This window comes from Notamacropus eugenii, chromosome 2 (assembly GCF_028372415.1).
Source record: "Notamacropus eugenii isolate mMacEug1 chromosome 2, mMacEug1.pri_v2, whole genome shotgun sequence".
NCBI classification, from domain to species: domain Eukaryota; kingdom Metazoa; phylum Chordata; class Mammalia; order Diprotodontia; family Macropodidae; genus Notamacropus; species Notamacropus eugenii.
This window is the reverse complement of record NC_092873.1, coordinates 58,785,419-58,928,023: the sequence shown is the minus strand read 5'-3', so window position 1 is coordinate 58,928,023 and position 142,605 is coordinate 58,785,419. Positions and strand designations below refer to the sequence as shown.

Here is a 142,605-nt window from a genome sequence, read left to right as displayed (position 1 = left end):
GTCTGGCACTTAACCAATTGATTATCACAGATCTATAGCTGGAGATGATGTCTGGTCCAACCTCATCATTCCACAGAGGAAAAAACCGAGACTCTGAAGGAATAATGTTCCCAAGCCCAAGTTGGAAAAGCCTATAAATGACAGAAGCAGGATTTGAACTCAGTTCTTCTGCCTCCTGATCTAGCCCTCTATTAACTGGCCCCTGGTGGTAAAGGGACAGAGCCTAGACTAGACTCAGAGGACATGAGTTAGGATTTTGCCTCTGACAGTGGCCACCTGCATGACCTTAGGCCAAAAACCTCCACTCCCAGGGCTTCGAATTTCACTCCAGATCTGTGCCCTATTGTATGCATGTGCACGTGTGTGTACACACATGCACATGTGTGTTTATATATATGTGCATGTATATAGGTGTGTTTGCCTTTGTGTGAGCATTTCACAGAAGAAGCACCACTCAGGGTTGCTGTCAGGAGACCTGGGTTTAAATCCTACCTCTGGCATTAGGTGGTTAGAGGGGACTTGGGACCAAAAGGCTGAGAGAATCCTGCTTTATCTAGAAGCAGGGACTGAACCTTCCAGGTCTAGGCTGGACCTGGGCTTTGCTGGCCAGCCCTCCGAGGTCCGAGGACCACCGGGAGCCTCCCTCAGATTCCTGGGGCTGGGGGGTTGGTTGTTAATTTTGATCTCCACCCCCACCCCCTGCAGCCTAAATAGGCTTCTTTCTTTGCAGCCTTGGGGCTCAGCAGGAGAAATAAAAGGCTGGAAGGACTGGACTAGAAGCTTTTAGGCCCCTATAATTGAAAGGGGGATTCTCCAAGGCCATCTAGTCCAACCTCTGGATTTTACCTTTCCCTCCCAAACTGGGGCCACAAAGAGGATTTGTAATTGTGTCTTCTGATTAAATGTAGGCTCTGCTAGTGCCTTCCCCTCTAAAATTACCCCCCCCCCCTTTTTTTTGCATCCATATCGCATAAACTTAGAGGACTGATGTCGTCTCCCCAGACAGAGGCTGGATTTTTTGTTCTCCAGCACTTAAAACATGGGCAGCTCTTAATAAGCGGCATGTGACTGACTCATTACATAAGTGTTGTCTCCAGGCTCCCAGGTCTATTCACTTTGTATATGCCCTGGGCTTAGCACAGTGCCTGCCATATTGTAGGAGCTTAATAAATGTTTGTCATTTGTTGATTGGCTGATGATACCACTCCACCTTTCCTCTAAGGTCTCCTCTGCTATAAAGCTGTAATCCGAAGTAAAATGAGGAGACTGGATGCCAAAGGGGGATGGGCCCACATTGTTCATGCTTAAGCATGGACCCATCCAGTGGATTTTCTGCTTCATCCCAGTTCCCTTCTTCTCTCTTATGCATGTCCTAGGCACCTTGGGCTGGTGGTCTGGACACCTCAGAATCATGCTTTGAAATGCATAAAGTGAAATGCATCATATTACAAAGGAAACCAAAGATTAGTAAGAAATAAAGCTGGGTTTTTCCTCAAGTTCAAGGAACCTGTGTAGTTCATTCACAACCCCTGGGAAGGGATTGCACACTGGGCTTGCTTGAGCAGTTAGTTTCAAACCAAAGGGTGCTAACCCTTTCCCTACATTTGGAGCGAGGGTGGGGGTGAGGTGTTTACTTTCCTCGGATTACAGGATTTGCAGTTGGAAGGGACCTTGGAAGGCATCCAGTTATAGGTGGGGGGGAGGGAGGTGGGGTGAAGCGATTCATCTTCGATTCAGAGGAGTTAGCGATGGCTCCACCACCTGTAGAGCTGGAATCATGCTTCCAATGCAGAATTGTGCTGCGGGGTTCCAGCCTGGTCTGGGGTGCTCTCCCCTCAAGAAGGGCTTCGGGGGGCGTGCGATTCCAGAGCAGGACTTTACCCCATGTGTCAGTTAGCTCCCCAACTCTCATTTTACAGATGAGGAAACTGAGCTGGGGGCAGGGGAAAGGGACTGTCCAAGGTCACTCAGGTTGGCTAGTCAATAGTAGAACTGAATTTCTAGCCCAGGTCTTCCGACCCCTGAACCTTCCTGTTGCCCATTGCAATGATGGTAGCTAGCTCCAGTTGCGTTCTAGGGAATCTGGGACCCAGTCCTTGTGCCTCAGTTTCTCCGTGGGTTCTCTGGGGAGAAGGGAAAGAATGAATGAATGAACCTTTGGGGAAGGTATAGAGAACTGCCCCCAGCAGTGACTTCTCTGAATGCATGTTTTCCTGTTGCGGGGGTGGGTTGGCAAGGGCTCCCTATTCCCGGCTCGTTCCAAACCCTCAAGGTCGGAGCCCCAGGAATGACAGCGAAGTGGGGCGGCACGTGAGCCCTTGGTCGGGAGGGGGGCGAGGAGGTTGGGGCCAGCGCTTCAGTCCCGCTGCGGGGGCGTGTCCCGGGGCGGGTATCCCCAGGCCGCGGCTGAGGAGGGGCCAGCCTGGTGGCCGCGGAGGGGCCAGCGGCGTCCAGAGACTCCGTGTCGGGCGGCGGGCGCAGGCCGAGCTGGGCCATGGAGCTGGGGGCGGAGGCGGCGACTGAGCCCGGGGACCTGCTACAGGGCCTGCTGGAGGGCGCTGGGGGCCGGGGCAGGGTGCTGCTGGTGGCCGAGCTGTGGGAGCGGGAGCAGAGCCGCAGTCTAATGAGGGACTTCGCCCGCCACGTCTTCCCGGAGCCACGGGAGGAAGAGGAGGAAGGGGGGGAGGAAGCAGAAGAGGAGGAAAAGGAGGAGGCGCGGGAGGCTGGCAGCAAGCCCCGAGGTCCGCAGGAGGCGGAGGCTGGGGAGGCCAGTGGCAAGCCCGGAGGCCCGCAGGAGGCGGAGGCTGGAGAGGCCAGCGGCAAGACCGGGGACCCTCAGGAAGCGGAGGCGGCGCGGGTTCCAGGCCACGGACCCCCGGAGCGAGCCATCTGCTCCCCACTCGTGTTCGTGCTGTGCCGAGAAGCTTCCCTGCGGGCCCCGGAGCCGCGCCTGCGCCTGCGGGAGATCCTGCGGGACGTGCGCTCCCGGCGGCGGCAGCGGCCTCGTTGGCGTCCCGGGTGGCGACCCCCGCCTTCGGGGCACGCGGGGAACTGCGGCGGAGGAGGCGGCGCAGCGCTAGTAGGGGTGCTGGTGGAGGAGCCTGGCGGCGGCCGCGGAGAAGACCAAGGCGCGGAAGAGGGAAGCGAGGCCGAGGCCATGCACCTGCTGGAGGCGCTGCTGCGCTCGGTGTTCGGCCGGGACGTGGGCGGCCCTGTACAGGCGACCTCTTACTGCCCGGTGCGTCCGGGCAGCGCCGTAGACGTGCAGAGCGCAGCCTGCAGGGCCCTGCGAGCAGCCGCCGGCCAGTGGCCTCCAGGTCAGGCTGGTCGGGGTCAAGGAGGAGGGGCGGGTCAGGGAAGAAGTTCAGGAGCCAGCTTCTCTGGCCGCCCTCCTTCTGCAGAGGAGGAAACTGAGGCCTAGTCAAAGAGGAAAAGTGGACTCGCCCAAGGTCACACAGCTAGAAAGTGGTAGGGACACGGTTTTACTCCAACCCTCTTAGGGTGTGAGAAGGGGTCTTAGAGCTCATAGAATCCACTCTGCCTCGTTCTGCAGAAAGGGAAACCAAAGCCCAGAGAGATTCAAACCTTGGGGAGCTAACGGGGATTTGTCCATTTGCACCAGCACTTACCACGGGTCATACTTTCTCTTGCTCGGGACTGCTGGCCCAGGTCTCTGGCAGTGAGTGGGCAGCGCCGGGTCCCCATGCGTCACTCCTGCCCTAGGAGCCCCCTCCCCTTGTCTCAGTAGCATCCCCACCCCCATGCCCCAGAAGCCATGGTACCACTCTCTTCTTTCCCTCTTCCTCTCCCCCTCCGTTCCCTGTCTTCCTGGGCTGGAGCCTTGGCAGGCTTTCGCGGAGGACAGACTGCTTCCTCACCAAGTGACTGTGCATGTGGGGTACACAACCTCCTTGTCAAGGCTCTCTGCCTCTTAACTGAGAAATTTGCACTCCAGCCTAGGAGACAAACAATTTGAGTTGATGACGATCTCTGTGTGTGTAGATGTGAGCGGGGAGGGATGGTGAGGAAATGGAAGAAATTAAACGTGGGGATGGTAAAAAGAGTCCTGCGGTCCCAGACGTGTACGGTGGCATTCCATACTTCGCTATGCCACTCACTGTGTGACCTTGGCCAGGTCTCTTCCCATCTCTGGGCCTCAGTTTCCCCCTCTGTAAAACGATGGTGGGGATTGGATCAGGTAATCTGTGAGGTTCATTCCAGCTAAAGAACCTATGAGAACCTGGGTCCAAACCCCAACTTCATCCCTGTGTGTTGGGGGCAAATCACTTCATTTGTCTCCATCTCCTTTTTCTTATAGGGGGCTGGAGTAGCGATCTCTATCCAAGGTGCTGCCCAGCTCCCTGATTCAGAAACCTGGTGAGGGCTGGGGTGGTCCTGTAGACCAAAGAACTTGACAAAGTGTCCGTGGGTTAGGGCTCCTCTGGGAGGCAGCCCTAGGATCCAAGCTTTGCGTGCTGGATTGGAGTGAATTGAAGAGGAGGCAGGGAGGGCTTGGACATTAACCATAGCCTCCACAGGTGCCTAAGTAACCCAGATGACCCTGATTTCCTAAGGGAGGGAGCTGAAACTGAGAGATTTTCAGGAAATGAGAGCCCTAGGTCTTCAGTCAGATGACCTGAGTTCAAAGCCAGCCCTGCCATTTTCTACATGTATGACCTTGGACAGATCCCTTCCTTTCTCCCAGCCTCAGTTTCCTCCTCAGTAACATGAGAGAATTGAGCTAGATGGACTCTGAGCTCCCTTCCAGGGCTACATCTATCACCCTAGATCTTTTAGCTTATCTAGATCTTAGTTTCCTTGTCTATAAAAAGGAGATCACACTAGGTGGCCTCTGAGATCCTTCCTAGCTCTTAATCTATGAGTCAAAGTCTCCTCCACTCTCTAAGCCTCAGCTGTCTTCTCTGTAAATTGAAGGGATGGGCCTAGATGAGACAGAGGTGAGACTCCTTCTGTCTCTAAAGTTCTGGGACTCAGAGAGAGCTGGAGAGCGCAAGCATCCAGAGATGAGAGGCCCAGGAAGGTGCTGAAAAAGCGCAGTTGGGGAGGGAGTGTTGAGGTCTGCCCCCTCACCATGCTGAAATGTGCACAGGGGCATGTATTTTTCAATCTAGGATTTGGGAGGTCCAGGGAGCATGCAGGCTCTTGAGGCATCTCAGATGGAAGGAAAACAAGGTAAAATCTTTGCAGTAAGAGATCATTTGAAGAGGGTGGCTACTTTAGCCTGAAAAAGAGAATGCTGAGGGTGGACCAGAGAACCTTGAGAGTGAGGGTGCTCACCCTGGCACCAACGAAGCCTGAATTTCAGGTCTTCCTCTGATTCTCATAATGGGTGTGACTGATCCAACCACCCCTGAGATCTGAGCCTCAATTTCCTCATCTGTAAAATGAGAGGTGGAGTCTTAGGGCCTGTGCAGCTAAAAATCAATGTCTTTTAACTCCTGTTTTCAGACATTGGAAGGGCTATAATGGGGAAGAAGGATTAGTTTGTTACTTTTGGCCCCTAGTCAAAATGAGGAGAAATTGTAGACTGAGTGTCAAGGAAAACCACATACCATTTTGAGCTTTTGCAGAGTGGAGTGAGCCATGAGGGGAGTGGAGCTTGGCTCACACTGGTGGTAGCCAAGCAAGGTTACCTGGTCTCCTGGTTGCCTTCTCAGAGAGTAAGAAGGTGATCTGTGGCTTGGGACAGGCTTCATGCATTCTCTAAAGAGAGAAGGCCTGGCTCCAGAAAGCAACACTAGAAACAGTAATACTGGGAAGGGAGAGTGAGGCAGTGAGTTTTATAGCAGTGGAAAGAACCCACCAATATGATTGCTTCACTCATGGTAAAGAGGAGAGGCAGCATGGGACTGGAGAGGGCCAAATGTCCTGATTTTCCAAATATGGAAAAGAAGAGTCTGTAAATTATAGGCCAGCAAGTCTGACTTCAATTTCTGGCAAAATTGTAGAGCAGATCATTAGAAAGCATCTAGAAAAGGAAGCAGTGATTACGAGGACCAGCCAGGCTGGCAGGCGGGACTCACCTGCTTCCTCTGTTTTTGACAGGGCTGCTACCTTGGGAGACTCAGGTCTTACCTTGATTTAAGCAAAGCTTTTGATAAAGTGTCTCATTGTCTTCCTGTAGAAAAAGTGCAGTGATTGGAGCTCGATGAGAGTCCAATTAGGCAGATTCAGAACTACAGTCATTGAATAGGCAGTAACTGTTCCTAGTCACTTGGCAGGAGGTTACTAGGGAAGGTTCCTAGCAACCTGAACTTGGCCCTGTGATGTTTAACAAGGTAGCGATGACTTGGCCGGAGACCCTGCTGGTATCCTTACCACAATGAGGTGGCTTAGTGGGTAGAGCATTGAGCATGGAGTCAGGGACATTCAAGTTTCAATATGGCCTCAGATACATCCTCGCTGGGTGATTCTGGGTAAGTCACTTGACTTAGTTTCTTCATCTGTAAAATGGGGATCACAATAGCACCTACCTCCCAGGGCTGTTATGTGGATCAAATAAGTTAATAATTGTAAAGTGCTTTGGAAACCTTAATGTACACAGTAAGTACTACGTTAGTATTATCACGATCATCATCAATATTGTATGAAATTGCTTTTTGCCAATACAGATAAGCCTCTGTACATTACTCCCTCTCACCTGAACTTAGAGAATTCCTCTCTTCCTTCAAGACTCAACTGAAGTTCTGCTTTGGACAAGCTTTTCTGACCTGGGGCGGGGGGAGGCCTCCCAAGCTGCCTGTACCTTCCTCCCTAACCCAATATCCAGATGAAATGTAAATTCCTTGAGCGCAGGGATTATTTCCCTTCTGTCTCTGCATCCCCAGCATCTAGCACATAGTAGGCACTAAAGAAAAGCTTGTTAGCTAATTTCTTAGGAAACTGCTGGGGTGCTCGGAGGTAAAGAGACTGACACCAGGCAATGCAGTTAGTATCTGTCCATGGCAGGACCCAAACCCAGCTCCTCCTAACTCTAAACCCTGCTCTGTACTACTAGATGGAATCCACTCTAATCCCCCCTTTGCCTTAAGAAAGACAATCCAAAAGAGGTATTTTCTCTCCCTCTACCACTTGGGCTAATTGTGTAAATAAAGGTCATGGTCTATCACTCTGAAAGAAGCAGGAAACCCCCCTGGTCACTGTCATGGGCTTCCCTTCCATGGTTTCCACTTGAAAACAGGGAATAAGGCCTCATTATTCTAACAGAGCTTTTATTTCTATGGTACTTTATATTAATATTATAATATACTCACATATTTTATATGGGTGGGAGAGAGAGTTCGGAAACAATCAATAATCATTTATTGAGCACCTTCTGTATACCAGACACTGTGCTCAGAGCTACATAGACAGGATGTAAAAGAAATAGTGTTTGACTCTTGACTATTAAGGGAGCTTACATTCTAGCACTCAATCAACAAACATTTATGGAGCATTTACTGTATGCCAGGCACTGGGCTAGGCTCTGGGAAAACAGAGACATGAAGGAAAACAGTCTCTAACTTCAAAAAATTAGAGGTCAAATAACTTTGAACTGCCAAAACTTAAAACAAATCTAAATGTGAGGGAGGGGATAGTCCATTATACACATCTGGGAGATCATTTCACCTCTTTTTTATTGTTGCTGTCTCTTGTAGAATGTGCTGAAATTCAGTTCTGAGGACCCTTTTGAGGTACAGAGAGCTAGCTTCCTGCTGGCTGTCTCCACTTGCCTATCCCATAAGCATCTCTACCTAACTGAGCACGTGTGAAATAGAACCTATGATCTTACCCCCAACACCCACACATTGTTCTAACTCCCCTATTTCTGTCCAAGGTACCACCATTCTTCTAGTCATCCAAGTTTGTAACCTGGTGGTTGTTCCTTTGTGGCCTGTTCTTTGTGACTTCATTTGGAATTATCTTGGTAAAGATACTGGAGTTGTTTCCCATTTCCTTCTCCAGCTCACTTTACAAATGAGGAAACCAAGGCAAACAAGGTGAAGTGACTTGCCCAGGGTCACACAGCTAAGTGTCTGAGGTCATATTTGAACTCAGGAAGATGAGTCTTCCCAGCTCCAAGTCTGGCTCTCTGTGCACTATGGTACCACCTAGCTGTCCTTGCAACCTCAACTTCTCTCTCTCCATCCCTCATTCAATCCCTTGCCAAGTCTTATCATTTCTACCTCTACAACATTCCTTGACTCAGGCTCCTTCTCTCCACTCATGGGGTCACTGCCTTAGTGGAGGTTCTGATCACCTGTCGCCCTCAACAGACTTCTAATAGTCACTCTGCTTCTAGCGTTTCTCCTATCTAAGCTCTGCTCCACACAAATTCCAAAATAATCCTCCTACTCCATTTCTACAGTAACTTTAACTTTTAAAAGTCAGTTTTCAGTTCTCTTATCATGTAACTTTATAGGACAGATAGATGATTAGGCCATGGCTCCTTGTATTCATTGGTGACAGCAACCTTAGCCTCTTTTTATCGGGAAGGGGGGGGGGGGCAATTGAGCCTCTGAGTCTTTTGCAATGGTCTTAGATCATTGTATTGCTGAGAAGACCTGTCTATCAAAGTTGACCATCCCACAAGGTTACTGTACAATGATCTCCTGACTCTGCTCACGTCACTCAGCATCATGATGTTCATGGAAGTCTTTCTAGGTTTTTCTGAAATCCACCTGCTCATCATTTCTTATAGAACAATAGTATTCCTTTACATTCCTATACCCCAACTTGTTCAGCCATTCCCCAATGGATAGGCATCCCCTCAGTTTCCAATTCTTTGCTACCACAAAAAGTGCTGCTATAAATACTTTTTATACATATGGGTCCTTTTCCCTTTTTTATGATCTCTTTGGGATACAGACCTAGTAGTGGTATGACTGGATCAAAGGGTGTACACAGTTTGACTGCCCTTTGGTCATAGTTCCAAATTTCTCCCCAGACTTGTGGAATCAGTTCAGAATTCCACCAATGATGCATTAGTATTCTAACTTTCCTACATCTCCAACATTTATCATTTTCCTGTTTTCTCATATTAGCCAATCTTTTAGGTGTGATGTGGTATCCCAGAGTTGTTTTAATTTGCATTTCTTTAATCAGGAGTGATTTAGAATATTTTTCCATATGACTATAGATAGCTTTTATTTCTTCTTCTGAAAACTGTCATTCATATCCTTTGACCATTTATCAACTGAGGAATGACTTGTGTTCTTTTAAATTTGACTCCATTCTCTATATATTTTAGAAATGAGACCTTTATCATAGACACTGGCTGTAAAAATTGTTTCCCAGCTTTCTGCTTCTCTCCTAATCTTGGTTGCATTGATTTTGTTTGTGTAGGAACTTTTCAATTTGGTGTAATCAAAATTATCCATTTTGCATTTCATAATGTTCTCTATCTCTTGTTCATTCATAAATTCTTCCCTTCTCCATAGACCTGAGTGGTAAACTATTCCTTGCTCTCCTAATTTGCTAATTATACTCCTAATAGTATCACCCTTTATGTCTACATCATGCACCCATTTTAACGTTATTTTGGTATATAGTGGAAGATATTGATGTATGCCTACTTTCTGCCATACTATTTTCCAGTTTCGCCCAGCAGTTTTTGTCAAATAGTGAGTTCTTATCCTAGAAGCTGCAGTCTTGGGCTTATCAAATAGTAGATTACTATCGTCATTGTTTACTGTGTCTTGTGTACCTGACCTATTCCACTCATCCACTACTCTATTTCTTAGCCAATGCCAAGTACTTTTGATGACTGCTGCTTGATAATACAGTTTTAGATCTGATCTTTGAAAGTTATTATGGACTCTGAGAGGGAGGCCACCTTCCCTTGCATTTTTTTAATTAATTCCCTTGATATTCTGGACCTTTTGTTCTTCCGGATGAATTTTGATATTATTTTTTCTAACTCTATAAAATAATTTTTGGTAGTTTGATTGGTATAACACTGAATAAGCAAGTTAATTTAGGTAGATGGTCATTTTTATCATATTAGCTCAACCTACCCATGAGCATCGGATGTTTTTCCAATTATTTAGATCTTACTTTATTTGTGTGAAAAGTGTTTTGGAATTGTATTCATATAGTTCTTGGGTTTGTCTTGGCAGGTAGATTCCCAGATATTTTATAGTGTCTACAGTAACTTTAAATGGGATTTCTCTTTCTACCTCTTACTGCTGGCCTTTGTTAACAATATATAGAAATGTTGATGAGTTATGTGGGTTTATTTTACATCCTGCAACTTTGCTAAAGTTATTTTTTATTTCAAGTAGTTTTTTACTTGGTTTGGTAGGATTCTCTAAGTATGCCATCATATCATCTGATAGTTTTGTTTCTGTCTCTTTCTTCCAGGCTGCTTTTCCAAATTTGTTTCATGTCCCTCCCCTTAATGCACTCTGCAGTTCAGTCAAACTGATCTGCTTGAAGATGGACAAGGGTCCATCTTCCACCTGTCTCTGTCCCCATCCCTGAAATGCCCTCCCCCTCCCTCTGCCTCTCAGAGTCCATAATAACTTTCAAAGCTCAGTTTGAATGTTATCACCTACTTGAGGTCTTTCTTGATCCCTCCAACTACTACTGTCTATCCCCCCCACAACTTATTTCTTACATAGTTCAGTATATACTTAATAGCCAGCCAGACGCTCCAGTGGATAGAGTGCTGGAACTGGAGTCAAGGAGACCTGAGTTCAAATCTGGCCTCAGACACTTAAATAATATAGCCTTGATTGAGTCACTTTAGCCTCTGTCTGCCTTAGTTTCTTCATCTGTAAAATGGGGACAATAATGACACCTACCTCCCAGGATTGCTGAGAAGAACAAATGAGATTAATGTCATCAGTGTTGCCTGTTACTAGCTAGCATCTTTTCTGATCACCTTTAAGGACCCCTGAGGGCAGGGGCTGTTTGATTTATGTATTGCTAGCGTATCTTGGTATCACCAGTGCCTAGGGCAATGGCCAGCATATGGCCGGAGCTTAATACATGTTGTTCAGTTGGTGGAGTTGACTTGAAACTAGATATTTGCAGATAGACACTTGTGTTTTTGCGTCCAGGTTTGCTAGTTCTTCTCTTTCTTCCTGTACAGTCAGCTTCTGAGCAGGCCATTGTCTCTCTTGGCTACAGTTCTGAGACACTTGACCTTGACTGCTTTTCATCTGCCCTGTGCTGAGGAATGAAATAACCAACCTTGTTAAAAATGACCTTTCAATGAAGACAAAATAGACTTTAAGCTGTCTGTGCATTTTTTTGATCCAGCAGTCCTAATACCAAGGTGTAGACCTTTTAAGGAAATCAAAAGACAGACCAATAGAATAGCCCACTATATACTGGGGTAGGTGCCCACAGATTGGGTTATGGCTGAAAAGAAAAGGCTGTGTTATCCATGAACATTATTGTGCAGTAAGAAGTGAGGGGGAAGGAGCCTGAGATAGGGGATAGAGGACAGAGTCAAGAAAATCCATCTGTAGTCTGACTGTGTGTGGGATGTAAACTCTGAGAGCCCTTGGGTAGCTTTGGAAGATGACTGCATTTGATGCTGTGGATTGCCTTCTCCACCTCCGTACCTTCTGCTCATCCTTAACTCCTTGTCCACCCCACAGAGCCAATCTAGGGTCAGATCTTGTTTCTACCTCCATGATAACTCTCAGACATTTCCTCTTCCCTCCATTCCTGCAACTCAGACATCACCACCTCTCACCTGGATCACTTCAGTAGCAATTGTGAGGCCTAGCCTACTTACATTCGGCCTCTTCTGGCTGGTCTCCCTGCCTCTGGTCTTTCCCCAACCAGTCCATCCTCCTGCCCCAAACTGATCTCCTAAAACACATATCTAACCACATCCCTCCCCTTCTCTATAAATCTTAATGGCTCCCTATTACCTCCAGAGTCAAATATCAAGGCCTTTAGAAGTTCAGGTTCTTCCCAACCTGGCCCCTTCTACCTTTCCAGTTTTCTTAGATTTTCTTTCTCTTCCCACCTTCTGTGATTCAGCTGCACTGGTCAATTTCTGGGGCTCACCCTCAACTGTCCCATCGGATGTGTCCACACCTTTGATTGCACTGTCTGTTTCAGAAATGCTCCCCTGCCTTCCTTCTCTCAAAGGTTACTTTCTGTGTGTTCTGTAGATATTTGTCCTGAGCAGTTAGGTACAAATCATCTCCCCCACTAGAATGTGAGCTCCTCGAGGCAGGGTTGGTGGTCTTTTGCATCCTCAGTGTTGACTGACACACACATACACACACACATATAATAGAACATGAGCATTTGGAGAGGGAATTTCCTTACAATGAGTTCCTGGTCCAATGAACTCATAGGCCCAGTTTAAAAAAAAAGAAAAGAAAAAATTTGAAGAATTCAGAAAAAATAGGAACATACATATGAACTGATGCTGAGAAAAAATAGAACCAAGAAAACAGTTCATCCAATAATTGTAACAGTGTAATAAAAATAATTCTGAAGGAAACAAAATTTTGAGTATAGAAAAAACCAGTGGAAGCCTTGGAAAGGAAAGAATGAAATATTCTTTCTTACCCTTGGTAGAAAGGTGGGGGATGATTAGGGCAGAACCATCTCTCAGGTATACTTTCCTTTGATTCCATCTGCAGATGAGGAAGGAAATTGGAAATGGTTGTAATATAAATACAGAATGTAAAGACACCAATAAAATGCATCATAACTACATTGTAAACCTTTTTTGTGAAGTGAAAATGCTCCTAGGGAGGTAACACAGTTAATAGTTGCCCATTATGTGCCAAGTGCTTCCCAAATTTTCTTATTTGGACCAGATGGGCTCCCTGAAGAGCAGGGGCTTGAGTTTGAGGGTTGGGAGTATGGAGGCTGTTGGCATAGTGGGGAGCCCAAAGGAGAGCCCTGTGCCCCTTTATGTTCCCCGCTCCACACACACATAGAAGGGACCTAGGGATGAATTGAATTGACTGGCCCTGGAGGTGGAATTCGTGTTCAGATTCTGAATCTGCTGCTTCTTACAGGTGAGACCTTGGACAAGTCCCTTCTAGCTCTCAATCTGACCATCTAGGCCTTTTGTTTATTCCCTCCCTTTTGACCAGGTTCCAGATAGCTGAGGTTGTTAGAAAAGTGACCTCCAGAAAAGTGAGGTGGTTCAGGGAAATTAACAGAGATAGAGGTCAATTTCTCTTTTGTTTAATGATGGTCATCTCAAAAATACCATAATTCTCTATGCACTTAAACTTAAACTGAGACACTTAAACTGGGACCTGGGAATTTTTTTATGTTGTTTTAAACATTTTGATAACTATATTCAATGTATTGGTTTCCTTTGTGATCCTATATATTTTATGCAATTGAAAACTATTCTGAGAAGGGGTTCACACCATAGTAAAGGTTTTTTGCTTTTACTTTACCTTTTTACTTTACAAGGTTTCTCCTTGGTTAGGAACTGAATATCAGGGGAAAGAGACTAATTTTGCATGGGCACTGGCCTTGGTGCCAGGAAGACGGGTTCCAACCTTGCCATATACATTACTAGCATGAGACTGTGGACAAGTCATTTAACCGCTCTGTACCTGTTTCCCCATCTGTGAAATGAGGAAGTTGGACTTAGTGGCTTCTAAGGTCTTATCTAGCTCTGAATCTGGTATTCTATGGTCTTGGTCTCTTCTTTAGTTTTAGACATTTACAATGTGCTAAAGTATCACTTTCTTAAGTTTATCTTCCCAGGACTTCCATATATTAAGCATTCTTCTCCTTCCTTTCTTTCCCCCTCCCCCTCTCTCTCTCCGTCTCTCCCTGTCTCTCTGTCTCTCTTTGTCTCTCTCTGTCTCTGTATCTGTCTGTCTGTCTGTCAGTCTCTCTCTCTCTCTCTCTCTCTCTCTCTCTCTCTCTCTCTCTCTCTCTCTCTCTCTCTCTCTGTTTCTTCCTTCCTTTCTCTGAAGGGATGTAGGAGGCCCTCAGCACCATAGAAGGTTTATCTTTGGGAACTCCAAATCTCCCCAAGTGGGGCCCATGGCTGAATCCTGTGCCTCCCTGAGTGTCTGACCCCATCTTTCTCGGTGTGTTCTGTCTTCCAACAGAGAGGATGAGGGAGAGGCTGGGATTCCAAAGGCTGCTAAGATGCTTTCCTTGGTCATCGTGGAACAGGAGGAAGGACCGAGCCAACAGCACCACCAACAGTCCAGCTGAGGGTAAATATGTCCTGTTCCATGAGGGGGGCAGTCTCCAGTTCTGGTGGGGACACTAGCTTCCCTTCTCTCCTGGGTCTTCCCCAGGGAAGCTGCTCATCTGACTCAAGGGCCCTGGACTTGAGGCCTATCTCCCTGTCCCTAACTCCTTTCTGTCTCCCGACTCCCTACCCTCTCCCACCAATGGTCCCTCCACTCTGACCTCTCCAGAGGCCTCATTTCCCTTTTCTGGACATTCCTCTGTCTTTTTTAGAATGTGAATGGATGAATAAACAAGAAACATTCATCAGGTTTCTACATACCAGGTTCTGTGCCAAGCACTAGTTGGTGGGCGAGGGTGGGAGGGCAGCATGGGCAAGGGAGGAGATTCAAACACAAAAACCAGACCTGTTGTTCCCTTAAGGAGTGCACATTTTAATAGGTGGAGAGAACACCTACAGGGAAGTGGTGGCCATGGAAGGGAGACCTGGTCTGAGGAGTCCTTAGAGGAGGCAATAGGTGCCCACTGTATGCCAGGTACTGTGCTAAGTGCTTGACAGATGTTATCTCATTGGGACAGTTGATTGACATGCTCGTTATTTGCCCCAGATTAAGTTCATTCATTCTTCCAGAACTGTCCTTTTAGCAACTTTCTCTGGAAACTGGGTCCCAGGAGTATCCCAAGGAGCATAATTTACATGCTGGTTTTAACATCTCCCTATTTGCTTGTCCTCTGTCCCTCATCTCTCCTCTGTCTCTTGGAGTCTTCTTCAAAACTATCCCTGGAAAGTCAGAACCAAGAGCAAGTACAAGAAGCCAAAGGGCTAAGTTGGGCCTGATGTCAGGAAAAAACTTCCTGATGATCAGAGCTGTCCAAAGAGGCCTGGGTTGTCTGGCCAGGTGGTGAGCTCACTGTCACTCTGAGTCTTCTAGCAGAGGCTGAATGCCAAAGGTTGAGAATATCCTAGAGAGAGAGGATTCCTATTGATGTAAGTTGGACTGGAAGGTCCTTTCCTGCTCTCAATTTGTCACTTTATATCCCTGGGCCTCAGTTTCCTCATCTGTAAAATGAGGGGTTTAGAGTAGATGCTTTTGATGTCCCTTCTAACTCTGGGCTCCTGTGACTCATTCATTCATCCATCAGTGGCCATTAGAGCTTACCAGGCTCAAGGTCTGGTGGCAGGTGCCATGGCAGCATTAGGGGTGGGGATATAAAGATGAATAAGATATGGTGCAGGAAAGATCACTGGCTTTGAAATCTGAGAAATGGATTTGAATTCAGGCTCTGACACTGAATGATACTGGTCCAATTCAGTTTCTCTCCCCTCCTTTCAAATTCCTCTTCTGTAAAATGAAGCACTTGGACTAGGTGACCTCTGAGTACCTTCTGGTTCTCATAGAGTAAAAAGAGCACTGGATCTGGAGTCAGAGGACCTGTCATTTATGATCTGTGTGACCTTGGATGAGTCATTTCCCTTCCCTGCCCTCAGTTTACCTGCCTCTAAAATGAGGGACTAGATCCCTTCCAGCTTTGATATTATGTGATTTTACCACCTTTCCCTTCTCAAGTTTCTCTAGGTTTTTCAGTAGTTCAGGGCAAAAGAAGCTCACACCAACCCAGAAAAGGCTCACAGAGAAGGAGAAACTTGAATACTTTTATCTTGGGAGTCCCATGATCTTGAGCATCACAAGGGAAAGACTCTCTGTCTCTCTCTGTCTCTCTGTCTCTCTGTCTCTCTGTCTCTCTGTCTCTCTCTCTCTCTCTCTCTCTCACTCACTCACTCACTCTCTCTCACACACACACTCACACACACACACATTTCCCTCCCTCCCTCCCTGCCTCCCTCCCCTTCCTTCCTTCCTTCCTTCTTTCCTCCCTCCCTTCCTTCCTTCCTCCCTTCCTTCCTTCCTTCCTTCCTCCTTTCCTTTCTTCCTTTCTTCCTTCTTTCCTAGATGCCATTGATATAGAGTTTTAAGATGAGGATTAGAGCTGACTTTATATAGTGCTAGAAGATAATAATATCTGATACATATAATGCTCTAAGATAATAATAGATGACATTTATATAGTGTTATCATATAGCTGCATTTTAAGAGAATAATAGCTGACATTTGGATAGAAAACTAAGATAATCCCAATGATCCCTGACGTTTCTATACTTGCTGATGGATGATGGCCCTTGAAGGTCATTGTGACAGCTGATGTCACCCAGTGACATAAGTTTGCAGAATGCGCAGCTGCCTATTGTGAAGACCCAAGGCCACATCAATGGCCACACTGCCTCCCTCTCACTGGCAGGGTGTCCAGGGGGATGCTTTCTGAAGCATCGAGGGATTCCCTCCCTGCCTTAGAGTCTCATCTGATTTGGATGTCATTGCTGACTTTTCTTGTAGGTGCCCTAGGAGAAAGTGCAGGTGAATCTTGAAGGATTCCTGTGTCTATAAGATCAAAGTATCTAGCTTGAGCAGAGCTCTGAGGTTGGCACAACCAACCAAAGATAGACCTGCCAACACTCAGGGTTGCCCATCTGCTTGAAATACCATTGAAAGTTACATAGAACTATGCTTTTCAGTTCATTAGCTCTACCCCCACTCACCCACTGAAATGCCCAAACTCTTAGACACAGCTGGACTGTCACATCCTTCCTGGTTTGCTCCCTAGATCACTTGCCCATCATCCCTTGTTTGACCCCCCCCGCCTTTTCTCTGCTGTAGACGGTTTCCAGGATCCCTCAGAGGAGCTGGCACTGACAGTTCTGTCTCCCAATGGACACTGTGAGGACATCGAGGGAAGGACAGGCGCCTAGACATCCCAGGTCACCACCCAGATCCTGGAATAATGATCTGTGAGCACTAATGGGACTTAGGACCTTTGGATTATGTTCCTGCCCCTGCCTCGTCTTGAAGACTGGAGCTGGGCCCTTCCCTGTTCTTTGTTCCAGTCTGTCTCCATCCCAAGTAGAAGGTACCTGGCACCTCTGTATCTTTCACCAGTGTGGTGAGACTGGGCTGGTGATTGGAGAGAAAGTGTACCCCATTTGTCTTAGCAGCAGATGACAACATTGGGCTCTCTGGGATCTGCTCCTAGCCCAGAGCTATCTTAATCTAGGATCAAGACTGTTACTTCATTTCTCTATGCCTCAATTTACCAGTCTGTAAATTGAGGAGAAGATAAACCTACCTTGTAGTGGTGTTATATGAAGTCCTTGCCTTGGGAAGGGTGACATAGGACTTTGTAGATCTACAGTGTTATAATAATCCTCCATGTTGGTCAATGTGCATGATGGGTTTTGCGTGTGTGCACAGTCCTACACATCCCTCATTTCCACTGTCATATAGTGGAAAGAATATTAGCCTAGAATTTAGGATAACGAGACTCTGATACTAACTCACTAACTGGAAAACTAGGGACCTCCATTGCCTTATCTGTAGAATGAAGGGAATGGATCAGATGATCTTCAAAGGTCTTTTCTAGCTCTGACATTCCTAGATGGCATCCTTAAGGATAAATAAATGTACCTTGAGGATAAATAAATACAACATAGATAAATACACTGTAAAAAAAAATTCTTGAAAGCACTGGAAGTTCTAGCCAAGTCTGTATATAATTTGGTTTTTTAATGTTTCATTGATGCCCTTTGCTTTTCTACCACATCATTTTCTTTAGCCCCGTAGCTCATTTGGAACCAAGAAAAAAACATGGAAATAGAATTGATCAGCACCGGGAGCTGTCCTGATGGCAGAACCCAGCCCTGAGAGGTGGGAAGCATATTTCATTATCTTGACCTGGGACTAAGATGGCTTATTAGAATTCTCCAGGTTCTGGTGCCTGTTTGTGTCAACACGTGCTTACATTGATTGCACTCACTGTATTACCATTCTTTTTTTTTTTTTTTTACTGAACAGATATAGCACACATTTCTAAAAGTGTTCTTTAGAGAGTCTCGTTAGAGAGGTAAGAACCCTACACTACATATCATAGTTGGTTCTAAGACTCTAGTTTGCCATGAATATTTGTCACCTCGTTTCTTTGAAGTTCAGCTTCCTCCTCTGTAAAATGAGTTTGGATTCTATCCCTGAGTCCCTATCCAGCTCTAAAAGTCAGTGATTCTTTTGTTTTTACATCCCATTCATTTCAGAATTTATCCCACCTCTGTCCCCTACCCATAAGCTCTCCCCTGTGATGAAGATGTGGCTCTCTTTCCCAGAGCCAGGCAGGTGACCTCTTCCTCTCAGAGTTCCAAGGTTCCTGAGGGTTCCATCAAACCACTTGAAATCTCTTGGCTATTACAAAGGGGTATTTACTTCAAAGCTAGAACATGAACAAATGTACAAACATTTTCCCCAATGCCCCTGGGGCATCCTTTCCCTTATTAGATTGGTTCCTATGTCACACTTGGCCCCATTAAGTTTGCATCCAATGACTGACTAATCCTCCCTCCAGCTTCCTTTGGGCTCCAAGCCCAAAGTAACTTCTGAAGACAATGAATTCCTCCTTGTTTCTTGAGCATCAGTGCTGTGTTGGCTGTAAAATACAACCTGCATTCCCACTCCCACATCCTTGTGACTCAGTCTCCCAACCTTCTGAAACTGTCATTGTTGGAGCTTCTGCTATCTACATCCAGATTTGAAAAGTACACATGTAAAGGCCAAGGATGGAGGTTTGTTTCTTGGGTCACATTGCTTTGGAGAGGCCCCAAAATCTTTACCTTTATGATAGGATGTCGGTGAGCAAAGCAGCTTCTGAATAAAGCAAAGAGTGATGAAGAAGGGGTGACTGCAACAGATTGAGATCCCCCCATTCCACCTCCAGTTTGCCACTGGAACCAGTTACAGAATGTCTATACATGGTCTACTCTCTTCCAAGAAACTTCCCATTCATATCATTACAATTCTGCAGGAAGCACATTCCCTAAATGCCCTTCCATGTGGAGATGTTGTGTCAGTCAAAGATGGTCTACATGTGCCAGGCTCCCTTTACAACAAAATAGAAAAGAGAGATAAAGCAGATTCATCGAAACTAGCCCATCAAATCAAGTCTGACAGTGTGTGCAATGTTCAGCATCCATAGTTCCCCACCTTGCAAAGAAGGGAAGGAGGTCCCTCTTCTCATCTCTTCTCCATGGCCAATCATGGTCATGAGCAGCTCTGCCTAGAATGCTTCATAGAAAAGAGGCTGAAGGCTAGACCTCTCGGTGCCACAGCTCCCAGTCTTTTCGCGGAGCAGTTCTGAAGGAAGGATGAAATTCAGCTGGGAGCAGCCTGGGCTTGAGAGCCAAGATGGGGCCGTACCAAGAGCTCAGGAAGGGAATGATTCTGCAATCTTGTGAGAAGGGAGATTTCCATTCTGTGGCCCATCATCTGGAAATGTTGACCCTGGGAGCTGAGCTCCCCATCAAGCAGATTGAATGAAGAGGAAATGAGTAGTAGGGGGGGTGGTAACTAGAAATAGGAAGCATTCCAATGGGGGATCTAGAGCTACCGCCTGGGCCATTCAGTCATTGTTCTGAGCGACAAAGTCTTCCCCTTAGTGTCCAGGAATGAGAGCCAACCTTTTATGAGGAGCTAAGTGAGCCATTTATTCATTTCCCAAGGGAAATTAGGAGTTCCTGCCCTCCAGTATATAAGGAAGGGAGATGGGCTAGAATCCAATTCAGCTCAATTCTTTTCTGAGGAGACACAGTCTCATGGAAGGATGTGCAACTTCTGCCAAGGCATTTCAATGTTCTGTTTCCCATTTAGCCAATGAAATGATGCCAACTTCCGCCCCTTAAAGCTGTCTCAAGGGGAAGAGTGTGTGCCAGGACTGGCTTAGAGACCAAGCTATTTCACCAGACACAAAAATGGGTAGAGTGAAACTGTCCCTGCTATTTGCTGTTGAGTTTGTTTGTGTTAAATTTTTGTGGCTGATGTCTTTTGTTTTTATTTTGCCTTTATCTCCCATGAGAAGCAAGAGAGCATAGTGGATGGAGAGCTGGCTTTAGAACCAGGGAAACCTGGGTTCAAGACCTGCCTTTGACCTATATAGGGGCTGTGACCCTGGGCAAGTCATTTGGTGCTTCAGGCAACACTTTCAGATAAGATGCAGAGGGGAGCTGACCTACGTGCCTACCTTGTTGGGTGGAGGCAGTTTCCTTGTCTGGATGTTCTCTATTCCAGGGAACTCATATATATCTAGACACTATCCCTATCATTTCCCGTATATTCTTCCTTCCTACTGGAGAGTCATTCCTTATCATAGAGGGAAAAGACAAAAAATTCAGCAAAACTAAGCAACACATCAACCATGTCTGACATTTCACAGGGCATTATATGCCCATAGTCTTCTACCTCTGTGAATAATGGAGAAGGGCATTCTCAAGGCTCTTCTTTGGGGCCAGATTTTCAAGATCTTAGTTTTCAGTGGGGATGATAAGATTGCCCAGGTGGTGGTGGTGGGTAGATATTTCTAGGGAGTTCTTTCCTCCCTTTTCTCTCGATCTGTCTCTTGAGTAGGGGAGACTTGTCTGCAAAATGGCTGTAGTCTCTTTTTATTTGTTTGTTTAAAATTGTCTTTTTTTAATCATTCTAGATGGACTCCTTCTGTGTGGGGGAGTTAAACAAAACTAACTGATATATTGATCATGTCTGATAACATATACAATATTCCATACCCATAGTCACCCCCTTTCTCCACCTCTCCAATTCTTTCCAGTATTTTCTGTGAAAAGGAGACATTCTTAATTTATTCCTTCAGTGACTGCCCACTGGGTGCCTGCTAAAATAAACTGGACTGGGAATGGAGATCCAAATTTCCCAGACTCCTGCTGATTCAATGCTCAGCAGTGAACACTAACTAGCCTAGTCTCTAGATTCTGCCCTTCCTGAGCCTGTGCTTTCTGGAGCCTCTGTTTCCTCATCTGCAAAGTATTGGTGGAGGGTGGTGAGAACGCTTTCATTGACACCTACCTCCGGGCTGTTGGTGGGGATGAGACTTTGGGAATGAACAATAATTCAATGCCAGAGAGACAACATCCCCAGCTCATGAAGGCCAACAGTCTCGCACAAACTTTCCTGCCCTTGAGCCTTTTCTACAAATGAGAAATTCATCAACCTTGGTGCACCCACTTTTCCTTCTGAAGAGATGATTGTTAGATATAGAAGGAACTTCCTTTGTGAGTGACCATCTCTGAGCTCTTTAAAAATGGGAGGAATACCTTGATCACCTGAGTGGTCCTCCAGCTGGGATCTGGGAGGGTCTTCTAGGCAGCCCTGGTGCCATTATTATCTTGTTTGTATCATGTTTTGGATATATCAATGTTTAACTTTTTCCAACATGAAATAGCAATCTACTTATTTAATAAAAACCAGATAACACCTTGTTTTGTCTCATCAAAAATATCTGTCATTTGAGTGAGAGTGGCAGTGCCCTGGTAGTTAGAGAGCCAACTTCAGAGCTAGGAAGACCTGGTTTTAAGTATGACTCTGACACATACTGCCTGTGTGACCCTGGGCAAGTCACTTAATCTAGGACCATAGTCAAGTCAATATGCATTTATTAAGTGCCTGCTGTGTACCAGGTACTGTTCTAAGTGCTGGGAACAATGACAGAGCAAGAAGTGATCTCAGATGCCCTCTAGTCTGGCACCCCCTTTTAACAGATGAGGAAAGCCTGTGGAGGCTAAATGACTTACCCAAGGTCATTCATGACTCAGTGACCTTCTAGACAACTCTCCAAGGTAACATATCAAGAGAAGCAGTTTCCTCACTGAGCATTCCCTAGACCACTGGAATCACACTGGAGCAGAAACATTGAGGAGGTTTTGGATTTTCATTGGTTTTTGTTTTTTGTTTTTTGAGGTTGGCCAGGTCTTTTGAGTCTCTTTGCATCCCCTTTGGTTAGTGCAGTGCATGGAACACAGTAGGCACAGAATGTATTGACTGACTATGTAGCCAGTCCATTCAACAAGCTTATATGAAGCACCTACTATGTACCTAGGAAGTGTCTGCTAAGGCATACATGAGTTCCTGCCCTCAAGGAGCTTACATTCTCCTCAAGGAGAAATAACCAGTGTGTAGTTGAATAAATGCTTATCGGATAGAAAGCAGATGTATGTGTAGGAGTAGACCAGCTCTAACCAGGAGGGCTGACTGTGGGAGGGTCAGTGAGGAAGGAAAGTATTCCAGCATTTATTATGTACCTACTGTGTTCCAGGCACAATATCAGGCCCTGGAGATACAAGGACAATAAAATTAAGTAAAATGAACTCTGCACTCAAAGGAAAGTGTTTCTGGGCAAAGATCCCAGGGCGGGAGATGGAATGTCCAGTAGCCAGAGCTGGAAGGCTTAGGTGGTGATCCATGAAGAGAATTAACTGAAGCTAAGAGAGGACAGGTAAAATGGTCCAGAAGAGCCAAGTAACTACAGTGAGGGGGACTTCAATGGAGAATACAGTGGCCACTCCTTCCCTCCTTTCAGGGTGCCCACCCAGGACTAGGGATAAATTTGTTTGACAAATGCTCCTGCTGACCCACATCAGAGACTGGCTGCTCTGTGGGAACAGGGGGAGGGGCAGGGTTGGGATATTTCTCTTGCCACACTCCACTGTTTGGTGGTAAGGTCCTTATGGTCTTCTTATAAATGACTTTGGGACTGTCCAAGTTGGCCAGTAACTGTTCACACCCCTCCCCCTCCCCTTCATCCCTACCGGCCCCCCCATATAAGTTAGGCCAATTTTTCTTAAAAGGGATTGAAAACACTCTTGAGCCTTAATTGGTCCAGGGGAATAAAAGCTCCAGCTGTTGGCATCACTTTCTGGTCACTCACTCAGTACAAAATAGACATAAAAGCTTTAGCCTTTCTCTTCAGTTTGGCTAGTAGATCATGATGGCCAAATCAGAGGCAGGAAAGCTTCAAGAAGATGAACCAATTCACGGAGTCCTCAATGAATATCCCTGTTGGCTATTTAAATCTCCTTTTGGGAACTGTTGAAGGACGCCATCTTGTTCTACTATTGAACCTAAATTCCCCAGAGACTGGCCCAAGTCAAGCTTAGTCCAGAACACACAGACACAAAGTGGCAGAACCAGGACCTGAACTCAGATCCCTGGGGTTGAAATGCATATCTTTTCCCCCCTGCGCCCCAATGAATCTTTTTTTTTTTTTTTTTAGTGACTTGCCCAGGGTCACACAGCTAGTAAATGTCTGAGATCAGATTTGAACTTAGGGAGAGGAGTCTTCCTTACTTTAGGGGAAGCACTCTGTGCACTATGGTGTCCCCCAGCTGTATGTACACACACTCTTCCTCCCCATCCCCGTGACTCTCAAAGTATCACCCCAAAGATGTATTCTATCACCTTTAATGGGTTAAGAAAACTTGCAGTGACCCAGGACAGACTCTTTAACTGTCTCTTAATTTTAACTGTCCCTTTAACTGTCTCTTTAACTCCAGTGGTTACAAGGGAAGAAAGGAAGGAAGGAAGGAAGGAAGGAAGGAAGGAAGGAAGGAAGGAAGGAAGGAAGGAAGGAAGGAAGGAAGGAAGGAAGGAAGGAAGGAAAGAAGGAAGGATGAAAGAAAAAGAAAGAAAGAAAGAACCTACTTCAATCTGCCGTGGGTCCATCACTTCTGTCTCTGGGACAGAGGTGGAGAGTATTTTTCGTCATGGGTTCTTTAGAACTCTTGTGTAGCAATGCAATATTGCTGTACAATAGCTAACAACTAATATCTATACCATAGCCTCAGGATTTTCCAGATGTCTTACATATATCATCTCATCTGAAGCAGGCTGAGCATAGGCGCCCAGCTCTAGAGCTGGAAGGGACCTCAGAGGCCATTTTTCCCCACCCCCATTTTATAGATGAGAAAACTGAGCCCCAGAGAGGGGTAAATTCACATAGGTCGATTGTCAAGGTCATACAGGTAGGAAGTAACCAAAGGTTTACGTTGAATTGTGATAACCAGACTTGGACTGAAGCCCAGCCCAGCTCACTGCGGCATCTCCATGTGCCGATGCTGCCATCTTGTGACGAATGAGAACAATTGGCTGGCATCAGGGCATTCTTTTAGGTCAGAGGTGGCCTGTGATTTCAACAGGTGAAGGGAGTTCCTGGAGAGGAAACTCCCTCCACTCTGTACAGTCTTGAGAGCTGCCTTCAGGCTCTAAGAAATTAAGTGACAGCCAATAGGTAAATTTGTCATGGGGCAGAATTTGAACTTTCACGACTCCGTCATACTGACCTTACTTGAGTGAGACATAGGTGCCAACAATCCTTTCATACCCATCCTGAGTGATTCCTGCTCTATCTCCTTATAACTCACCCCACAACCTTGACACTAGGAGCCTTCTTCTTCAACTCTGGACATCACAGCATGATACAGGTAACCCATGGAGTGCTAGACGTGGGGTCAGAAAGAATTGAGTTAGAATTCAGCTTCGCATCATCCTGGATAAGTTACTCAACCTTTTGCAGCCTTAGTTTTCTCATCTGCAAAATGGGGATAATCCCGGCATTCTTGGGAGGACTAAATGAGGTAACAGGTGTTAAGTGATTAGCAAACTTTAAAATTCTCTAGGAATTGTTATCATTATCATTCTGTGATTTCGATCTCCATGGTGAATCCTTCTCACTTTCTACCTGGTCCACCTCCCTTTCCTTTCCACTGCCATCTTGGAGGCTCCTTTTCACCATGCTGAGTTGGGAATGTGATGCAGCTGCTCACACCGAACATGGACTCCTCCATAGCTGACATCATCCCCACGTTTCAGATGAGGAAACTGAGGCTGAAAGGTTCATTGACTTGCCCAAAGTCACACAGCTAGTAAGTGTTTGAGGCAGGATCATGGGACCCTAGAGCTAGAGCTGGGAGGGACCTCTGAAGACAACCCCCTCTTTTTACAGATAGGGAAACTGAGTCTGGGAGGGGTTTGTTGAGACTCTCCTTGGCTCTAACTCTTATGATGCCAATTCTGCCTCTGAAACTCACCAGCTGGGTGGTCTCTAATGGCCCACCCAGTCCTAAACCATGATGCTGCAGCTGCCTGATGGATTCCCTTTCTGGCTCTAAGTGGGGTGTTGGACAGAGGGAAGGTGATGTCCTGGTGTCTGCAGGACAGTTAACTGGTGTTCCAGCCCTAAAGCCTATGAGTCTATCAATTAAACAATTCCTAGGTCCTGTCCCTCCTCTGAGCCTCAGTTTCTCCTTCTGTAAAGTGAGGACTGATGGTTTCTAGGGCTCTTGCTGCCCCTACGTGTGATGGTGGGAGAGACCCTTCCTGGGACTCAGTTTGCTCCTCTTTTAAATGGAGGGGGGGGGGGGGGTTTGGCTTGGATGTCCTCCAGGGTCCCTGATGCTCCGGAGTGACATCCTAGGATGCCACCGCAACTATGTGTCTATTTCAGGCCCCTCGAGCCCATTACGTGACCACGTTGGTAGTGCGGGGGATCCTCCCGGCCTGCAGGGGGCGCCCGCCTCGCCCGTTCGTCAAGTCCCCAGGCATGACAAGGCACCTGCCAGGGCCGGCGGGGGTCCTCGACTTCAGGCTGTCCTCGCTAACGCCTGACCGTAGAACCCTGTGTCGCGCTCGAAGAAAAGCCCGAGCTTGGACATCGCGGCCCCACGGATGGGTCCGCGTCCCTTTGGGGTGGGTCTGCGGCGGCGGCAACCTCGGGGCGGCGCGGGAGCCCGGGGCCGGGCGGTGGGATGCGTCAGGCATCGCGGCGGGCAGCCTAGGGGACGTGGGGTCCTTGCGCCGGCGGCCTCGCTCCGTCAGTCAGGCCGGGGGCAGCGGGGCGGCTGAGGCGGGAGTGGCGGTGGCTACACAGGAGGCAACACAGGCGGCTACCCCGGCGACCCCGAGCCTTCTGATCCCAGCGATCCCGGCGACCCTGACCCCACCCCCCGGCGACGCGCGGCGGACAGAGCAGCGCCGCCACCATGATCACCTCCGCCGGTGAGTGCGGCCCGGGGCCGGCGCCCATCGCGCTGAGTCAGGCCCGGCCCGGCGCAGTGCCGGGGTCTCAGCTCCCGCCTGCGCGCCTTTGCCCAGGCCCCGGAGCCTCTGTCATCTGGGGGGGCGGGCCCCTGTCGTTTCCTTCAGGCCCTGGGTCCGCTCGGGAGGGGACTCCCGGCCAAGATAACTGCCTCTGCCGAAGCTGGTAGCGCCCCACGGCTCCTGCGGAGCTGGACTCGAACCTAGGGCATCCTGACCCTGCCGTGCGGGGTACCTGGAGGCGCGGCGTGGGGGCCGCCCTCCCCGCCTTTGCCCAGGCCGTGCCTGTCTCCGGAGGGCAGGGACCCGGTGCTCTTGTGTCTAGAGGAGATGGGCAGATTCGGACCGAGGATCTGGGAGGACGTAGAGGAGAGGTAGGGTCGCCTGGTAGACGGGGTCACGGCCAGCTCATTTTACAGATGGGGAAACTGAGGCTCGTGGCAGGCTAGCTGCGGTCCCCTGTCACCCAGGACCCGGATCCTGCCCGATCTCTTGCCTGAAAATAGGGACAAAAGCAGGAAGAAAGGGCCTGGGGAAACTGAGGCCCCCACTTCACGGGCCTCGGGGGCTCCTTCCCTACAGCCCTGAGAGCCCATTCTGATCCCCGGGGACCCCAGGGGCCAGGATAGGGGTGCTCCAGGCCCCCCCCCCCCCACGCAAACTGGAGTTGTGGTCAGTTTCACTCTCCTCGGCCTCGGGGTCCATGCCTGTCCTGGGGAGCCAGTGACCTGTCCGGGGGCTGCCGACGGCCTGGGACCCCCTGGGGACTCGCACGGTCAGTGCTTTCTCTTTACTTTGGACTCCGGCTACACTCGCAGGGACCAGAGAGGTTCTAGGAGGCACAGCGCTGCTTGACTAAAACTGTGCGCTGTCAGGCGCCCTCCTCCCGGGCTTCCCTGGCTTCCCTGCCCCCGCCCCAGGGAGACACGGAAGGGAAGGAATCCTGGCCGGGGCCCCAGGACCGCCCGGGAGGGTCCGCTCAGCCAGGAGCCCCTTGGGCAGGGCTGGGCTCCGCAGCCCCGTCCTGGCGCGTCTTCCTGGCTTGTTCATTTCACTCTGTATCACTTCCTAACGTCCAGCACTCCTTGGAGGCTGTCTTTGTTCGTCCCGTCCCCATCCGTCTGACGCAGTCCGAGGCAGCTGCTCCTCCTTCGCGTTTGGTTCTCTGCCTTTCTTTTTTGTCTCCTTGTTGAGTTTTTTCATGCATTTTTACATATATTTTTTAAAATTCCATTTTATTTTGTCTTCAGTTTCAAATTATCTCGCTCTCCCACCCACTGAGAAGCAAAAAATACAAAGCCCATTACAGATAGCAAGTCGCACAAAACACATTTCCACATTACCCGTGTCCTCCCTCTGCCCCCCCAAAAGAGAAGCACCTGCTGTCTGCGTCCCTCAGCTCCCCGGGGGTGGACGGCATCGCTGGTGGCAGTCCTTTGGAGCTGTGGCCGTTGGCATGCTCGTTACCGTGTTTTTCAGGGTTGGCTATCTTGTACCATGCCGCTGTTACTGTTTTCTGGTTTTGCCACCTCGCTGCCTCAGATCGTTCGTCTTCCCAGGTTTCCCGGAATCACCCTCCTATGCCCTAGCTTGTTGAGCGTGCCCTTGGTTTCACATCCTTTGCCATCACTGAAAGAGCTCTTTAAATGCTTCTTTGTCCATGTAGGTCCTTTCCCTCTGCCATCGATCTCCTTGGGGACTCTGAGTGGAATTGCTGGGTTAAAGGGTATGAACAGCCATGAAACCCTTTTGGGCTTTGTTTCAGCTGGCTTTCCGGATAGTTGGAGCAGTTCAAGCCCCATCAGCGGTGCGTCCGTGTGCCTGTTTCCCCACATCTCCTCCAGAATTTGTCATTTTCCTTTTCTGTCATGTTAGCCAGTCTGATGGGTGGGAGGTGGAGATCCTTTAATTTGCATTTCTCTAATGATTATTTAGAGCGTTTTTTCATTGAGTGTTGATGGGATTGATTTTTTCCTCTGAAAACCACCTGTTCATGTCTTCCGACCATTTGTTAGTTGGGGAATGGCTCTTATTCCTATACATTTAGCTCAGTTCTTAATATGTTTTAGAAATGAGACCTTTATCCTAGATAGAAACTTGCTTCAAAGAATTTTTTCTCATTTTTCTGCTTTTCTTTTAATTTTAGCAGGTTTGCTTTGTTTGTGCAAAATCTTTTCATGTAACCATCAGATATCCATTTTGCCTTCTGGGAACCTCTGGGTCTTGGCTGGATATCTCTTCCCTGATCTGTGGTTCCCACAGGTAACTTCTGCCATGATCCTCTGATTTGCTAAGATATCACTCTTTATGTCTAAATCATTCGCCTATTTTGAGCTGATCTTGTTACATGGTGTAAAATGTGAGTCTGTGCATAGTTCTGCCCGACTGTGTTCCAGCTTTCCCAACGTTTTTTTTTAAACAAATAATGAGTTCTTGTTCCTATAATTGGAATCTTTGGGTTCACTGAACACTAGGTTACTGTGCTCATTTGCTTCTGTATGTTGTGTACTTATCCATCCGATTGATTAACCAACCCAGTTTATTATCCAGTACTAAATTAATTTGATGATTATAGCTTTATAGTGACCTGGTGCTGCTAGACTCCCTTCCTTTATCCTTTTTTCTTTATTCTATTAATGTTATTGACCTTTTATTCATCCAAATAAATTTGTTACTATTTTTTTCTAGCTCTATAAAGTAATTCTTGGGCAGTTTCGTATGGCACCGAAAAATAAATTTATTTAAGTAGTATTGTCATTTCTATTATATTGGCTCAGCCTACCCACGAGAAGTTAATATTTCTCCAATTATTTAGATCTGTCTTTGTGTAAAGAGTATTTTGTAGTTACGTTTATATAATTCCTTCCTGTGTCTTGGTAGGTAGACTCCCCAGTATTTTATAGTCAGCAGTTATTTTAAATGGAGTATCTCTTCTATCTTCGTGCTGGGTTTGTTGTCATTCTTCACAAATGTTGATGACTTCTGTGGGTTTCTTTTCATGTTATGTCATACAACTTTGCCAGAGTGGTTCATTGTTTTGATTCATTTGGGTTCATTGAGTAAACCATCATATTGTCTTCAAAAGGTGATTGTTTCTTCATCGCCTGTGCTGATTCCTTTGATTTATCTGTCTTGTCTTGGTGCTCAAGCTAAAATTTCTAGTACAGCACTGAATAATAATGATGCTAATAGACATCCTGGAAAAGCTTCTGGCTTATCCCATTACAAATAATGCGATAGTTACTCCCTGTTTTAAGGAAAGCTCTGTTTATTACTGTCTTTCCTAGTGCTTTTTACAGGAACAAGTGTATTTTATCAAAACATTTTTCTCCATTTACTGAAATAATTACAAAATTTTTGTTTTTGTTATTGATGTGATCAGTTATGCTTATGGTTTTCCTAATATCGAGCCAGCCCTGGATTTGCGGTCATAATGTATGATCTTTGTGATGCATTTTTGTAATCTCCTTGCCGGTATATCATTTAACAATTTTGTGTCATTGTTCCTTAAGGAAATTGGTCTTCAGTTGTTTTTCTCTTTTTGGTTCTCTTAGTGTAAGTATCAAAACCATATTGTTATCATAGAAAAAAAAGTAATAGGGTTCCTTCTTTACCCTTTTTTAAAAAAACGGTTTATGTAGTATTGGAATTATTCTTAAACGTTTGGTGGAATTCACTTGTAAATCTATCGGGCCCTGATTTTGTTTTGTTTTGTTTTTTTTCTTAGAACTTATTCAATTTCTTTTCCTAAAGTAAGGTTATTAAGTATTTTATTTTCTAATCTGTTAATCTGGACAATTTATCTTTTTGTAAGCATTCATCCATTTCATTTGGATTGTCAATTTTATTGGCATACAATTTAGGCAAAATAGCACCTAATAATTGCTTTTATTTCCTCCTTAATGGTTGTGAATTCACCTTTTTCATTTATGATACTGATAATTTGGTTTTCTTTCTTTTTCAAAATCAAATTATTCAGTGGTTTATCTATTAATTTTTTCCAAAAAACAAGCTTCTTGTTATACTTATTAGTTCAATAGTTTTTTACTTTAAATTTTATTAATCTCTCCTTTGATTTTCAGGATTTCTATTTTGATCTTTAATTGGGGGTATGTAATTTATTACTTTTCTAGGGTTTTTTTTAGTTCCATGCCCAGTTTGTTGAGCTGTTATTTTTCTCCTTTTGGTATATCATCTCAATATCATTAATTATTGTTTCTGCGATTTGTTCTTTGACCCACTCATTCTTTAGGATTAAGTTAGTTAGTTTTCAGTTAATTTTTAATGTGTGCTTCAGTAGACCTTTATTGAATGTAATTTTTATTGCATTATTGTCAGGAAAGGATGCATTTAATTTTTCTGCATTTGTTGTGGAGTTTTTTAATGACTAATACGTGGTCAGTTTTTTGTGAAAGTGTCATGCATACTTTTGTTCTTTTCTATTTCCATTCATTATTCTCCAGAGGGCTATTACAGCTAACTTTTATTACATTTTATTCATCTCCTTATCTTATTTCTTGTTTATTTTATGGTTAGATATATCTATATTTGAGTGGGGGTAAATTGAAGTTTCTCCACTATTACAGTTTTACTGTCTATTTCCTCCTGTAATTTTTAACTTTCCTTAAAGAATTTAGTTGCTATGCCATTTAGTGCATATATGTTCAGTATTGATACTAATTCATAGTAGGTACCTTTTAGCAAAATGTAGTTTCCCTGTTTATATCTCTTAATTTTATCTGGTTTTGCTTTGTCTGAGATAATTATTGCTATCCTTGCCTTTTTTTAATTCAGCTGAAACATAATAGATTCCACTCCAATCCATTTTTTAAAACTGTATTTTCTTTTTCTTATGTATATCCTGTAAACATACTGTTAAATTCTGGTTACTAATCCAGTCTCCTCCCTGCTTTCATTTTATGGGTGAGTTCATCCATTCACATTCAGTTATGTATGTATTTTTCTCCATCTTGTTTTCTTATGCTTAACCCCTTTTTTAAAACTCTCTTCCCTCCTCAAGCATTTGTTTTGCTTCTGACCACTGCTTTCCTTAGTCTACCCATTCTTATTGCTTCCCCCCTTCTCTTAGCCTCTTTTCCTCCTATTTCCCTGTTGGATAAGATGAATTTCTATGTCCATTTGTGTGTGTGTGTGTGTGTGTGTGTGTGTGTGTGTGTGTGTAGACATGTGTGCATACTCTTCTCTCCTTGAACCTGCTAATAATAAAATAAAGAAAGCAAGTTTTATCCAGAGAGGCAGTTTATTCAGCAGGTCATGCAATCGCCAAATCAGTTGGACTCCAGGCTTTTGGTAGCACAAGAGCCCCTGAGCCCTGGTTTCTATTTGGTTAATGTATAGTTTGAAGGGAGTGATAATAAACAGGATGCAAGGATTTAGCCACCTGTCTTCTTATTGGTAGAAGGGATTAAGGGACGCTTAGGTGAGTAGAGGGGTATTCTTGTGGGTAAGTGGCAGTTGGGAAGGGGGAATAAACTTGTACAATTTCCAAAATCAGGTTATTGACATGGAGTTGAAACCTACATTTACAAAATGGTGGTTTAAAAAAAACACGGAATAGAGTTACTTGTGCTATTTTTTGATGTCAAAAAGCAATTCAACTCAGAGTGTAATCCAAGTGTTACCCACTCCCCCCTCACTTGCCCTTCACTGTATACATTGTTCCTTGGAGGTCCCATTTACATGAGATAATTTTCTCTTCTCTCCTTCTCTCCCTCATCACAAGTGCATCCCTGTTTTTCACCTTTCCAGTCTTCTTTTAAAATCATCCCAACAAAATGGAATCACACCCAGGCCTTGTGTAGACTCCCTCCAAGACCCCTGTTGACGATAAAGTTCTGAGGGGCTTGTCATCATCTTCCCATTCAAGAATGTGTAGTTTTAACCTTTTTTAATCTCTTATGATTTCTTACTCACATTTGCTCTTTTATGCTTCTCTTGAATCTTGTGTTTGAATGTCAGATTTTCTACTGAGTCCTGGTCTTTCCTTTATGAATGCTGCGAAGTTCTCTTGTTTCATTAAATGTTCATTTTTTTTTCCCTTGTAGGATTATACTCAGTTTTATTCTTGGCTGTAATCCCAGTTCCTTTGATATCTGGAATATCATATTCTATGCCTTCTGCTCTTTTATGATGGTAGCTGCTAAATCTTGTGTGGTCCTGATTGTACCTCCACAGTATTTGAATTCTTTCTTTCTAGGTGATTGTAGTATTTTTTCCTTGACCTGAGAGCTCTGGGATTTGTCTGCCATGTTTCTGCTAGTTTTCATTTTGAGACTTCTTTCAGGAGATGACCCCTTATTGGTGGATTCTTTCAGTTTCTACTTTGCCTTCTAATTCTAATTATAAGATAATCTGAGCTGTTTTCCTTTACAGTTTCTTGAAATATGATGTCTGTACTTTTCTTTTTGTTCATGAATTCCTGGTAATCCAGTGATTCTTAAATTATCTCAATCTATTCTACAGATCAGTTGTTTTTCCTATGAGATATTTCACATTTTCTTCTATTTTTTACATTCTTTTGACTTTGTTTTATTGTTTCTTTGAGTCATTTGTTTCTATTTGGCCAGTGTTATTTTAGACTCCAACACCAGAACTCAAATACAGAATAGAGAAAAGAAAAGAAACATATCATAAACTTTGTTATTAAAACTTAAATAGAAAATAAGAAAAGGAAAAAATGATGTCATGTGCACAGCAGAACATAAGAGAGGATTCAAAATATATAGCAGTGAGTTTTCATTTCAAGAAAGCCAGTATGGTAGATAACACTCATGGTGTTGGGAGCTGTCCGTCTTTCCTTTGCTTCCTTCTAAGTTTGTGCACTTTTTACTTTGTTCTTCCTCCCCCATCCCAGAAGGCTACAATTAAGTGTGAACATATTTATATATAGATATAGGTATATACATATATATATATATGGGTACATATATAGACATATACTTTCCCTAACAAATTCTACTCCTGATCTTTATTTTTATATTTGTGCATATCTCTCATTTTCTATCCCTCCTGACTCTTCTACTTCTACCCACTACCTTGCCCTCCTATTACTTAGCCTACCCCTCCCCCAAGGATCCTTCCCCTGTCCACCCATTCCTATAAATCTAAATATTCTTCTATACTGCCCTTTAACTATTCCTTCACCCTCCCCTCTAGAGATCCCTCCCTTATCCTAGTTCTAATTTTTAAGTTATTTTCTTCAGGAAGGTTTTGTCCTCTTTTACAAAACTACTGGTTCTCTTTTTATCATTTTTATCGTATAGCTTTCTTCTCCCAAGTTTTTCTCTGTTGCTCCTATTTGGTTTTTTAATAGCACTTAAAAAAAAATCTGTGCCCCTTCTGAGAATTCTTGTTGGGGTCGTAGCAGTCTGTGCTTTTCCTTGAGGCTTTGCTTGTGGATGTTTTCAAGTTCTTGTATTCTTCTGGGTTTGCGGCTTGGGTTTTGTTGCCATCATAGCAGCTCTTTATGGTCAGGGTCTTCTTTTGTTTGCTTATTTTTTCAGCCTCCTTCTTGACTTTGACCTTTAGTTACTGTTAGGCTCTGCTCTGCTCTTTGGGTGTGTGGGTAGGGGGAATGTCTGTCCTGAGCATATGTCCTTTAATTTCCTTCTGCTGTTTTAATAGCTCAGTTTTGGGGCCGGGGCTTCAAATTTTCGTTGTTTCCAGAGTGCTATCATCTGGGAACAGGTCTGTTCGCTGCCCTCTGCAAAGTCCTGACCCAGATTTGGGCCTGTTGGTTTGTGTGTGGTTGACTGCTGATAAACTCAACCACTATGAGACTGAACTGCTAGCTCCTCCATGGTCTAGGAGTCTTGCCCTGGTTATTTCACTGTTGGCTTATGTACTGTGCTAAAGGCTACAGTTGAGGTGCCACTCTGCTCCTAGGCTCAGGGCTACACGGCTCTGGTTCTGGAACTTGTTCTTTCTCTGCCCTGGGCCAGTAGATGCCAGAGTGCTGGATGGCACCTGTTTGCACTCCCCTGGGATTGCTACCTGCCTGATGTTCAGTCCCCTTGCCATCCCTGGGTGTTAGAATGCTGCCATGGTGCCACAGTCCTAGCCAGCTCCTGAGCCAGGAAAAAAAGGCACTTCCCTTGGACTTTATCATGGCTTTTTGGTTCAAAATTCAATCTGGCTTTGTCTCTGTGGAGGAGGTAAGGGAAAAGTGCTACCTTTCACTTTGCCATCTTGACTTTGAGTTTGATGTAGTTCTGTGCCAGAGAAAATGTGTGTGTGTATGCACGCACGTGGGTGCATGTTCAATCTTCCTTTGCTCTTTTCAGGTAAGAGTGGAGGTTCCGATGGCTGTTCTCCCCACTCTTTCTTCCATGTTTGTATTCTCTTCTCACATACCCCAATTATGCCAGTTCCTTTAGGCACTAGAGTTTTCACTTTTGTCCTCCCTTTTCTTTCTCATCTTCAGATCCTGAGAAAAGGACTAATCAATCTCCCATCCCCCATTTGTCTTAGCCCTTCTGGTTCTGGAGGGAGACTTGTTCTTCCCTATTCGAGTGTTAGCACTGCAACATCAGGCAGCTCACGTAAATTTACCTTTCTAGGTTTCTCTAGACTCTTCTGTTTCAGAATTCCTACTTAGCTGTTTTTTGGTTTGTTTTTTTTTCTCCCCAGAATGCCAGAAAGTGCTCTCTTCTGCCTTTACAGGGTTATATTTTACATGGAGTGCAAGCCTGATCCATTTGCCTTTCAGGATGATTGAGTTCCTGGATCTCTCATTTAGAGTTCTGTGGTCCTGACTACACACCATGTTCCTTCAGACTTGAGCTTCTTCCTGGATCCTTGCTGGATCTTCCCTTGGCTTTGCAGCTTAGAGTCCCGCCTGCAGTGCTCTTGGGACATCTGCTCCGGGGGTTTCTTCAAAGGTCATTGGTGGTCATCTCCTTCTCTGTTTCCCTCTGGTTCTGGTAGGTGCAGGCTGTTTTCATTTATGATTTCTCGAATGCACTACCCAGGCTTTTAGAAGAGTTAGAATTTTCAGGGCGTCCAGTTCTCGAGTTTTCTGGCCTTGAGCCGATTTTCAGATCTGTTGGTTTTGATATCAGATTTGACGTGTTCTTTTGTCCCCAACCTCTTACTTTTATTTTACTATTTCTTAGTTTTATGAAATCCTTGATTTCTGTTTGGTCCATTCACATGTGAAGAGACTTCATTTCTTGAGTAAGTTTTAGCCCTTTCTGTTCTAAGCCACTTGGTGTCATTCCAGACCTTTTCTCCAGAGCTTTTACTTTGTCTCCCGTCTCTTGCTTCATTCTTCTAGGTTTTCATGTAGTCAGTAGTCACTAAACATTGTTAAGTGCCTGCTGTGTGCCATGGTGCTTGTGGACAATCCAGTTTCTCATCTTTGGGGGGATCTCTAGATCAGTAATAATTTTTAATGTCAATGGTGTTTTCTTTGCTTTACTTAGCTCGTCAGTTTTAGTTTCTCATTTGGGGCTTTGTGCCAGGACTTGGCTCCATCCCTTTAATGAACTTTTAGAGTAGGATGGGTGTCCCTCCTTCCTCTCCCCCCCCCCATCTCCTTGGTTCCTATGGTAGGCTCCTCTTCCTGGGGTTATGTCCCCCCACCTCCTTAAGGTCCTGGGCCCTTTGGCATCTCAGGAGAGTCCCTCGACTTTAGCCAGTGGCTCTTACTCCTCCCTGGGCCCAGCTCCACAGGTCACTCATGTCCTCTGATTGTGTGCCAGCCTCGGGGCTTCTTGGGCTTCTGACTGACTTCCTGTGTGGCTCTGTGGTGGGTGAGGTTCCTAGAGTTTCTCCTTGGATTCTCGATCATTGTCTTGTCTGGCAGGTCTGTAGGAACTGGTCATGCTGCCTCCTGAGTGGCAGCCTTCGATGTCTGTCCCTAAACAGACCCTCATTTCTTTATCTGATTGTGTCCTTCCATCTTGCCAGCCCAGAAATTTTGGGAGTCCTCACTGGGTCTCCCTCTAGTTGCTCTTTGGAGGGGAGCATGTTGTTGCTGATGCTGCTGGAGGATGGAGCCACCCATACCTGGTTTGCTGCCTTGCTCCCTTCGCTGTGCAGGTTCCAAAGCCTTCGGGCCACTGTCAGTGAGAAACACCTGCTTCTTCTGCTTGAGTGTGCTTCAGGACTAACCCCCCAGTTCAGTTCCTGGTGAAGTCCAGCCCCAAAGCTTCTATAGCTCAGGCCAGACTTTGTGTGTCTGAGGCATGCTTTCTTCTCCTTTCTCTTGCAGGGCAGTTTTTCCCTGGTGGGGGAAAGCTCTTAGACAGGATCCATATCAGAGCTTTTTCAGACAAACATTCTCTCTTAAATGCTCAACGTGATGGCCTGGCTACCAGAGGAGTTGTATCCTGGCTCTTGGAAGTCTGAGCAAGAAACTGACTCCCCCACCCCCACCCTTTTCCCCTCTCTACTGGCCAAGACGCCCGGTGATGGCATGTCTCCAGCTCGCTGGAAACTACTGGGGACAATTCAGATTTGTTTTATTGAGTTGACTCTGTTGAAGAAAAGTATGTCTAAGCTAATGATAAATAGCAAGAGTCATGTTCTTGTTCGTTGATTCCAAATGAACACTTCCCTTTACACTAAATAACACCACCAGACTGTAGCCAGTCAGCAGGCATTTACTCAGGAAGTGCCAGACCCTCAATCCTGAGGAGGCAGAGATCAGCATGAAGCCATCCCTTCCCTCCAGAGCTCCATGAACATGAACATAACTTGGTATCTGCAGTCAGCATGCACCTCATCCAGAGAGATTTGAGAAGGGAGCATTCGAGGAGCTGGGGGAAGATAGAGCAGGGACAGTGTGCTGAAGTAACCTTGGTCCCACTGCCAGGTCACAGCTGGACTGTTCTGTCCCCTGCCCTTTATGACGGACTTGGGCAAGCTGGAGCATGTCTAGGAAAAGGTAGTGAGAATGGCGGGGACAGCTACAGGCACAGATTGATCTCCATAAAGTGGGAATAAGGACTAGACTAGAGATCTCACTGGGACAGAGAACTTCCTCCACTGACACAGATTGGCCCCATCGTTGCAATTTATAATCTTTGGGAAATGCTTAGAGCACTGAGGAGTTAAGGGACATTCCTGGGGTTTTCCAGCCAGGAGGAAACTTGAATCCAGGACATCCTGGCTTAGAGGTCAGCTCTCTATCTATTGTGATACCCTGCCTCTCAGGAGGATTTCATGACAGACTTTTTCAAGCTCTCCAGACCTGGCATGTGCTGCCCTTCCTAAAGGTCTCCAAGCAGAGACTGGAGGACCATTTGGTGCCTCTGTGAGAGTGAGGGTTCCTTCAGATACTAGATGGGCCAGAGGGCTGTAGCTTTCCTTTCCAATTCTTAAATCTGGTGATTCTGTGACTTAAAATCCAGTATTGTTGTTTCTTTGTGCCACAGTGCTATTCCATTATGACAGTGTGCAAAAATACAGTCAGCCATTCTCCAGTTGATGGACAGAGAAGTTGTTTCCACTTTCCACTTTTCCAAATAGAGCAGGGGAAGCTGGGTGGCACAGTGCACAGAGCACTGGGCCTGAAGTCAGAAAGATTCATCTTCCTTGAATTCATATCTGGTCTCAGACACTTAGTAGCTATGTGACCCTAGGCAAGTCACTTCACCCTATTGGCCTCAGTTTCCTCATTTGTAAAATGAGCAGGAGAAGGAAATGGCAAAGCACCAAACGGGGTCTTGAAGAGACACGAGTGAAACCAGTGAAAGTTTTTATGATGTTTTTCGGCTAGAGTTGCATCTCTGGGTTGATCAGTTTGGTGACTCGGCTCTGTGTTGCCTTATGACTCTCCAAAATGGTGAGTGAATCTGAAAGACTTTGTGGAAGATTCTTGTGTTTGCAGCAGTGAGTGAGGTAAATAGCCAAAGGATGACGTGGAGTGGAGAATGACCTACGTTTGACAATTCTCATTAAATAAAAGAGTAACTTGAATAGTTTAAAATGTTGATATGTAATTAATTATTAAGTTAATTAAATATTTTTAAATTATTAATATTAAATATTAAAAAGGCTAGATAGAGGAAGGCCTCTAGTGTATTCGACAAATCCTTTGGAGGATTACTAGAAAAACATGAAGAAAAACCATGTGGTTTGCTCACGAAGGCTTAGAAAGACATCCGCTGTGGGGGAGACGCCCTCTGCCAGGGTGTCCCAGCCCTGCTGCCCGGGAGTCCTGGATCATTTTCTTCAAGTGCCTCCTGTTTCTGATCCAGCATTCTTTCTGTTTTAATGAGCTTATGGCTCTTAACCACAACAATCTTTTGTTTTGCAGCTGGAATTATTTCTCTTCTGGATGAAGAAGAACCCCAGCTTAAGGTAGGCCTCCTCTTGTTCTTGCTAAGCTTGTTTAGAAGGTGGGAGAACCTGGAGTTGTGTCTGGGGCTGGCCACAGTCTTCTCTCCTTGTAGGTTCTCGCAATGACTTGGAAGCTATAGCAGAATACTGGTTAGAAGAGAGGGAGTGGCCCCTTTGGAGTCCTACAAAACCAAAGAAAAGCTGAACTTCAGATAGGACTTGAAGAGCAGCCAGTTTCTTTATGAACATTAGACCAAAAACCCCACTTATTGCTTAAATATCATGTTCCGTTATACTTATTATTTCATTTATGCACATGCCTTTCCTCCCCTTGCCATTAGGTCCTGAGCTCCTCTTTATCTTTGTAGCCCCAAGACCTGGTGGTACAAGGTGTTACACTAAGCGACTTCATAAATGATCCTGAAATTAAATTTGATGAAAATGTGGCGAGTGTTAAAAACAACCTTTGTACAGTTGGATCCACGTACGGCCAAGAGTGCTGTTAGCAGCCCTTGCCCAGTTTCTGCCCATGCAAATTCCAATTGCCCTTAGGGAGAAGTGGCCCTGAACAACCCTGCTGGCCTGATGTCCCCTTTCTAGCCATGGAGAAGCAGAAAGGGGAAAGAAAATGGGGGGTTGGTCAGGCTTACTGAATATTTAGACATGTTCTTGTTTGGTAGCATTTTGTAAAAGAAAACAAAAAGACATGTGACTCTTGCAGTAACTGAACATTGGCCTGATTCTCTTCTCCAGGAGTTTGCACTACAGAAATTGAATGCAGTGGTCAATGACTTCTGGGCAGAAATTTCGGAGTCCGTAGACAAAATGTAAGCAGTGGCTTCATTTCTGAGGTGGCCACCTTGTGACTTTCTGCTGCGAACACTAACGAGGACCTCCCTGCCTTTGTGTTCCTTTCAGAGAAGTCTTGTATGAAGATGAAGGTTTTCGTAGTCGTCACTTTGCTGCCCTCGTGGCATCCAAAGTGTTCTATCACTTGGGGGCTTTTGAGGAGTCTCTGAACTACGCTCTGGGAGCCGGCGACCTCTTCAATGTCAATGACAATTCAGAATACGTGGAGACCATCATAGGTGACTTTCCTGTTGTCTGATGTGATTTTCTTTCCAGCTCCGTTGTCTTGAGAAAGTGTGATAATTAAATACAGGGAGTTTGAGTGACCATACTGCCTACCTTTTCTGGTGGCTTTTTGAGGGAGGGAGGCATTATTATTTCCTGATGTGAGTAAATTTCATTGAATTGGAAATTCCGATCCTTTCAATGCTTAATTAGCACTTCCCTCCAACACTTAGTTTTATTATTTGTTTCTTTATCATAAGCAGCAGCAGCATCCACGCTGTAGTGATTATAATAACTAATGAATGTATGAGGTTAACTCTAGGGGTATATATCAGGAAACATTGACTCCAAGATGTGCTGATTAGAGCCATAGAAACAAACCAAAAAATCCTGGAAAATAGAAATTTCTCTTTTGGAATTTTGTTCAGAGTCCATCCTTTTAATATTTAAATGATGGTAAGATTTTAACATTGGTGGTTGATTTGATTTTCTTTTCTTTTCTTCATATATAATTTATTTTTCAGTTCTCAACATTCACTTCCACACGAATTTGAATTTAAAATTTTCTCCCCATCTCTCCCCACCCCCCACCTCAGGACAGCATGCACCCCATCTACGCCTTCCTCCAGTCTGTCCTCCCTTCTATTACCCACCCTTCTTCTGTCCCCTTCCCTTCTATTTTCCTGTAGGGCAAAATAGATTTCTATATCCCATTGCCTGTGTATCTTATTTTCCAGTTGCATGCTAAAACAATTTTTAACAATCATTATTAAAGCTTTGAGTTTCATATTCTCTTCTTTTCTCCTTCCCCACCCACCTTTATTTGTCAGGCCTAGAGGCCTAAGGGCTACCCGAGTCTTACCTTACCTATCGCAGGTCTTCGGCTGGCCAAACCGGATAAACGTATGAGAGAAGAGACTTTCCAGAGTCGAACAAGGGTTAGGCTTTATTCAGGGTCTTGGTTACATGTGCAGGGTGAATTCTTCCTTAGGAGAGAGGAATCCTCTTCCCAAGGAGGCAAAGATCTTACAGTAAGAGAATGGAAGCGGGAGGGGAAGAGGGAAGAGGGGAGAGGGAAGAGGGGCCTTCTGTCCTCTAAGGGCCCCTAGCGCTAAGAGCACCTTCAGGCTTTCCTGACCCTACTTAAGCTCTCCCCCCACATAGTTTGCACCTGAATACCGTGCCTCTTCTCAGCCCTTAGACAACAATAGGTGTGCTCAGACTATGGATTAATCTCGAGGGTGGGGATGCTCTCCCCAGCAAGTTTCCCACGGGGAAGAGGCGGAAATGCACGAGATAGCCCGGGTCTCACACCTCAATTCCCAGCTGCTCCCTGGGGGGCCTCATGAGAACTCTAAGGTTTAGAAATCATCACCTTTACCTGCCCGAGACTGTCCACATAGAACTGAGCTTACACGCCCAGCATTTACTGAGAAAAGAAACAATTCAATATAGATCATACATGTGTAACAAGGCAAAATACTACCATAATGGTTGTGTTGTAAAAGACTAACCACATTTCCCTCTGTCCTATCCTGCACTCCATTTATTCCATTCTCTCCCTTGACCTGTCCTCCCACAATAGTGTTTGCTTCTGATTATCCCTTTCCCCAATTTACTGTCCCTTCTATTATCTTCCCTCTCCTATTCCCTTCCCCCCTACCTTCCTGCAGGGTAAAATAGATTTCCATATCCAGTGGAGTGTGTGTTGTTCCCTCTTTAAACCAAATCCCACGAGAGTAAGGTTCAATTATTTCCTTTCATCTCTCCTCTCTTCCCCTCCTTTGTCAAAGCTCTTTCTTCCCTCTTTTATGTGAGATGATTTGCTATGTTCTACCTCTCCCTTTCTCTTACGCTTAGTACATTCCATTCAACAGTAAATTTTATTTTTGGGGGGTATTCTTCCTTCATATTCAGCTCACCCTGCACCCTTTGCCCATGTATATTTATGTCTATACATACATATACCCATGTACACATACAAATCTATGTGTGTGTGTGTGTGTGTATACATATATATGTACCTACATATATATATTCCCTCTAACTGCCCTAAAACTGATAAAGGTTTCATGAGTTACAAATAACATCTTTCCAAGTAGGAGTGTAAATAGTTCAACTTTAATGAATTCCTTAAGACTTCTCTTTTCCTCTTTACCTTTTCATACTTCTCTGGATTCTTGTATTTGAGAGTCAAATTTTTCTGTTCAGTTCCGGTCTTTTCAACAAGAATGCTTGGAAATCCTCTATTTCACTGAAATTCCATTTTTTTCCCCTGAAGTATCATACTCAGTTTTTCTGGGTAGGTGATTCTTGGTTTTAATTCTATCTCCTTTGATCTGGAATATCATATTCCAAGCCCTTTGATCCCTTAGTATAGCAGCGGCTAAATCCTGTGCTATCTTGATTGTATTTCCACAATACTTGAATTGTTTCTTCCTGGCTGCTTGTAATATTTTGTCCTTGACTTGAGAACTCTGGAATTTGGCCACAATATTCCTAGGAGTTTTCCTTTTGGGATCTCTTTCAGGAGATGATTGATGAATTCTTTCCATTTCTATTTTACCCTAGAATATCAGGGCAGGTTCTAGAATATCAGCGCAGTTTTTCTTGATAATTTCTTGGAAGATGGTGTCTAGACTCTTTTTTTGATCATGGTTTTCAGGTAGATCAATGATTTTTAAATTCTCTCTCCTGGCTCTTTTTTCTAGGTCAGTTGTTTTTCCAGTGAAATATTTCACTTTGTCTTCTATTTTTTCATTCTTTTGGTTTTGTTTTATAATTTCTTGGTTTCTCATAAAGTCTTTAGCTTCCATTTGCTCCATTCTAATTTTTAAAGAACTATTTTCTTCAGTGAGTTTTGAACCTCTTTTTCCATTTGGCTAATTCTGCTTTTTAAAGCATTCTTCTCATTGGCTTTTTGGACTTCTTTTGCCATTTGGGTTAGTCTATTTTTAAAGGTGTTATTTTCTTCAACATTTTTTGGGGTCTCCTTTAGCAAGCTCCTGACTTGCTTTTCATGATTTTCTTGCATCTCTCTCATTTCTCTTCCCAATTTTCCTCCACTTCTCTTACTTGATTTTCAAAATCCTTTTTAAGCTCTTCCATGGCCTGAGACCTTTGCATATTTGTTTTGGAGGCTTTGGATGCAGAAGCCTCGACTTTTATATTTTCCTCTGATGGTATGCTTTGCTGTTCCTCATCCAAAGGGATGGGAGAAAATACCTTTTCACCAAGAAAGTAACCTTTCTGTAGTCTTATATTTTTCCCCTTTTTGGGCATTTTTCCAGCCAGTAACTTGGCTTTTGAGTCCTTTGTCAAGTGGAGGGTATACTACCCTAAACTTCAGAGGTTTTGTGCAGCTGTTTGCTGAGGTATCTCTAGGGACCTGTAAGTTCTCATTTCCTCCAAGATGAGACAATCAAGCCTGTGTTCTGGTCAATGAACAACCAAAAAGCATTCTTTGCGAGTAGGATTTCCTCTCCACAGCCACTACCAGCTCCACCGCACCAGCAGTCTCCTCACACCAGGACTGCCAGTCAGGACTGAGACCCAGATCAGCCACCTGATTCTCCCAGGGTCTTTAGGCCTAGAGCTCTAAAAGTGGAAACTGCTGCTATGGTGGCTGCCACCGGCCTAGTGCTAGGGCTGGGGTTGCACTGTGCTCCCCTCTCACCCAGGTAAAAGAGCTTTCTTACTGACCTTTGAAGCTGTCTTTGGCATTTGTGGATTGAGAAATCTGGGAACTGCAGCAGCTTCCTGTGATTGGCACCCTGAAGCCTGCTCCAGTCCTGTCTGTGCAGCATGGCCCACGCTGGGCTGTGCTATGCTCCAAGCCCAGTGCAATAGACCCTTTCTGTCAGCCTTCTAGGCTGTCTTGGGCTGGAAATCTGTTTCACTCTATCATTTTGTGGCTTCTGCTGCTCTAGAATTTATTTAGAGTGATTATTTACAGGTATTTTATGGACTATGGGGGGAAGCGCTAGAGGTGATCCATCCTTCTACTCCGCCATCTTGGCTCCGCCCCCGATTTGATTTTTCTGAAACACCAAAAGTCCTTTGTAGTTTGGTCTATTGAATAATAAGGTACATAATCAAGCAGGCTAATCACATCATTTTATTGTTAAAAGGGACCTTATTAGCCAGCTAGGCTCACCTATACAGGGGAAGGGCAGAGGATACATCAATCTCTGTAGCCCCTCAGAAGGTCACTCATACAGCCTTTGTGTGAGATGTGACAGTCCTCAAGTCCTTCGCCACTCAGGACAGACCATCCTCCTTTGGGGTAACTCTCATCATTAGGAAGGTTTTCCTATTACTAAACTGAAAAGTGCATGTTTATACAACTTCCCCCCCATCTTATCCATTTACAGCTCTGCTTCTGGGGCCAAAGAGAACAAGTTGCATTTTGTCAAAAGTGATATATGATTAAAGTAATGAGATTGATACCACTACCCAGACCTGTACCCCCAAAGAGATCAGAGAAAAAGTACCCATGTGTATAAACATTTATGCCAGCTCTTCTTCTTAAGGCAGAGAACTGGAAACTAAGGGGGTCCCCATCAATTGGAGAATAGCTAAATAAATGTAATACAATATTACTGCTCAACAAGAAATGATGAGACCGTTTCAGAGAAACCTGGGAAAATGTTTGAAGTTTGAGAGAAAAATAAGGCAGATAATCTAAACTAGTTAATATGCATTTCCCCAAATGTTTTGGACAGTGACAAGATTGTCTGCCCTCCTCACCTCCCAGTCTCTTCTCAGCCCTGGCCCTCCTCACAGTTCCTGATATTCTCTGAATTGCTGAGTCTGATGGCCTTTCCCCATCCTCAGGCTCTTGGATTTCTCTGCAGAGAGACATGGCCCTGGCTTCTCCCACCTTATTGTAGCCTCCGTCGAGGCTCTCCTACAACTCTTCTCTCCATCTTGGCTGGATCATTGTCTTCTGCCCATGGACTCAGATATTGGTCTGGGACTTTCTTCTCCCTTGCCACTTTTTGGTGATTCTGTTGGTTCCCTTGTCATCTCTATACAGATGACTTGTGAAGTGACATCTCCAGGCCTTATTTTTCTCTCAAACTTCAATACATTACCTGTCAGACATTTTTTCTTTTTCTCTTTTAATTAAAAATCCTTTTCAATTAATAGGCATTTTTTTTCTCTCTCTCCTTCCTCCTTCAAACAAATGAATAAACAAAACCTTTGTAATAAATATGCATAATCAGGCATGTGCCAACCCCTAAGGCCTTGAGTGTGTCATGGCAGGGGTGAGCAGTGCCCTTCATTGTGGGGCTTCAGATGGACGTTGTCCTCTGAGTTCTTGAGTCCTTACAATGTTGTTGCAATTCTGCTCACTTCCTTTGCATCGGTTGATAAACATTTTCCCAGGTTTCTCAAACTCTCGTCATTTCTTGTCGAGCAGTAATATTCTATTACATTTATTTAGCTATTCTCCAATTGATGGGTATCCCCTTAGTTTCCAGTTCTCTACCTTAAGAAAAAGAGCTGGCATAAATGTCTATACACATGGGTACTTTTTCTCTGATCTCTTTGGGGGTACAGGTCTGGTAGTGGTATCACTGGGTCAAAAGACCGCACAGTTTTGTAACTTTTGGGGCCTAGTTCCAAACTCCCTTCCAGAATAGCTGGTCCATTTCTTGCCTCACTTTTTGTTAGACTTTTCCAAGATTGTCCCAAAGATACTTCACTCAAAATGTTCAAAAGGGAAACTCATGATGTTTTCCCCCAAGCCTTCACCTCTGCCATGTTGCCCTCTTGCTAGTGGCTGACAGCACTGCCATGTGACAGTTAGCCAGTGTAGCAGCCACAAGTCATCCTTGCCCTTTCTTTTTCTTACTTCTCTCCTCCCTTTGTCTAGTCTTATGGATCCTCCCCACACAGTATCTGTACTGTTGTCTTCTCTCCACTCATGAGCCTCTGACCTCATTCACATCTTCCAGCAGTTCTTGCCTCCTAATTGGCCTCCCTGCTCCCAGTCCCAGCTGCCAAATCATCCTTTACTCAGAAACTCCCAGAGCCTGCCCATTGTCTCAAAGAAGCAATACCTGTTTCTCATCTTGACCTTTGAAGTGCTCAACAGTGAACAGCTTCTTCTCCTCCTCATTCATGCTGCTTTGTGCCATTCCGCAGGCCAGACAGCATGAGGCTCCGTCGTCCTCTGCAGACATCTGCCAGCTGGCTCCTCTCTGGCTCCTGGCCTGTGTCCCTGCTGTCCTTTCCCTCCAGGAGAGCACCCACTTCTCCAGGGGCCATGTTTTCTGTGGTTTTGCTTCGTGTCCCCAGAGGCAAGCCCAGGGCCTGGAGCACAGCCGGCCCGTCAGTGTTCTCAGAAGAGGCCAAGGGCCTACTCTGGTGGCTGCTCTGAAAGGAACTGCACTCCTTGTATAAGTCCTGGTGTGTTTGTTTTAAAGACAAATGAGGCAGTCTGTGCAGTGTCCACAGACAACCTTCGTTCTTAGAGCCAGACGTCATCTGCTGGGCACAGATAGAGCAGCACTGTAGCACTTGACCGGGTTCTTGTCTCCCTCCCTAGCCAAATGCATTGACCATTACACCAAGCAGTGTGTGGAGAATGCCGAGTTGCCTGAGGGGGAAAGGAAGCCTGTCGACCAGAGACTAGAAGGGATCGTGAACAAGATGTTTCAGAGGTGTCTGGATGATCACAAGTACAAACAAGCCATCGGTATCGCTCTGGAGACCCGCAGGCTGGACATCTTTGAGAAGACCATATTGGAGTCGGTAGGGATGTGCCCTCATTGTGGCTAGGGGGCGAGGGACGGAGTTGGGGGAAGGGAGTCTAAGGGGGAGGGGTTTCGTGCTCAATGATGTTGCTTTTTTGCTGAAAATATTTTGTGCTCTTTGATTGCTAGGAAAGGCCAGCCCCTGGTCTGCTCCTCCTTTGGGTGTGTTAGAGTCAGTCTCATTCCATCTCAGAGCATTGCTCACCACACCTACGAGGTTGGGGTTGGGCCCATCCATTGGCTCAGAGAGCTTTCTTGGCTTCAGTAGGTCAGGGCTACAGAGCTTGTTCAGACTGCAGTTGTTGGGACAATAAGCCAAAGCGTTGGGCCCCAGGACAAAGCTCAAGTGTGGGAATTTTCCCCAAAGAAGGTTTGATGACATTTCTTACAATTTGGTTGGAAACTCCTGGCTAAGCCAGTGCTTTCTTGTGCCTGATCCTAGTTCTTGATGTAGGGGCTGAGGGGTCCCCAGGCTAGAGGTGATCCTGCAGAGCACCCAGCCCTGGATAAATGTGGAATTGAACATGTCCTTTGGGGTGTATTTGATAATGGAAATGTCTTCGGTAATGACACTCCACCCTCAAGAAAGAATGGCAAATTTGAAGTTCCAAATCCTCAACACAGCTTCTGTGTTACTATCTGAGCATTCTTATTTCTGGAAGCATTTGCTATTTGTGGCCTAGAATGAGATCCAAAGCAAATGTGTGCTGGGGTTTGGCACAATTACAGCAAGTCATTAACTTGGTGCTGAGCTGCTGTGCAGAGGACCAGCAGGCCCTGGCTTCTGGTGACCTCCTGACCTTAGATGACCCCGTTCCTGAGGTTCCTGACACGCCCCAGACTGTTCACATCATCAGCCCCCAGCCTCTGACCTGGTCTCTATGCTTCACGCCCCTGCCCCAGGGGGGTTTTCCTAACCTAAAGGTCTGAACACATCTTGCTTCACTTCTAAAATCTGCTGGGTTAAAGAATAAAAGGCAAACTCTGCAGCTTCACCCTTTAGGCCTTCCCCAGGCTAGTTTCTGATCTATTTCCCAGTTCTGGGCATTTGCCACATGCAGTATGTTTTCTGTTCTCATCTGCTTCCCAGAATCCTGAGCTTTTTGACCTGGCCTTCTCAGCCAGGCTCCCTTCTCCACTTCTGCCCATCTCTCCAGGGATGAGAGGTCTTTCCCTCATAAAATTATTTATGTGGATTTGTGGTCCCACCCCAGCCCCTGTAGAATTTAGAGTTAGGGTGTTTTGAACCCTTGTGTAACAATAGCTCCTACCTTCAACACTGAACAATGCCTAGCATGACTCCTAACACCAAGGGCCCATCATGTGTGAGTATGGAAGAATGCTATAGGATTCTTTGTGCCACCATTGACTAGAAGAGTCTCCCAAGAGTGGAAGGGGCCAGAGGAGTGACCCAGGATCCCATAGCCAAGAGCGTTAAGACCAGCATTTGAGCCTTTGACTCCCATGATGGCCATGGGGTTGGCTGTTCCCCGTGAGGGCTATGGCCTCATGGAACTCGTCCACTAAAGACCCCAGACCTTTGTCAGAACAACTAAGAGGCTTCTTGGTTCTTGGTAGCCATACTCTCTCTAGCCCACAGAAGACAGCAGAAGGAAAGGAAAAGCCCATAGGTTTTTCATCCTCTGTCCCTGCCCACCCTGAGAAGCCCTGTGAGTGGCAGCAGTGTCAAATGGCACCACCATTCAGTCATGGGGCACACGATGGAATCTCTGAATCACAAAGAAAACTATGTTCATGATGCAAGGAGTTGTAAAGTTTATTTTGGGAAGACTTACATTTTATAATGAGTTAATGAAACTTTTGGTGTTTAAAGCAGGAAAGTAGGTCAAAAAGCTCATCTACTTTACCTTGCCAGAGAATTCCTATATCTAAGATCAGATTGCTTGATCTAGTTCAAAGTAAACTTTATTCACTGGTAGCCACATGCAGATTCAAGATTCAGGATTTCAATGGTGTCTTTCAGAATGATGTCCCTGGGATGCTGGCTTACAGCCTCAAGCTCTGCATGTCTCTGATGCAGAATAAGCAGTTCCGTAATAGAGTGCTGAGGGTTCTGGTTAAAATTTACATGAATTTGGAGAAGCCCGACTTCATCAACGTTTGCCAGGTAATGATCTTCCCTATTCGCCGGTCCGGTCATATCTGCCAACAAATGGCCTTTGACCTTTAACAGTGCTTGTGATTAGACATCGCTAATTCCCGGATGATTGTTTATGGGCACACTGGCCATCAGAAAATGGAAACATCCCATCTGGTTCTGTAAGAGGGCTGTCTGCCCGCTTTGACTATAGCAATTGACTTTTTTGTGACCTTCATAAGCACTAGGCACATTTGCTTGTCTGCCATTATAGCTCATTGCACAGAGTTGCCTCCACATTCAAGAAAAGTGGGCTCTTCTCTTAGAACAGACAGTTAGGGGGTGCTCGGGTGGTCTGTCTAGGAATTTAAAGCTCAGTGGGTCCAGGTTTGCATATGAGGAGAATGGCATCTACGTTTGATGGCAGAGGGGGAGGTGGAGCATGGTAGCTGGGCCACCACAGAAAGCCTTGTTTGAGTAGAGTGACAGGTTGGTCATTTAGGTGGTGCTGGTGCCAGAGTGGGAGGTTAAAGATAACCGCAGGCTAGCAGCTGCCCCATAGGTGGAGTCAGGAAAGAAGGCTTTTTGGACACTCCCTATCTCTTTAAAGGCACAGCTTCCTTTTAACGGGTTCTTAAAAGACACTGTCTTGGAGGGCCCTTGGACACTGTCAGCTCTTGGGTTGCTTCATTGGGTATGAAGACAGAGGCAGAGTCAAGAGTTGACTCCTTCTCTGAAGCATCCAGTCCTAGAGTCCTCATGCCCTTGAGAGGCAGAGTGGCTTTGCTAAGGCTGTGAGCTAGGTTGGCTCCAAGGAACTTTCTGAGCCCCAGATCAGCTCTGTCAGCACTCCAGTGCACCAACACTGTTAGGTAGAAGAAGGACTGGATGTTTTCAGAAGCTCAAGGCCTCCCCCTGCCCCAGCTTCGGGGCCTTCAGGCAGGACCAAGGGCAAGACTTCCCCACAGAGTAGGCTTGGGGTACAGCTTTTGTTAGCCCATGCCTCCAGCTTGCTTTTATCATCTTATGTTTCTCGTTTCTTTTCTTTCTGCCATTTTAGTGCTTGATTTTCTTAGATGATCCTCAGGCTGTGAGTGATATCTTGGAGAAGCTGGTCAAAGAGGACAACCTCCTCATGGCCTATCAGATCTGCTTTGACCTGTACGAGAGCGCCAGCCAGCAGTTCCTGTCCTCTGTAATCCAGAACCTCCGAACCGTGGGCACACCCATTGCTTCTGTGCCCGGCTCAACCAACACAGGCACTGTGCCTGGAACTGAGAAGGAGAGGTGCGAATGGGTCTCTAGGCCTACTCTCTCTAATCAAGGGGTGCCAATTAGGTGCTGGAGGCCACTCTCTGCGCTGCTTTGTCTTACTGATGCGGCCATGGTGTGGTCCAGACCCTTTCTTGCCATGTCCCAGAGAAAGCATCACGGGGGCTGTGGATAGGATGGGCCAATAGGAGGCCTGAGCTGTGCTTCCAGAAGCCTGGTTCTGGCAGGCCAAACAGAACTTAGGGCTCATCCAGACTGAGTCACTGACTTGACAGATGAGTCCACTGAGGATTGGAGAGGCAGAGGGACGTAGCCAGGGTCACACAGTCAGAACTAAACCTCTCGCCAAGGTGGGGAGGCAGTCCTGGTGATGGTCAGCCACATGAAGAAAGGTTTCTGTAGCTAGTGGCTGCATTTCCCATTGTAAATCTCTGCATTTCTTTCCCAGGCTATTCTTATCTCTTCCTTTTCTTCCTGTTGCCATTGTTTAAATTTGTGAGGGCTATTACAATTTTTTGTTCAAAAGCCTTGGCTGACTCTGTGATTCTGGCTGGGCCAGCCAGCCTCTGACCTTTGGTCTCCTAATCCTTAGAGTGGGTGTAATAATAAGGGAGTTAAGTGTCTTATAAACTCTTAAAAAGTGAAGCTGAGCCTCCATTAGTTACTGTGACTTCATTGTATTCTCTTCCCTGTAGCCTTCAAGCACTTTTCTATCATAAGATTCCCAAACTTCCCACAATTTTATCATAGAGAATCCTGGAGCTCTCATCTGCTCTGCCCTAATGACTCAGTGTTGCTTCCCATCGTCCTCAGTGATCCAGGCAGTCGAGTCTGTTTCTTTAGGATTGTGTCACGGACACTCGGCAGTGTGACTTTCTGTCTTTCTTTCTTAGCTTTTTGCTTGTCTGATTCTCTGATGAATGACTTGTATTCTGTTCTTTATTTCAGTGAGAGTATGGAAACAGACGAGAAGACAGGCCACACGTTTGCTGCCAAGTCCCCAGAAGTCGTGAGTATTTTTTTCTGAGAAGATAAGCTGGATGCAAAGGTCATTATTTATAAAAATATCCACCATCCTCTGTGCCATGGGTAAATCTCTTAAGAGCTAGATAACTTGCCTATATGAAGGTTACTTTTTAAAAAATAAATATACAATACGATCCTGGACACACCAACAAGACTGAGGTCTGGGCCGTTGCAGAGAAGAGATTTGTTCATTATTCACAAGTTACATGGAGGAAATGATGACTTTCTGGGAGGGTGGTGAAACACTATGAAATGTTGCTGGGATTTGGGGGATGAGAGGGAGGGGGATTTTATTTTTTGGTGTAGGCTATTTCCTGATTAGCACCATTCAGGGTCCACTCTCCAGATTAGGTAAACCTTGGAAGCTGATGGAAGTGTCCACTTAACTTCTTGGTTTGGTCTTTGTCCTTCATTCCTAAAGAGGGTCCAAAGGACATCAGTATGTTAGAGTAGAGTCCAGTTACGCTGTGTCCAGCTGTGGCTGATCAGACCAATCTGAGCTCAGAAGGCTGTACCACAGGTTGGGCACAAATACTCCATGTGAATATTTGGGGTGGAGATGGCTCTAAATTTGCACATCTCATGTTTCTTTTGAGCTACTTAACCTTTAGAGGAGGTGGAGATGGGCAGGTAACCACGTGTAACTGCAGCAGCATGATGCTAAGTCTGAGAACTTCCAAGGTGCTTGGATCGATCTGGATAGCAGAAATGATGGTTATCCGGGATGACTAGTCCCAGCTGTGCCACAGTGAGTCAGAATCTGCAAGAGAAGAGTGATGAGCTGTTAAGGTAGCCCAAGTCAGAACACAGCTATTGGGCTGCCCAGGGAGACTAGTCTCCAGAGGCAGTCAGACAGTTTGGGAGCCGCCGAGTAGAGAGGTCCCATCTGAGGTAGGCTGAGCAGCCAGAGCTCTTTCAGCTTGGAGGCAAAGGTGCGCAGAGGGGCTTCACAGAAATGGGGCTCTTCGGTGCTTTTGGTCATCGGTTCACTCAGCTCTCCTTGGAGTGGGACACATTTTGGAGACTCAGAGATTGTTTAGAGATGGAATATCTTATTGGAAGGACAGATGTACCACCGTTTTCTCAGCCATTTCCTAGGTGTGGCACCTTCTTAGAGTCTAATTCTTGGTTTCGTTTTGTCCCTCCTTTTGATCCCTTTTGATCCCTTCTTCAGGATCAGGAAATTGGACCAGAGACTGGTCCCTCTCACTTGGCCTCTTCCAATCCCTGCTTATTCCCCTGTTAAGTTTGATATATTTCTACACAAAATTGTCTCTGTGTGTGTGTTTGTATGTTCAGGGAAGCCAGGTGGTGCAGTGGATAGAGTGCTGGGCCTAGAGTCAGGGAGACTCATCTTCCTGAGTGCAAATCCAGCCTCAGACACTTCCTAATAGTGTGACCCTGGGCAAGGTACTTCACCCTGTTTGCCTCAGTTTCCTCATCTATCAGAGGAGCTGGAGAAGGAAATGGCAAACTGCTCCAGTATCTCTGCCAAGAAAATCTCAAATGGGATTACCAAGAGTCGAACACAACAACTGAATCATCTGAACTACAGTGTGTGTGCACAGCCGCCTTTGTTTGTTTCACATAATGAGGTCCATTTGATCCTCAGGAACTCTTCCACTCCTTCTTTGTCTGTATGCTCTTCTCACACACCCCAGTTCTGAGAAACAGCCAAGTTCCCTGCCTCTTCCTCATTTCTGTGTAGAGTTGTCCTCTTTTTACCCTTTCTCTTTTCTCTCCTCTTCAGACCCTCAAAACAGAACCAGTCTGTCTCCCCACTCCTGACCCAACCCTGGGCCCTCTGTTGTTCTTATAAAATTCACTCCATGCACTTTGAAGATATTAGTTCTGAAAGGACATTGGAATCTTTTTTTCCTATTACAATGTTAGCACTGTATCATCAGGCCTCCCCTGCTAATTGCTCAAATGGTTCACCTTTCTAGGTTTTTCTGGATTCTTGTTTGTATTTAAAAATTCCTACTCAGCTTTGCTCTTTTCATCAGAAATGCTTGAAAGACTTTTATTTCCTTGGATATTCATTCCATCTCCACCCCTACCCTGATAAGATTAAATTTAGTTTTCCAGGATAATTGTGTCTTGGTTGTAAACCTATATCCTGCGTTGGAATATTGTATTTCAAATTCTCCTCTCATTTCAAGTAGAAGCTGCCTGGTCTCATGTGATCCAAACACATAAGCCCCTGAGTGTGTGTCCTGCTGGGAGTCTGGCAGCAGCCCCCTTTCGTCTTGCCTGTGATTGATTTTTTGGGTATTTCTGGGAATGGAAGGAGTCACGTAGCAGAATTGCTTATTGGATTTCTTGATCATTATTTGTTCTGGTATGAATTTCAAGTTTTTTCTGGAGTTAGGGGCACAGGAGCTGCACAGGAAGCCCTGTTGGCCAGACATGTGCTAGGAATATTTCTGTTCATATGGGTCTTTCCCCCCTGCTTCTGATGTCTTTGGGATGTCTCCCTTGTAGGTGTGTTACCAGGGGCAGAGATGTGCGTTGTTGCTGAGGAGGTGCAGGGTGAGCCATATGTCCTCTGAGGTTCAGCATGGTGGTTCTCCCCTGTGCTGGGGTCTTAGGAATGGTTTTCCATAAACGTACTGTGTAGACCTGGGCATGGAGGAAGGCACAGTCTTGATGATCATACATTTTCTTTCTGCAGAACCCAGAGCCCAAGGACCAGATATCAAAAATGATTAAAATTTTAAGTGGTGAAATGGCGATTGAATTACATCTTCAGTTTTTAATACGAAATAATAATACAGACCTCATGATTCTAAAAAATACAAAGGTAGGAAAAGTCATCTCATTGTCCTTGGAATCCATGTTCTTCTGTGTATGTCTGTCCTTGTTAAATATTGTGTATCGCTCCTGAGCTCAGAGATTACTGTGTAGCAAAGGAATGAATGAATATTAGACAAGTGGGAATGGGGGCGTCAGGGTTACCTTGTTCCTTTTTAAAAGCATTTCCTTTTTTATTACAAACTTAATCTGCAGCATGAAAATACGAAGTGCCATATCCAGAGAATGGCGTGAACATGGACCTTCTGTCGTAGAGCACTTTGCTCCTTTATCATCATCCCTAATAATGAATGTAGTAAAACTTCACTCATTTGAATAGATTGCAGTGGGAGGACAATTGGAATTCCTGAAAATTTAAAGAAACAAAATCTTACTGTTATTAAAAATCAGAATTGTCATGTTCTCCACATTGAATGTGGTTAAGTGCTTATTCTTGGAAAGTTAGAGGTGTAAGTATGATGTTGTTTCCCTATTTATCTTCTGATTTCAGAAACTGTTTTATTTTTATATCTGATTATCCATTGGCAGTTGTTTCTTAAGTTCACTTTAATTTTTGCTGTCTGCACTGTTTCACAGTAACCACATAAATAGTCAGCAGGGGAGCTCAGTATTTAAACAGTCGGTCTATAATTGGATGAACTGTTTTCATTTACAGAGTCTCTTAATTTAATTCGTTTTGGTTTTTTTTTTCATTTATCATCCTTTCTCAAAGCAGGCCACTCATTCCTAACCCAGCTTCTCAGCCACATACCCTGGGAGTGACATCCCTTTGGGTTCCTTCACAGTAATAATTGGTTGTTCATATTTGCTGGAGACTATTTTCTCTTCATTTGCAAGATGCACAAAAATACACACAAGGCTCATTTTTGGAGAGTTGATTCTTTTGCCTCTGAGGACTCCTGTGTATTTGTCCTGATTCATTCATCATGGTCAGAGTGTTTAAATATTTGGGCCCTTATAGGATGGCTCATTTCCCTTCTTTCACCTGGCACTGATTTGTGGTATCTAACATGTGGCCCTCACGTGCCTCCCTGATATCTCCTAAATACGTAATCGTTTATTTCTGGGTGACCCTTCATGGATTGCAGTCAGCCATCCTGGACAATAGGATATGCAGCTAATTAGCCTTGGCCAACTACTTTTTCACCTTCTGGGCTGTCTTCCAGGCTTAGGAGTTCTTTGCCTTCTTTGTATCATCCATCCTTGGGTGGGCCAGGGAAGCCTTGGGACCTTTTCTACAAACAATATTTTTAAACACATGAAATAAGATACAAAGAATTACTGAAGAAACCAGTAATGTTGTGTGCAGTTAGCTGAATATTTTAACAGTTTAAAAATATAATACACTTGCAAGAAGTACAGCCTCTGGCTTTAACTAAAGTTGAGGGACTTTGTTGTGAGTCAATATAGATTAACGTAGGACCAAAATTTTGTCTCCTGTTTGGGGCTTTGCGCATGTTTTTGATAATGGGGCAGCTATTTGGAAACGGAAGATTACCGCTTACCGTCACTAACTGTGCATCTTTCTCTGAGTTAGAGAGGGGTTTGCTGTCTGGACAGTCAGGGTACCTAAGACCCAGGCCCAGTTTTGTGGCACATCCATTTGAGCCTCGATTTTCCCACCTGTAAAATGGGCATGAAGATAAATGTACTGTCTCTTTACCTCATAGGGTTACGAGGAAAGTGCTTTGCATACCTTAAAAACACTTATAATTAAAGGACAATGATTTCACATTGTAATTAATGGACTGAACCCTGACATTAAAAGAACACGTTTTCTAAGCTAGCTACTCATTTGTCCAAAGAAATGTCTTTCCCCCTTATTACATGTGTCTCTTGTGTTTGTTAACTGCCCTGAGTAAAGCTCTGGCTTTGCTTTTCTAGGATGCGGTGCGAAACTCTGTCTGTCACACAGCCACAGTCATCGCCAACTCGTTCATGCACTGTGGGACAACGAGTGACCAGTTCCTTAGGTAAATATGTGTGCTGGGTTGATGTGAACATGACTGGGCTGTATTTATTTTTCTAAGTGAAAACAGAGGGAAAAAAAAAGGAGGCGAATAAAAGCTGCTTATTGTATGATGTTTGAAAACCCATTTGAATGACAGGCTTGTAAATTAGGAGACTCTTATGTCCTGGTGGGATTTGAATTTGTCTGTAGAGTAAGCATTTGGTGTTTTCTGTGTTATGAAAACATGACCCTTCAAGAAGCGTGAACTAAATTATTCCCATTCGAGGTCAGTACCTTGGCCTCCAGGGCCACGTGATGGGTGGTAAAGTAAATACATAATGGTAGACAGCAAGGAGACCTAATGACCAAGGGGAGCTCTGACAGCCTGCATTGTTGAGTGCCTATCCAGAGCACATGGTTGCAACTTGCAAAGTGGTAGATGGATCGTTGGCTTCCCATTGCAGTGGATAAAAATAGCAGGCCATGGAACAGGGCCTTGGCTTGTGATTATCTGGAAGAAACGTGCCCCTGGTCACACTGGGCTCACCCCAGGAGCCACTTTCTCCAGGCACTTTCAAGTCATTTCTCCTGGCCCTGAGCATAGCATGAATGGATCTCTCGAACTCTGTGTTTCAGCCAACGTTACTGACTTGTCTTTCTTTGCAGAGATAATTTGGAATGGCTTGCCAGAGCCACAAACTGGGCGAAGTTTACTGCTACTGCCAGTCTGGGCGTAATTCATAAGGTAACTGCAGGCGGGGGAATAGTTGCCAGCAGCTGTTCTTCAGGTTCAGTGCTTGAGAATGAGAGTGAAGCCTAATTTAGTTAGTTATCCACACAGTTTGTAACCCACTACTGGCTGGGAAAGGCCCCCCAGAGAAGACCTCTTGGTGCCACAGTTGTTGGCAGTGGCCTCTGATCCTTAGCAAATAGCTTCCCTTAATTCTTTCCACAGAGCCATCCATCAGAAAGTGTAGTCTGCCCAGGTAGAGATATTTTCATCTGGTTTGTGTTAAGTTCCCCAAACAAACATGCATTAAGTGCCTACTGTATGCGAGGCATCCAACCAGGGGCTCGGAAACAAAGACAAGAATTTGGAAATCCTCACCCTAAGAGAACTCCCATGCTATGTCCTTTCTCAACTTTGCACCATCCTTTGTCTTAGCTGGTAAATAGCCTGCCTCTTCTGCTCTTTCCATCTCCTGAGTGTGCACAAGATGCCCAGTGACACTGAAAGCTAAGCCACTCAATTTCATCTCCCAAAGGCAGTGTTAGGAGCAGCCCAGGTTTCATCGATCTCTGGTTGGCAGCCTCCACGTCTGGGAGCTTGACTGTTGTCTTGGGACAGATCCCAGACCAGGAATATTTCTCCCCTTGCCAGACTCTGTGGGATTGCAAGATTGCTTCCGAGTCCCCGAGCCACAGGGTGCATGTCCTCCAGCCAAACTCCCCAGAAGAGCAGGATTCTTCTCCTCCTTAGGGGACCTGTGTGCACATTGTGAGGAGGCATCGTGAATGCCCCTTTGGGGTGCAGCCAAAGGTTACCCAGCTTTGTGTATTAGGAGTGCATCCCTTGGGAGGCAGAGAGAGATTGTATCTAGTCGTAGGCATCCAGGAAGCTCCATTGTGGGGGTGATGGCCTTGAAGGAAAGGGAAGATTTCACTGGGCAGCAGCATGAGAGAGAACAGTGGTACTAGCTGCCATCTCTGTAGAGCTCTGAGCTTGACAAAGCCCTTTACAAATGCTTGCTCGTTTGGATATGTTAGGGGGAGGGTCGTTGATATTTTAGTTGGTGAAAGGGAGGCTTGTAAGATAACAGAACACAGAGCCTTGAATGTCAGACTAAGGCTGACATTAGGCAGTGAGCAAGGAACCATGCTTGAGAATGCAGTAGTCCATTAGGGACCTTGATCTGGGGCTCTTGCCAGGAGGAAGAATTGGAGGCCACTGCTACTGCTCTTGCTGCCTCTGACAGGATACCCTGCTCTGAGTGGGTGCTTAAAAAGACCAGGAAATTAACTGTCAGAGATGGCTGTTTGATGGCCATCTTACGACTTTTCCTCAGATTAGCCAGGAAGCAGGGGCCCTGAATTACAGTGTCTTGACTTCCTCTAAATATGAGTATTTACTGTTATTCTACCTCCCCACTTTTGAAGGGTCAAGAGAGGAAACATCCATTTGGAGAATGTTACCCGGTGTCAACAGGTGGAAATTCCTCCTCACATTCTGGGCCAGGAAAATCTTTATCTTAACGCTTAACTTCTATGTTAACTTCTATATCAGAATTGAGAACTATACAATTGATGATGATGCCTTAATAACCCTGAGGTGCTCAGCCCTGAGCTTCATCCTCTTGTCTGTATATCTCTTCTTCTTTTGAGAGGATTTTCAGCTTTTGCTTTTTTATTGTCATCACTGGATGCCAGTCCACCTCAAATCTTTTTTTTTGTTCCCAAGCACTGTATTGAAACTCTTTGGGCCTGAATGGGGGATAAGGTAACAGATAAAGCATCAGAGCAAAAAGGAAAATTCTCAGGAGATTTCCTTTCCTCAAGGAAATGGTGGCTCTTTCCTTCCCCCAAAGCTGGGTCCAGATGAGAAAATTGGCTTAATGTAAAGGTTTGAGGAAGTAGTAAAACAAAAACTATCTAACTAGTAAACAAAAACTATTTCATGTGGTGTTCTAGGCACCATCAGGACTTCATGAGTCTCCCTGAAAAAACTCCCATCTTTATTTGTAGAGAAAAGTGATGAAGAAGGAAATTTAGATTTTGATCTCCACTTTAGTGAAAAGACCTCATATTGGATCTCAGAGCATTTCATGTCCCTCTCATGCACTTTAAGTAGGCTTCATCTGTATTCTGTACATCTGAGTGAAAGGCACAGGACACAGCAGATGGCACAGCCAGCCTGGACGTGTGACCCTGGGCAAACAGACGACTCCCAGGAGACTAGAAGTTGCAGGGGAGGTGTTTACCCAGGAGTTCCCTGCACCAGTGAAGGCACAGGTCTTTCCTTCTTTCTTCCCCTCCAGAACCCCAAATCTAAGTATATATCTTAGCCCCCCTTTCAGGTTTTAATGTCTTCGAGGGAGAGGAGTGTGTCCTCTTTGTCTTTGTTTGCTTTTGACTGGAGTACAGTATGCTTACACATAGGGCATGGTGCTTAATAAGGCTTTGTTAAGTTAACGGAAGGGCCACCTTCTCTAGAAATAAATCATTCTGCCGGACAGTAATAGTAGGAACACAGTAAAATGAGATGGTTTTCTCCGTAACACTTTTGTTGTTTAATTTACAGGGTCATGAGAAGGAAGCGTTACAATTAATGGCAACCTATCTCCCCAAGGATACCTCTCCAGGCTCAGCCTATCAGGAAGGTGGAGGTCTCTACGCACTGGGTCTCATTCATGCCAATCATGGTGGAGACATCATTGATTATTTGCTTAACCAGCTCAAGAATGCCAGCAATGATGTGAGCACTTGAATGTCAAGGGAATAGCAACTGGCTTGTGAACTGGTCTTAGCATGTGGAATTTTTTAAGTGCACAGAAAAGGATAAATTCCTTACTCGTGTCATTGTAAAAAATGATCCTGGCTATCTTTGTCTCTCCTTCAAAAGTTCATTTCTCATTTCTTTAACCATCAAAACAAGGCATCAGGTAGTTTAAAAACGTGTGTGTGTGTGTGTGTGTGTGTGTGTGTGTGTGTGTATGGGTATACGTGCATGTACGTGCACATACATGCATATGTACATACACAGCAGTGGGCAGTGTAGTGCATTGGCTTGAGTGCTGACCTCAGCCAGGAGAACCTGAATTCAAGTCCAGCCTTTGCCACACACTGGCTCTGTGACCCCAGACAAGTCCCTTGATCTCACCCTAGTAGGTAGATACTGCTATTAGCACCTCTTCATATGTGAGGAAACTGCAGCAGGCAGTAGTAAAATGACTTGCCCAGGGTCAGACAGCTAAGAAGTGTCTGAAGTGGATTTGATCTCAGGGCTTCCCAGCTAAACACTCCATTTCTGGTGCCACCAAGTTACCCATATGCAGCTTTTAGCCACTTGGCCTGTGATTCCCTTTTGGTCAGAGGCTCTTCCCTCAGAACCATGTCAAGAAGGGAAGCTACCTGTACCAATTAGACCCCAATAGTCTAACTTCCTTCCAGCTGCTTGTCTGTCTGTCTGTCTTGCGGCATGGGCTATTTGTTTTTAATGGCAGTAATCTTCCCAAGGTTGGATGAGGAGGGCCCATTATGAATAGAGCCTGTTCTTTCCCTAGATTGTCCGGCATGGTGGCAGCTTGGGCCTCGGATTGGCTGCCATGGGTACTGCCCGCCAGGATGTCTACGATCTGCTGAAAACAAACCTGTACCAGGATGATGCCGTGACAGGTGACGTATTTCTCTCAAAGGTGGCAGAGCTGGGGATCTTAGGCAGGTACACAGCCCCTGGAATAGATTGGAAGGGGCCTTCAATCTTGAAACTTTTCTTCTTTGGATCACTGCATTTCATCATAATTGGTTTCCTGTGCAGTGTTGTAGGGCTCAGAGAAGGGTCCCCAGGCCTTCCCAGCCCACTGCTGCCTGGCTCTGCAGCGTGCACCCACACCCTGCTCGGAGGCCAGCAATTTCTTTTGCAGTCAAGGCCGTCATTTCATTGGCGTTAGGATCTCTGGGCAACCACCAGGTACTCACCAGTGCAAGACTGGCACCTTCTCAGCAGCGTGGCGCTGTCTGGTGCACTGCAGGTGATAATCTACACAATCACCATGTAGGAAGCAGGAATGGGGCCTGCGTTTTGCTATACAAACTCCTCCAGATTAAGAAATAACTGTCTTAATTTACTCCTCTTGTACAGAAATGTAACATCAAAGTGACCTTTAGATTGACTTTTCCCATTCTATTTGTATTGGAAGAGGAAGGGGATCCCCCTTCTCTGTCTAAAGTAGTTGAGGCCTGTGTGTTTACTGGCCAGCTGGGATGGGATGCGCCGGGACAGGACAAGATGGGATATTACTGTCAGGATGTCTCTTGGGACACTTTCTCTCATGTTTGGCCAAAAGGAGAGAATTTTGAAAATAGTTCAGTCCTCCCTACTCAGAAAACTGTAGGATTTGGAACTCCCCAAACCTTAGGGTCAGATTTAAAATGAAAAGATGAGCTTGCCAGACTTGAGCATCAACTACAGAGAGTGCTTTATTGGAGACAGATAGTTCAGTCCTTTTCTTTGTAGCAGAATGTTGGAAAACACAGTGCCAACCCCTAAAGGTGACGTTGCTGTTTCTTCCTGCTTTGTAGCGATACCTTTCATCTCCAGTCACCTGTGATGCTGTTTATTTGGCATAAAGAATACCCGCTCTTAAATGTCAGTTACTAACAGATTGCTTCTTGATGTCCAGGAGAAGCAGCTGGCCTTGCCCTGGGCTTGGTTATGTTGGGTTCTAAAAATGCCCAAGCTATTGAGGACATGGTTGGCTATGCCCAGGAAACCCAGCATGAGAAGATTTTACGGGGCCTTGCTGTTGGCATCGCTTTGGTAATGTACGGGAGGATGGAGGAAGCCGACGCCCTCATTGAGTCTCTGTGCCGGGATAAGGTGAGAGCATCGTTAAGTCAGTGTAGTCATGGCTCACAGGCTTTTCCTGCTTCACTGATTCCTCTTCCCTCCCACTCCCCAGCTTATTCTCCATTTACTGCTGCACTCATCTTCCCTCCAAATCAGTCCAAATCAAATGAGACTGGTTTTGTAAAGGTCTTAGTACACAGCATGGCATATAGTTGGTGCTTAATAACACACATTTGCTTGCATGACTCCTTTGTAAAAATCTAGGAATTGATTTGGATAGAGGGGAGAGAATCAGTGACTTCCAAATGTGTTGCCTCATGAAGGTTTTCTAGGGAGTCCACAAATTGGTCTAAGGGAGGAGGGGGGTGTACCTTTTGAAAAATAAAATTTTAATTTTACTGGTATTTTTTCCATCCTCTCTATTTCTTATTATGTTCCTTCTCCCCTTCCCAGAAATCCATCCTGTATATCAGAAAATAAAGTAGAGGCAAAAGCAGTTCAGCAAACCTAAGCAGCACACCCGTCAGCTCTGACTGTGACCCCACCCAGCTTCTGGCTGCTAGCTGGCTCTGTTCTCATCACATGACCTTTGGTGACGTTCATGTGGAGGACTGGATGAGCTCAGCTTTTAGGCGATTCACCAACAGCAGCCATTCTCTCTTGTTTTCATGTAAAAAGATTTTGCTGCTTCATTGACACCTTTCTTGCCCTTACATCACTCTCACTTTTCAGTGAGGTCTCCCTCTCCTTATGCATGTACGCTCACATGCATGCACACTCTTGTCACAAGTCAGACTCTTAACATGGAGGCAGGCCCACTCCTTTCTCACCTTCCACCACCAGCCCTTCTTCATCACTTCCTTGGAAGGGCCTAGTTGGCCATTTGTTGTCTTGATAGAATTCAGAAGCCTCTCCCTGCTGTTTTCCTTGGCATCATTGTGGTCATTGTGGGAACTGCCCTCTTGGATTTGCTTGCATCACTTGGCATTGGTTCAAACAAGTCTGCTCACATTTCTCTGAATTCTTCAAATTTGTCATTTCCTAATGGTGCCAAAATTCCCCATGTGAAGCACCATCATGTATTAGATAGTGACCTGGCCATGCAGTCAGGAAAACCTGGGTTCAAATCCGACCTCTGATATGTCCTGGGCAAGGGTGATCCTGGGGAGCTCACATAACCTTTCACTGGCCCAGACAACTCACTGATACAATTAAGTTGCAAAATAGTTGCCACTTTAGTACCAGGAACTATTAGGTATCTATGGCCTGTCTAGGTTTGCCATCTCAAAAAATGTCTATGTGGGATGTGCTCTGGCTACCCGTGTGTATCACAACACACCGCCACACCCTTTCTGACCTTGTTAACCAACATACCTTGGAGTAGTATAGCTGGGTGAAATTAGGGTTACGGTTCAGGTGTAGTTACTGTCGACACCATTCCCACTTGTTTCCTTGAGTGGTTGAACCAGTTACAGCTCAGTGTAGTCTTCCCATTGATTCTAGCCAAAGTTGTTTGCGTGGGATGGGATAGAGTAGGAGAAGGAGTTCTCCCTCTGTGAATGTGCTTTGGCCTCATTAAATAATGGGCCCCATGTCTTTAGGAACATCAAGTGAGTTTCTCTTCATCTTGGGCTCTCTTCTGGGGTTTTTTGCCAAATGCCAAAGAATGACTTTGGGGTCAGTCTCTGCATGAAAAACACAGGGTGAGAAAGGTGGACTGAGGTCAGACGTGCACAGGAGGTGGGGGATGGGAGAGGAATGTAAATGAAAATGAAACAAGCATTAATTAACCGTCTGCTGTAAGCCAGGCACCATACTAGACACATTACAGATAATGCTGGGGGGCAGTGATGATCCCCACTTTATAGTTGAGGAAACTGAGGCAGACAGAGTGACACAGCTAGTGTGGGTCTAAGGGCAGATTTCCTGACTCCAGTCGGGTGCTCTACCTGCCACGCCCATTTTCATTAGCTCCTCACTCACGTGATAAGTTCTCCTCTCAGTAAGAGGGCGGTTGTCACAGCATCAATCTGACCCCATCCCATCTCACTGCAAGGTAACTCCTGCACACCAGCGATTACCTTCTGAGCACCTGTTTTCTCTGCCTGTGTCCCAGATTGTCTTCAGGTTCAAGTCCTGTGTAAGCAGTTTATCAGTGTTGACTTATCCCCCACAGGACCCGATCCTCCGTCGGTCTGGAATGTACACAGTAGCCATGGCTTACTGTGGCTCAGGGAACAACAAGGCCATCCGGCGCCTGCTGCATGTGGCGGTAAGTACAGCACAGGGGGTGCTGGGTGTAGGCCAGAATGCCTATCAAGTGATCATCTTTGGTCTGCTTAGTTTTTGTCTGGAGACCCGTGAAAGACAGAGTATTTGTTTTTACTGAAAAAGACAGAGTATTTGTTTTTACTGAAAAGAGTTGGTCATAGCTAGTCACCAGTTTATAGGTGGATTATATTCCAAGGATTCTGTTTCTCAGTTCTTTGGCAAGTTTAGAACTCAGAGGGTATTTTGTTTTTTTCACAGAATCAGTGGCGCTTAGCTTTCTCAGCCCATTCATCAAAAGAATGTTATGTTATAGAACTTAAATAATGCTGATCCTTTGATCCTCTCTGCTGCTGGGGCATGCTTATACATGCGTGTGTACATGTGCATGTGTGTGTACATGTGTGTACGTACGTGTGTGCGCGCGTGTGCATGTGCATGTACACACAGTTTTGTGGGTGGTAGAGGCCTGTTCCTGTGTTGGGAATTGCCATATTAAAGGAAAAAAACCTCCTATCTAATTTTTCATACACCAAAAGTCTCGTTAATGACTCTTTTGGCTTTTGGTGACGTTGTTCTCATCACCTAGGCCTTGATACAGGGAGCAAACGTCATACATTTTAGTCGAACTCTCTTCCCTTTTCCTTCCCAGGTCAGTGACGTCAATGATGACGTCAGAAGGGCTGCGGTGGAATCGCTTGGGTTCATTCTGTTCAGGTAAGAGGCCACCTCAGTCTTAACACTTGGATTGTTTCAATGTGATTTGTCTTTTTCATGTTCCTAAGTCACTCTTAAGGAAACCCGAAGGGAAGGGAATAAACATTTGCATAACGTCTTCTATGTGCATGCCTTGTGCCAGGTGCTTTACCAGTATTATCTCATTGGTTATTCATAGTCACCATGGGATTGAGGTGCTAGAGAGGGAGATCTCCATGTTAGAGATGAAGAAACTGAGACAGGCAGAGGTAAAGTGACTTCTCCAGGTTCATACACCTTGTAAGTGTCTGAGACAAGGTTTGAACTCAGGTGTTTCTGACCAGAGGCTCAGTGCTGTATCCATGCCTACAGTTGCCTTAAACAGGAGCACAAAACCTGGAGAAGAAAACTTCACAGCATCTCAGGGTAATGACCCTACAAACCCTCCCTAAAGCCCAGCCCTGTGTGGTGCTTAGTGTAGCCTCTTGTTCTTTAGACACTTTTAAAAGCACTTGTAAAATGAAGGATTTCTCCTTGAGAGCTACAGGTTTTGATTTTGGTGAAGGCAGGTCATGCATAACAAATAGAGATTCACTTTCTGTTTTGTTGGCCTCTTTGCTGGATCCCTGAGGTCCCTGGGGACCTTTCTAGGCACCTAGAAAGCTGCCATTTGTGCTCAGGTTGCCTGGCCCTCTCCCGCTGGTAGGATGCCATGCTGTACCATGCCGCAGGCCAGGCTCTTCTTTCTCCTGTAGGGGGCTCAGAGCCCTTGGAGGTTTGTCTTGAGCCCAAACAGACGCAGCTGGGAGGGGATGGAGACTCCAGGTGGTGTGGCCTATGTGCTGCTTAGAGGGGCTGGATGTGTGGGTGTGGGAGGCTGAGTTGTTTTTCTCTTCTTGTCTGCCATCTCCTTTTGTGCCTTCTGCCCACTGCTCCCAGCTCTCCCCTCTGGTACAGCCAGTGTGCCCCTCTTCTTTCCTTCCCTTACTTGGAGCCTTCCCTGCTCCCCCACTTCCTTGCACAGACCCTTCTATGAGATGATTTGGGGGGCCCTTCACCATTCTAGTCGCCTTCCTCTGGAACTCCCTAACCTGTCTGTGTTTTAGACTCAGCATACCAGACATGTTCTGAGTAGGGCAGGGTACAGTGGGGCCAGGAGCTCCCTATTCCTAGACACAGCACCTTTCTTGAGGGCAGCTAGGTGGTACACTGAATAGAGCACCAGTGCAGGAATCAGGAGGACCTGAGTTCAAATCTCACCTCAGATACTTGACACTGACTAGCTGTGTGACCTTGGGCAAGTCACTTAACCCCAACTGCCTCATCCTGGGTCATCTCCATCATCCTGATGAATATCACTGGATATTCATCACTGGTCACTGGATTCAGATGGCTCTGGAGGAGAAGTGAGGCTGGTGACCTGCACAGCCCTCCCTCACTCAAAGCAAAGTCAAATGCAAGTCATGTCATCATCTCTCTGATGGCACGGTCTTCTTCGGCACCGAAGGACAAACGCACATACCTTTCTTGAGATGGCTGGCTTCTTTGCTGCCATGTTGTCCTCTGTCAGGAGAATGGAGATCTAGGCTCAGCTCTGTTACTGATGTCCCTGGGCCTCAGGCACCTTGTCTCTACAGTGTTCTTTCAACCTATGTCTGCTTCTCTGTCTTGGGACATGTTGGATCTCTCATAGTTACTGACTCAGGGAGGCTGAGGAGACCATCGTTCCTCTCTCTCTGCCCTGAGGCCCTGCCCAGTGACCTCCATGGAACAGAATCAGGGATAAAGCAGAAGGATTCTGTGTGTTTTATCTGCCTTTTGTAAGGAAATCTGGGCCCCACTGGCCAAGAATCATGGCTTTATAGCTCACACCACACTCTGAAGGAGTAGGGAGGTTGGGGCCCTTTCCTGTAGTCCCTGATGCATTAGGGCTCTTTGCAGCTCTTCCCACTGTCCAGAAAGGTTGAAATTTTGTCCTGGTGGAATGATCTCATTCTGTGAGGGCTGAGGATAATGTGGCTGTGAACAGGGATAGTCCCCCTGCCTTTCTTTCCACTGACTCTTTGACAAGCTGTTTGTTGCTAGTTTTGATTTCACATCATTTTTCAAAATTGAGTAATGGAGGGAGAGATTTCCTTTCAGGTGAAGCCTTAATATTACCACAAAATGAAATCAGAAGATCAAATTTATCTTAAGTTTTGACTGGTAAACAAATGACTGGAGCATACATGTGATCTCGCGCAGCTAACACACACGTTCCCCTTCTTTGTGCTGGAGGGAGATCTCTTGTCTTCCTTGGCCCCATTGGATCCCAAGACACCTCATAAAGAGGCACAGCTGCGTTCTATTGATGGATTGAACAGATAACAAGTAGCCTGGACTTGGACTATGGGAAGTCTAGGAAGTTTCACAGAGTCCCTGCTCTGTCTTCTTGGGAGACATCAAGCAGGTGCCCACAAATACCTGGGTGCTTCATGATTTCGTTGGCAGAGTTTGGTGAACACCATGGTGGAGTGGGCGTTCAGAAGTGAAAGGAAGCCAGCCTTGCAGGGCATAAAGAATGTGAATGGAAGAGAGTGTTCCTTAGGAGGGAACCTGCCCCATTCAAGCCCAGAGAGAGGCTTTGTATTTTAGCCAGTTTTGATGGCAGTCTTTCTAAAATGTCTTCCGATTTCCTGCTTTGTTAAATACACAGTGTGCTGAACAGCATTCATCCTTGCCTTAATGACTTTAGGTAATCCTAAAGGCACTTCAGTGATCATGTAGGAGAGTGTGCACCCCCATCCACTTGGGATACTCAGGGGCAGTCAGACTGTTTAATGCAGTCTGTGGTGCTTAGGGAGGCTTCTGCTCTGCTCTAAGGGGATAATCCGCTCATTTCTGGAAAGAAATGAATTCCCAGCAACTTTATCTTATCTTTTATAAGTTCCACGTTAGTGGGCTGAGTTGGCAGCAGGCCCCTCAGTAAAATGCCCACTCTCTCCACTCCCTTCCCACCTCTCATTTTGACACAGGCACAGTGAAAGTTACTGAAGCTCCTCTGCTGCTTTTGACTTTTGTGAAGTTGACCCCCTCCTTCTCTGTCTCTCTTTTCCTCCTTCCTTCCTCTCTCTCTCTTTCTTTCTCTCTTTCTTCCTCCTTCCCTCTTCTCTCCCTTTCCCTTTTTCTCTCTCCCCCCCCCCACACAACACACTCACAGTCAGCAGATGTCTCCCTAGAGCTGCTTTGCCAGCTCTTCTCTACTTGAAAGGCTCCCCATGCCAGACAATGCTGGCGAGATGCCCACGGCCTCATCTGCTGTCCAAAGGAATAACTTGACTGCATTTCCCATAGTTTCTGGGCCTGTCCTCCCCAGGGACTTCTCCAGGATGTTTTTCCTGTCAGATATCATTGTTCATTTTCCATCCTGTCAACCCCAGGACAGCGAGCATGCCAGTAACAGGCCTTTGGTCTATGTTTCCTTTTCGTGGGCCTCCTGCACCCCACTTTTACAGTGGCTGCCTCCCCAGGCCTCTTTCATGTTCATGCAGCCAGCCGGCCTTTGCTCAGTACCTGCCGTGTGCTCAGCGCTAGTAGATGCTAGAGACGGAGCCAGCTGTGAAATTTTTGCCATGAGTATTTGTATCTCAGAAATTGGCAAGCACTGACAATCAGGACTCCATTAAATGTTTTGTTCATCTGTTACATGCCTTAAGAAAGTGATGGAGAATACGTGAACAACAGTGCAGCTTAATTTAAAGAGGTCATGTGCACATTCCCTCTTCCCCACCCCACCCCCCAAACATTGCCAGCACACTCCTGCATGTATCTCCGTGTGCGTGTGGACATACACAGCAGAAGTATAAAATGAACAAATACAAACTAGTGTGAGTCCAGGGTAGTTTGTTAGGGAGGGCATTTGTGTTTGGGGGACAGTGAAGGCTTCACATTGAACAGATGCTCTTACCTTGCTTTGGCAGCAGCGTGGGGAGGCCTGCGTAATGCTCAGAATCATGCTTTTAAATGAATAAAAATCAAATACATGAGATTGCTGAGGAAACCAGGTGTACTTAAATACAGTTATCAGAACATTTTTTTAAAGAGCCTGTTCATGGACCACAGGTAAAGAAAGAAGCCTGGAGGTAGAGGATGGTGGCTGACCTGCTTGACCCAGGCAGAGAAGGACCCTGTGTGACTGAGGTGGGGAGAGAGGGCGGTGGAGGCATGGAGATAGACATCGCAAGGGCACTGAGACAGAGGAGGGAGGGGCCCTTTGGTGAGAGCGTAGAGTGTGTGGAGGAGAGTGATGTCCAAGGAGGCTGCCAGGAGAGGCCCGCTTGCCTGGGGCTTTAACAGCTAAACAGAGGAATTTCTACCTGAAACAATAGGAAGTCACCAGAATTAATCAAGGACCATTGACCATTAATCAGTGATCAGATTTGCTCTTAAAGGAAATTACTTTGGCAGCAAAGGGTAGGCTGATCTGAAGTAGAGGGGGTACTCAGAAGGGCATGAAGGCCTGCCTGACCTGGGGGGAGCTGGAGAAGTGGAGGGAGGGGGTTGGCTGCGAGATGTATTGTGCTGCAGAACAGCAATATGTGGCAGTGGATTGGCTGTGTGGGCTGGGGAAGTGGCTGGAAGGATGGTGGCCAGCCTTGGACAGAAATAATGACATTAAGAAAAGAGTGAGGGGAAAGATCGTGAGTTCAGTTCAGAGTGGTCATGATGAGTCCCAGATTTCTCTGGGACACTTGGCTTGAAGTGTGCAGTAGATAATTGGTAGCATTGGACTGAAACTCAGGGGAGAGACCAGAGCTGGATATGTGTGTGTCTGTATGTGTAGATGATTCCCTGTGTAACACACCTCCAGGTTAGCTTCATTTGCATAGGTATGATCAGAAAGCCCTGGGGAGCCAATGATATTACCCCACAAGAGTAGAGAGGGAGAAGAGAAGGGCATAGGACCATTGTTGAGTGAGTAAGAGCTTGCACTTGGACCCTCAGCTGATGAGAAGATGGCCCAAAGTTTCTCTCCCACTGATACAGGGCTGTGGAGCACCATGGGAGAAGCCATGCAGGTTACCAGCGGGGCTGTTCGTTGCTGCTCATCAGCCCTTCTCACCTCTGCTCCACTGCAAGCTTTGGTCCTTACCTTCTCTCTCCTCATCTTCCACCATACTTCCCAGCCTATGCTTCCAAATAAGGACAGAAATTCTCAGTTGACTGAGAATATTAGGGCCATCCCTGGGGAACTTTTCAAGGAGATTACAATCTAGTAATGAGATTGGTCTTTTGTTTTTTGTAACATTGGGGCCTGCCATGGTGCTTGGCACCTAGTAGGGGTGTAAGAGGTATTTGCTGATTGAGTAAACACCATATTTACCCATGGCTCTAAGCAGTTCAGCAAAGGTATTAAAGGTCTACTGTATCTAAGGCAGTGTGCTGGGTCCTGGTGTGCTAACACAGAAATCAATGGCCCACATTGAGGAGGTGTCAGGTGCACTACAGTGGTGGTGGTGGTGGTGGTATCAGGGAAGCCTTCAAGGAGGAGGAGGCTTGTGGGCAGCCTGTGTAACATGGCCATTTGCCCTAGGGTGCCGCTAGTGAAGGACTGAGGCGACCGCCTCATTATTCCAATTTCCAGTCCAGTGGCTTAATTCTCCTGACTTTTCCTTGTAAGATTTCTAACATGTTCTTACTGGCATACTGGTGAAGCTCTGTAATCATAGATGAAAATCTCCAGACAAAAAGATTAACTCATTTTTATGGGCCAGTAAGAGATCCGATGTCCAAGGGCAGAGGGATGTAAAAGATTTTAGAAACAAGAGTATGGGGAACGTGTTGTGGTTCCTTCTGCTTCAGCCTTGGCCTGGGACTTTGGGGGTCTCTGGTTGACAGGGCTGGATTGAGGTCTTCACCTTGGTGGAGAGTAGCAGGTTTCAGCCCTTTGGTATAACTCACCTGAGCAGGTTCTTGACGCGAAGCTTAATGGGCTCATTGGCCCCGTTTTGGTGCTCACGCCCACACATCCCGTCCCCAGCTCTGCCATTCGGTGCCTTCATGGTGTGGTAGGCAAAGGGACAGGAGTAGGTCTTATCGAGACCAGGGTTCCACACCCTCTCTGGCACTGGATGGGCCTCATGATCGCAGGCAAATCCCTTCTCAGAGATCTTCCTCTCCCTTTTTCAATAGCCCATTGACTCAGAGCTTCAGAGAGACCTTGGAAATCATCTATTCTCTTTCATTTTACAAATTGGGAAATTGAGACCAAATGAGTACAAGTCCCTAGTCTGAGAGCAAACCAATGGCAGAGCTCCAACTTTTTCCCAAGTCTCCCAATTCTAGGTCTTCTGCTTTGTCCCCCACAACAAACCATCACTCCACTGCTTCTTGCCCACCTTCCAGGGGGTCCTTTCCATTGCTCTTCCTCTTAGCTGTAGTTTGGATTTTTCCAAGGTTGAGATGTTTTGAGCTTCCCAGGCATATAGCATCTCTAGGGAAATCACGCTCCTTAACAGGTGGGCCTTTTGAGCCCATTGGAGACGCAGGACCGTTTGCCAGACATTCTGCTGGTCTCTTCCTCTCCTCTGCACTTAGAAGGAATGGGAGAACCTTCCCATTGCCTTTGAAATGAAGTCTTGGTGTCTCTTAGACCTCTCTCCTCTCTGATGGATATTAATACATCAATGTTCTTTATCCTCATGGGTAGTGCTCCTGGGCCAGGTGTCCAAGGACCCCGTGAAATGATGTTTCTCCTCTTAGCTTGGACTACATGATGATTTCTCTCCCTGGAGAGAGCCTGGAGACAGGCCTGTCAGGAGTACAGCATCCTTCTGTCCTTCTAGGTTAGTTTATCTAGCAATGATGCGGTTTGGGCCTTCCACTCCCATGTTAGCCCACCAGCAGTAACATTAATACTGTTTATGGTCTAAGAGCTGTGTGAGTTTTAGCCCCCTCTCTTCTCTCTCACCATTCTGCTGCTGTCACATTGCAAAGAGAAGGGGGCTGCCTTAGACTGAGGGTCATTTTGTATTTTTGTCTTTTTGATGGGGCACCTTAGATGTTTTTAAAACAACAACAATGTTTTTCTTTCATCTGGGGCCACCTTCTGCTTAGCTAGAACAACACAGGCCAAATCTATAGCCTTTGAGAACCTAGAGGCACCTTTCTCTTCTTGCTACAGGGATCCCTCTTTTCATTGATCTAAATACAAATAGTTTTTGAAAACTTTTAGAATTCTCTTGAATTACCATGTCATGAATAGAAGTGACTTTTGGAAGCTTTAGGAAGAATACTTAGATATTTTAGCTCCCAAAGACTTGAGAAGCCCAACTGAGCCCTTGTTTAGCTGTTTCTTAGAGAGCCTATGACAAAATCTCGAAATCCAGGCTTCTTTGAAGGGTTTTCCTTTAATTCTGAATAGAATCCTAGCACATCCACAGCTTTTCTGCTTTGATATAATAATAGAATTTCGTTGGGGTCCTTCAGTAGGAAGAATGCTAATCAAGTCACATGGGGATAACGTAAACAGAAGAAACTTCTATTGTCTGCATTTCTGGTGACTTGAGTCCTGTGGGGGAAGCAAACACGTGATTTCATATTTTCCAGGTGAAGGGCATGTGATTTTGGAAAAAAGGATAATATGTGGTAGGTAGCGAGATAATAAGGTGGTTTTTGTCTTCTGGACCAGAATTAAGGAGATTCTGGGAAAAGTACGTCTTACTCCTGGGAAGTATTGGAAAGAAAGTGGTATGACATTTATTGACCTCATCAGTAGGGCTTTAAAAACCATGAGAAAAGACATGAAGGCCCAGGTAGAACTGTAAAACCAACTTCTTCGCAGGGTAACATCATGTGGAACAGAAATAAATTGGAGGAGCAACTAATCATTTTCAAGAGAACATCATTGGGAGGAAGAGAGATCACCTCTTCCTGCAGACCAAGGTTGGGGAAGGAACTTTGCTCCTAGAATTATAATCTACAGGAGAGTGATTTTAGTAATAGAGGATTCCAGTGAGTCACCTTTCTGCTCAAAGACTCATCTCACTCACAAAACAGAGTGCTGAATCAATTTTCAGTTTATTTTAATTGTCTTCTTTCTGAAGTAAGAGGAAGTGGTGAGGGAAACATCTACTGTCCTTGTGAATGATAAGTAGGAGGGCCTGGGATGTGTGTTTGGGTTAGGGCTAGTGATGGGAACCTGGGGACAAAGTGACTGCCATTTTGAAATATGGTAAAGGAGGAGACCTTGGGCTTGGTCCAAACGGTGACGTAGACTGTCAGAAAGTGGAATGACTAGAAGTCATTGTGAATCTGCTCGTAAGGAATGCTTTGCTTTCACCCGGGGGCCACTTCTACTGGGCTAGAACAGCACAGGCCACATGTGTCCCTGCACCTCTGTTCAGAGACTTCCTGTTTTGGAAGAATCTGACGGAGCTTGCTTGAAGGATTCCAGCTCAAGTAGAATGATACTCAGCAAAGTGGAGGGAGTCCTCCAGGGAAGACTCAGGGGAGCAAGTAACTAAAGAAACCAGACGGTGAGACAGGAAGGTCACATTGTCAGCCACTGAGGACTGTGGCTCCGGGTGCAACTGTGCCTGTGATAGCAGGAGAAGAGCATAAAGAAAGCAGAAGTAGGCAACTCCCAACTTGTTTTCAGTTTTTGTATCAAGAGGAATTAACTCCTCATTGAAAATGATTTTAGTTAACTTAAATGACTTAAAGTTGGGTGGTACAGCAGATAGAGCTGTGGTCTTGGTTCAGATCCAGCCTCAGAACTTAGTAGCTCTCACTAGGCAAGTCACTTAACTCTGTTTGCCTCCGTTTCCTCATCTGTAAAGTGAATGGGAAAAGGAAATGGCACACTCCAGTATCTTTGCTCAGAAAGCCCCAAATAGGGTCATGAAGAGTTGGACACAACTGGACAGCAACAGCAATTTCCTTCTACAGATTATAAGTTTGCCTCGGTTTCCTCCTCTGTAAAATAGAGATGATAATAATAGCTGCTCTCCCAGGGTTGTTGTGAGGATCAAAGTAGATGATAATTGTGAAATGCTTAGTGTAGTGCCCAGAAAGTGCTATATAAAAGTTGATTTTTACTCACATGTTCCCTGCCCCCTCACCTGCCTTCATTATTTTTGTTATCAGTGTTGTTTGCCTTTCTAATACCTTGATATCGTTCCCTAGATGCCAGCTCAGATGATCTCCAGTTTTACTATACACAGTAAAGCAGAATAGAGGTTTAATTTGGTTTTAGATGTACAAACAGGTCTTGATATCAGTACATATTGAAAGTCAGGAGAGAAGTCGGGGTTGGATTTAAAGGTCTGGTAGTTACGTGTGTTTCATAGTTGAAACTGATAAGCTCACTAAGGGAGAGGATATACATGTATAAGGGGATGTGTGTGTGTGTGCACGTATGTGTATGCTCAGACAGACAAGCAAAGATAGAGTCTTGGGCAATGAGAATAAAAGGAGGAAAAGAGACAGGGATGTGAAAGAGATAGGAAAGTCAAAAGATCACAAAGAAGGAAAGGATTAGCCACTGTGCCATATGCTGTCAAGAGGCTGAGGAGGATGGGGACAGCAAAACGGACATTGACTTTGGCCATTTAGGTAGTTGTTGGTGATCGTAAGACAGCAAATAATGATGATGTGAGAGGTATGGAGGCCAATTGCAAGGAGGTTGGAAGTGGAGCAGATGGTGAAGTCAAGGCAGCAAATGGACAACTCCTTTTCATAGCTAGAAGGAAGAATTCAAGACGAGAAGGGAGCATGGTCAAGGGAAAATGTTATTCTGAGAGGAATGGCCTGACTCGGTTTATTGGCCAAATGAGAGGAGTCCAGAGAAGGGAGAGGGTGAAGATGCAAAAGGGAGAAGTGGTTGATGGATGGAATGAGAGAGAGGCAGGATCCGATGGAGAAATTAGCACTGAGGCATGGAGAGGACTTGAAGGATCTTAGGGACATCCAGGTGGATAGAGTCAGGAAGGCTCATTGCCCTGAGTTCAAATCCAGCCTCAGACACTTCCTAGTTGTGTGACCCTGGGCAAGTCATGTTTGCCTCAGTTTCCTCATTTGTAAAATGAACTGGAGAAGGAAATGGCAAACCACTCCGGTATCTTTGCCAAGGAAACCCCAAATGAGGTCATGAAGAGCCAGACACAACTGAAAAATAACTGAACAACAACAGGAGAGGTGGCTTTGATCTGTGAGGAGGAGGACATCTTTTGTAATTGTAAGGGAAGAGGAGAGGAGAGAAGGATTGGGAACAGATGTTGCCGTTTGGCATTAGTAAGAGAGAAGTAAAAGGATTGTGAGGTAAGGACCCAACCAGTGTTAAGGTATAGACATTTATAGTGGACAAAATCAGTCCACTTTCATGATGTCCAGCAGGGTTTGGTTGCTCTAGAGTGGAGAGTGAGTGGAAAAATTGGGTAAAGGGGCTTATCTTTGGAGCCTAGAAGGCCGGAGAGGCTGAGAGACACTTACTACCAGATTACAGGGCTTGCTAGTGAGCCAAGAGGAGCCAGAACAGTTGTGGTAAGTTAGGGGATGACTGGAAAAAGATTGGGGAACCAAAAGTCCAATGATCATAGAAAAGGGGGTTCAGTAAAGAAGCCAAACAGTAAGCAGAGTCACCCATTCATTTAGCAAAGGCTTCGTTGCTGCCTATCTGTACTGCACTCTACTTGGCAGGATGATAAGCCATGGCCCCTGCCTTCACGTTGTAAGGTCTGAGAGGGAAATTTCCAAGTCCAGTGTCCTGAGGATGGAGCAGCACCATGAGGAGGGTCATGGCTCAGTGACTGAAATGCAGGAAAGCTGCCCATGATTGAATAGGAAGATTTCTGGAATTTATCAGGTGTTTGTTTTCTCCAATCCTGTGGTCTTCACACAGGAAACAACAATCTTAGTGTTTTATGGATTTATTATTGTCAGCCATATGTGGACACCAGTGCTGACAGGCTTTAAATTTCGAGTTCCTCAAGGACAAAGAGAATGTTGGGTTTGCTTGCTTTCTGTTAAAAACCCCAGATGCCCATCGTTGAGAATGTCACTGAGAGGTGGTCTTAGCAGTCTCCTGTGATATCCTTGTCCAGTTGGAGGTCAGACCTTTACTTGAACTCCTCCAATGTCACTGACCAATTATCTCACAAGGAACCTTGTTGAATTTTGAGACAGATGTCATTGTCAGAAAGTTTGCCTATGAATTGAGTCCGAGATAAATCCCGCCCACTGTCCCTGATTGTGTCCTTGCCCTTTTCCACATGACAGACCTTGGCAGATTTGGAGCCTGCTCTAACGATGGTAAATCTTCTCTTGGTTTGAAAGCCCTAGTTGCTTCCATGAATGTTATTATGGCCTGGTTTTGAATCATCTCACTGTCTTGGTTCCCCTGTTCTGAATGTACTTCAAAGGTTTTCAGTGTCCTTCTTGTAATGTGACATATAGAATCAAACCCACTATTCCAGATGTCTAATCTGAGCTTAGTACCAGGGGGGATGCTTCCTTTGTCCTGAATGCTCTGCTTGGAGTAACCTCCCCTTCCACCATATTAGCTTTTTGGGTGGCTTCTCCTCACTGTTGGGTTTGTGAGCTTGCAGTCAGCTAAAGGCTTTCCTACAAGACTTTATACATACATACAAGAGCTAGATTCTTGCCTCCACCCCTCACTCTGCCTTTGGTACCCTGGCCCTCTCAGTCACTTAGCCTGTCTCTGGCTAGACCTCCAGTTCCTCATCTGTCAAGCAGATGGGGGTGAACTAGATACTCTCTCATGGCTCTTCCCACTCTCCATCCTAGGAGGTCGTGTAAGTGTCCTCTCATTAGTTGAGGGGGGCCTGATTGTGTGATCCACCATAGTGGTTTTCTTTTCTAGTGTTGTGTCATCTGCCAGTTTGAGAAGTCAGTCATTTATGTTGTATCACCCAAATAACTGATAAAAATGTTGATCACCTACAATTGAGGACAGAGCCCTTCCTGTGGAACTCCATAAGGGTCATTCATGCCAGAACCAATCTTCTAGCATAGCTTGGCACCCATAGATCCTTAACAAATGGTTCTGATTTTAATGGCTTTGTAAAAGAAGGCTAGCCAAACTTGTTGATTAAATAGTTAACTGAACTTTATTTGAATCTTTTGGCATCTTAATTACTGTTTAATGCTAAATGTTCTTTATTTCTGTGCAAAATAGCTATTTCATAGAATTGTCTGGCCAAATTGAGGAAAACCAGACAATGCTGATATTTCGTCTTGGTCTTTAAGAAGATGAAGTAACCCATGTTCTGCCGTTCCTTTTATCTGTAATTTTTTTCAATGGCCCCAAATAGTCTGTCTGCTTACTCTCAGTTCCACTCGTTCTGCTACACATAGCTGACTTGCCCTTCATTTTTATCCACTTCATTTTCAGTGAGAAGTAGTGTGTCCAGGAGAATGGTGGATGGGGACTGTATGGGAGAACTACAGAGTCTCATTGGGCTCTGGTACATGACAGGGTTAATCCCATTTCTCACTCCTTGTCTTACAAAGAGCTTGGAGTCCTCTGCCACGGAATTCCTAAAGGACATCTTGCTTGAGCATTTCCGAAGGGGCTTCCTTGCCTTGGTGGCCTGATAATTGCACGTGATGTAGCGACCAAAGGCATCCCGAAAGGTCTTGTTAAAGAGTGTGTAGACCAAAGGATTCACCCCTGAAGAAACGTAACCTATCCAGACAAATATCTCCAGAAGCTTTTGGAGTGTGCTCTGGCTACAGGAATCACATGAAGCTAGAGTTACATTAGTAATGAAGAAAGGACACCACATAAGCAGAAAGAGGAAAAACACAATCCCCAGGACTTTGGAAGCCCTCTGTTCATTGGTAATAGTTTGAACAGACTTCTTTCCAACGCTGGACATTCTTCGGATAAGCATTTCATCACTCACGTTAGGCACTGTTTTATTCTTGGGAGAAAAATCCAGCATAGCCACCTTTTCAGGGGATGAGGAAGGTGTTTCATCCCTTTGGAAAACCGTGGACACAGTGGACCACGTGAAACGCTGTGGGGGCTTGTTTTTGATCAAGTAGGCTTTCTTCCGAAGGGCTTGGATAGTGAGGAAGTAAGTGGCAACCATAATGGTGAGGGGCGCGAAGAAGGAGGCCAGAGAACCAAAGAGCATGAAGTCGCTAAAGCGCTCCTTTGTTAACGCACAGGTGATGTTGGTGGGGTCCCCCCCGTTAGCCTCTATGCCTTTAATTGGGATTGGGATGGCAATGCCTAGAAAAGAAGAAATCCGGACAGATTGAGCTCGGTCTTGTGGTCTGTGGAACCACTCTGGAGAGTGCAGCATTCCACACCCACAGCAGTGTGCAGGCCATGCGAACTGGAGGGGGATGTAAGAAGTAATCAGGTCTACAGTTCACAAGGGATTCCTTGGGAATTTGAGACTTAGCATTTTAATTTCCCTACCATCATCATCATCGCTAAATTTTATAGATCACTCTAAGGTTTGCAAAGCCCCTTACAGTATTATCTCCTTTTCCCTGGGAGCGTGGTGCTTCTCTTCCCATTTTGTAGTTGAAGTAACTGAGTCAGAGAGCGGTAGGAAACGTGTCCAGAGTCATACAGCTAGCACGTGTCTGAGGTAGGATTTGAAATCTGGTCTCCCTGACTCCAGGTCCACGCTGGGTGAGAGACCCTAATGATTGATCCTGTCTCAGAGTAGTGGTTTTACCTCTCTTTACAACTACAGAATAAATTCTGTAGAAATAATACCTTTGACCCACAGAAAAGGTACAAGTGACATAAAAGTACAGAGGGAGCCTCACAGCTCCCTGTTGTCTGCTCTAAGGGTTTAGCTGATGGGTCAAGCTTTGTATCTCACTCATGTAAATGAGCTTTGTCCACTTTTCTTTTGAAAGCTTAAGCAAAGAAAAGGGATGTGGTGATTTAAAATAGGCTATTTTACAATTTTAATGAGTTATAGGTTTGACCTTAATGACTTGGAGTGCTTCACAGAAGGAAAAGCGATAATGTTGTGCCTGAAAAAAGGAGTCTCTCTCCTCCTGCAGGTTTTTACTTGTCTGTGGGTGTGGGAGGGGAGCGGGAGACCCAGAAAAAAGTGCCCAGTCCCCACCCTTTCCTTTAGAATAAACAGCCACTCAAAAATGAATCTCATTTCGATTTGCTTTGAGTTGACCTGAAAGGTTCTTTCTAGCTTTATGATCAGCGAATCCCAAAGTGCCCCATCATCTGCCAGAGCCTTTTGGTGGTATACAGAAGACGGCAGTTTAGCTCTTTTATCAGGAGTCAAAAGATCAGCCACTAATTATCAGGCCCTAGTGACTTTTTTCTCTCCAGTTAGATCTGCTTTTATTTTCTTAAGCATCCCTGTTCTCTTTCATCAAATACTTCTCACTTAGAATTTGCATGTTTGTTATAATGGAATATTGATTCTCTTGCTAGGGTCCTAATGAATGATGGGGGGATTTAGTTGAGGACTGCAAACGCCTCATCGGGGTTCTCAATTTGGGTTCTCTGTCCAGTCCTCACCTGCCAATTCCCAAGATACCATTTTGCCTGGACTTAACTCTCCTCTAGGATATTGTATTATGAAGTCTCCTGGCCGTGAACACCAAAGAAGGGAACTGGGCCGTCAAAACAGTTTAGAAGAAAGCAGCTGCCTTCTCTAGCCCTCCTCTCGCCCATCTGCCTGCCATTTATAAACATCTTCTTTCACTCACTCCTCCACTGCAGATGATCAGGCAACCAAACCCTCAAATAACATGCTATAGATACTTGGATGAGCTGCCATGCACTGGAATCTTGGCTTCCAAGGCAGTCTTGTCATCTTGTCTGGTCTCTGCTCAGGGTTGGAGGGTAAGATTTGGTTGGTTCCCTCCATTTACCTGTTTAGCTCCTTAGAGGTGCTCATTTCAACAGAGTCTGACGGTTTTCAGTGAGCATAAATTTTTTGCATATTAGCTCTTAGGGTCTTGAGGAGTTAAAACAAGAATTTGAATGTGTTTTCAGAACAAGGTCTTCTATAGTTTATAAGGCCTCCATGTTGAATCACAGTAAAAAGCATGAAGGTGCAATGGGTTTTTTTCCTCCCCCTATGGTTATAAGCCTTTCTATTTGTTTGTTTGTTTTTGTGTTTGGCCAGAATGTAGATTAGTATCATATATTAGCACGTCAAAGATCTACGTTTTCAGCAGTCTGGACTCTCTTTTCACTGATGCAGGCCCCAGAGAAGTCATTTGAGAACTGACTTCTGTGGCTGAAAATGTCACGCCTACTCCTGCAGCCAGCCCGGTCATGAACCTCTCATCTGTGAGCAGTACCAGAGGCACAGACTGACCAGGGCCATTTCTGGAACGGGTCTCCACCTCCCAGTGAGGCGTTGGAATAGATCTTTGTTGGGAAGGCTAGAATCATACGTGACAAGGACAAGGGGCTCCAGGATTGTGATACGCACATGTATGTGTGTCCGTACATACGTGTATGCAAGCACAGATGATGGTGATGAAAAACTTCATGTTTCCCAGGTCCCTTCTCGAAAGGACCCCTCCCATCCCCAGCCCCTTCCTTTTTCACCTACCTATTGAAATGAGCCAGACCACTGTTATCTTGATAAGGGCTGTTGCTCGGGAGTTGTATTGACTGGCCTGGATGGGTTTTTTGATGGCTATGTAACGGTCCACAGAGATAGCACAGAGATGCATAATGGATGCGGTAGAAAAAAGTACGTCCAGAAACAGCCAGGCAGGGCAGAGGACAAGTGGAAGTGGCCACATTGGCTCTGGGAGAAAGAAAACACAGAGCCATTATTCCTCCCTCCACTCCTTTCAGTTGGCTTTACTTAATCCATTTGTTAACCATGTCATCCCTTGGACACCATGTAATAGCCAGAACTCATTTCAAGGAGAGGGTGATTATTACATAACTTCCACTGAAACCTTTGTTGTGTTCCTGACACACTCCAGCTAAGAGGGAAGATTGTGCATGGAGCACGAGCCACTGACTTGGGAGGAGACCTGAAATCGGGCGGCCTGGCCCTGTCTCTGTGTCCCTGTCACTATGATGAGGGAGAAGGATGTGTACTACACATCCATCAAGTATTCACTTAAATATTCAATTAAATATCTAGCACTCCCAGAACATTTAAAATATAATTCAATTTACCAAGATAAAATTAATACCTTTTAAGGAACATGTTACACAAAACCAGTTAAAGGTATTAATAATTGTTTATATTTCCATTAATCCAAAATAAGAAGTTCTTGTCCTCTTTTGCATTTTGCAGTGGTATTTAGTCATTGGATTGTGATGGTATTTCTGGATCTTTTTCTGAAGGACAACAAGAGTTAATATCCACCCCCTCACCCCCAATGAATTTTATCACTATTGGACATTTATATTCTCAAGTGGCAGGAGTCTTAAGAGTCTCCTTTTAAGTCAGAGGATCCTGAACTTGGCTCCCCTCCATCCACTCTTAAGGGAGAAGATTGGCTCAACTCATCACAATTTAGGTCAGAATCTAGAGCAGAGCAAATTTCAGTGAAATTCTTTCGAAAACCCTTTGCAAATACTTAACCAAGGTTGATTATTTAGTGTCTTACAGGGTTGGGACAGTGGTCAAGTAAAAGCACAGAAGGAAGAAATGGCCTGCCATGCGTGTGGTGCCCTCTTCTTTGGGTGCCCGGCTTGGGCTTGGCAGTGGTGGGGGAAGATCTTGACTTTGTGTATAGGCAGAGAAGGCACTTGCCTGTGTCTTGTAATTAGAGGATGTTGGCATGGCCCCGTGGCCATTCTGTTGGTATGTGATGTATATTGTAGCCCCTCATACTTGGCTTGGGATATGATATTGTAGACAAAAATGATGATTTACTACATAATGACCTCTTTATAAGAAGTAGTTGGTAGTATTTAGTTTGTGAAATGTTTGCCATAAAAGTAGTTTAAACGTCTACTTAAAATACAAACCATGTTTCGATCTTTTTTAAATCTTTCTTCTCTTTCATTGGAGAGGTCAGGCTCAGGAGTGTGTAGTACTCCCTGTCTTATTAGAAATAGTTCATTTTGTCAGGTTTGCTGATCTTTTCTGTTTTCACTCTTTACTGTAAGGGTTAGTGCATTGGGGAGGGGAGGGCTGGAGTCAAAAATGAATGGGATCTTAAAACAAAAGGCACTCATGGAATTAAAGTTAAATTGGTCCTTACCTAGCATGATGCTGAGGATCTCATTGAAGAAAAGTTTTTCCTGCTTGAGTTTAGAGCATTTGGTTAATGTATAGCGTTCTTCAAAATAACTTTATATTGTTTGCTCCTCTTGAAAATAGAAATTTGATTAGAAGATTTTGCTTTAAAATGTTTTGATTCTTATAAAACTCTCTGAAAGGGATGGGCTCATGCAGTTTGGAAGCTTAAAGTAAGACCTGGGTACTCATAGTTTCAAAGAGAAGTTATTGTTGCATGTATATCGTTTGTGTATCTTGACACACATGCACATGCACACAACACCCCCCTCCCTGCTGGAGCAGAAGAACATCTCTCCCCCAGGCCTCTAAAACAAGTCCAGTGACTGCTTGGTGGCTGATGGAGAGGCCTGTGCCTGCCCTCAGCCCGGTGCCCCATGTGTCATTTGCCTCTGGCATGGCTTTTTGCACAGCTACCCTAGCACTGGGAATCGTGCAGCTTTTTAACTGTCTGCCGATTGTGTGTAAAGTTGCTTTCCTTCACCTTTCTCTGATCATTGGAGAGTTTGGACATTTTCTCGAGTCATTACTTGAAGTTTCTTTTTAATCCTTCCAGACTGCGTATTCATTCTTAGGCTCTATATTCATTGAGAAGCGGATCTGAATCTTATAAAGTTGTGTCAGTTCCTTAGAGATTTTGCGTGTCCATTTTTTATCAGATTATTTACGGACTCTACAAAGATCTTTTCCTGTGTCTAATCTTTTCATCTTGAATGCTCTAAACTCTGTGTATTCAGATAAATAGATGCACAGTGAAATGTACGACCCCAAAGTACAAAGTAAAGGAGTTTTCTTACTCAGTGTCCACAGCAAAAAAAAATGGTGATAGATAGAGACACATTGGAGGCTCAGGGAAGGAGAGTCTGGGGTGTGCTACCTGGCTTACATTCTGTCAGCTTGTGCTACCTCTCAGAACCTCAATTTCCTCATCTCTAAAAGAAGAATAATCATATTTGGTCCTTCTAAGGAAAGCGTTTTGCAAACCCTGAAGCACAATATGAATGTCATTATTCATGGTCAAGTATAGATTTTGTCTCCCATACTTTTCTTTTTTAATTTATTTAATAAATAGATCAGATTATTGATACTCTCCAATACATAGAACAGTATTTGATCCTTTCCAAGAAATATATCAATCTATTGCAATAAATACAGCCATTATTAAGTCATCTTCTAATTCCTTTTTAGTGTATGTTCTTTTTAATTAAGTGATTGCTGCATCTGGAATTTCTTGCAGTCTGTGGTACATGTGGCAAAGGCCCTCCAGACAGTTAGTGCTGCCGGGGCCGCTTCGATAAACGAAGACTGCCCTTTCATTCCCTCTAACAGTCTGCTTCCAAGGAATTCTTAGATTTGTGGCTCTGACACTGGAGTAAAGGGAACGGAGGCAGGACGGGTGCCAGCCACCAAACTGACCTAAGTCCCAACGCAGAGCTCAGGCCCCAGAAGGAGTTGCCTGAGGGATGCAGGATGAAGTAGCATCCACATCACTATATACATTTCTACTTTTCAAATAGGGTATTACTTCAAATAAAATTTACCTAAATGCCTACATGGGTGGAAATGTCCAAGATGTGCACGCATGGTAAATTAGCTTAGCTCTTATGTTCCTTATATTCATTTCTCTAAGTTGATCTCCAATTTCTAGACCCAGGACAACTCAGCGCCCATTTCCCCCCATATATCCTTCAAAGGCCAGCTAAGAGCTCTGGATTTGGAGTCAGAGCACAAGATTTATTGGCAGGGACAAATTATCTCCTCAAGCGAAGCTGAAGGGTCCCTGTAAAAGAGGGGGATGTGGCAGGTAGAGGATTGCCTTTTGCCAGGCTTCTGAGATAGTGTGGTCCAGGTAGTTAGTTTTTTGCTGTTATGACTATTAGAAAGTTGCCAAGGAACACATTGCCAGCCCCCCTCACCTCTCCATCATCAGCTGAGGGCAGATGCGGCTGCGTTGGAGCCCTTTCCTGACTGAGTTCTCTCAGCTGACGTCTGCATCCACAGAATTCCAACGCTGAGAGTATTCATACATTTTGGTTGTACGTCTGCCAAAGATGTCTTATTTGGGACACCTTGCTGTATTATTTGGGATATTCTGGTATGATGAATACTGAGCTTCTAGTCAGTGGACCTAGATGTTTGTTTATCAAAGCCATTTAGGCCAGACCATCTATGACATTATGCTGTGATATTTGGCTTCCTTTTACTGTATACCATAAGATTGCAGATCAAATTCACCAAAAAGTTAAGCGCCACATTATTTAGATAGAAGGTGACAGTAATAACTGCCATTGGTAGGATGCTTTCAGCCATAAAACGTTTTCCAGGGGATGAGGATCTAGCCCTGTTTGATGTTGTGAAACAGAGATTAAGCATCCTGGGATACTTCCTCCTCCCGCTTGCCTTGGTGGCAGGACTGCGATCCAGAGCAGTCAGGCAGACAGTGATAATGGGAGGACACTCTGAAAAACTAACTACTTGTTTTCTGCTTTTTCATTTAAATGAAACAGTGACTAACAGTGACTGAAGGCAGAAGCTCAACATAGGACCTGTTTTTAGTACTTGGCTTAGTGGAAAGAGCTCTGAGCCTGAGGTGCATAGGGCAGGTCACAGTCACTTTCTGGGCCTCATAGTCTACTACTGTACAATGGGAACAAATCCCATGTGCACTGCATCCCGCCCCACTGTAGGAAGTGGGCTTTGAGCATTTGAGAGGAGCCGTGTCTGGAGGCTGGGCATTCGTCACTCCAGCTGGTGCTCTTCTCTGCAGGACAGGTCGACTTGAGGGATGACTAGTGATCCCCCTTTCGCTCTCCCTGTTTTCTTTTCCATTAGGTGTTATGTTCCCATGTAGTTCTTATAGAATTCCTGTTAGGTGCTTAAAACTACATGCCAAAAGTGTAACCTGCCTTTTAGTGGAGCAAGAGTGTTCTGTTTGTGGTAACTTTCCAGATTTGGACTCTGGGCCCTATAATTAGATAAAACATGTACTCTAGTTTTTAAAGCTTCCCGGTGTTCCTTCCAATGGCATCACGCATTCGTCACATCTGATTTCCTAGAGCTAGAGGCCGTACATTTCTCTTTCTTCTATTAAAAACAAAACAAAACACTCTTCTTCCAGTGTTTTCATTTAAAATGCACAAAATCGATTTGGGGGCTCTGTAGAATAATAACTCCTCCACCCATTACAATCAGGCATAAGTTGTAAGCAAAAAGGGATAGAGGAAAAATTCCAGGAAGTGTCTCACAAGTACATTGCACAACATGGGGTGGCAGGCTAAGAAATTTATTGTGGGAAATTTGTTGTCCTACACTCAATGGTCTTTGCCACGATTTTTCTGTAGCAGTAAATTAACTCCTATTTTTTAAGATAAATTTCTCTCTGTTCATTTAAAAGCTTACCTTTTAGCCAGCCACTGCTGCAGTTCTCTTACAGTTCTGTGAAGAATTTTTTATCACCAAATGCAGTACATTTCCAACAGCTCATTGTGGTTTTTTATTTACATGTTGGAAGGGTGGAAGTGGCTGAATTTCCCGTGCTAGATACCTCACTGTTCTTGCAGCTGAATGTCTCTACTTACTTAAGTGGATCATAAATATTAAGGTGCGTTTAATGCTGATGAGCACATGCTAACTTCCTTCCTTGAACTTTTAATGCATGAGCTTTAGGTATCAGACTTCTAAATGCAAGCCTTGAAGAGGCTTTGGCTACCTTTTGGCCATCGCTAGACTAGGGCTTTTGAGTTTGGGGAGGTATACGAACCCAGCAGTCCATTGAGGTTGTCATCTGGGTTTAAACCCATAGAAACTTTGCCTTTTTTAAACCCTTGGCTGTTTTATTCTGATAGACATAATTTTAGTCATTAGCCCATATACCGAGCAGTCACAAAATGTTTGTTTGATTTAAAGTTAGAACTGTATTTGTTCAATATCAATAAGAGAAGCGGCATCAGGAGCTGACATTTCTCTCCTTCAGTGCACGGCCATCAATAATAGACCCTTTCGGTGGCAGGGCTGAACATATGAACGTAACATGCATACTCCACACTGGGAGAAGTTGAGGGTTCCCCCTTCTGTCACACGTTGCCTTTGTGTGACTGCCTTTCCGTGCTTTCTGTCTCTTCCTGCTCTGTGTCATCAGAAATGCATCTTGCCCGTCACTGAACTATCCTGTGAGCAAGACTCCTCTGACATGGAGCCTTACTGGTGTGTAATGTTTAACTCCTCATTTGTGACGATTCCTTTGGAGTTTGTGAAGGGGGCCCAAGTGGAGGAATTCTTGCCAGGTAAATGTTTAAGCTGTGTTACCAAGCAGGGTCGTTTATTCATCTGTCTATACATCCAGCTTCTCAACAGTGATTGTTATGATGATGCCATTTTACTGTGGTTTGAATGGGGACATTTAAAATCATTTGTTCTCCTGTGCTGTGGTATTTGATCTCAGCTGTGTCATATCAGTGAAATGCTCCTGTTTCCTCCCCACAGGTCAGTTCTGTAAATCTGACCCACTGAGTCGGTTTAACTTTGCACATTGTTTAAGGCATATTGTTATGTTGTATTCTAACTTAAGATTCCTTAAATGTTTTAACCAGGGTTACAGCTGGATTACTCAAAAGATTAAGAAACTGAAAAGCGAGGGAGGAGTGGAATCCATGGGTCAAAAAAATTCCTCCTTATAACTAAAATAGTTATGAGAGATATTTTAAGATTGTTAAGTTATTAAGAAATCTTTTTAAGAGACTGATTTAAATCAACAGAAAATTAATTATTAATCTCAGCAACTCGAGTACTATTCCATTTAATTTAGTCAGGACTTCCCCACTTGGGGGTCCTGAATTTTCCCACATCAGGTATCAATGATCAGAAATCAGAGGAGCTGAAAACAGCAGATGGGCTGTTTCCTTCTGTAACTGAAGATTTTTGTGATTGTTGCCACAAACAGAATTGAGTTCATTGGCTAAGGAAATTTTCTAAAATGCATGGAAATTACAAGAATTTAAATAGAACAGTTTTTCTAAGCTACGTGTGGAGTCAAGTCCAAAGACGTATCATACATGATAGAGACTGGCCAACAAAACATCATGGACTCTATTTAGTGCAATAGGTGAGAGGGAATTTTAACCCAGTTGATCCTGTGCAGATCTTAAAGTGTTATTTACCTGGAGAACATCTTTATGCCTATTAACAGAGTGATTATTATCAGAGTGATTTTTACTCTTTCTAGCTGCATGCACAAGTAGAGATACGAGAATAATGAGAAATTGTAACTATTTTTAGTTCGCTCTTCTTTTAGGCCAAAAAGAAAATACATGAGAACAGCTAAGTGCTGCCCCTTTACGGTACCATGGTCAAAGTCCAGGACTTACTTACCAAACATGATTGTAAGGAGGGCAATCGGCATTACAAACAACCCCACCAGCAGATCGGCTACTGCCAGTGACATCAGAAAGTAGTTGGTAGCGTACTGCAGCTTTTTCTCCAAGGACACCGCGAGGATTACGAGAATATTGCCCCCAATTGTAGGTATTATCACCATGAAGATCAGGAGAGCTGCCCAGCGCAGTTTCTTCTCCCCTGGTGTCGAGTCGGTCGGCAGTCCAGACCCATTAGATGAGAGTAAGCGATCAGACATTTTAGAACCCTGCAGAAGGTAATCTGGAATTGTGTCTTGTCCCAAAAGCCTGTAAGAAGTAGCCATTCGCTGTTTTTCTGTGGTCCAGTCTGCTTCTGGAGAATGGTCAACATGGTCAGTAGCTGAGCTAGTCATCTGCTTTTTTAAGACATTGGGCCCATGCCAAACACTCAAAGCCAAGGTAGACCCCCTTCTTTAAAAAAAAAAATTCTGTTTTCACTAACTTTGGGGCATCTCTGCCTGGTGAGGTCCTTTTGTCAGACTGCTGCTCTGAGGAGTTTTAGGAGAGGAGCCCGCAACCTGGATGTGGAGGCAGTCGGCTAGCTTCTCCAGTCTTTACCAGCAACAGAGTGGTCGAGGAAGCTGAATGCCAAAGGGTTCCCCCTTGATACAAAATATGTAGATTACATCATTTTAATTTACAAAGAACAGAACAGATACTTGTGCTGCGCAGCCCCAGCCCCTCCTTTCTCCAGAGCTCTGGTCTGCATTGAAGATTTCCCGAGCAGACAAGTTTTGAGCTGGAAGAGTTCATGTAGCCCAGCCCCCTCATTTAACTGATGAGGCCCAAGGGGGGGCATGACTTACTTTAACCGCACACAGCTAGTTAGTCACATAGCAGGGTCTAGATTATGAATAGTCATCATCTAGCTACTTGCTTAGTCAATTCAGGTCAGGGATCTGTGGATAGCCTTCAGGGGGTTCATGAACTTAGATGGGAAAAAATGTTCTCTTTATATATTTCACTAACATATACAAATTACACTAACCCTGGATTTCCTTTGTAATCCCTATTTTATTTTATGCCCTTTAAAAAATCCCAAACAGAATGTCCATGATACAAAAAAGAAAAGGTTAAGAAACCCTAATTTAAATTAAAGAGATTGATTAAGCTATTAATTTCTAATTTTTCAGATTAATAAAATGTTAGCAACTAGCCCAGGAAAACTCTAGATATTTCATGATATTGGAATGCCTTCATACCTCTGCTGAGCTGTGTATAAATTTGAGTTGAAGCTTGAGAAATGAGTATAGGGGAATGGGAAAGTCAGAAATGTCCCAAAGAATTTCTTTGTTGACTTGGAGCAGAGCTTTTGTGCACAGGCCACTCAAATAGTATTAATAGAGATGGCTCTAAAAGACAGATCCTAGAAAGGTGTACACACACATGGAGATTAGGGTATGTTCCTTAAATCTGTACATTTTCTGTAGAGTAGTGACATGAAAGGAAAAGCCTTCATTTTCTTTCTGAATTTTGTAGATTGTCTTTAATTTGAGAGGACAAAAAGAAAGGCAGGTAGCTGGAATTATAAATTAGGTTTTTATAGTATTGGGATGTTTTAAATCATTTTAGCACCATATGTAAAATATTCACTTGTCTGAACCATGAAGTTTTATCCCTCTCAAAAAAAAGTAGCCATCTAAACTCCCCCCACCCAAAAGAAAACAAGGTGGATTTTTTTTTTTAAAGCACAGAACTCTGCAAATTTTCAGTGTCATTCAGTGTAGAATTTTCATATTTTTTAAACCCGTACGGAAAAAGAGGAAAGGGACATCAGGATTGCTAACAAATTAGAATTTCAGTGCTAGTTGCCGTTGTCGTTCTCCCACAGCAGCTCACTTACTTATCTCCTGCACGCTTGCTGCCTTCTAGCACATGTCATCCCAGGGTAGTCGGGGTTCAGCGGTCACGCTCACCGAGACAGCCGAATTCCTTCCCTGACGGAGCCGTTCTGAAGGGGTTCGGTGCAGTGCTTGAGAGCTAGAAGACAAATGAACGTTGTGTGTGCTTGTAACAGTGCCAGGAAGGTCATTTCCTTTTGAATTTGGTCATTGTGGGAGAGTTGGGGGCATCCTTTATAATTGTTCATAATTCTCAGTTAAGGGTGCTGACCCAGGTCGGGGGTTGTTTCCATACATGTTCAGATCGATGGTTCTACATGGTCCTCAAACTTCAGCTCCCTGGAGATGCCAGAAGGTTTCCAGTGGGTTATTGATAAGACTAAATTTCTGAATTGAGGGGGAATTAGTAGCTCATTCTCCCCCATGTCCTTGGGGGCCTGGAGGGCCCGAGTTCCTGCCGGCAGCCCATCCACATGATATATATACCTCTCCTATGAAGCCTCCTGGCTCATGCCCCTCCAAGTTACGGCCTTATATGGAGCACCACCGGGGCTAACTTAGACACATACATATGGGCTTTTGTGGGAGCTCTTTTGTCTCTGGTGTTGGTTTTATCAGCTTGTTCAAAGGATTTACATGGAGGAAGAGGAAATACTCTGGGGCCTGAATTCTAGAGCTTTGGTGTTAGAGTGCAGCAGCATGTGCTAGCTAACATTTCAGAAACCGGCTTATTCTTAGAACTGAATTTAGAATAATGCTCAGAGAGCCAGAATCAGATATTAAACCGTGACCTCTACCACCCAGGACCGGCTGCAGGATCACTAGAATCTGCCTTCACACTTGTTCCTTTTACCCCTCTGGCCTCCATCACATGGCTGGGCACATTGACTTTCTCCCCTGGTCTGAAAGAGAAGAGTCAGTAAGAACCTCAGAATTGGGTCATTAAACTGTGTTCGTTTTCCATTTACAACGTTACCTGACATTTGCAAGCATCGTTCTCAGAATTCTGTATCTGATCTTATTTTTTTAACCTTGGGCCTAATTTTTGTTAAATGGATAAAGCAATTGAAGTGTGAATATAAGAGACAGTTGAAATATTCCAGCATTGTCATGTAAGTGACTTATGGAAGTGAGCAGATGTGCCTGTTGTCCTGCTTGCACAATAGAGAATGTCAGGTAATTTCCAAACCCAACAGCCGAGCTTGATGCGGAGGTCTTTTCTTAGGCTCCATGGGTGACAGCAGCCTGGGGAGGAAGAGCTTGCTAGCATTTAGGTAGAATTTTGCCAAGCGCTTTACAGCAATCCTGGGAGGGACGTTTCATTATTACCTCCATTTTACAGATGAGGAAACTGAGGCAAACAGTGACCTCCCTAGGATGGCACAGCTAGTGTCTGAGGACACATCTGAACTCAGGTCTTCTGACTCCAGGCCCAGCACTCTGGGCACTGTACTCCTGGTCTTGTTTCTTCTGTAGAATGTTATTTTCTAACATCCTCCTTGACCTGGTGGATTTCTTTCCCAGTCCTTTTAGTTGAAGACAGCACTGGGGTTTTGTTGTTATTGTTTTGGTTTGGTTTTTTCCTTTTGTCGATATCTTATAATGTGATCTTCAGAATCCTTGAAGTTTTAGTGGCTTGGTGTTATAGGACGAATGTCTGATCCCTACTTGTCCTCATTTTGACTCTTGTGTATGACAAGGGAAGAAAAGGCTTCCTCCTCATCCTCTATATTTTGGACATGTCTGACTCCTCGACCTGGATATGCCTGAATTTTGCTGCTGCTGCTTCTCCCTGAGGAGCCAAAGGTTGCCTTGAGGTTGTAGCTTCCAGGATCTTCCACCACACACCAAAGGTTGACCTCACTCCTCTCCCTTCTTCCATCCGACCCCAGATGTGTGCATTCCCCTCACCCTTGTCTTTTGTTCTCTCACATCCACACCTTCCTCATTCATTCCAAAGCTCTCTTCTGTTTATCCCCTCTCTGCAGGTGATGCCAGAGAATGACAAGGCTTAGCCAGGAAGCCACTACCACATCTCTGCCATCGGCAGGCCCGCAACACTTGTCTTACCTATACTATTGTCCGATCCCCCTGAGTCTCAGGGAAAATGCCTCTTTGATCTTAGCATTTGCCTGCTGCACACTCTGATGGGATTCCTTCTGGCTTCCATTCTCACAGCCCCTGCCAGCCTGGCATTGTCAGTCCCTTCTGCTCCTGTTCCCCGGTCTGGTACCCATTACCTTTATCCACCTTTGAAGATGGTTTTCATGTTGACTGCCTTTTCCTCTTAGGAATCAGAAAAGGTGCCTTTCCTTGGGACTGATATGTCAGGAGATCTACAGGTGAAAGAAATACAAAGTGTACATGACTCACTTCAAGTCTGAGAATCTTCCTATGGGAAAACAGCTGAAAATGTCCTTAAATGAAGGGTGTGAGAGATGTAACACCTAAAGAGGAAGGATTACTCAGGGAATAATTGTTGGGAAAGACCCCAAGCCTCCCAAGGAGAACTAGACTGTGACTCCCTCATGAGAACCAGTTTTTGACAAACTACACAGATTTCTGCATCGGCCGTGTCCAAAATCATGTCTACGTATACAATTATATTTATATATGAATTACATAGTATTTGGTTAACTTGTGCATGTGTCATATAAAAGTAAATAACATAATTATGGAACATAGAAATCTATCGTATGTAACAATACATGTATGTAACATGTGTAATCTACATTGTATTAATATTATTTCATTTTATGGCAGCTAGGTGGCGCATTGGGTAGAGCCGGTCCTAGAGTCAGGAACACTCATCTTCCTGAGTTCAAATCTGGCCTCAGACACTTCTTGGTTGTGTGGCCCTGAGCAGATTATTTAACCCTATTTGCCTTAGTTTCCTCATCTGTAAAATGATCTGGAGAGAGAAGGGCAAACCACTGTAGTATCTTTGCCAAGAAAACCCCAAATAGGGTCACAAAGAACTGACATGATAAAAAAATGACTGACCAGTAATTTCTTTTTATATACAAGTAATGTATAATTTTTGGACTTGATCAGTGCAGATATTTGTGTTGTTGACTATGCGTATTTGCCACAGAGGTTTGGAGTTTTTTTCTCCTCAGAGGGGGTGGGATGAGAAGGAGAAAAATCACATCTTAATCAAAGAAAAATAAGTAAATGGAAGTGAAATTTTAAAAATTAATTTTTTTTAATATCCATATGCCACTGTTCAGCAATTCCCTGGTCAGTGGGGCCTCACTTTTTGCACTGCATTTTCAATTTCTTTTTACCAAAAAAAGGTGCTGCTATAAATATTTTGATATATTTGCTATATTAAGACTTTGCCTTCTCTTTAACCTCCTTCGGGCAAATGCCCAGCAGGAGCATTGCTAGGTCAAAAGGTATGAACAGTTGAGTCTGTTCTGTTTATTTTCTGATAAGGTTCCAAATTGCTGGACAGCTTTACAACTCTACTTAGAATTTATTAGTGTGCCTCCACTTGTCTTCCTCTGGTCAATTCAACTTTATTTCCATCTTTTCATTTTGTCAGTTTGATGAATGGGAGGTGATTTATTTCATATTATTCCTTTTCTTGTGCTCCATATCCGAACCCAACTGACCTGCCTTGTTTTCCCTAAGTCAACAGGCATACCCCGCCCATGCCTCAACTTTATTCCCTTTTAAGCTCAGCTCAGGTGGTACCCCCACACCCAGCCCAGTGCTGCCACCTTTCCCAAGGGAGTGTCTCTCACAACCAAAGTCATTTTGTATCTGGGCACGTAGTATCTCTCCCCAGTGGAGTGTAAGCTCCTTGAAGCCAGGACCTCTTTCATTTTACCTGGCATGTATACAACAAGCACTTACCAAATGCTTGTTGGATTGAATGTCAAGAAAAGATGAAGATTCAGAGCCTCATTGGAAATCCACTCCATGGCAGAGTCCATTCCAAGGTTAGTAAGCCCTTGAAAGTAAGTGTTGTCTTTCTCTCCAGCCAGAATGTCCAGGGAGACAACTCTTTTCTCCTTTCCGTTTCTTCTTTTAAGTCTCTTGGCTAATTAAGGCATTTGTCAGAAGCCCCACCACATTTAGAATGCTTGGCTTAAGTAGCCTGAGGAGGAACTAATAGGCTTCGATGGAGATGGGGATGATGGTCACTGCTTGTTTTGTTGGCCACGCATATGGGGAACTCTACTACCTCTAGGACTGTGGCTCAGATGGTCGTTGCCAGAGGAGCACTCTAGAAATCAAAGATTGAAGAATCTTGGGTTTGGCAATGACTTCACAGGTTTAGGGGATCGGTCCTTACCTGAAGAGCACATCCTCTTGAAGTCATCCTTACTGTGAGTCCCCCAACCTTGAACACCGCGGTTGCAGGCAGGCCATTCTGGGACCGTCCTTTGATTTGAAGTCTACCTGTCACCGTAAATCTACCTGACAGCCTTTTCAGGCTGTGACAGTTCATCTCTAATAAGTGTCATCGTTGGGTTTGGCCTATCGTTCCAACTGGTCAACATCTGTTTAAATCATAGTTCTAGGTGTTTCTTCTAACTAAATCGCCTGCCATCATCCAAATCTTGATAAAAATTATTAACCTGAGATTATTTTAACAGTTGATATTCAAATGATATTTCAGGCCTAAGACAATAAGAGCACAGATTACAGTGATGTAGCTTGAAGGACACAAAGAAAAGAGGCAGAAAAGGAAGGACTTGATGAGTCTTGGTGGGGGATGTTTCTGTATTGGGTGACTGGGAATGATGTTCTGTTCCCATACATGGGAAGTCCTGGAGGAGAGGGGCAGGAGAGAGGAGTTTATTTTCATGGAAAATAACCCACTTGGTTTTAGGCTTGTTGAGTTATTGTTACAGTGGAACATCAAATAGGCAGTTAAAGAAACTCTGAGACTCAGTACAGAGCTAGAGACGCATGCTGTGATGTGACCATCATGCCAAGGCAGATGGTTGAAACAAAGAGGATGGAGGAATTCTGTGAGGTGGAGAGGGCTTGAGTTTGGAGTCTGCCCCTGAGGACTCCAGCACCTTCCACTTTACAGGGCAGGAGGCGTTTAGGATTAGAGTTAGTTGTGGTTAGGCAGTAACTGTGCATCAGCTACGAAATAGAACTGTTCCTAGAGGAAATGCGCTATAGATACCTCTTGGTTATTCTAACTTGTTAAGGGCAGTGTGAAAAGAAGACTTGCTTTCACTGAAGAGAGGATTTCAGTATACCTTGGAGCATACATGGTTTTTACTTAGTATTTCCCTGTGAGAAAGTATCACATAAAATAACGTCAGTGCTATCCACATCAGCAATACTGGGATGTGGGATTTTTGTGTTGTTTTGTTTTTTTTTTAATTGTAGGCATCTGCTGAAAGGTAGTGTGCTTTAGAAAGAGCGTTAGATGAGGATCCACAAGACGTGGTGTTTTAGGCTTGGCTCCTCCAAGAGTAAAGGCCTTAGTTTCTTAAGGAAGGAGTGGTATTGAATGATCTCTAAAGTTTCTTGTGGCTCTAAAATTTTATTATTCTATAATAACATTTTATTTGCCTTGCGTTTGTAGCATCAAAAAATTCTAGAAGTTGAAGAGACCAGCAAGAAACTGGGCCAAAACAACCAGAAGGATGGATGGACTAGGGAAAATGTCCATGCCCCAGTTAGAGGATAATTCATTTTCAAGGCAGCATTTATTACCTCTCTGTGTTTCATTAAATTGTGATTTAAAGACAAAGGACTCAAAGTTCTTTTGCTTGTAGGTACTTAAATATAGTTCAGATGAGTGCGTAAATGCAGACACTGTGGGCCGGACCTGTAGAGCGTGAACAGTGCGTGATTTGTGGATTGTTTAGCGCAATAATTTGATGATTTCAAAATTTTGTCCAAGAAATGTCTTCTGGTTTGATATTTTGTGTCTTTGTTTCTTTCTCCACAGTAGACCCACCAGGATAGGTGTGGGGTTTCAGCAGTCAGCTGTAGAGGCCACATTGTATTGAAGAAGCACTGGACCCCAACAGTGATATGGTCAAAAGAAATTAACAGGCCACATTCAAAGGGTGAAATTCAAGCTCTCCAGAGCTGTATGAAAAATATTCCAGATAGTAATGAGGTTACAAATGAAAACTATTCCACAGATCTGTCTCACTTCCCTTAGATTGGGGAGGGGAGGGGATTTTAATGACAGTTGTCAGGGAGAGTGTAGAAAAATAGCTAGGAATTAGCCCATCTACTCTGGACAGGAATTTGGATCTATTCTCCCAAAGCTACTAAACTTTGCTTATCCTTTAACCCAGAAATACCATTCCCAGGCTTACACCCCCAAAGAGATAAAAGGAAAAAAGATTCATACTTGGGAAAATAGAGCAGCACTTTTTGTTGTAGCAAAGAACCAACTGGAGAGCGCAGCTCAAGTGGCTGAGGATTGAGCAAATGATGGTCTGTATGAATGTGATCGAATATCAGTGTGCTGTAAGAATTGCTGAAAGATAGGATTTCAGAGAATCCTGGGAAGAATTATGAACTGATGCAAGTAGGTGAGCAGAACTGAGAAAACAGTTTATATAATAATAGCAGGATTTGGGAGAAAAACCTTTTAAAGACTTAAGAACTCTGACCCAAGCAGCGATCAGCCATGGCTGTAGAAGACCAGTCATGAAGCCTGTAACCACCCCTATCAGAGAGGGAACAGGCCTAAGCTACAGAAAACTACACGTGTTTTCAGAAGTGTCCATCCCTAACTATCCTGGCTTGTTCCAGGGACTTTTTTTTTTTTTAACAGAGGTCAGATAGTGGCTAAATGATGGCAGAAAGAGAAAGGATGAACCCAAGACTGAGAGCTCAGCCGTCAGGTAACCCTGGACAGGTCATGGGCAGGCCCTGGTTTGTGTCTTCCCTCTGTACAGTGAGAGTCAGCCCTCTTCCAGCTCTGCCCCTTGTCACAGACACATACATCGACATCCAGGGAAGCTTTACAGGAACATTGTACACTTGGCTTGGATTCCCCTGAGGTCCTCATTGCTAAGATTTCTTACTTTTGCTTTGGAAATTCAGCACACCCAAATTTTGCTGGGCACTTTTGGAATCATTTGCAAGGATTTGGAGGTTCAGGGAATCTTGAAGTTGATCGTTTTTCCAGATCGTTCTTTTGTGTTTTTAGTGTTGTCACTGACTGGAACATTGGAGAAAATACATAAAGATATGGTGCTGATGAAAGGAGTTGGATTTACTAACATTTGCTAACTCTCGTCTTCTAAGAGCTCCATCTTTCTTCCCAAAGAATGTGTTCAGCCTGTTACTCAAATAGGAAGCTGACAAGAAGTTTTATGTGTGCTTGGGAGTTTATGGACTTCACGACTGCCTGACTGTTCTAGAACTCTGCTTTTGCAGTATTTACATTCCCAAAGAGGTTTTTTTCCTAAACTTTGAGGAACCATTAGTAACCTTTAAAAAGAAAATTCCCCTTTCTCTTTTACTAGCCCTTTTCAGTAAACTAGAGGCCTGAATCTGCTGATTGCAGTGAGATATTATACTGGCCTGTTTTCCATCAAAGGGTGTCTTCAACATTTCTAAGCTTTGTAGTAGACCCCCAGGGGCAGAGTAGGAAGTGTTAAAATGAGCTGAATGTTTATTTACTCCCTGCTGTAGATTGGGAGCACTTAGGACAGGTGAGGGCTGTGATCTGGTGAGTCATTACCAAGACATTATCCAGGATTCAAGGAACCTGAGGGATAGATTGTAGCAACTTCTAGCATTTCATTCACTGAGTAAAAGAACTTACCTGTGGCGATGTCATGCATCAGTAAGTTAGAGGAGGAGTTGGTTCCACAACAGGTTTATATGACTCAACAGAGAGAGGGAGAGAGAGAGAGAGAAAGAAAAGAGAGAGAGTGAGAGAGTGTGTGTGTGTGTGTGTGTGTGAACTCCCTGTACCCATACGCAGCAGCAGCTGCTCCTGCTCTACGGCTGCCACTGGCCATTTTGTGAAATGCCCACATGCTGAGGATGCAGCAATAGGCAAAGGCCCGACCTTGCCCTGCAGGAGCTCAGTTTCCCAGGCCACTGAGGGACCCTTACAGTGATGGGTCACAGCCTGTAATCAGAACCAGCCAGACCAAAGGTACAGGAAGTGGTGGCGCATTGCTCATAGGCTATCACAGAGAGAGGGAAGCCCCCTTGTGTGTATTCAGATACAGTAAGGTGGACCCAGTAGCAGTCATGGGCTGTCTGGTGTCAGCTTAGCAGGAGCTCTCAGCTGGCCTGTGCTGATGGACAGAGGCATAGAAGACCTGCTTCTAAGACCCCCCAGATGGCCACCAGCCTGAAGGGAGGGCAGCCCCCCGAAAGCCTTGTCTTGCCCTTGGTTCATTGGGCCAAAGCCAACAAAAGACTGTTTAACTATGGATCAAGTGCACAGTTCTTCATTTCTGTTTCATTTCTGTTCCATGTGACCTGGCAGCCAGAAAGGCTAATGTGATTCCAACTCTCCCACCAGAGAGAAGATTGTCCTCAAAGGCAAGAAGAGCTGGGTTCGAGTGTTGCTTATAGCATGTCCTGGCTATGTGCACCCTCAGTACACCAGGAAAATCTAAGGCTAAACTGCAGCCAGGGACCCCTGCCAGAATGGGTAGGGGTGATAGGGCTTGGCAGAAACGCAACTGATCCCAAGGGGCTGACATCTGAGGCAGTGTGTGCACATATAAACACATGTAAATTAAATGTTGAACAATTGGGAGAGAGATCAATTCCTGTGCAGAATTAGGCGAGGCATCAGGTAGGAGCTCCAGTTGAGGCTGGTCAGGCGCCCAGGTGAGAAGGGCTTGCACCCTGTGTAGAGGCCCAAGTGGTGACATGTGAGGACAGGTAGGCCAGTCTGGCTGCACCAGAAAGCATGCTAAGGGATCTCAGGCTCCCAAGCTAGGGTCGAAAGGCTGCTCTTTGGTCTCAGAGGTGATGGGGAGCTGCTAGAGTTTGTGGAACAGAGGAGCATCTGCTTCTCACTGGTGGAATGTGAATTAGAGGCTACGGATGTAGGCCAGGAAGGAGACTGTGGGAGTGGAGAGAAAGGGGCCAGTGGAAGGAGTGTCACCAAGGTAGAATGGACAAGACTTTGTATCTGACTGGATCTGGGAGATAGGGTGAGGTGCGGAGTGGAGGAGGACCCCAGGGTGGTGAACCTCAGTGACCAGAATGATGGTGGGACTCTTGGCACCAGTAGGGCTCGTTTTGGAACAAAGAGGTCCAATTTAGAATGCAGAAGTGGAGCTCAGAAGAGTAATGGCTGTATTTGTTTGTGAAAGTCATCTGCATAGAGAAGGGCATTGAACCTGTGGGAGCTGATAGGTTCACCTGGTGGGGAGTGAAGAGAGGAAAGACATGACTGACCAGAGAAGAGCTTTGGAGCACATCCTGAGAATGAGTGGTCAGATAAGCAGTAGAACCAGGTGAGAAGTGTCCCAGGAAGTGCACGTGGAGGAGCCAGTTTCGTGGTGAGCTCTTCAGGGGGCCTTCCAGCTCTGGACTGGACAGCCTTGCTGCCCTGCTGTGCTCTAGGGGAGGCAGGACCAGGGCTGTCATTCCTTTATGTGGGAGTTTTACAAGAACCTACCTTGGTAAGGAAAAAGAAAACATTCTCAGTTGGAAAGATCCCTCACCCTGGAACAAAAGGAATTTGGCTCAAAGGCCCCCTGGCTTGTTGTGTGACCTTGAGCATGGCAGCCAGTTCACCTCTGGTCTTAGTCGCCTCATCTGTAAAGGAGGAGGTTGGGCACAGCCTTCTAGGCTTTTCTAGGATCTAATTTGATATTGCTCTTCCAAGTTTATATGCAGTGGGCCTGCTGGAAGTTCTTATTGTTATCTTGGCATTTCCAGGAGATGTTCCAGATGGACGTTTGGGTACCATTTTGATTAGAGCTGTATAACCTTGGGCAAACTAGGATCTTCTTGATGATTTTGGGTATGGAAACTTCCCCTTCTCCAGGCCTCAGTTTTTCCCTCATAAAATTGGTTGGTTGAACTCTTCTACTCTGAATCTTAGGAGTCCAGAAATTCAGGACATTTGAGAAGCAAAGGAGCTTCTTACAATTTTGTCTGAGGGAGTTTCAAGCCATGGATCTGGGACTGTCTGCCTAATGTTTTCCCTGCTGAAGTTGTTGCTTGCATTTACCCAGCCAGCTTCCTCCATCCCTGAGCCCCTTTCGGATGCCCGCTTCGTCTCTTTATTTAGTTGCATTTATTTTCCAAGCAGTGAAAGGCTGGCTCTCAGAGCCCATGGTCTGTGCGGCCGCCTTGATTGATGTATGTGCTTTTGCGCCACCCAGTAGAGAAGGAAATGTTGGGAGAAGGTGGTGGGCTGACAGGAAGGCATTCATCTGTGCAGTTTCCAGTTGGGTGACAGACCTGGAGCCTGCATCCCATGCTTACAGCCTTGCCCAGTTCCTGCTGGGTGGGAGGTTTGCACTGACAGAGACATTGGCACCACAGTGGTTTGCAGTGGGCCCAGAGACCCCTTTGGGACAGTAAATCCGAGTTTGCCCTCTGCGGAGGGCAGCAGATTGACTTCCTGTTGCCTTTAGCCAAATGTGGCAATTTCCTCTTTTAAAGAAGAATGACGTTCATTGGCCAATCCCAGTCCTCATTGTAGCCCTTCTTGTTTTCATTAAGCTACAGGCCATTGTCATGTTGGTCTTTATTTCTCTTCAAATGTCTGAAAATGGATTTAGGAATGTTGATGCAGTGTCGGGGCTGCTGAGCACCTTCAGTCACTGAATTAGGACAGACGAGGAAAGCCAAAGCCAAGGGAGAAGTAGATTTTCAGTTAGGGGAGAGACCGACATCCTCTGATGATCACTCCTTGAACCCCACCCTAGAACTTTTCCCCCTGAGTCTAAAGCACCTTTTATCACAGTAGCAAGGCAGCCCCTTATCCCAAAACCCGTATTCCTCATTGCCCATCAAATAAACCACCTAGTCTTCCATTCAAGGCTCTTTGTTATCTGGCCCAGCTCCTCTCCCCCATGCATTGTCTTCAGCCAGACTAGTAGACTTACTATCCTCCTAAATATCCTTTATACCTGTGTTCTCACCATTCTTCTTACCTGCTCTTTCCACCCAAATTATCTCAGATCTCACGTCTTCAGATCCTACCCTGACCACCGTAGCCTTCTAAAATAGCAGTGCACAGAGCACTAGAGCTGGAGTCAGAAACACTCCTCTTTCTGGGTTCAAGCACTTACTAGATGCATGACCTGAAGTGACTAGTCACTTCAACCCTGTTTGCCTCAGTTTCCTCCTGTAAAATGGGAATAATATTAACACCTTCTTCTCAGCATTTTGCAAAGATCAAATGAGACTGTATATGTATGCACGTATATATCTATATATATATATATATATATATATGTAAAATGCTTTTCAAACCTTGAAATGCTAAAATAAATGCCATTTCTCATCATCATCACCTACCTTGTCCTTGTTCAGTTGTTCTTGTCAGCCATGTCTGATTCTTTGTGACCCCATTTGGAGTTTTCTTGGCAAAGTTCCCAGAGTGGTTTACCATTTCTTTCTTCAGCTCATTTTCCAGATGAGGTAACTGTCTTCCTGCTTCTCGACCTATGCCACCTCGCTGTCCACATCACTTACCAGCCTCTGTCATTTACTGCCTTTTTTGGGTGCAGGGCATACCTTACACCATGACATTAACCCCAGCCAAAGGCCTTTAACCTTAACCTCCACCCACGGTATTGGTCATCCTGCCCTCAACTTATTTGACTCATCTCCAGAGGTCAGACCTGGTGCGCCACAGTGATGGGCACTAACGTTGTTTTCACAGAATCCCTCAGTGGCATTGGACAGGCCTGCCTCTCTCCAGCCAGATTTGTGGTGGGCTCATGGCAGGGGCCATATCTTAGATACTCTACAGTTTTCCAGGTGGTGAGGGTAGTCCCCTCCCCAGAGATCTGTAGTGTTTGTTGAATAGGATAAATTGAACTTAACAGATTTTTCTTATAGTAAGAGATATGAAGAGCACATGTGGTGTGCCCAGTACTGAGCCCAACCAAGTGGGTGGGAATTGACAGAATTGAAGCTGGTCACAGCCCTTCTGACCGTACTTGGAGTTTTTGTTGACATCTCTCAAAGAGCTGATCCCCAGATCCAGAACTGAAAGGGACCTTGAGGCTCATCTTGTCTCGTCCTCTCACTTTACGTGTGAGCAAACATCAATGCCTTACCCACACTTAGCCAGTTACTAAGTAGCAGAGCTACAGTGATTTCTTTTTAATTCATTTAGTATTTTATTTTCCCCATTCACATGTAAAAACAATTTATAACATTCATTTTTAAAACTTTGAATTCCAGATTCTTTCCCTTCCTCGTCCCCCTCACCCCCCATTGAGAAGGGAAGCAATTTGATATAGGTTATATATGCATAGTCTTGCAGAACATTTCCATTAGTCATGTTGTGAAAGAAAACATAGACCAAAAACCCTCAAGAAAAATAAAGTAAAAACGTAAGCTTCACTCTTTGTTCAGACATCCTCGCTTCTTTGTCTGGGGATGGATAGCATTTTCATCACTAAGTCCTTCAGAGTTTTCTTGGATCATTGTATTGCTAAGAATATCTAAGTCATTCACAGATGATCTTCCTACAGTATTGCTTTGTACACAGTACATGTCACTTTGCATCAGCTCATGTAAGTCTTTCCAGGTTTTTCTGAGAGCATCCTTCTCTTCATTTCTTATAGCACAATAATATTCCATCATAATCACATACCACATTTTGTTCAGCCATTCCCCAATTAATGGGCATCCCCTCAATTTCCAATTTTTTACCATCAGAAAAGGGCTGCTTTAAATATTTTTGTACAGATAGGTCCTTTTTCTTTTTGTTTTGTATCTCTTTTGGGATACGGACTTAGTAATGGTATTGCTAGGTCAAAGGGTATGCATGGTTTTATAGGCCTTTGGGCATAGTTCCAACTTTTTCTATATAATGGTTGAATCAGTTCACAACTCCACCAACAGTGCATTAGTGTTCCAGTTTTCCCACATCTTCTCCAATATTTATCATTTCCCTGTTTTGTCATATAAGCCAATCTGATAGGTGTGATGTGGTACCTCAGAGTTGTTTTGATTTGCATTTCTCCAATCCATAATGAGTTAGAGCATTTTTTCATGTGGATATAGACACCTTTGATTACTTCATCTGAAAACTGTTTGTATCTTTTGATCACTTATCAGTTGGGGAATGGCTCTTACTTTTGTCAATTTGACTCAGTTCTCTATGTTTGAGAAATGAAGCCTTTATCGGAGAAACTTGCTTCAAACTTTTTTCACAGTTACTATTGCTAACTGTATTTCCCTCCAACCTATTCCCCCCCACACCCATTTATTCTGTTCTCTCTCCTTTCACCCTGTCCCTCTCTCCTTAAAAGTGTTTTGCTTCTGACTGCTCCCTCCCCTATCCACCCTCTGTTCTGTCACACTCACCCCACCTTCCCTTATCCCCTTCCCCTCCTACTTTCCTGTAGGGTATGATAGATTTCTATACCCAATTGAATATATCTTTTATTCCTTCTTTGAGCCAATTCTGAAGGTTCACTCACTCCCTTCACCTCCCTGCTCTTCCCCTCCACTGTAAAAACTTTTTCTTGCCTTCTTTTTTTTGAGTTAATTAATTTATTTTTAGTTTTCAACATTCACTTCCACAAGATTTTGAGTTCCAAATTGAATCCCAAATTCCAAAATTTGAGTCCCCATCTCTCCCTTCCACTCACCCCAAGACAGCGTGCATTCTGATTACCCCTTTCCCCACTCTGCCATCCCTTCTATCACCACCCCCACCCCCAACCGCCTTCCCTTCTGTTTTCCTGTAGGGCAAGATAGACTTCTATATGCCATTGCCTGTATATCTTATTTCTCAGTTGCATGTAAAAACAGTGTTTAACATTCATTTTTAAAATTTTGAGTTCCAAATTATTTCCCCTCCTCCCTCCCTACCCACCCTCATAGAGAAAGCAAGCAGTTCAATATAGGTTATGCATGTGTAGTCATGCAAAACACTTTCATAACAGTCATGTTGTGAGAGACTGACTACATTTCCCTCCATCTTATCCCACCTCCAGTTATTCAATTTTCTCTTTTGACCCTCTCCCTTTTCTAAAGTGTTTGCTTCTGGTTACCCCCACCCCACTCTGTCGTCCCTTCTGTCATCTCTGCCCTGCTGCCCTCACCCCTTTCTCCCTACTTTCCTGTAGGGTGAGAGAGATTTCCATACCCAGTTGAGGGTATATGTTATTCCCTCCTTAAACCAAATCTGATGAGAATAAGTTTCACTCATTCCCTCTCACTTTCCCCCTCTTCTCCATTGTATAAAAACCTTTTCTTGTGTCTTTTATGTGAGATAATTTACCCTATTCTACCTCTTCCTTTCTGTTTCTCCTAGTATATTCCTCTCTCACCCCTTAATTTTATTTTTTTTAGATACCATCCCATCATATTCAACTCATACCTATGCCCTCTGTCTATATATACTCCTTCTTTCTGCCCTAAAAATGGGAAAGTTCTTAGGAGTTGCAAGTATCAGCTTCCCATGTAAATAGTTTAACTTTATGAAGTCCTTTATATTTCCTTTTCCTGTTTACCTTTTTGTGCTTCTCTTGAGTCTTCTATTTGGAAGTCAGATTGTCTGTTCTGCTGTGGTCTTTCATTCATTCCTCTATGTCATTGAATGTTCATTTTTCTGGGTGGGTGATTTTTGGTTGTTATCCTTGCTCCTTTGCCCTCTGGAATATATTCCAAGCCCTCCAGTTCTTTAATGTAGAAGCTGTTACATCTTGTGTTACCTTGACTGTGGCTCCATGATATTTGAATGGTTTTATGGCATGGTTTAAAGGGTTTAGAAAGGTTCGGGAGAGAGGTCACTGCCTTTTCTCCACCACCTTGGCGCCACCACAACCCTCCCCCCCTCCCCCAAGTCTTTTCCACTATAGTAATGTCTAAGAAAGGCTTTGGCTGAATGACAGAGCAGTGCTAAACACTGAACTAACTACTGGGGATTCCAAAGCAAGCAAGCAAGTAAAGCAGTCCCTGCCTTCAAGAAGCTTACCTTCGGACAGGAGGAGATCGTGTGTAAGGGAAGCGGAGGTGGGAGATATTGTGGCGTGGGGGAGAAATGCCTAGCAGACAGTATGGATGCCTGGTTCCGGGCAAGGTTAAGGTACAAGCCCAAGTCGTGCTTCTGCCCCTGACCATCTGAATGTGGCTCCACCATCTCGTGCCCCCTCAGGGAGAGCAGGGCAGCCTCTCTGAAGTGGCCCTGTACTCTGGGGCAGGTGATAGACGAAAGAGGACCTCCCTGTCTGAGGGGCTTTCTTCCTTACAGAATTAATGAACCTTATTGGATTGGATAATCCCAAGAGCCCTCAATCTCCCAGCTACTCCATCCAACCTCCCTCCGTCTCCCCTACTTTTACTCCTCCATTCCTCCTTCATTCTCTCCCTTCCTCCCTTCCCTCCCCCTCCCCCCCAGCTGAAGATTCCCACAGGTAGCATTTGAGGGTATTGTCGTTGACAGTATTGCTGCCAAGTTGGCCGAGCTGAAAAAGTGCTCTTAGCCCCCTGAGCTGGCTTCCTAACCAGCACTGAAGGGTTTGTGAAGGCGCAGGCTGCCCTGCCCTGCCCTGCCCTGCCTTGTCAAGCTCCTCCTCTCAGAGCCATTTCTCATCAACTTGGCTTGATTCCCTCTGAAATAGGAATTTACTTTCCAGCTGAGGGGTGAGGATGGAATGCCGCTCTACAAGAAAATCTATGGGTTCAAGAGTTCTCGAGGCTGTGTCCTGCTTTTAATCTGCACGGTGGAGAGGGGGGCTTTCTAAGATAGAATGCGCATACGGTACCCCTTGGAGAAACTTGGATGAAGACCTTGGTAGATTAGAAAAGTGTCATTCTCTTATCTTCCTCTCCTTTCAGTACAGAATCTTAGAAATTAAAACCAGAAGTTAGTTCCTTGTCTAACCTTGTTGTTTAGGACAAGATGGGCTTTTCCTCTAGCCCCAGTAACTGGCCAGCTCACCTTCGCCTAGGGCCCTACCACCACTTCTGACCTGGGGGTGTCTCAGATAATCCCAAGAAGTCTCCCTAGACCACTCCCAGTTTTGCTGCTCTGTCCCTTTGTGCTGCTTTCCCTGATTCTGTCCTGCTGGACCCAAAGGGCCCTAATCTGAATTCCTTGGCTAGGGGAGAGCTCTTCATGCTTCTCTCCCCCGACCCCCATGCTCTTCGCCAAGACTGTTTCAAGAAACATTTACTAAATACTTAGCATGGGGGATGGCTTCTCAAATGGTGGATCTTCTAGGCCCTCAAAGGGCCTTCATCATCCACTCATCCTCACTATCCTGTTGTCCCCTTCTCCTTATTGCTTTCACTGAATGAGGGAAAGGGGCAGGCAGACCTGCCAAGAATGTTGGTTCTGTGGTTCTGTTGTTTTATACACACTTGATCTTGAGGATTGAGAAATAGTTTCCTAAACGAGCAAATCCATCAGTCAGCTGACAAACATCCATTAAAGCACTGACTTTTAACAGTTCTCAAAGTCAAGTCTGGGGGTCCCTGGAAGCCTCTGAGGCCCTTTCAGGGAGTAAAATATTTCCGTTATAATACCAAGATCTTTTCATTTCTAATACAATAGACATCAGTAGATAGGATCCACATCTTTGGGAGGCCTCCATTTGGAAGAATATAAAGGGATGGGTGTAAAGACCAAGATATTTGAGAACCTCTGACCTGCTGTGTAGCCAATGTTATGCTAGCCCTCAGGAGGAAAGAAAGAGGCCTGGAGGTCCTGAGAACACCTGGAGGGACTCATGTCGGGGTCTACATGCAGAGCAGCCACAAGAGGCCATGACAGGCTGGATTGTCAGCCATGTAAGTGAAGGGGAGGAAAGTGCCAGGTGAAGGAAGGTAGAAATCAGATTGCAAACGTCTTTAAGCACCAGACAGTGGAGTTTCTCTTAGATTCCAGAGGCACTAGGGAGCCGGTGTGGTTGCTGATCAGGGAAATGACCTGTCCTTTCCCTTTAGCCTTTATTTTTGTACCCGCAGTGTTTTGTGTCATGGGCGTTGATCTGCCTGGTTCACGATGTGCCATGATTTAGACTAAGTGGGCACGTGAAGAATGCTTTTTGGGTTCCGCTGAAGCCCATGGCAGCACTTTTTTTTTTTAAGTTTTTGTTTTAACCTTAGTGATATGTGGAGAGTTTTTAGCTGTGTTTAAAATACGTCTCTCCTCTCCTGTTTTCTGACCAGGACGCCAGAACAGTGCCCGAGCGTGGTTTCCTTGTTGTCCGAGAGTTATAATCCTCACGTTCGTTATGGAGCTGCAATGGCCCTGGGGATCTGCTGTGCCGGGACAGGAAACAAGGTAAATCCCTATAGCCAGTGAGGTCCCTCCTTCACTACGATTCGGCTGCCACCCCTTGCTCTGGAGAGATCTGGAACCTGCCGGGGAGCATCCCCTCAGCCTTGCTTTGTGGAGTGCTTTTTGTCCCTGGGAGAGCACTAGGGAACCATCCCTGGGAGCCCCGTTTTGTTTGCTGTCTCCATGGCCCCTGTGAATAGGCCTTTACACTGGGGTATTTCCTTTAGTGTTTGGGTTCAGTTACATATTTTATTTGCTTAATCAGATTCTAGACGTCTAAGTGATAAATGATCTCTCCTTGGCTTTGCTCTCATTCCTTCATTTCCCCAAAACCTGCCATCATCACTTGTTTCTAAGTGTTTTTAGACTTGGGGACACCAAGGAAAGAAGGTCCATGAGTTAGGGCAAGGGAAACAGTGCCAGATAGGAATGTGGCCACAGTCTTATCACTGTTGTATCTGCTAAGCCCTGGGCCACACCCACTATCCCTGCATTTTTATGGATGCCCAGAGCTTAGCCCCAAGAGGCTCGCTCCCTTGCCCATGGCCACCCAGGAGGAGGAGGCAGAGCTGGGCTGAGGACACAGATGTTTCTGAACCCAGGCTTGCTACACTTCAAGTTCACTGTTGGGCAACCAGCATCTGCGGGTGTTTGTGGTACCTTCCCTGTGTGCTGACAGCATGGGAGTCATTGGAGAGGCATCCAGATGTGCTGGGTAAATCCCTGTGCACCCCAGGCCCTGTGTGCGTGCCAGGCCCCGTGTGTATGCACCAGGCCCTCTGTGCCCCAGGTCTCATGTGCTTCCCAGGCCCTGTTCACCCTAGACCCCATGTGCTTGCCAGACTCCGTGGGTACCCCACGCCCTCTGTGTGTGCACCAGGCTCCATGTGCTCACCATGCCCTGTGTGCCCCAGGTCTTGTGTGCTTGCCAGGCTCTGTTCACCTCAGACACCGTGTTCTTGCCAGGCCCTGTGAGCCCTAGACCCCATGTGCTCACCAGGCTCCGTATGCACCCCAGGTCCCATGTGCCCCAGACCCATGCTCTTGTTCTGAGGATGCAGACACAAAGGATAGAACAGTCCTTACTCTCAGGAAACAACTGTCCTATTGAGGGAGATAAGAACACATAGAAACAATTAGGCATCAGTATGTAAAGTTAATGAGGACAGACACATCTCAGGGAGTTAAGTATCTGTTTGAGCAAGAGATGCTGGAAGGAGCACTGGCCTTGTCCTCTGGGCTCCACCCCTTACAGTAGCTGGTCATACAGTCTCTGTGCCTCAGTTTCCTCAGTTGGTAAAATGATGGAGGGGGTGGAATATCCACCCGTAATCCATTTGTAGGGAATGTTCCTCACATAGGTAATGAAGTGGTGACTGTCCTTGAAGACTGTCTTCTGTTTTACCAAATGGCTCTGTCTGCCAGGGTGGTTACAAGGAAGGCAACTGGTTGTCAGCTGTAAAATAACCATATACGGAAGGATACTCCAAGACAGTCGTATTCCCTCCACTCTTGCAGATTGCACCCCCTTTCCAGCTTAATGGGCAGTTACACGCACTTCTGTGGCCACAAAGATTTATGATCTGGTGCCCAGTGTTTTGGAGACACAGTGGATATGGTCAGAATCCAGCCTCAGACCCCAGCTAGCTGTGTGATCCTGGCAAGTCACTGAGCCTCCCTCGGCCTCACGGTCCTTCTCTGTACAATGGGCATGATAGCACCCCTCCACGTTGGGCTGTAAGCCTTCTGCCAACCATGAAGCACTGTGGAAACACTGGTTGTCACGCAGGCACTCTGGAGCCTTGACCAGTCTTGCTACACCTACCTGGCCTGAGAAGCCAGGGTACTTGGGTCAGCTCCTTACTCTTATAAGGGCCTTTGGAAGGGACAGTCAGAAGAAGGCCTGGAGTACTTCACAGGCTACCTCTGGGTCGCAGAGCCTGGTTCGGGAGATAAGAGGCTTTGTTTTTAGAAATGGGTGGAAATAAAAGAAACACAATTTGAAACACCACCTGCCCAGGCCTGTGCACAGATGGTCAGCCCTTGGAGGGCTGATCCAGACCCCTCCCACCCAGCCTCTCTATTATTCATCTTCAGAAGAGAGGCCAGGATGCTAGCATTTGCATGATGCTCCAAGGTTTGCACGGAGCACTTCATTTGATCCTCACAACTACCCTGGGAGGGAGGTACTGTGATTGTGCCCAGTTTGCTCTTAAGGAAGAAGCTGAGGCACACGGAGGCACAGTGACTCACCCAGGGTCACACAGCTGGTGACGTAACAAAACTGAGAGGAGTTGACTTCCTGTGGACTGTGCTCCAGCCTCTGCTCCAGTGTCAGATCTGAGCATGTCCCAGTCCCAGTGCGTGGGGCCTTTCTTTGTCTCTACACTGTTCATCACAATTAAAACTCTTCCAGCTTTTCCCTAATGGAAATTCTTCCAAGGTCATCCTGGAATGTGACCTTAAGCAGCAGTTGCCTGGTAAATTACTGTGCTGAGGAGCTGCTGCCCTGAATGACAGCCTGGCTGGGCCCTGTCCATGACCCAGAGATGGACAGACACGGGCAAGCACGTACATGTGGACACACATGGACACTCCTGCAGACATATGTGCATACACAGACACAAGCCTACTCACAGAGACACTTACATACACAGACACATTCTCTCTCTCCCCCCCATTTTCTCTCTCCCCCTTCCCTCTCCCTCTCATTCCCTCCTCCTTCTTCCTCCTTCCCTCTCCCCCTCCCTCTCCCTCCTCTTTGTTAGAGAGTGTTGGGGAGGTCCTAGTGGACTCTGGGCTCAGGTCAGCCCAGCCTGATTTATTCACTCACCAAACATTAGTTTGCTGCTTGACTTAAAACATTCTCACCCAGAGCCTGGCCCCTGGAGCTCCCCACCAGCCTGACTGATGGCTTATCCAGAGGCAAGGGGCCATCACTTAACATCTTGAGCTTTCATTGATCTTACATTTCCTGCACCATGGTCTGCATCACTTTGGGAAAACCTCTTGAGCCAAATATGAATCTTGTGCATTTACTAAACTTAGACCTGAAGCAGGAGCTTGGGGGGCATGGAGGAGGGGCAGGTGGGATCTTCAGTTCTGCGATGAAGCAGCAGAATGATGAAAATGCTCAAAGAACATGATCGCTCCCTTCGTGGCTGAAGGGCTTTTGTGTGGAAGAGGGGCCAGAACTGGGGACAGCAAATTCTGTCCCAGCAATGACTTGTCTGCAAAGATGAGATTGCCCAGCTCAGGATACAGGAATTCCCTGTTGTTTGAGGCTTTTCATGAGCCTAATTCAGGCAAAGGTTGAATTGGGTGCCCTGGAATCTCCCATCGGAGTCTGTGGTATTTCTGGGCATCTTGTCCAGGTGCATTCTGTCAAACCACCGACACCTACTGGTGAGGCATGATACAGCATCTTACTCCTAACAAAAGGAGGGGCTGCTCCAGTTTACTGCCTGATACAGGGAGCCCAGCCCCTTCATTTGGAGAAGAGCAAACTCAAATGATTTGCCCAAGATCACGTGGTTCATAAATATCAGAGCAAGGACTTGGTCTTGCAAGTTCCAGAACTTGCAGGTGTGAAATTAGGGGCTTTCTCAAACATGACCCGACCAGCCATGTGGCTGGTCTGAGAAAAGAAGTAGGATTCCAAATTGGAAGAGACTTCCCCAGCTCTCCAGGTCATCCCCAGTCCTATTGTAACGCACCTGAGAAATGGGGACCTGGCCTTTACGCAGAAACCTTCCCACATCGGAACCAGACTTGTCACAAGTTCCACCGCTCTGCCCTCTGGGGCCACAGGAACAGGCCAGCCAGGGACATCGTTGAAGAGAGTTCTCCAGTGCATTCCCTGGCCCCAAATCTTCTAAAGATTAACATCTCCACTTCTCTCATCCAGCTGGCAGATGGTATGAGCTTGTGACCTTTCCCCATTCTGGTTGCCCTCCTCTGGAGGGTCCCCGGAACAGAACGCAGTGCTCAAATGAGTCAGAAAGGCCCCTCCTTGCCTTATTCCCATCTCAGCCTTTCAAAGAAGCCCCAGCTCTCCCATGCCAAGTATTGAGCTAACAATCCGCTTACAAAAAGCAACTCTACCTCCCCATGAAGCATTTTTAAACCCAGCTGTAAGATTTTACTCTGATCCTACTACACTAATTTAACCCAGGGTTCTAGCCTGAGATCTTCCTGCCTCCTGGCTCTGTCATTGATTCTGTCTCCCAGTTTCATGTCATCCTCAGGTCTGATTGTTGTCTATGTCTTTATCCATGGGGATGATGTTTTTTTAAATGGTAGCTGGCACAGGGCCCAGCACTGATCCCTGTGGCACTCCCCTGGAGACCTTTTGCTAAGCCAACGTTGAGCCATCCATGCTTCCTCTTGAAGTTGGTCATTTACCAAGTTCAGAATCAGTCTAGTTGTTCTCTTACTGTCTAGCTTACATCTTGGCATTTTTTTTTCCCACAAAAAGAGAATAAAATATATAAAATTTGATAAAATATCAAATGGTTTTCTTAAGACCAGGTAAACTTTTTCCTCTATATTTTTAGCAACTCTCTGACCACTTACTGGCATGGCCGCTGTTCTTGCTGAAGTCTTGTAGTTTCTCTTTGCATTTGCTGAAGACTTTTGCCTGTTTGGTAATCATATCTTTAATGCTCATATTAGAGAAGCTTGCCAGGAGTGGAGGCTCCTCTGCTTGTCATTTGAAGATTCTGTTCTCTTTCCTCTTTTTGAGAACCAGGACCCAGCCACGCGGGTATGTGTTCAGCCTCTGCCTTGCCCTGGCTTCAGTCTTGTCGACCTTGTTCAGTCCTGCAGCACCAAGCCTGTTCTCTGTGGTCTTTCAGCCACCCCTGATGGGACTCAGCAGCCCCAGGCACCAGCTCTGGAGATTGCCAAAAATGTTGTCCATTTCAGTCAGGGGGAGGCCCCAACACCCTTGACATAAACTAGTTGGGGAGGGGCCTCCTGAAGAAACTGGAAAGCAAATAGGCAAAAAATAAAAAAATAGATTGAGACCAACATTTTACACCACACATATGTACACGCATCCTAGATGGGTACATAAAATGTCATAGCAATTTTTTAAATTGCAAATTAAAAATAACTTCATACCCAGCCAGCTGAATGATGACAAGAGTAATCTGTATTGGAGGGGCTACATGTTATCTTAAAGATCTAAGGAAGTGGACTAGTTTTTTGCCTTGTTTTCAGAGTCTTAAGACAACTCATCCTGTTTTTCCTCCTATCAGAATGTCTCCAAATTTCACGTTTAGTTTTCTCTTTCCTGAGTTGACTTCTCCCCATAGAATTTTAATTCATGATAGTCTTCCCTTTGCAATATGCTCTCCCCATTTGTGGGGGGGCAGGTCAGTGGGACAGACACCATGCTAAGGAAACTTTGTCCAACTTTTCTCTCCTTAAACCATCTAAGAGGTGCAGCTCACTTTTCTGTGTGGTTCCCATTCTTTCCGCCCCAGCCTTGTCCTGTTGGTTAGAATCACCCCCAGCATAGAATTTCCCCTTCTTGGTACCTTTGCCTTTTCAAGAGTAAAACTCACTAAAGTTCATGAAAACACTATTGGCTGCAGAGCAGCCAGGCAGCACAGTGGATAGAGCACTGACCCTGGAGTCAGGAGGACCTGAGTTCAAATCCAGGCTTGGACATCACTAGCTATGTGACCCTAGGTGAGCCACCCAACCCCAACTGCCTCCTCTTCCCCACCCCACGTCTCCCCAAAAAGAAAAGGAACTATTAACTGCGTTAGTTTTAGGAGAGTGGGAGAAAGATGTGGCCCGTTTTCCAGATTCTGGGTAGTGTGTAGAATGCTCTGATGATAAAACTGTTTCTTCTTGTCCCTGTCTTGATCTTTGACCAAATTCTCCCCGCGCCCTGCCCTCCTTGGGTGCTGAGTTTCCTCATGGGGACACACATATCTCTTGCTGCCTTGTCTCTTTTAAATTAGGCTGTCTGCCCGGAGCCATGGCCCAGTCATAGGCATCATCCTATCAGCTTACACTGATACCTTTCAGGTCAGATTTGCCTCCTCACGTCAAGAAGCCTGTTGTCTAATCTTGTCTTCATCTTGCAGAAGTTTTGTATTTTTTAGGTATTTTAGTTGAAGCTGTGAGGGACTTCCCTCCTGAGGGAGATTACACAGTATCCCAGAAGTCACCTGACTGACCACTCAGGGAGAGAGTGTGGAGTTTCTGTCCTGTAAACTTCTCACTGTTTGAATTAACGTGACTACTCCCTATGAGACCTGGTTCAGAGCATGGAACAGTCAGTAGTAAGAAAGCATTTGCAGCTACTGTGTGCACTGACAATAAAGATATAAAAAGGAAAGCACCCCTGGGCTCTGGGAGCTTACATCCAGTAGGAGAAGACACCACCCAAAAGAAAGCCAAAGGGAGGAAGGAGCGCCATGGTGGAGAAGCTAAAGGGACCAAACTGGGCAGGAGGGAAGTGAGGATCTGAAGGTGCCAGTTTTCTCCTCTCCCCTCCCCCCACCCCCTACCTCTTCCATCTTCAGTTTAAAGAGCTTTTCATTCGATTTGCCAGACAACAGGTCCATGCACACAGGCGCACATGCATTCTCTTAATCTCATTGGCCTTTGTGAGGTGAGGGATCCTCCATCTCTGGCCAGAAACCTGAGCCTGCAGGCTCATATCCAAGCAGAGTTCACACCCCACTTTCTCCCTAAAGCAACTTTCCTCCCTGTCTCCTGTGTCTTTGGGAAGCCTGCAGGCTTCCGTTTCCTGCCCTGGACTTTGAAGTCTCTGGGGAAGATCCTTCACACCCATTTGTGAGTGTGCCCCTGCTTGCCCCTAGAAGACAAGATTATTCAGGTATTAGTTTCTCCTTTTGGCAAACAAACACCAGGGCATTACTGGGGCTTGTCCACAGCTATTTAGTGGCAGGGCTGGGAGACCTTCCAAGGATCTTTTCCCCAATCCCCTGGCCCAGGGTCTTTGCTCCTCCCATTCTAAGATGTCTTCCTTTTTGTCCAGGTCACATCCTCCCCCCAGCCCCAGCACTATACCACCAGCTCCATAACTTGTCTGTCTTTACCCACCAGCAGGCCTAGCGTGTTACATGACATTTACTGACTGAACCTATGAACTCAGGCTGTCTCCATGGGACCCTAATGGCACTTCTCTTTACTATGAACTTGACTGAAAATCCCCTTCTAGCCTCTGGTTCCTTTAAAATGCTTCTGCTCTGTAAAAGAAGGCTTTGCAGATAGGATATTTGCCGTGATACCTTTAACAGACATATTTATGTTTTCACACATTGAAAGCAAATGAGGTGGGGTTTTTCCTTTTAGAATTATTCCACATTCAATGTAGTTTTCTACACCTAATGTTCTTTGTGACTCTGCTCTGACAGGCTAATTCAGTGGAAATTTTCTGTTAGTCATGCTAGCCCAGTCTGCTTTATTTCTTAGTCATTTGTTTGATCTAGAATAGATAATGGAACCTGCCTGGCTCTGAGGTCTGGGCTTTAAGTATCTGAAACATCTGTTTATAACATCTGTGGTCTTGTGCCTCAGACACCATTCATGTATCTTCATTTAGGAATTGGAAATTAAGTTATGCTTCTTGTCCTTATCTGTTATACGTTCTTTGTAAATAGCATTAAAAACATTTGAATAATGTATGTTTGCACCATCACACAGTGGCACCAGGTTTGTCCCTGCTTGCTGATCAATCTTTGAACCAAGAACTCTGAAAGCACTGATTTACCCAAATCTCCTCATCTGAGGTTTGATCCAAAGTAATTTGGTGTTTGAATGACATATGCTGAGGTTTACTTCATCTCAAAGTTCCCTTTGAAAATGTCTTTAGGAAGCCATCAATCTTCTGGAACCCATGACCAACGACCCTGTGAACTACGTGCGGCAAGGTGCGCTCATTGCCTCAGCTCTCATCATGATTCAGCAGACGGAGATCACTTGTCCAAAGGTGAGCCGGGCAGGAGGAAGGCTGAGAAGCGCTAAGGTTTTACCTGAAGCTTGCCTTCTTGGGCTTCATCGCTAGCTTAGTTCAGTATCGAGGGAAAATTTCTGAATATGCTGAACTGTGTGAGAGAAAAAAATACATCTTTTAAGGGTTGGAAGAAGAGATGAGTAGATTTGGGGAACAATGAAAACATCTAATATTTTTCGAGCAGTCTTTTAAAATAAAAGTTATTTTGTTCAGGATCATAAAAATGTGTTAAGAATTATTTGTGTAAGTTTTGTATGGAAAAATAATATTAAATATGTTTAGTTTTAAGTTGAGCTTATTCATCCTCATTAATTTGCCCATTGATGTGAAGATTAATTAAAATGGAACCACAAGCTGCTAGATTCTAAGGAATTTTGCTCCTCAGTTTCTGCCCTGTGAGAGTGGGCAAAGATCTGAGAATTAGAAGAAATCCATATTTTTGGTGTATTTAGTTTTTTTAGTAATGCAAGGAATGTTTTCTGAGCTAGTGCCCTCTGAAGAGCTCACAGACACAGAACCCAGCTGGCAGGACTGTGCCAGAATATGGACATGAGGTGGGCTGGGGCACAGGAAGCGAAGGAGAAGAGGCAGCTTCGGCACCAGAGAGCAGCCACTAGTCCCTTGTCGTTATCTGTAAGCAGCCAGAGTCTGTGCCAGGCGGTCCCTAAATGATTCTTCAGAGAAGTCTCAAGAAATGTCAGTTCAGCTGTTCTCTGATGCTAACCAACATTATTTCAGCTGACATGTCACTAGAAAATATGGGGGGAGGGAGGAATGGGAATCTGATTGGATACAGTTAATCCAGGGACAGATCTCACAGAACTCCAGAAAGGCTTGTTTACTTGAAGCTCATCGCAGACTTACAGAGGCTAGTAGGTGCATAGGTAAGCATGAGCTTAAGCTCAGAGATGACTGAAAACTGTACCCCTTCCTGTGTCCTTGTGGGACTTCTGTAAGAGATCCTCCAAGTGGCAGGAGGGTCGTGGCCTCAGCATCTTAACCTGAGCTGCCACCATGATCACCAGCTCATGTCTTGAAGGACTTCTTGAGGTTCACAGATTTGGGGGAAGCAGCTGGGTTTAACCCCTAATGTCTCCTGCTCCTTTTCCCAGGTCAACCAGTTCAGACAGCTGTATTCCAAAGTCATCAATGATAAGCATGATGATGTCATGGCAAAGTTTGGTGCTATCCTGGCCCAGGGCATCTTGGATGCAGGTAAATGCTTTGTTAGAATTGTCATAGACTAACTTTAAATGTTTTAAGAAAACGTTTGGCTTGGAATAGCCAAATCTGTCTCCTCTAAGGCTCCTCTTACAAGGGTACTCATCATGCCTGCATTAACATCAGGCACTTAGGGCGGCTTGGTCCAAGGCTCCTTTGGTCATTGCCAACACTTGGGCTGTACATCAGGGAGCTCAAGCGTCATGGCTTTGGGGTTGGCCAGTGTCATGGGAAATGTGCTGCTCAGAGGTCTATACTTTACAAGCCTCAGATGCAACTCTCATCTCATCTCCTTGGGAGACCCTCCAACAGTGCAGATCACCATCCCTCAAGACCTGTTTTGTCTGTACAGTTTGTCTAGGGCTTCCCACAAGTGCAAACCTGAAGTCTGCTCAGAATGGAGGAGGCCTTCTTTGCTCCCTCCCAACATGGTGAAAGTGCTAAGGGGTCACTGAGGCACCTGGGGCACTACAGTGCACAGAATGCCAGGCCTGGAATCGGGATAACCTGATAGGAAACCCCCAGTAAGAGTTCTTTAAGTTGTAGCCAAGAGTGGAAATTAAGAGGGAATAGCTCCACAAATCCTCTGTGCATGTGATAGAACACTTCTGCCCTGCAAGAAATAACCCCAGGGAAGGATTCAAAGAGGTTGAGGGGAACTGCCTGAAGCAATAGAGCCAAGTGAGCTGAATGTCTCTGATTAACACTGCCCAGACAAGTAACTTTGAAGGGTTTAAGAAGTCTGCAGTGGGCCGCGCAGGGTCTGTCATTGTTGCAGTGGCTTGGGTTGTCCATTCCTCCAACACGGGAGAATGTGGGAGGGTGGCTAAGAGAAGGATGGCCAGGGCAGAAGGGAGCACCATCAAGCAGGGCCGCTTTGTAAGGGATGTGTTGGACGTACAATCCTCTTTTATTGTTCTGCTTTCTATAGGGAAATGCAGATTTTAGTTGGTGCTTATTGAATTCAAAATAAAAGTTAACTAAACTCAAAAATAAATCAACTCACAGCAATTCCAGATAGATTGGGTTAACCAACCTCAGGGAGAAAAACAGGATGTGGAAGGTCAGCAGGATGCTTCCTTTTTTTCATGATATGGCTTAACTAGCATAGCTGTGTTAATCTATACTTGACTCATTGGGATCCAAGGGAGTCACCCAGATTAGCCCAAATTGTGTAACTTCAAGCTGACCACCCCTTTCCCACAAGCAGGACATTGGGAAAGCTCCCTGCCTTTCCTTGCCCTCTTCTTTTTAGAGGAATTACCAAACAAGGCCATGCCCATGAGGTCAGCTGCAGGAGGAGGAAATCAAAGGTCTGGATAATGCTCAAGACAACTCAAGAAACATCCTCAAATAGGCCAGCTGCCACACACAAGCCTCCCTTCTGACACACGTGGTGAAGTGAGAGTCACAGAATTGAGTTGCTTACCTAGTTTTTCCTTTAATTCTATAATAATTACCTCTGATGAACTCATCCAAAGGCATTTTTCAGGAAAAAAATCTTTACAGAAGAAAAATACCACTCCAAGACCATTCTAGACTTGTGTCTGAGCAACTCACCAAGCGTTGTTGAACAAGCATCAATGCAAGTTGGTCAGCAAGCACAGAAACCGCGGTTCATCCATAGCTGGAAGACATGATGTGACCCTCTGAAGACAAGGCAATGTGTTAGAGAAGGGCTGATTCCATGATGGAAGGGCGAGAGGGCAGCGTGAGACAGATGAACCAGTGAGATCACAGAGTTTAAGTCTGGGAGGAGTTTTTGCAGTTATCCATTCCTCATCTTACAGAAAAAAAAACAAGCTCCATGAGGTGAAGGGATCTTAACTTTGTCAGAACTGAAAGACGTGATTAACCAAACCTCTGTTTGGGACCGATAGAGGACCAACCAAAAAACCTTCCCGACAAGGAAGGAACCAAATATAGAAGCAGAGATGGTGGGAATTGCTCCATCTTAGAAATTCATGGTAATGTGCCAAGCCTAGAGGCCTGTATTGGGCTACCCGAGTCTTTCTTACCTGTCCCAGGTCTTCGGTTGGCCAAACCGGATAAACGTATGAGAGAAAGGACGTTCCAGAGTCAAACAGGGGTTGAGCTTTATTTCAGGGTCCGGGTTACAAATGCAGGAGGGTCTTCCTTAGGAGGAAGAGGGGGAGATTTCCTAAGGAGGCTAAGCTTAAGGGATTGGAAGTAGAAGTACAAGCGGGGAGAGAGGGGGAGGGGAGAGAGGAAAGAAAAGAAGCGGAGCCCTACTTTTCTCTTTGGCTCCACACGTGCTAAGAGAGAGCTTTCTGGCTTCCTCAATCCTACTTAATCTTCAGCCACACAGTTTGCATCTCAATACCATGCTGTTAGGTAACTAGGTGTGCTCCAATCCGGGACGACCTCGAGGGCAGGGAGACTCCACCCATCAGGTATCTCCGGGGGAGAGGCGGAAATACCCGAGCTAGCCGATCTAGCTCAGTCTGACCTTCTCAAACCCCCGCTGTTCATGGAGGGCCTCGTAAGACTCTAAGATTTAGAAGTCCCACTTTTACCTGCCCGAGACTGTCCACACGGAATTGAGCTTCCAGTCCCAACAGTAATGAAGGACAGGAAAGCTGAATATAAGCTGACTCCCTGGATTCAGGGAGAGAAGGTTCCAGATTGTTTCTAGAAGGGTGGGATCCCATGACCCAAGATTCTCCAGGAAAAGTATACCCAACAAGGCCTGGGAAGTACTCAGAAGTTCTGGCTATACCTCGCAAAGTCATTCCAGTGACATAGAAGATGGAATGTCATCCAAAGTATGGATGCCAAGGATGACCACAGAAGTGGGCAGTAGCCAAAAAGCACCATTGCTGGAGGCCATGCCCCAGACAAAAAAGAAGATCAGAGAGGAACAAGGCAAGACTGCTGCTCGAGTGGACACAACTGTGCTGAAGAAAAGGCAGATGGCGTGGCCTTACTCTGGGGAGGAGTGTAATAGGAGACAGTGAGGATGAACAAATGAGAGCGGGAAAAAATGTGAGAAGAAAATCTTTGAAGGATTGTCCTGCAGACATGTTGTGCTTTGCTCTGGAGCAGAGAACGTTAACCCTTGCTTCTCCCCGTCCCGTCCACCCCACCACCACCACCACCACCCCCCCCCCGCAATTTACTAATAAATTTGAAAACTATGCCAGTGTCTTGGAGACCCACACCTGCTCTGTTCAGAACCACCCAGCATGGCATGCCCACTTCAAAAAACGTGCAGTGCTCTGTGAGCAAAGCAGAATCGCAGTCACTCAAAGGAAACATGAGATGCACATGTTTAGTAATGTCCCCGCCCTAAATATGCAGATGGACTATCTGTGCTTGACCTGGGGTAAAGTGTGCCAAATTCCTATTGGTCTGACCAGTCCGTTGGACACACTGGACACTGATCTCAACGTAGCAATGACATTTCAGTCCTCCCTGAGCACTTGCTTGCTTTCATTGGTAACAAGACTGTTTCCCTTTGTTGTTTGTATCAAGTCTGGTGCTTACAGAAGGGGGTGGCAGGGTTTTTTCTTCAGTCAGTGTTTCTGCTTGCTTTGAGCACAAGCCAAGGGAAGCAGAAATGCTCGCTGCTTTCAGGGAGTTTCCAGTCTTGTTCATGGAAAGCCTGTAAAGGGCACAAAGGCTCAGTGGAGCTTAAAGGATGGGGAGTGTTTCAGCAGGGAATAATGAAGACAGATAGAAGAGTGTAGGATGTCCGTAGGCGCAGGCGTGTACCCACTGTGGGCACAGAAGGGGGGAGGAGGAAGCTTTGGGAGTCCTACAAAGCAGACAGTGCAGCATCAGGGAGAGAGGGCTGCCCTGGGAGGTTGTGGTCTGGGTCACAGGTCCCAGGGAGGCGTCCAGGCAGAGGCTGGCGCACCACAGGTCCTGAGGTGCCTCCCTTCTCTGTCAGCCCGTGGTCCTGAGCATCTGTGATGGGCAGCCCATCATTGTCACGTGGCACTCACCGCTTCTTTTCCCTTCCTCAGGGGGCCATAACGTCACCATCTCCTTGCAGTCTCGGACTGGGCATACCCACATGCCTTCAGTGGTGGGTGTGTTGGTCTTCACCCAGTTCTGGTTCTGGTTCCCTTTGTCCCACTTCCTGTCCCTGGCTTATACTCCCACCTGTGTCATCGGCCTTAACAAGGACCTCAAGGTAGGTTCCTCAGTTGTGGCTCCATCTCTTGGGAACTAAACCTAAAAACCTGGAGTTGGCATGCAGCCCAGGGAGGTCGGGTGGGAGAGGGACGTGGTCTCTGCTGGGTACTCTTGCTTGTGGCCTTCACAAATAGAGCAATGGCAGCTTCTTAGCCATCCAAGCAAGGTAGAGAACCAGGCTGAGGACAGAAGTGATCCAGGTCAGTGCAGCCACAGGAAACAGGTCCTGGGCGATACCAGAACATACAGAGAAGTCATGAGACCCAGCCCTTGGGCCTGAGACAGATGTGCTCAGCACTCTGCCTGTTAGAATGTGAGGAGTGTCCAGTCAGCAAGAGGCAAGAGAGGACCCATGGGGGCAGAGATCTCAGGAGGAATGATGAAGTGGTTTGCCCCTGAGCTGGTCCTTCAGGAAAGGCTTTTTGGAGGTCTGCAGGCTGGTGCATATGGGGACCAAGGGGCAGGAGGGGGCAAGATGAGAAGGAAGAGGAAGGGGTGTGGCTTGTCTGGGTCATGGAGGGGCAGTCATGAGGGGAGGGGTGGCTTGGAGCCCAATGGTGGAGCACCTCCAGTGCTGATCTGTGGAGTTCCTGTTTTATTCAGCAAGTCGTGGAGCTCCTCTACAGATTCTTAAGCAGAGTGATGTGTCAGACCTGCAGATAAAAGGACCGTTTTGGGGAGGCTGTCACTAGATATCCCAGGTAGAATGGAAGGTAAAGAGTAGATTGATCAGCTGTGTGACACTGGCAGTGGCGTCTCTGGCACAGGAGGAAGATGGTGCCTGGCCTAACACTTGCTCCCCTGAGGTCACGGTCTAAAAGACATTGTCAAAGGGGTGGCAATCACAGTTCTTTACTGACTGTTCCATACTTGGAATTTGTGCTGAGCTGAGCAAGGTGACCCTGTTCACAGCTGGCCTCAGATCTGTGTGTTTACATCCTGACTCCCGTTAGACAAGAAAAAAACTTAGTTACTCACTTGACTGTGGCTCAGAGATGTTGGAAGACAGGCCTCAATCCCTGTGTGCGGCATGAGTGAATGGAGAAAGGAAAGAGAAATGAAGGCCGGGCCTCCTCTGGGACCCACTCGTGTATGCTGGGAGGCTGGGCCAGGCCTGGACGTGTTCTAGCCCATGCTAATGTCGTGACACATTAGGACTTGGCAGCACTGTGCTGAATCTGCTGCCAGCCCTTGGAACTCATTTTCTTGTTCTCTGTGACCTTTTTGATAGCAGGCAGTTAAGTGGCCCAGGACATAGAGCCCTCAGCTTGGATTGAGGAAGACCCGAGTTCAAATCCAACCTCATGCACTTCTTAGCTGTGTGACCCTGGGCAAGTCACCATCTGCCCCAAATACAAGATGTAGATAATGACAGCACCTGCCTCCCAGGGTTGTGGAGAGAATAAAGTAGATCCTTGCAAAGCACTTTGCAAACCTTGAAGCACTCTGTAAATGCTCCCAGTGATGAAGGTTATCCCACTCTTTTATCTAGGTATCAGTGACCGAGAATATTGAACTAAAGGGTCTGCTCTTTATTTAGTGCAGTTTCAGTCTGTGGGTAAGACGGTCCACAGAGTCAGTGTGATGTCATAGTGATTTTTGAAATCTGTCCAGACGCTGTTCATATTTATCACCATTGGACAGTTTAACCATGCAGAACGAAGCTCTGACAACCCAGAGCAGAGAATAGGTGGGAGATGCTCAGGTTGACAAACATGAAAATGTTTGGACCCACCTCCTGCATGTTCAGGCTGTCATGACAAAGAGATCACGGGTCCACTGTGGAGATCAAGTGGGCGTGACCTCACGGGACCCATCAAGGCTGACAAGCAGATGGAGAAGGCAGGGATGGGGCCATGATGTAATGGATCCAATGACAGGGCAGCATTGAACTTGAATGGAGACTTCTGAATTTCTTTTATGTTCATTCACATACACACATCTCTAGAAAGCAAACCATTTTAATCCTAATTCATTCAAATCTTTCTGTATCTCTTTTATTTCTTGTATTTCTTCAGATGCCAAAAGTCCAGTACAAGTCCAACTGCAAGCCGTCCACATTTGCATATCCTGCACCCCTCGAGGTGCCGAAAGAGAAAGAAAAGGAGAAGGTGAGGGGCCTCCTCCCTTCAGCATAGGGGCTTCCAGGCATCATCTGGGTCAGGAAGTGATGGAGGAAGCGCAGCTGGTGGCACCTTCTGCATGTTCTCAGGCTGATGGTGACTGGTTAACTCTCATCCTATATGGCACAGTGCCTGGCACATAGTAGGGACTTAGTAAATAAATGCTTGTTGGCTGATTGATTATATGGGATCCTAGATTTCAAGCTGGAAGCAGCCTTGGAGACCATTGAATTCAATCACACTCTCCCTCCTCCTTCCCATTTTATTGATGAGAAAACAGATAGAGAGAGGTTATCATGTGCCCAGGGTCACGTTATTAATAAATGTCTGGTGTGAGATTTAAAACTAGGTCCTCTTGCCACCAGGTCCAGTGCTTTACCAGCCATGTCAGGCTGCCTCTCTGATGTAGCTCTCAGTGGGTTTTGGATAGACAGATTGCATAGCCCATGAGGTGTGATGGACACCTTATGGGAGTCACATCCTGTCCCTTCAGAGGCTCTCCTCCCTCCTTCCCTCTCCTAAGGCCATTGTCTCTTTGGCAAGAGGGGTGAAGGACTGGGGAGAGCCCAATGGGCATTTCCTCAGAGCAGCCATGTACCACCTTTCTTTGTCCACCTGATTCACTGAGAACAAGCCCTGTTACATGAGATGAATGAAATGATTCATATGCTCCATCTACAGCAGATCCTTCCTGTGAAACCAGCAGTCTGGGTTCTTCCTGGAGCCCTCACTCACTAGCTGAGCAATCTGGGCAAGGAGAATAGTAACACTGGTTCTCACAGGGTTTTTGTGAAGAAAATGGAACGGAGATGAAATCTATTGTTAGGGTTACTGTTTTGTGGCAGAACAAAGCCATCATCCGCATTTAGACACAAATATTCCAGAGACAGATTATTAATTAAATTATTCTAAGTATCTCTACTTAGAGGAAATTTACAGGGACAGAAATTTATCCTGCCTCTGAAAATCTCTCTAGCCAGGCCATTTTTGAGTTGCATTTTTTAGGGCTTTAAGAACAAAAATAACCCTCATCCAAAGGGGGTTAAAATCTGCGCTACAGTTTTGATTTAACAGACAGAATGATGGTCACTTCACCTTTGACGTATTCTGTGGAGAATCATTTTCCTAAAGCCATTCATTCACTTTTTAGAACCCCTTTCTCTATGGAGTTACCTTTTTTCCTGGTCAGAGGTGACTTTGAGATACTTGTGTTAATTGAATTAATCAAAGACTTCTTCTCTGGGTCTGATGGTCAGAATAATCTAAGAGAACCTTCAGTGCTGGACATTATTGTGGAATTGAAAGTTAAAGGAAGGGGCATGAGATTTCTCATTCAGATTAGACCAAGAGCTTTAGACTGAAGGATTACTTTGCCCTCCCTAGAAGGGCCAGGGGAAGGGGGGCACTGTTCAGTATTCCCGACTGTGGGTAAGGAAGCGTTGTGTCTAAGGAGAAAGTCCTCCCAGGAGCCACGTTCCAAGAGGAGCAGAAGCTTCAGTAAATGGATACCTTTCCCCTCTCTGGCCCAGCTCCGTGGACTCCTTCCCCAGTGTCTTAAGAGCATTGCAGGGAGCAAGTGCACATGTGCCGGGGCCCTACCCACCCATTTGTCCTGTCTGTCCATCTCCCTAGGTTTCTACTGCTGTACTCTCAATCACCGCCAAGGCAAAAAAGAAGGAAAAGGAGAAAGAAAAGAAAGAAGAGGAGAAAATGGAAGTGGTCAGTACAACCAGGTCATCTATTCAATTGAGTAGCATTAAACAAACCCTTTGTAAGTGGCTGTTGTGGGCACACACACTCCCTCAGCCCCATACTCCTACACCTCCACACCTCTACCCATATCAGGTGCCAGCCCAGCTGGCTGTTAGAGCTCCCAATCCATATCTGTGCAGTCTTTGATATTATCCAGCCAGATGAAGCCCTATGCTGAGTTAGCAGCAGAGTTGAAGAGGGCTTCCCACTCATAGCCGTGGGAGTCACCCATGATGTGGGCCTTCCCCAAAGGACCTCAAGCTGGTGTTGACTTACCACTTATGCCCCGCCTTCTGCCATCCCCCACTTTTTTCCTTCACTTACATTTTTCACAATTTCTTACTCTTTCATTAAGAATCTTGAGCAGGCCTAGGAATGGGTTCACACACACACACACACACACACACACACACACACACACACACACACACGCAAGCTGTCTCTTCCTTATAATGAGAAGCTCACTACCTGACAAAACCATTAGGATCCTCTCTCTCATTTTGTGGAGGTGGAAACTGAGGCCCATTGGGGTTAAGGAGTCTGCCGCGGTCCCATAGGTATCAGTAAGTGGCAAAAATTGACATTTGCACTAAGCTTCTCTAACTCCAGAACCAGAGCTTTTCCCACTGTACCACACAGGTGCTTCACCCTACAAATATTTATTTCATTTCCTTTAAGGAAATTTTAAAAGTGATTCCCTTTGGTGAGAACTTGATTTTCAAACTCCTAAGATCACAGAATTTTTGATTTGCCAAGGCTCCCTAGAGGCCCTCTGATCTAATTGCCTGACAAAGGACCATCCATTGTCTTCTTGGACATCTCCACTGATGGGCTTCTGGCCGTCTTTGGAGCATGCATTCCATTTAAGACCACAGTTTTGTAGATCTAGAAAATTCTTTCCTCTATGGATCTAAAGTTCCCCTCCCTGTAAGTCTCGCTCACTTCATTTTGTACAAGCAATCAGGCCTTTATCAAATACTGTGCCTGTCCTCAAGGAACTTCTGTTCTAAGGAGGGAGACAGCGTGTAAAATACAGGTATGTGCAAACCACATTTTGAAATAGATGAATAAGGTTAAGGAGTAGGCTTGTGATTTCAGTTTTACAGGGAATTTCTAGGTGAGAAATGCCACCTAAGAATGTAGGCCCCACCCCTTTCAGCCAGTTATTGTCATTGAGCGTGGGGTCTGTCAGTGGTAGGACTGGCAGCCACATGTTCCTGGCTTCAGGACCCATCTCTCAGTCTCCTACGCCACTCTCTGACATACTGATATGTGAATATAAAGCAGATACAAGGTTACCTCAGCAGTGGAGGCAAGTTAGACCTGTTCTTCTGCCAAAGGAGACAAAGGAAACCAGGGATTCCAGGACAGCGACAGAGAAGGAGAGTATTCCAAACTTGGATGGACATAGGGGAAGGTTTGTGCTTGGACCAGAAAGGACACACACAGGAGGAACTAAAAGAAGGCTGGAAAAGTGGGTTGGGCCAAGGGAGTGAAATGTTTTAAGGAGCATATATTTCACCTTGGAAGTGGAAGGGAGCCATTGAGTAGAGGGAGTGAGCTGGTCAAACTTTGACAGCTGAGTGCAAGTTGGGTTGAAGCAGGGATACAATCTGAGGCATTTAGAATTCCAGAGGCATTGCAGTGGATGAGGGGACAAAGGACAATATCAGTGACACTGAGGTTGCAGACTCAGGTGACCAGAAGGATGCTCATACCCAGGGCAGAAATGGGATAGTTTAGAGGAAGACACCTGTAGGAGAAAGTTAGATGATAAATTCTGTTTGGGATGTGAGCTTAGTGAACAGGACATGTAGTTAAAAGTGTAGTTAATGGGTTGTTGTTGATGGACATGGGACTTGGGGGAAAGACTAGGGCTGAAACTAGGTCAGAAGTCATCTGCATGAACCCCTAGGAGCTAATGAAGCCAATCACCAAGCGGGAGAGAAGAGACCCGAGACAGAGCCTTGGGTAGTTATCGTGCATGGCCCAGATGAAAATCCATTAGAGGAGCTGCGAGGAGCAGTGAGATAGATGGGCAGAGAGCTGAGAGTGAGTATGCCAGGCAGAGCCAGAGAGATGAGACTGTCCAGGAGTGGGCAGTGCTACAAACCCGTCAAGGAGGAGGACTGAGCAGAGTCATCCATTGGGCAGCCATTGACCCATGCTGGATGCTCATGGAAGATACTGAGGTAAACAAAAACATGGTGTCTGTTTTCTGGGCATTTAAATTGCAGTTCTCCCTCTAGGACAAATGGATGCATTCTTGTGTTCTGAGTTCATTGGAATTGCCTAAAACACACATTTTGCAAAAAATGCTTGAATTTGAAGTGAATGGTGATCTCTCGTCAGCACCCATGTCTGCTTATCTTTTTCATTGAGAACCTTTTGCTTTTTAATTAGGTTATTTTCAGCCATGTTGCTTAGTGGCTTCCAAGAAGGCTGGCTTCTGCTTAGAAACTTACTGCCTAATACAAACCAGATCCCAACCTCATATTCATTTTCCAGTTCAGCCTTCTCTCACAGTGCCCTAAGCTGATTACTTGCTCAGCTGTCTTCACTTTTTCATTCAATTACAAACTCCAGTAGGGCCGTGATCAGATTTGTTCTGTATCCTGTTAGTCCTGTGCCCTGTACCCCATGGCCATTTAGTCCCAGTTAGTAGTGATGCTAATGATTTGGGGTGCTACTTAATTTGGCACTGTGGTTCCCACAATACATACTGCTGCTTCAATGACTCTTTGACTTGAGCCACAGAGCACACTTCCTGAATTATTTATAGATGTGCCCTGCCCAACACAGTCTCCATCAGTGTTATCTTATAGTAATGTTGTTCATTTATTATAATCAAATGCCACTCTCCTCACTAAACCCTGCTCTAATCCCTGTTTCGCCAGTTGCACACAATGCACATTATCTCATTTTTCCTATGGAATTAACTGTTTTCCTGGAATGTTGTATTGTCTGATGTGATGTTGTGCATAGCTCCCTAGCAACCTTATCCCTGGGTAGTCTCCTCATAGGCCATAAAATACTTCCTTAAGGCTTTATAGTTTCTTGAGTAAGGTCATAGGGACACAGTTATCTACAAGAACTCCAATACAGCATAGAGGCTCAACTCCCTTCCAAACTGTTTAGATTAAGAACTTAATTCTGGGAGGCAGAGTCAAGATAGCAGAGTGATAGTCAACACTTTTGCTCAACATACCTCCTCCACAACAACCTAGAAAATGTACCAGGCCAAATTCTGATCAGAAATGCCAAGAAAAAGTTCTAGCGAGTAATTTTCCCAACCCAGGTTAGCCTAGGAAAAGAGAGAAGTCAGTCTGTGGGAACTGGCCAGGAGCATGGCATCAGCAGGGGAGCATTCTGGGGCCCAATGGCAGTAATGGGATGAAAACTGAATGCGAGGGCTGGGCTATCCCAGGGCACCCCTGACCCAGTGCTGGGAGCACAAATAGATGCCACCTGGTAACTCTCCAGATCACACTGCTAGGTCAGAGCAGGAGAGGCCCTGCCTGGGGACAGAGCAAACAGAAAGTTCTCAAAACTTAGTTGTGCACTTCTGAGCCCAAGAACAGAGAGGGTACTCAGTTCTAACCTTAAACCTATACATAAACCAGACAGTGGCATAACCAGGGTAGGAAAACAATCCCAAAGGGAAGTCAGGTAGTCTGAACCTGCAGAGCCTCCCAGAGGACTAACAGCCATCTGTGAAAACTCAACCACACACAAGCCAACACCAAACCTGAGTCAGAAACTTAGAGAGCTCAGACTGGGAGGGCAGTAAACAGAGCTCTCCCTGGATCATACCACCTTGGAAGCACCAAAAACTTGCGGATTCCAGACTGAGCTATGAAAGCAGCAGAAGGGTATCAAAGGACAAATGATCAGGCCAGACATCTCCCCAGAACTGAGCAGAGCCTAATAGTAACATGAAGTCCAAAGTCAAGAAGGAGGCTGGAAAAATGAGCAAACAAAAGTCAGTCTGAGTTACTATGGTGATGGGGAAACTCCAGATACAGAAACAGGAAAACAACACTTGAAAACATCTACAAGCAAAGCATTGAAGAAAAGGGCAGATTAGATACAAATCCAACAAGAACTCCAAAATGAAGAAAAGCTTTTTTTTTTAAGAGCAAAAAACTGATTTTAAAAACCAAAGGAGTGACAGAAGAAAAATTAAGAAAAGAAAGCTATGTGAGAAAATTATGGAAAGAACTTTAGAAAACAGCTTTATAAAAGAGGCTAATAAAACCTTACTAAAGAAAATAACTCCAAATAGAAACTTGATGACTTCACGAGACATGAAGAAATACGAAAACAAAGTCCTAATGTATAAGTACATTATAGGAAAAACAGCTGACCTGAAAAATAGATCAAAAAGATATTAAATATCATTGGGTTACCTAAAAGCTATACCCAAAAAAGCCTAGACATCATATTTAAAGAAATCCCTTATAAAGGAAAAAGTACTCAGGTATCTTAGAATCAGAGGGCAAATTAGAAACTGAAAGAATCCACCACTCTCCTCCTGAACAAAACCCCACAATGAAAACTTCCAAGAAAATTAGCCAAAACTCAGAACTCCCTGATCAAGAAGAAATCCTACAAGGGAAAAAAAATGAACTTAAATGAAAAAGAATTCTAACTAGAATTTCTAGCATTCCTGATAAAAAGATGAGCTGAATAAAATTTTTAACATTAAAATACAAAACTCAGGAGAAGCACAAAAAGGTAAACATGAGAGAAATCATAAGAGACTAAACAAAATTAAACTGTGTACATTCTTATACGGGGAGAGGATACATGTAACCCCTCAAGAACTTAATCATCACCAGGGCTCTTAAGGGGAAGACCTAGGTGTGATTCTGTTACATTGGAATGATCTCAAAAGAAGAATGGAAGCATGGGAAAGAGGGATACAATGGGAGGAGGTGAAGGGAGAGGAAGAATACGGAAAATTACCTTACATTAGTGGGGCCCCCAAAGTTTATACAATGGAACAGAGGTTGGGGGGAGGCAACGCTTGAATCTCACTCATCTGAAGTGATTCAAGGAAGAAAGAATATATATATACCCATACATGCATTTATGCACATACACACAGTTGGGTACAGAATTCATCTTGCCAAACGGACATAGGAGAGAAAGGGGTTGAGAGAAAGTAGTAGTTAGAAGTAAAACAGATTTTTGAGGAGGCGCAGGGCAAAAACCAAGAGGAAAGAGTAAACAGAAGAAAATAGTATAAAGAGAAATACACAATGAATGCAAATAGGATGAATTTACCCACAAAACAGAAGTGGGTAACAGAAATGGATTAGAAACCAGAGCCCAGTATTGTGTTGTTTATAAGAAGGATACTTGAAACAAAAGGGTAAACTTAGCGTTAAAATAGGGCCTGGCCTATTGTGCTTCAGCTGAAGTAAAAAGCATGCAGAGGTGACCTCCATGATCTCAGACAAAACAAAAGCCCTAATTAGAAAAGATGAACAGGGAAACCGCATTTTGCTAAAAGATACCGTAATCAATCAATTAATCTCAGTAATGTGCACCAATAGAATAGCATCCAATTTTTTAAAGGAAAAGTTACATGATTTATAGGAGAAAGCAGACAGTAAAAGCATCAGGAAATTGAATAAGCTGTAAATGAGCTCTCTACAGGGGAAACAAACCAGGACCAGGTGGATTTACAAGCTCATTCTACCATGTTTGTGAAGACTCTCCAGCAGTGAAATGGACCCATGAGAACAATGTGTTCCAACAGCCATGAAGGCATTGAAGCAGGGCCTGTGGAGCCCTTAGAGCTTGGTCAGATGTCGAAGACACGTTGGTCGTCTCCTTGTCTTTTGTCTTGCCTCTGAACTTCAGTGACTGGGAGAGAGGGAGGCTGATGGCTTTGTGTAGTTCTGCCTCACTTCAGTTCATTTGTGAGTCAGGTCATCACCCCATGATCTTATTGGCTCCTCTTCAAGAACAAAGGACAAACAATTCTACCGAACATTTAGAGAACAATTCAACTCTACATAGACTGTTTGAAAAAATAGGTAGAGGAGTCCTACTAAATGCTTTCTGACACAAATATGAACTTGGAGCCTAAATCTGAGAGAGCCAAAAGAGAAGTAAAACTGTAGGTGAATTTCCCTAATGAGTACTGATGAAAAAATTTTCAACAAAATACTAGCAAGAATATAAAAGTATATCACAGAGATCATACACTGTGACCAGACTGGATTTATGCCAGGGATACACAACTAGCTCAACATTTGGAAAACCATAATCATAATTAACCATACCAAAAGAAAAACAACAAAAATTACATGATTATTTCAGTAGATACAAAATAGACTGTTTGACAAAATACAACATCCATTCCTGTTGGGGAAAGAAAAACACCAAAAAGCACTAGAATAAATGGAGCTTTTCTTAAAATGATAAGTACTATCCATCTAAAAAACAAAGCAAGTATTATCTGTAATGGAGATAAACGTTAGTAACCTTTCTAGTAAGATCCAGAATGAAGAAAGGAGATCCATTATTCAGTGTTTTGAAGTGCTACCTATAGCAATAAGACAGGAAATAATTGAAGGAATTAGAATAGGCAGTACAGATCATATGATGGTTAAACTAGAGAATCAACTAAGAAACTAATTGAATCAATTAACAACTTCAGCTAAGTTGTAGGATATAGAATAAACCTCCACAAATCATCCGCTTTACTGTGTGTTACCAAGAATCCAGGAAAGATAAATTCCATTTAAATAACTTGATAAGAATCTGTCTGCCAAGACACACACACTAGAACTTACAAACACAATTTAAAAACTTATTCAATATCATTCCAATCAGACTACCAAAGAATTACTTTACAGAGCTAGAAAAAATAACAGACAAACCTGGAAAAGCTTACATGAACTGATGCTAAGTGAAGTGAGCAGAACCAGAATATTGTACACAGTAACAACCACATTGTGCGATGACTGACTGATAAACTTAGCTGTCCTCAGCAATGCAATGATCTAAGACAATTCCAAAAGACTCGTTATGGAAAATGCTGTCCACATCCAGAGAGAGAACTCCGGAGTCTAAATGCAGATCAAAGCAGACTGTTTTCACTTTATTTGTTTTTTCTTTATCGTGACTTTTCTTTTTTGTTCTGATTCTTCTTTCACAACATGGCTAGCATGGAAATAAGTTTAACATGATTGTACACATGTAACCTTTTATCACAATCACTTGCTGTCTTGGGAAGGAGGGAGACAATTTTTGAACTCAAAATCTTACAAAAATAAATGTTGAAAACTATCTTTAGAGGCAATTGGAAAAAAATAATATACTATTAAGTGGGGAAAAAAATAAAATGACAAAATAATAACAAAATTCATCTGGAGGAACAAAAGGTCGAAAGGGGCCTAGTGTTACTAGATCTCAACCGTGACTATAAAGCTGTAATCACCCAAAAAATGGCACTGGATAAGAAGAGAGAGGGTTGGTAAAGGAGAGCAAATTAGCTCCATAATATATAGAAGCAAATGAACACTATAATCTAGCGTTTGATAAGCCCAAAGCTCTTTGAAAAAGAACTCGGTCTTTGACAAAAACTCTTGGGAAAACTGGAAAATAGTTTGGCAAAAACTAGGCATAGATCAGCATTCTCATCATATGCCTACCAAGATCAGCTCAAAATGGGTACATGATTTAAATATACAGGATCATAAATTAGTGAAGCATGGAAGAAATTAACTATCAGACCTGTAGATAGGAGAAAGAGTTTATGACCAAACAAGAGACAGATTCACAGGAGGTAAAATGAATAATTTTTATTACATAAAAGTAAAAAAACTTTTTGCACAAACAAAACTAGTTCAGCTAACATTATATAAAAGGCAGGAAAATGTGAGGGTAGCAGGGACTTTTTGCCACAAGTTTCTTGGATTAAGGTCTCATTTCTAAAATATATAAGGCATGCATAGCCTGTATCAGATTGCATGCTTTCCTAGGGAAGAGGGAAATTTAGATCTCAAAATCTTATAAAAGTGAATTTTGAAAACTGAAAATAAATTTAATTTTTAAAAATAAGACATATAAGGAACTGAGTCAAACTTACGGTAATAAAAACCATTCTCCAATTGATAAATGGTCAAAAGGTATGCATAGACAGTTTTCTGAGGAAAGAATTCAAACTATCAACAGCTATATGAAGAAAATGCTCTAAATCATTAACATTTAGAGAAATGTGGATTAAAACAACTGCAATGCCACCTCACATCCATCAGATAGCTTAAGATGAAGAAAAGGAAAATAACAAGTGCCGGGGAGGATGTGGGAAAATTGGAGCACTGATGCACTGTTTGTGGACTTGTGAACTGATCCAGCTATTCTGGAGAGTAATTTGGAACTATGTCCAAAAGGTCATTAAGCTGTGTACTCAATAAGCTGAGTTTTCCAAACATCTGTCAAGTTTGCTTGTGTCCTAGGTAAGCACCATGGGAGAAGATACACAGGTGGTTAGACACTGCTACTACTGCTCCACCCTAAATACATATAAGAAAAAAGAAAAGGATCTGTATGTACAAAAAATATTAGCAGCTCTTTCTGGGGTGCAAAGAATTGGAAACTGAGGGGATGCTCCTCACCTGAGGAATGGCTGGACAAGTTATGGTTTATAGCGATGATGGAATATTATTGTGCTGTAAGACTAAAGGGGATGATCTCAGAAAAAACCTGGAAAGATTTGTATGAACTGATACAAAGTGAAGTGAGAAGAACCAGTAGAACAATCTATACAGTAAAAGCAGTATGATAAAGATAACCCATTGGGAAAGTCTTAGTAATGCCGATCAGCTTAATGACTCGCAGCAATTTTAAACAATTCATGTTGAAACCTGCTCTCCACCTCCAGAAAGAGAGCTGATGGACTCCAAAGATAGATGGGAGCATGTTTTTCTTTCTCTTGCTCTTTTTAAAAATGGCTAATGTGGAAATTTGTTTTGTGTAACTATCCATGTTTGTCATGGTTTTGTTTTCCTTGACTTCTCATTGGATGGGAGAGGAGGTAGAGGAAGGGAAAGAATTTGGAACTTTAAAAAAAGAAAAGAACTTTAAAATCTCTGCTTTAAATTTAAAAAAAAAAAAAAAGATCTTTGGTGCACAAAGCCCTCTACAGTCTGATCCCAGCTCCCCTTTGCTGCTTTATCCCCTATTGTTTTCCCCCATGAACCTCATACTCCAGTCTAATACAAGAGCTCCAGGACCTCGTTGCCTTTGCTTCATCCTGTGCCCTTATCCTGCAAAGCCTACTTCTTTACTTTGCTCCAGTCTTGTATATCATCCAAGGTTCACACATCCTGTTTTGCCTCTTCACTGCACCCTTCCCAGATCAGCCTGACACACAGTGATCTTACCTACCACAAACCCCTGATATGGACAGCTTACCCCATTCCTTTGGCAAATTAACACAATTCTGGGGGATTTGTTAATTTTCTATGGGCTCTTGCTTCATTTTCACAATTAGCTTGTGTTTGTGGGATCAGAGCACTAGGTCTTGAGCCACTTGTCAAGATGGGAACCATGTCTAGCCACCTGTGTATCCTCCCCCATGGTGCGCTCACCTAGGACAGAGGCAGACTTGACAGATGTTTGGAAAACTCAATCCTGATGTGATTTATTTTAGGAATAGACTTTATTTGTTGTTTTTGATGTTTTCTAGGATGAAACAGAAAAGAAAGATGAAAAAGAAAAGAAAAAGGAACCTGAGCCAAGCTTCCAACTCTTAGATAATCCAGCCCGAGTTATGCCTGCGCAGCTTAAAGTCCTCTCCATGACTGAGACCTGTCGATACCAGCCTTTTAAACCTGTGAGTTACACAAAGCCCTCAGACTTTGCTAGCATGAAAGATCATGCAACATGGGCAGGGGTCTAGATCCAAATCATTGGGGGAGGTACTTGCATCCACAGTCCTTTCCCCAGATCTGTAGGATGTCTGAGAAGTCTCCTCTGACTCAATGTCTAGGGGCCTCCCATTGGCCACCATAGTGAGCTGAGAGAGAAGGGAAAACCCCAAGCGGCTAAAGGGACTGCCTGTGGCCATTGAGTGAGAGTGGAGATGGGGGCTTCTTGGGTTTCCAAAGGAACACCAAGAAGTTTTAGCAGTTAAATATCTGTTAAAGTCTTTTCTAGCCTTTCCTATCCCAGCTTCTAAGGAGAGTCAGTGGGCTCCAAAGCACCTCCCTCTCCTCATTTAGCACTGAGCTTATTCCTACCAAGGACTTAACCACATGGCGTGGGAAGGTGGTCATCAGTGAGCAGGAAGTTGTCTTGGGTGAGGTGACTCAGACCAGCATTACTGGTGGCAGACACTAAGCCGAGACTTTGCTTTCAGTCTCCCGCTGTTCACCGTCATAGCCTTGAACAGACCCTGCCTCTGCAGCATCACCAAGATGGAGCTGTGAGACACAGAATGTAGAAAGGCCAGTTCAGTGAGCAGTCCATAGCAGAGAAAATCCCTTGTCGGCAGGTTGTTCTGATGCCATCATTGTTAAAGCTTTTTGTAATTGTTACAGCCCTGTGAGGAAGCTTAAGTGCCATCATCCCCTTTTCCCGGCTTCTCTGAGAGGTGATGTGGCCTGGGTCACACAGCTGGGGTCCAGCAGGAAGGGATCCCAACCCTGCATGTCTTGAACTTTGGCTCGCTTTCCTCCAGGCTCTCAGGAACCCCTTGTCATACATTTGCCTTGTTCTCAATCCTTTTGTCTCTTACTGTCGGGGCTGAATGTTTGTAAGAGGTTGAGCAATCTGTTAGAGGTTGGGAGTGTGAGCCAGAGCATTCCAGGTGCTCTGGATAAAGTGAGGAGGATAAAGAGTGAGGAGGATAAAGTGAAGGCACTCAGGACGTGCAGTCATACAGCTAATGGCCATAACGGACGATCCACTGCTCACGCGCAAGTGCCCAGGCAGGCTCTGCTGACTCGGAAGGGGCATTGCCCTCTTGGCTGAGATGATCCTTCAAGGATATGTGTATCACAGGTAAGAGGTGGTCTTCAGTTCAAGGTGGGAAGAACATAAATGTGAGAGGACTTCCTCTGTAACCTGTTACCTATAGGATGCAGACCGTGGAAGTCACAGAATAATGAGAGACAAAACCAGAAGGAGAAATCAAGGAGCAGCAGAGGTCACAAGCAGCAGGATGTCCACAGAGGAATCACTGAGCACTAGCGAGGACTCCCAGGGACCAACAAACAAAAGGTGTCCTGCGATCGGCTACATGGTTGTTCATGCCCACAGGTGACTTGGCCTGTTGCTTGGTGAGGCCTGGGCTAACCATTAGCAATCTTGGCACTGCTGGCCAGGGAAGGATGCTTCATGTTGGCCATGAGCAAGCAGAGTTCAGCGTAAAACTTGGGGATCAGAGTCCATATACTTGGAGGAAAGAGATGCCACTCTCATGGAAGCGAACACTAAGAATGGAAACTGAGCATTGGCGTCTGGATCTGATGCACCAACAGAAGCCGCACCTCAAGGGAAGAATCAGGACACACCAGATATCAGATAGAATATATCAGATATCAGAAGAATCCTAAAACTTGTCTTTACCCTAAGCCTGAAGTTATAATAGTAGTAACATTAAGCAAAAATGGTTCTGCCATGTCCCAGCCCAGAGAATCTGTCAAACAGCCTCCATGGCTTCTGCAGCCTAGGCTCCTTCCCTTCCCTAGGCTCCCTTCAGTCCCTCCAGACCTTCTCGTCCTGTCCAGTTCTTGGCCATGTTCTCCCTTAGATCCTCCACAGGACCTGCTTAGTGCCCCAGAGGCTCTCCCAAGTTTTCCTTTCTTTGGGCACACATGTGTCACACTCAGGCTATCTATCTCTCATTGTCCCACCTTCTTATTTCCTCCTACATTTCCCTGATGATGTCGCACACAAACCACTTCTTTCGGCTCAGGTCACCGTGGATAATGTACTGTGTCTGCCATATCATTGCCCTTTGCATCATTGGGTCATCTGCCACTTTGGTTGTGGTAGTCTACAAATAGGAGTATTGGGAGATCACCTAGAAAACATTCATCTTTAAAAGATGGTTTGGGTTTTATTTGCCAAGGAGCAGCTCAGGATCATTGAAAGCAACACCTAACAGCCCACTCTCTTCCTCCTGTTCCATGCTCAGTCCATGTGTCAGGCCTCTACCAGATATCCACATGCCACTTGACTCATAACTCCATGGACTGACCATCCAGCTATATGTATGTAATGGCCCTTCACAGCAGGCTTATTGCATTCACTCAGTTTTTCCTTTGTGGTTGTAACAGACAGACACCTCTGAGGCACCTTATGATCTCTGTGACCCTTTACCCTTTGGAGTCTGCACCGATACCTTCCGTAATAGTGAAGAAAGTTGGATTACAAGAAAGAACAAGAAGCCCAATGTGTGGTTGGAGCCACTGCAATCTGACCTGTTCAGATTGAGAAATGGAAAAAGACAGATATTAACATTGACCATGGCTATCAGCATTTTCTGGAAAAGTAGAAACAATTTGAAGTAGATAAAAAGAGTCCTAAGGCGTCCAGCAACTGGCTGCTCAGTCTCTTTGTCATGGAACAGCAGCACTGTGCATTTGTAGAGCACCACAGAGGAGGCTGACCCAAGATTCTAAGCTCTGGCATGGACTCCCGCATCGCAGAATATCTTGGTGCATGGAGATGGGGGCAAATGAGGGGGAGAGAGAAGTTCTGAGAGGTGAGACTAGGCAGAAAGCTGCATAGAACAGTCGACATTTTGAATCCTCTGTGGTCAGCACTGACCCATGGAGCCCCAAGAGCATGATCTGCAGGCTGAGGTATCAAAGTGTAGTGACACTGAGGAAAAAACAAACTTGGGAGAAGCACCTGGATATGACTAGAGGCACCCTGAAGAAGCCATGCTTCCTGAGGGCAGCACAGGGTTAGAAGCATCATTGGATCTTTAACTGGATTAAATGAAGCCTCTGAGAGAGCAACAGATTTTAAGGTATTGGGGCCTGGGGCTCTGACTTATTTGGGACTGACATGGCCTTATTCTATCCAGGGATTTCTCTGAAGTGACTCTGACATCACGGGCCCACCACAACTGTGCCGTTCCCCTTGCCCCATTCCCCCATTCAATCACTTGTCCATAGTGCTTTAAAGTCTACAAGATGCCTCTTTCACAAGAGCCATGTAAAGATTATGTTCCCCAAATCACAAATAAGGTCACTCAGACTCCAAGACATGAAGCAGGGTCCCTAAGACCTCAAGTGTTCCTATCTCCAGGACCTTAGCTCTTTCCACTACCCCCTGCTGCATCATTCTTATACTGATGTGTACATGGTGCCATAAGGGCAGGATGATCCAACAGCAGAGATGAGACATGAACGCCACCAAACAACATTTAGGAGCTGTTGTCCACTTTACAGACAGAGGACGGAAGTGATCAGCCAAGCCTTCAGAGAGGAGGACATGTTTGAGCTGGGCCTTGCAGGACAGTTAAGATTTCACTCAGCAGTGATCAGGGCTGCGGATCTCCCAGTGTAGACAAGAGACGGGAAGTGCCATCGAGGAACAGCTGATAAACTGAGTTAATTGGAGCTTCAAAGGTGAGACGGCGGAGAGAGAGATGAGGCTGGAAAGGCTGGTGGCGACCACCTGGCCTGGGGCCATGAACACCCAGGTTGAGGCACTGGGTCCGAAGGGGTAGGCAGTGTGTGAACATTGGGCCGGAAATCAGCCGCATCACACTGATGCTTCAGGAACATAATGGAGTAATGAGTGGAGTAACAGGGGCAGCTTCTGGAAGGGGATAAATAATCAGCTATTAGCCAGAGCCTGCTTTGAGTGGGGCAGTGGAAGAAAACAAGGATACCATTGACACTTTTCCCCCAACTGGGAAAAATAAGAGGCCATTGCTCATGACCCCGGATCAGTCCCATGCCATTCACTTTGCTTTCCTGTGTTTAGTGCTGAATGAAAGGCTGTAGGGGATGAGGAAAGACATGGACAGCTTTGCCAACTTCAACTGGCATGGGAGACACTGCTGACACATTTACGTTAAACAGGTGTCATGCCACGTGTCAGTGGAATCCGACTCCCAGCAAGGGGCTCGTGGGCCCCTCTCCTCCAGCATCGAAGGCCATTCCTCTAGGCCAACCCAACCAATTCAGTTTAGGTGCCTATTTGTAGAGAATGAATTATAGATAATAGTCAATAAAAATTTATTAAGCACCTGCCATGTGCCACTCTCTGTGCTAAGTGCTGGGGGAACTAAAGAGGCAGCAGACAGCCCAAGGGCTTGCAGTCTGATGGGGGAGACAAAAGCAAATGTGTACTATGCAAACTATGTACAGGAGAGATAGGAAAGAGTTAGCAGAGGTGAGGCACTGGAGTTAAGAGTGGGGGGAGGGCTTCCTCCAGGAGCTGGGATTTTACTTGAGACTTTTCTTTAAAAGCCCCAGAGGTGAGGCAGAGTGGAGGAGGAAGAGTGTTCCAGGGATGAGGAACAACCAGAGAAAATGTCTGGAGGCAAGAGATTGGAGGGTCTTGGTGGACTAGCCAGGAGGCCCATGTCTTTGTTGGGGAGTAAGGTGTAACAAAACTGAAAATGTAGGAGAGGGTTTTGAATGCTCAACAGTCTTATTTGTATTTAATCCTAGAGGCAGCAGGGAGCTGGGAGGATCTGAGCTGGAATCCATTGGGTGGGGAGGAAAGGGGGAAGGGACTTCTGTTCATGCACATAATTTCAGTTGGAGTAGGGGCAGAACATCCCACCAATCCTAAATGTAGCACAGAGAGAAATTGTGCAGAACCTGGAGGCAGGAAGGGCTCCCTCCCTCCGCCAGACCTGGGGTCCTGTCAGCCTTTCCAAAGAACAGAGGAAGCTGTTCAGTGCAACTGGACTCCCTCTGAGGGCCAGCTATTCAAGAAGCTTCCCTCCACAGCCCTGAGACAAGCCCCCTCCATTTGTTGGTTAGGGAGGGAAACTCAAGTGAGATCCCCCGTCCTCTGAACCCAGAAGGTGAGCATGGTGTCATGTGAGCACAGAGGGCTTGGAGCTTTGGGGCTCAGATGGATGCCCTTCTGTTCTAGGTGAGCTCTAACTTCTTAGGGTGGATCCCACTGCAGGGAGATGGGAGGACCTGAGCTGGAATCCATTGGGTGGAGGGGGAAGGGGAAAGGGACTTCTGTTCATGCACACAATTTCAGTTGGAGTAGGGGCAGAACATCTTACTGAGGCTATGATCACATGTGCACCTGCGGTTATGGAATGAATTACTAAGGGCAGTGTTCCCTGGTACTGACCAGCAGAGAGGATTAGGGAAATGACGCTGGCCCTCAGTGAACGATTTGTTATTTTAATTGACAACTTCTGTCTTTGGGAAGTTGGCTTATCTCTTAATTGGATCCTTGGTAAATCTTTTGTCTTGCCTCCTTCCTTCCATCCTTTCCAGTGTTTGTGTGCTGAACTAAGGTGCCCTCAGGAGTGAGCACAGAAGTGCATGGTAGGGCAGGGGCTATCCGCCGCCTGAGTGGCTGCATCTCAGTCAGTACCTATGTGGAGGTCTCCTTATTCCAGCTTTATAGATGAAGCCAAGGCTTCAAAGATTGTAACCCAGCTCTTCAGCAGCAGTGAGGGAACTGAGCCCAAAACCTCCCGTGGGAGTGAAGGCTGGGCATCCCCTCACTGCTCCATGGCCTCCGTCCACCTTTTAGCTCTCCATCGGAGGCATCATTATCATGAAGGACACGAGCGAGGATTTAGAAGAATTGGTGGAGCCAGTGGCTGCTCACGGCCCCAAAATCGAGGAGGAGGAGCAGGAGCCGGAGCCACCAGAGCCCTTTGAATACATTGACGACTGAGGCCTAGAGGTGAGTGAGGCTGTGTGGTCCAGGGTGGGGAGGACCGGCTTCACAGCTGACTGAATCTCCTTCCTTCCATATTATTAGTAAAGTCTTTAAATGATATTCTCTTCCCCAATTACATGTTAAAATAATTTTAACTTTTGTTTTTTAATTTTGAGTTCCAAATTCTATCCCTGCCTCCTCTCTCATTTGCTGATAGGGTAAGCAATCAGATATAGGTTATACATGAGCAATCATGTAAAATATTTCCATATTAGTCATTTTGTACAAGAAGACTCAAAAAAATGAAAAAAAGAAAGTGAAAAATAGGATGCTTCAGTCTGTATTCAGACAATGTCATTTCCTTCTCTGGAGGCAGATACCGTGTTTCATCATGAGTCCTTTGGGATTGTCTTGGATCCTTGTATTGCTGAGAACAGCGAAGTCCTTCACAGTTGAACATCATATAATATTGCTGTTACTGTACACAGCGTCCTGGTTCTGCTCACTTCACTTTGCATCAGTTCATCTAAGTCTTTCCAGGTTTTTCTGAGGTTCACCTGCTCATTATTTCTTACAGCACAGTAACATTCCTTCACAGTCATATACCACTTTTTCATCCATTCCCCAACTGATAGGCATCCCCTTTGATTTCCAATTCTTTGCCACCACAAAAAGAACCACTATAAATATTTTTGTACAGTAGTTACTTTTTCTTTTTTTAATCTCATTGGGACCTAGCAGTGGTATTGTTGGATCTAGGGACATGCACAGTTTTATAGCCCTTTTGGCATAGTTTCAAATTGCTTTCCAGAATGGTTGGATCAATTCACAGCTCCACCAACAATGCATTAGTGTTCCAGTTTTCCCACATCCCCTCCAACATTTATCATTATTAGCCAGTCTGATAAGTGTGAGAGTACCTCAGCATTGTTTTAATTTGCATTTCTCTAATAAGAAGTGATTTGGAAGATTTTTTCATATGACTATAGGCAGCTTTAATTTCTTTGTCTGAAAACTACCTGTTCATATCCTTTGCCCATTTATCAACTGGGGAATGACTTGTATTCTTGTCAATTTAATTTACTTCTCCATATATTTGAGAAATGAGGCCTTTATCAGAGATACTTGCTATAAAAATGTGTAGTTTTTTTTTTCCAGTTTTCTGCTTCCTAACTTCTTTTGCATTGGTTTTGTTTGTGTGAAAAATTTTAAATTTGATGTAGTCAAAATTATCCATTTTACATTTTATAATTCTCTGTTTCGTTTGGTCCTCAATTCTTCCCTTATCCATAGATCTGACAGGTAAACTGTTTTGATGTAAGAATGCTTGTTCTTCATTCATTGAGCAAGTATTGGGAACCCATGAGCAAGGCAGGCAGGGTTGGGCCCTGGGCCCCACATTGTATCTCAGGTGACCCTTAGGAGCCTCCCCACACACCGCAGCACAACCCAGGGTTTGGTGGAATTTTAAAAGCCTTGGTAATACTAAGAGGGCTTGGAGATAGGATGTAGGGTCATCTTCCCAGGGTAACTAAGTGACTGTTACAGCAGTTACCATCCTCATTCCTGTTTGGGGCAGCCCTTGATTTGAAGGTTCTTGGAATCCATGGCATCTTTGGATTGGAAGGAACCCAGAGGCCGCCTGAGGCCCTGCCTCCCAGCAAACATGAACCAAAGGCAGCTTCATACAAAGAGCCCCCAAACACGAAGAAATCACTGGCTTGAGGTTTTGTTTTCTCAATCCTCTTAGAAAACTCCACCATGACATCTGGTGGGTCCCTAACATCAGGGCCCTGAGGAGCCAGATGGCAGCTCAAAGGGGAGGGGTCTGTTCTGTCCTTAAAGTCCAGTGAGATGCGTTTTACACTTGACCTTGGTGTCCCATCTCCTGCTCAAACATTTGGTCACAAGGTTCCTTGCCTAATGTTTTTTCTCCTGCTGTAGATTACATATAGGAGGGGGGAAATCAGACCAACTTTGTTCATTGGCTTTTGTTTTTCCCACATCTGAGGCCAGTCCTAATAGTGTTCAGAGAAAGTTTGCATTTTCATTTGGAAGTTTGTACCTGTTGAATATAGGTTTACTTGTTACTTTATCTCTTGACTGCGTCCAGTAAATAAGGCTCCTTGGAAGATTTGTTTGTGAAAAATCACCTGTCAAAATTAAGGACTTTTTTAAGGAAGAATAAAGGAAATCTAGCCATTTTCCAAAGCAGCTGTAGAACCAGACCAGGGATTGTTGCATACCTACTAGTGTTTGAAGCTTTCTGCAGATGTCAGTGGTGATAAATCCTAAGACATGAACATGACTGTTTAGTAGAAAAATACATGCCAGGAGACCGCAGCTGGACTTGGTCCTGGATGGAGGGGGGAAGGGACAGACACTATCTAATTCTGATGTTTCTGTTGAAAACGTTCTCTCCTGCTGGTTCCCTGAGCTCTCTTTACCCAGGCTATGATAAATGGTGCTCAGCCCAGGAACCTGTTTATGCAGAAGTGACTGGACCAAAGTCAGCCAATTCACATCATTTCAGTGATCCAACTCTAAGCCTTGATTAAGTCACCCATAGGTGACTGCCAGTTAGCTTAGATACTCACTGTTAAAAATGAACGTAAGATTGTTTGCTTGGGGCAAGTGGGACGCAGAGCTCCCCCCAAACCAGAAGAAGTCACTGGCTTGAGGTTTTGTTTTTTCAGTCGTCTTATAGAACTCCACCATGACATCTGGTGGGTCCCTAACATCGGGGCCCTCAGGGGCCAGATGGCAGCTCAGGGTGGTAGCCTTAGCCCTCCCCAGCCGGGCAAACAACCCAGAGCTCTTTTGGAAAGAACAGATCTCTCTTTTTTTCCCTTTTCTCTCCAGAATCTCATTCACCCATTTCCAGAAGATTGCCGCGTCTGATATTGGAAATAACATCCATGAGGAAGTTCCTGCCGAGACCTGCCATTCGCTGCATGCATGGTTGCCTCTGTGCTGACCTCGGGAAGCCAGTCTCTGAGTCTTCGGTTGAAGAAAAGATGGATGGCTGTTTAGTATACTCTTACCAAACAAAACGTGGTTTTCAAATAAACATATTAAAATCTCCAGCTGTTTTTTTCTTCTTTTGATTTTTATCTTGCTTTGTGTTGGGCTTTTCCAGCCTGGGTTTTCAGAATGATGGTTTTCTTCTTACCCCACCTCCCACCCCTCCAGGTTCCAGGAGAAAGTCTATTTCATGAGAGAAGGGAAGGATCTCGGCAGCCAGCACCAGCCTCCTCCAGTGACCTCTGCTCGTGGGGCCAGCCTCAATTCTGGGAAAGGAGTGTTGATGCAAAAGCTTGGCCTTTTCCATCCTTAGCCTCTGTATCTGCTTTGCACCCTGTGAATTCTTGTTGGTCAGGCCTGAAACTGGGCCTCAGGGTAGCACTGTTCGATTCATTTAGAGAGTCAACCAACATTTAAGTGTTTGTCATTTAAATGCAAGACTGGTGGTGCGAATGAGGATGCAGCTACTCAGGAAAAGAGAGCAGGGGAAGGGGAAGACCAGGGACAACTTGAGTCTTAGTCCTTTGGTGCAGTGTGCCAAGAAGTGAGCCTGATAAACCAGGGTTAGTTCGGGCATTTTCTGGCTTTGAAAAGATTCCACGTGTCTTCTTGGGAAGGATGCTGCGCCAGGGACCCAGCTTCTCTGGCCCAC

At 45.1% G+C, this 142,605-nt stretch overlaps 3 protein-coding genes across 4 annotated transcripts; 2 read left to right on the top strand and 1 right to left on the bottom strand.

Moving 5' to 3' along the window:
* Window positions 1–2,405: 2,405 nt before the first annotated feature.
* Window positions 2,406–21,508, top strand: C2H2orf72 (chromosome 2 C2orf72 homolog). 2 transcript variants are annotated; one of them, XM_072640501.1, is made up of 4 exons: window positions 2,406–3,317; window positions 14,061–14,171; window positions 14,590–14,684; window positions 16,863–16,950. In XM_072640501.1, exons 1-3 carry the CDS (start codon window positions 2,495–2,497, stop codon window positions 14,652–14,654), a joined length of 999 nt encoding a protein of 332 aa, XP_072496602.1. In that variant the 5' UTR covers window positions 2,406–2,494; the 3' UTR covers window positions 14,655–14,684; window positions 16,863–16,950. The 2 variants fall into 2 exon arrangements, with proteins under 2 accessions (XP_072496602.1, XP_072496601.1); XM_072640500.1 differs by lacking the exon at window positions 14,590–14,684 and having other exon boundaries at window positions 2,410–3,317; window positions 16,863–21,508.
* A 4,358-nt stretch (window positions 21,509–25,866) lies between these two features.
* PSMD1 (proteasome 26S subunit, non-ATPase 1) lies at window positions 25,867–142,013 on the top strand. Its single transcript, XM_072640498.1, has 25 exons — window positions 25,867–26,078; window positions 38,401–38,444; window positions 39,177–39,250; window positions 39,342–39,511; window positions 46,054–46,259; window positions 48,246–48,389; window positions 49,420–49,646; window positions 50,580–50,640; window positions 53,332–53,460; window positions 55,356–55,444; window positions 56,089–56,167; window positions 58,721–58,894; window positions 59,703–59,814; window positions 60,822–61,018; window positions 63,165–63,260; window positions 63,909–63,973; window positions 105,713–105,827; window positions 113,683–113,799; window positions 114,936–115,038; window positions 119,034–119,203; window positions 121,224–121,316; window positions 122,961–123,047; window positions 132,790–132,936; window positions 138,798–138,953; window positions 141,792–142,013. Exons 1-24 carry the CDS (start codon window positions 26,063–26,065, stop codon window positions 138,942–138,944), a joined length of 2,862 nt encoding a protein of 953 aa, XP_072496599.1. The 5' UTR covers window positions 25,867–26,062; the 3' UTR covers window positions 138,945–138,953; window positions 141,792–142,013.
* HTR2B (5-hydroxytryptamine receptor 2B) lies at window positions 76,041–87,279 on the bottom strand. Its single transcript, XM_072640499.1, has 3 exons — window positions 86,536–87,279; window positions 79,513–79,713; window positions 76,041–77,189 (listed from the first exon to the last, which is right to left on the bottom strand). The coding sequence occupies exons 1-3, from the start codon at window positions 86,930–86,932 to the stop codon at window positions 76,297–76,299; spliced, it is 1,491 nt and encodes a 496-aa protein (XP_072496600.1). The 5' UTR covers window positions 86,933–87,279; the 3' UTR covers window positions 76,041–76,296.
* Window positions 142,014–142,605: the final 592 nt, after the last annotated feature.

Excerpts from the sequence above, each read along its gene's own strand:
- C2H2orf72 (XM_072640500.1), top strand. The coding sequence starts at position 2,495 with ATGGAGCTGGGGGCGGAGGCGGCGACTGAGCCCGGGGACCTGCTACAG. Across the intron at positions 3,318-14,060 it reads CGCCGGCCAGTGGCCTCCAG|AGAGGATGAGGGAGAGGCTG; the intron begins GTCAGGCTGGTC and ends GTCTTCCAACAG. Across the intron at positions 14,172-16,862 it reads CACCAACAGTCCAGCTGAGG|ACGGTTTCCAGGATCCCTCA; the intron begins GTAAATATGTCC and ends TCTCTGCTGTAG.
- PSMD1 (XM_072640498.1), top strand. Across the intron at positions 39,251-39,341 it reads TCGGAGTCCGTAGACAAAAT|AGAAGTCTTGTATGAAGATG; the intron begins GTAAGCAGTGGC and ends TGTTCCTTTCAG. Across the intron at positions 105,828-113,682 it reads GTGCCGGGACAGGAAACAAG|GAAGCCATCAATCTTCTGGA; the intron begins GTAAATCCCTAT and ends AAATGTCTTTAG.
- HTR2B (XM_072640499.1), bottom strand. The coding sequence starts at position 86,932 with ATGACTAGCTCAGCTACTGACCATGTTGACCATTCTCCAGAAGCAGAC. Across the intron at positions 79,714-86,535 it reads CCTCCTTACAATCATGTTTG|AGCCAATGTGGCCACTTCCA; the intron begins GTAAGTAAGTCC and ends TCTTTCTCCCAG. Across the intron at positions 77,190-79,512 it reads GGTCTGGCTCATTTCAATAG|GCATTGCCATCCCAATCCCA; the intron begins GTAGGTGAAAAA and ends CTTCTTTTCTAG.